The following is a 144,179-nucleotide window of genomic DNA, read 5'->3' as shown; positions in this document are numbered from 1 at the left end:
ATATAATTGCTTTTTTGTCCTCATTCATTTGCACAGCTGGTTACAGACAGCATGTTATATCAAGCCTTAAGCAGCGTGCTCCAGCCAGCCATGGTGTCATGCCTGAGGTTTAAGGGTGTGCAGATCCTTTTCTAGTCCCACTCCGCTGCTGATATAAAAAGTAACATTTAACCAGAATGGTTGTACTGCATTAAATTACCTGGCACCTATGGGACTAGGAGTATACCCCAATTGATCAAATATTCTGGATAATCAAGAGGTCGATGCAATCAATGTAAAAACAAACACTAAGTGATAGAAATGTAATGCAAAGGGTATACACATCACCGTTAAAGTTTATTTACAGCATAAGTCACTTAATTAACTGTTAATATTTCATGTGAATATACTTGAACATGTATATTCACCCTGAAGTAAATAAATTAAAAATTATAATAATTGGACAGAATATAATAATATATTTTGTGGCATTTGAGAGTTATATAATTTTTGCCGGTTTATCAAGAGTGCCAGTTATAACAAAGTTTACTTTACACTGGCTTCAGACTTTAACTGGTTCAGTATTGATAATAATTCTGCCAGGTTTCTTTTATCTGCAAGTAGTTTATTACGAAACCTATAAAAATTCAAACATGCAAAGATTATTGACAAAGTAAAGCTTAGATGGTACAAAGATTGAGAAGACTTAGCCAGCAATGTCGTCATTCCAAGCCACTAATGAATAAAGACAAAAAGGTCTAACACTCCACAGTCAACAAATCTTTAACACCTCACAAAAGATTCTTCATTTTTGATGACCGCCACCAAAGGCCATTCCATCACAGGCTGCCTTAGTGACTGCTCACAGTTTGGTGGTCCACGTTTTCCTGAAACCACACCTCCCCCGGAACCTTAGAAACTGCATTCCAACACTTTGTCTCTGGCACGACTCCAGCTTTTCACAAACCCAGTCAGCTTCATCAGTCCAGCGCTGGTCCAGGATTTGACTCCTGAGTTCTTAGTTGCATGGGGCAAAGACTGCATATAGGCTTTCAACTCCTAGCCTCTGAACTATTAACCGTGCAGTGGCTTCTTCAGAACACTTCACAGCTCCTCAATCCTTCAGCCCTCACTACACAAAGGCTATTCAACTGTTCTTGGATCTCCGAGTCCTAGTCACACTGAACCCATGTCTTTCAGTTGCATTTAGCAGCACAGGTAATAGCAGCCCCCCGTCACATGGAACCTGCTTCTCTCTCATCTTCTCCAAGTCACAGCGGCAAAATTTATTGACCACTGAACTGCCCTGAGGAACTTATTGAAATGCTCACCTCTATTGGTAGGCAGAACTGAATTGAATGGAACGGTTAAATGTAGGAAAACCCTTGGAACTGTTCCACATTGACGGATTGCTAGCTTACGGCACAAAGTGAACACAAACAAAAAGGAATGCACCACAATGGAGAGTTTGCTGATCTCAGCCAGCGTGCTCCATTGATCGCAGCTTTGCATGCAGAAGAGAAACAAATTGAGCAGTGACCTTACAGAGAATGATAAAATCTTAAGGGGCATAGATAAAGTGAATAGTTAGAGTCTTTTCCTAGGGGGGGGGGGCGGAGGAATTCAAAACCAGGAGACATATTTTTAAAGTGAGGGGAGAAAAATTTGAAAAGAACATGAGGGAATGTTTTTTTAATAACACGGTGGTTTGTGAAGTACCACACGGAGGAAGTGGTGAATTCAAACAGTTACAGTAGCTCTTCTATACCCGATGGTTGTGTTCTAGTGTAACCTCGCATTATAGAAAAATCATGCTTTAGATACAGCGTTTAAAGTGTTGGTGATGTAATCACATTACAGCCAACACATGTTTTAAAAAGTTCACGCTTTTGAAACAGTAACCCCAATTCGTCAATCTCATTACAGCAAATTCATGTTAACAAAATGTACATTATAGCAGAATGCCCTGTACAACATTTAAAAGATATTTGAACATGTATATAAGAAATGTTCAGAGGGATATGGGCCAAACGTAGACAGGTGGGACTAGTTTAGTTTAGTTGAGGAACATAATTGGTATGGACTGATCGGACCGAAGGATCTGTTTACATGCTGTATGACTGTGACTGTAAGTGATCCCAGGGTCCCCACTTCAGTCTGCCAACTATTGTTAGATGTGTAAAGGAGGGGGAAAAATATCTTGCATGCATGGACCGGGTTGGCAAAATGGCCCCCTTTTCTGTAAGCTGTCAGAACGATTTACATTTCCCTTCCCAAAGGTTCTTTACATTGTGAAGTGTAGCCACAACAACTTGCATTTATATAGCATTTTAACATAAAGCAAGCAAATGTGCTTTACATGTCCTAACAAAACATTTGCAAACATCTACTGCTGTTACATCAGAGGTCGTAGCCATTTTGTACACTGTAAATTCCTATAAACAACAAGACAACAACAGCCCAATAATCAGATTTAATGATGATGCCTGCTGGAATTCCCCACAGTATCTGCCAGAGAACACAAAGCAGTTTTGGGTTGGCATGTCGTCTGAAAGACTGCACCTCCAACATTACAGCACAGTACTGAGGGAGTGTTGCACTGTCAACCTGAAGCTCAAATCATGCAAGTGGGACTACCTGCTGACTCAGTGGTGAGTGTGTTACTGATTGAGCTGTGTATTACTGGGGAATGCCAGAGGAGAAATCGTAGGGGACCTGGCTGATATTTTTGCATCATCGTTAACCATGGATGAGGTCCCAAAGACTGGAGGATAGCAAATGTTGTGCCATTATTCAAGAAGGGCTGCAAAGAAAACCCTGGGAGCTATAGACCAGTAAAAGCCTAACATCTGTAGTGGGTAAGTTACTTGAGAGGATTCTAAGATCTACATGCCTTTGGAAAGACAGGGTTTAATTAGGAGTAGTCAGCATGGCTTTGACAGTGGGAGATCATGCCTCCAATTTGTTAGAATTAGTTGAAGAAGTGACCAGGATGGTTGACGAGGGCAGGGCAGTAGACGTAGTCTATATGGGATTTGGTAAGGCCTTTGATAAGGTTCCACATGGTAGGCTGCTCTGGAAGGTTAGATTGCATGGAATCCAGGCCAAGCTGGCAAATTAGATACAAACTTGGCTTGATGATAGGGAGCAGAGGGTAACAGTGGAAGGATGCTTGTCGAACTGGAGACTAGTGGGGTGTCTCAGGGGTCGGTACTGGGCCCATTACTGCTCGTTATTGATGTCAATGATTTGGATGAGAATGTACAAGGCATAAATTAGTACGTTCGCTGATGACACTAAAACAGGCGGTATCGTGGACAGTGAGAAGGTTATCAGAAATTGCAGCAGGACCTCGATCAGTTGGGGAAGTGGGATGCGAAATGGCAAATGGAGTTTAATATAGCCAAGTGTGAGGTCTTGCATTTTGCAAAGTGAAATCAAGGTGGGAGTTTCATGGTGAATGGTAGGGCCTTAAGGAGTGTAGTGGAACAGAGTTCAGGTGCACGGTTCTCTGAAAGAGGAGTCACAGGTTGACAGGGCAGTGAAGGCGGCTTTTGGCACATTGGCCTTCATCAGTCAGGCCACTGAGTGTAGAAGTTGGGAAGTTATGTTGACATTGGTGAGGCTGCACTTGAAGTATGGTGGTCAGTTTTGGACACCTTGTTATAGGAAGGATGTTATTAAACTGGAAAAAGAGTGCAGAAGAAATTTACAAGGATGTTGCCTGGAGTCAATGGTCTGAGAGAGAGAGAGAGAGGTTGGAGTGTAGGAGACTGAGGGGGGACCTTATAGGAGGTGTATAAGATCATGAGAGACATGGATAGAATGAATGCACTGAGTTCATTTCCCAGGTTGGGGAAATCAAGGACTAGAGGGCATCAGTTCAACAGAAGAGAGGAAAGAGTAAAAGGGAAACTGAGGGGCAACTTTTTTTTAAAAAACACAGAGGATTATACGCATATGGAATTTGCTGCCAGCAGAAGTGGTTGAGGTGGATACATTAACAAAATTTAAAAGGCATATGGACAAATACATGGATAAGATTAGATTAGATTAGATTCCCTACAGTGTGGAAACAGGCCCTTTGGCCCAACAAGTCCACATTGACCCTCCGAAGAGTAACCCACTGAGTCTCATTTCCCTCTGACTAATGTACCTAACACTATGGGCAATTTAGCATGGCCAATTCACCTAACCACATCTTTGGACTGTGGGAGGAAACCGGAGCACCCGGAGATAACCCACGCAGACCCGGGGAAAACGTGCAAACTCCACACAGACCTTCGCCCAAGGCTGGAATCGAACCTGGGACCCTGGTGCTGTGAGGCAGCAGTGCTAACCACTGAGCTGGGTAGAGTGCAGAGAAAGGGAATTAGTGTGAATGGACATTTTGGGGTCAGCACAGACCAGTTTGAGCCCAAGGGCCTGTCTCCGTGCTGTAGGAATCTATTAGGTAAACTCAGAGGTATTAGGTAAATGCCCATAAACGAATGGCCTTCCAGGCAAGGTACCAAAGACCAGCAAAAGCTCAAGTATGGCTCCATTAGTAAACAGCAAAGGTCTGCAAGTGGACATTAGAACTAATATACATCATATGCAGGTACAGGTAGATGCAGGTACTAAACTCAATTTGTCAACCATCAGGTGGTGACTAACATTTACAGCTTCTAAAAGCCTGAATTTCTTCCTTCACCAATGGCTGCACAATCCTAGTTACACCCCAGTCTGGTTTCAAGTTTGAATTTTACTTACGATGGTGATCCATATAATTGCCACGCTTTTGCGATTCCTTCAGCAATGCCTTTTACAGCAGAGTTACTCAAGATTTTAGCTGCTTCGTCAGATTTTCCCCAGAAGTTCAGAACATGCCTGATGGCAGCAGGAAGAAAAAAAACCCAACATAAATGCCCACTTTTTCATCAAGTTGTTTAAAAACAGGATCGCATGATCGGCACAACTTTGAAGGATACACAACATCAGCAAATTCATGTGCACAAACCCTTAAAAGGGCAAAGAGAGAGCCCAATGGGGATTAGAGAGGTCACCAGCACAAAAAGGGAGGGGATTACCATACCCTACCATCAATTGGGCTACTGAGCTGAAAGAGGACCGTACTCATTGTAGGACACTATGGACTTCATAGAATCCCTATAGTATGGAAACAGGTCCACACCAACCCTCAAGACCATTCCCCTATTTACTCCTGTATAATGTACCTAACCTACACATTCCTGAACACACTATGGACAACTTAGCATGGCCAATCCATCGGACCGGGGCGTGTACACAGACACGGCTGGAATCAGACCCAGGTCCCTGGCTCTGAGCAGCAGTGCTTACCACTCAGCCACTGTGCCAACTTGAAGAGGACATGTACAGGAGCGTGAGTGAAGAAGGGGCACTTTAAATGTAAACTCAGTTTTTCCTTTCTGCAGATGCTACCAGACCTGCTGGGTTTCTCCAGCAATTTCTATTTCTTTATGCTTTAGAAAATTACCATTTTTCTTTAATTGCATATTTTAAAATTTACTTCATTTTGTTTTAAAAGCTATTCAATTCAATAAAGTTGAAACTCAACAGTACAAAGTATTTCAATTTCCAAGAGAAAATTATTTATATTCTTCTGGTCCAACTGAACCAAACCATGGCCTTTACATTGAGCAAGTCTATTTTCCTATTCAAATCAAAGTTGCTTCGTTTGGAATTTTAATAGCCTGCCATCTTTAAATGGCAGTTACATTTTATACACAAAAGTTAATTGAGAAAACCGAATTTGCATGGAAAAATCCAGATTCAGGCCATTCTGCCCAATGTAAGCATTTTTGCCCACAAACCTCCATCTGTCACAGCTGACAGACAGCTAGTTCTGTTTATTGTTCATTCATGGGATGTGGGTTTCACGGGTTGAACGCAGGGATAGAGTCCCACCCAGCAACTGTGATGCGACAGCAATATACTACCAAGTCAGGATACGGAGTGATTTGGAGAGGAACTTTTAAGTGGCTGTGTTGCCTCATATCTGCTGCTTTCTGGATGGTAGTGGTCCTATGTGTGAAAGTTGCTGTCTAAGGAGCTCTGGTGAATTTCTGCAGTAAGTCTTGCAGATGGTACACACTGCTGCTACTGAGCATCAGTAAAAGGAGTGTATGTTTATCGAAATAGTGCCAATCAAGTGGGCTGCTTCATCCTGGGTGATATCTAGCTTCATCCTGGGTGATAGCTAGCTTCATGGGTGTTGGAGTTGCACCCATCCAGGCTGGTGGGCAGTATTGCATCACACTCCAAAAATGTGCCTTGTAGATAGTGGTCTGGCTTTGGGGAGTCAGGTGGTGAGTTACTCGCTGTAGGATTCCTAGCCTCTAACCTACTCTTGTAGCCATGATCAGTTCAGCTTCTGTGACAGATGGAGGTTTGTGGGCAAAAATGCTTACATTGGGCAGAATGGCCTGAATCTGGATTTTTCCATGCAAATTCGGTTTTCTCAATTAACTTTTGTGTATAAAATGTAACTGCCATTTAAAGATGGCAGGCTATTAAAATTCCAAACGAAGCAACTTTGATTTGAATAGGAAAATAGACTTGCTGATAGTGGAGGATTCGGTGATGGTAATGCCATTGAATGTTGAGGGTGGTGGTTAAATTGTGTCTCATTGGAGATGGTCATTGCCTGGCATTTGTGTGGCATAAATGTTACTTACCGCTTACGAGCCCAAACCTGGACGTTGTCCAGGCCTTGCTGCATTTGCAACTGGACTGCTTCAGTAGCTGAGGAGTAATGAACGGTGCTGAACATTGTTCACTGATAATTGCACATTCCAACTTCTGACCTTTCCATGGAGGAAACATCACTGATAATGCAGCTGAAGATGGTTGGGTCTAGGACATTACCCTGAGGTGCTCCTGCAGAGATGTCCAGAGGCTGAGATGGCTGACCCCCAACAACCATCCCATCTTTGCACCAGGTATGAGACTAACCATTGGAGAGTCTCCTCCCTCACCGATTTCCATGGATTCTGGTTTTGATAGGGGTCCTCGATGCCAACCCCAATCAAATGGGCAACCACTCTCACCCTCACACAAAGATATCAATTTCAATTAACTGTCAAAATCTCTCGTTCAGCTCTTACCTATGTATATCCGGGACTCGCTCTGCCAGTCCTGCGTAACTAGCAGCAATGGTATTAATTTCTATTTGTTTTAAGGAAACGCTGTGATCAGGTCCTCTGTCAAACATGTAGTCAGATCTGTTTATACCTAAAGCAATTGGCTGAACAAGGAAAGGAAAAAGAAAAACACATCTCAGTCGATATAAAGGGGAGGCAATTCCAAAACAAAATGCTTCCTCTTTTAAAACATAACTTACATGGCAGAAATTTTAAAACATGTACAACCCCTTTAGAATTTAACGTAGCTCCACATTGTTACCCCAGGTATCCCTAATCTTCACCTCTCACTATCCTGAGAGGTCACTCAAACCAGTTATCTTACTGTCCTCTTATCCAGAGGCACAAATAAAACACACCCTTGCTGAGCTTAAAATTACCCAAGTTCATGCTGATAGTTTGGCTTTGATTACAATCTCAACAACAACCACCTTCATTTATATAGCATCTTTAGCATAGCAAAACATCAAAAGTTCAATTTGTGAATTAACTATCTGAACTACAAGGCAGAGATTTATTTGGAACACATTCCCTGCAAAATGAAAAATGCATATTACAGAAGGACAAGATAAGATGCCCCTAATGTTCAAATAGCTGAGAGACACGCTTTTTGTTTTTAAGGAAGACTCCTCTTCAAAATAGGAAACAGGGTAAAATATTACACATATATCAAGGTTGCAATCCCTCAGCAATAGCTCCACATTAAGACAGATGAGGGGGGAAAATGGAACAGCATTTATTTATCCATTTGATTCCCTACAGTCTGTTCCATCACTTACTTGGATTGTGTCTGAACTCTGTTTATCTGAGGAAGGGTCATTGGACCCGAAATCATTAACTCTTTCTCTCTACACAGATGCTGTCAGACCTGCTGAGGTTCTCCAGCAATTTCTGTTTTTGTTAGTTGCAATCTAACCTTCTTCACTGTCCACTATACCACCAAGCTCAGTGTTGAACATAGAATAGAACAGAATCACTATGGTGTGGAAGCAGGCCATCCGACCCATCGAGTCTTCACCGACCCTCCAAACAGCATCCCACCCAGACCCATGACCCTACCCTATCCCTGTAACCCTGCATTTTCCATAGCTAACATCCCTGAACACTATGGGCAATTTAGCACAGCCAAACGACCCCAACCTGCACATCTTTAGATTGTGGGAGGAGCCAAGTGCATTTGGAGGAAACCGATGCAGACACTGGGGAGAATGTGCAAACTCCACATAGACATACCCGAGGGTGGAATCAAACCCAATTCCCTGCGCTGAGCCACCATGCTGTCACCCGCAAACTTACTAACCACGCTTTCTATATTCTTATCTAAATCATTGATATAAATTACAAAAGTGGATCCAGCACCAATTCCCGTGGACCACCACTGGTCAGAGGCCTCCAGTAGAAAAACTGGCAGTGCATTTTTTCAAACATTCAGTCCCTTAATCGCAGGTGCTCAGTAGCAACAGCATGTATCATCTGTGAGACACACTGCAAAAATTCACCAAGGCTCCTTAGACAGCATCTTCCAAACCCACGCCCACTATCACCAAGGACATGGGCAGCAGATATAGGGAAACAATCACAATCCTTCAGTGTCGCTGGGTCAAGATCCTGAAATCCCTTCCCTTATCATCCACCTGCAGAACATGGCCTTTTTTTTCATTCATTCATGGGATGTGGTGTTGCTGGCTAGCCAGCATTTATTGCCCGTCCGCAGTTGCCTTTGAAGTGAGTGGCCTGCTAGGCCATTTCCGAGGGCAGCTGAGAGTCAACCGCATTGCTGCACCAGTTCAAGTTGACAGCTCACCACCACCACCTTCTTAACGGAGCAATAAACACTGGTGCAGCCTTCACATGAACAGAACAAAACATTACCTCACCAACACAAGGACAATTAATGAGGCATTAAAAAATGTTTCTCAAGCTGCCCAGCCACTGGGTAATCCCTGGGTAGGTCAATCATCACGCTGCGCACTGACCTCAGAGATCCGCCCAGCCGGAAGAAAAATTAGAGGAGCATTGCACAACAGCACTCGCATCTCAATACAGAATTTTTTTAAAAATTCCACTCAGCAACACTGCACACTGTTCCAGTGTACAAAGACCAAAACTGTACCGACACCCAAGATAACCCCATAATCCAGACAATGAGGTCAAGAAACAGCAATGTAGATTTTAAAAAAAGATATTTAAGTTCATGACAATGTAAACTAAATTGGACCAAGGATGAAAGGTACTTGCAGGTTCCACATTCTAGATACCTTTTTGAAGTGAAGTTGAACATCAGTGTGATAATTAAGGAAGAGTTCAAGTTCAACAATTAAACATGAGATGGAACAGGAAGGGTGAGATAAAGGTTCCCTCACGACCAAGTGCATAATGATGCGCCACTTAGCCGAGCATTATAAACTAGGGTGTGTCCAAGTGTTCAGTTCCTACCCTGCTCTGCTCTAGGGTAGTAGCAATTATATAATTGGTCTAAATTGCCCTTCCCCAACCCAGTATGCTAAAATAGAAAGAATGTGGTGCACTCAGAGATACTGCATGGAAACCAGCTCTTCAGTCCAACTCGTCTGTGCCGACCAGACAGCCCAATCTGACCTAGTCCCATTTGCCAGCACTTGGCCCATATCCCTCTAAACCCTTCCTATTCATATACCCATCCAGATACCATTTAAATACTGTAATTTGTTATTGACCAGGTCAGATGCCCCCTCAAAGCATTTCAAGAAGGTAGCCCAGACCCTAACTTTGCTCGTTTTAAGCAGGTGGAAAGTGGATATTCCAGGAGGGATGCAGCTGGTCAATCCACTTAGTTTTAACCAAAACAGAATTTATTTACAAGATTACTGAATGAAACACAAAGACAACTTGTCTGAAAACCAAACAGATTATCCCAACTTAATGATGCTGTCCCAATGACTTGCAACAATCCCCACAAATACTCCTTGGCCAAAAAACAAGAGGAAAAAACTAACAGGTTCTGACAGGAGGGATGTCAGAGAGAGAGGGAGGGTCAGCATGGACCTGCTTCTTTGGGTCCAGCAGCTTTACAACTGCCTGACTGCTTTCAGTGAATAACCGGACCGAAGCAGACCAGAGAAAAGCGGAGCTGGGAGAACTGGCCACTCCCCTTTCACTGTACAAGGCTTTTTAAAAAAAACTTGAAAGCCTTTTTTCCGAGGCAGTATCTGTTAGCTATAATCAAATTGGCCTTAAAACCCTTTAAATCCAGACTTTTTGGAATCTCTGCTTTTACAACCTTTGAAAAACAAACCAAGGATAGCATAACTATGTTAAAGGAGCAGCATCGTCAGATTGTACCAGCGCCCACCACTTCCTCTGCTAGCTCACTCCTTACATGCACCACCCTCTGCATGAAAAAGTTGCCCCTTAGGTCTCTTTTAAATCTTTTCCCCCCTTCCCTTAAACCTCTACCCTCTAGTTTTGGACTCTCCTACCTTGGGAAGAAGACTTGGCTATTCACCCAATCCATGCCCCTCGTGATTGTATAAATTTCTGTAACATCACCCCTCAACCTCCAATGCTCCAGTGAAGAAAGCCCCAGTCTATTCAGCCTCTGCCAATAGTTCAAACCTTCCAGTCCCAGCAACATCCTTGAAAATCTTTTCTGCACCCTCTCAAGTTTAACAATTTTCCTCCCTTACCACCTTCAATATTTCAGGGGAAAAGCACATGTACAATCGGGAAGGTGACAGAATCAGGGCAGAATGTGTTACCCCACTATAGTTGAACAGCTGCTGGCATGTTAAATGGCCCACAAGGGCGAGACCTTCAGTGAATGCAGGGCACCTGTACTCCCACAGAATCCTACAGTGTGGAGACAGGCCCTTCAGCCCAACAAGTCCACACCGACCCTCCGAAGAGTAAGCCACCCAGACCCATTCCCCTACAATTCTACATTTACCCCAGACTAATGAACCTAACCTACACATCTTTGGATTGTGGGAGGAAACCAGAGCACGTGGAGGAACCCCACACAGACACAGGGAGAATATGCAAACTCCACACAGACAGTGGCCAGAGGCTGGAATCAAACCTGGGTCCCTGGGGCTGTGAGGCAGCAGTGCTAACCACTGAGCCACTGTGCTGCCCCATAGACCAAACAAGACCTGATCGAAAGCTAGGTACTGTGGAGGAGCAGAGAGAATCGGTGTATAAAATCACTTAAAAAGCTAGCGGACAGCTACAAAAAAAATAGCTGGAGTTCTGCCTTTGTCCAATTAGGGATCTAAAGGAGACAAACTTATGATAGTTAAATAAATCACTGACTTTTCATATAGGTACCTTTTATAGTGCGTACAGTTCTGGACAGTCAACCCCGTATGGACTTAACATCGGAAGGAGCAAATTGCAGTTTCACCAAGAACACAGACTAAAAAGGGTTAATTTATGTGGCAAGATTATATAGAACAGGGTTGTATCTTGAAGAATATAGATGGTGGAGGGGTGATGTAACCATGCATTTGGGATGCTGGGGTACATAAAGGAAGAAATCATTTCTGTTACTTGTTAAGTCTAGAAAAAGGGGGTCAATAATCTTAATATGAGAGCTGGGTTGGTTGGGGGGGGCGGGGGGGGAAAGAGGGGATATCTTTGCAATTCACAGTGGCAGCAATCTGGACCTCATTCCCTCCCAAAATGGCTGAGATGATTGGGGTTTGCAACTATAAAGAATGCATCTTTAAGTTTTATGTTTGAGACAGTCAGGTTAAGAGTAAAGAAACGTGGCAAAGTAGATGGAGTTAACAAAGATCAATAGAATCAAAATGGCAGAACAGGCTTGAGGGGCTGAATGGTCTCTACCTGCTCCTTCTCATTATGTACATAAAGGCATACAACATCATTTCACACTGTTCAGGTTAGGATTCACTAACCGTAAGATTAGAAGCAGAATTAGGCCATTCTGCCCATCGCACCTGCTCTGCTATTCAATCATGACTGATGTCCTTCTCAACCTCATTCTCCTGCCTTCTCCCTGTAACCCCTGATCCCTATACTATTCAAGAACGTATCTATCTCACTCTTAAATCCACTGAAATGATTTGGCCTCCTCAACTTTCTGTGGCAATGAGGTCCACAGATTCACCACACTCTGGCTGAAGAAATTACTCCCTTCATTCTGAGGCTGCGCCCTTGGGTCCTAAGCACTCTTACCAACAGGGACATCTCTTCCAGGTCCCTCAGTATTCTGTAAGATTCAATCAGATCCGCAACACCTACCCCACTCAACTCACCCTTCTAAACTCAGAGTACAGACCCAGGGTTCTCAACCACTCCTCATTACAACCCCAAAGGTCTCCAGGACCTTTGTTGTGAACCTCCTCTGCAGCTCCTCCAATGCTTGAATATCCTTCCATCGATACAAGGCCCAAAACTGCGCACAACAACAATATGAAGAAATGGTGATCGAGGTTTGAAATGGTCAAAATGCTCACCCAGGATGGTGGCAGGGAAGAATAGAACATAAATCCAGTAACAAAAAAGTGTCAAGACATTCCCAAAACATCAAAATTAGAGGGAACATGCTCATGTCGCACAAGCACAAATTTCATCTGACGCATCAATAAAATGGTGCCATTTTAGTGGGACAACACAGCTGACCATCCTGCCCACAATGACCCAAGGATAAAGGCCAGATTCTATAAACGATATTACTGAAAGTGTCCCACCGTTCAAGAGGACTTTACATTCACACAATAGTCGATATGCTGCTGTTCAAATCAAATAAAAATAAAATAATCTCTTACATTAAAAAAAGGATTAATTTTCCCCATGCAGCCCATTACAATAAAACAAGATCACTACCTGGGCAATACCTTCTTTGAGCACTTCTTTATAGATGCTGAAGAGACCAGCTGTAAAATCATCCACTTCGACAGTGCTGAAAGAGAAATGGCAGAGAACGGTTACTTGGCATTTCTCTAGCAGGACATGGACATCGCTGGCTGGGCCAGCATTTATTGCCCGTCCCTAGTTACCCTCGGGAAGCTGATGGTGAACTGCCCTCTCGACCTGCTGCAGTCCATACACTGTAGGTTGACCCACAATGCTCAGAGGGAGGGAATTCCAGAGTTTCGATCCAGTGACAGTGTAGGAACAGTGACACATTTCCAAGTCAGGATGGGGACTGGCTTGACTGTAGCAAAGCCTCAAGGCTGCTCACTACACAATCAAAACACAGCCACGTTAACGCTCTGGAATTTTTCAAGCACCGTTACCAGTGGCGATTGCATATTGATTTGACAGAGCGAGCGGAGTTGAGTGACCTGAACAAAGGACCTGGTTTCTGAGGTTTTCCACATTACAGCTCATCAGGATCAGAACCCCAATACAAAACAAAGAGCGATATCACAGGAAAACCATAATTCCATCAATTGCGATTAACTGCTACTTTGATGACTATAGCTTACTTTGAGATTGAAGGTAAATAGGAGAACTATTTGCAGGTTGCAACTAAAAAAAGCAAGTACCGTTAAAAAAAAAATTAGTAACTCAGTAAATAAAGTACATGTCTGTCAAGGCGATGTTTTGTAACTGCTTGATACAGGAGCTGGTGGACCACATGGTGGCTCATAGTGACCCCATCTTTATTAAGTGTTGGTTGCTTGAGGAACTCCTGCTCAGAGTTGATGAGCTGGAGTCAGCACTTCGAGCACTGCACCACGTTAGTAAAGTACAGACATGAGACAGCTCAGGGAATCCCTTATGGACTCAAACCTGTAGGTCTCTCTCTTAGTTCATCCCGGAGATCGTACTCTTTGGAAGTCTGGAATTAAAAAACCTCTTACAGACAGATTAGTATAATTTTAGTCATCCACTTTATTTACCAATAGAATCACTGTTACAACGTAACACCGATACCTAGAAGCTAAACTAACTAGGTCCTAATAACCTAGGAGAGTAGGGTACCAGATCTTCAAGTGCCCCAGCAGCCTACTCTGATGCACTGATACAAAGTGGCTTCCTTTATACAAAAGTTTACAAAACCATTGCATGTTCTTAATTAGACAGATAACAGTGAAAGATAATAATTCGGAAGGAAGAAAGTTAATTGTTTGGTCTTTGTACGCCTGACTAATCACTCCTACAGGCCCTAAGCCATTCAGCAGGTTGGAAAAACATACCCAGCCAAGATAGGAGTTTATATCGCTAGCAGGCGCCTATCATAAAGAGGTACCAGTCTGAGCCAATTGGAGAGTTCATAATGTAACCTTGCACAGCTTGCATGTCAGAAACAATTATTTTACAAAATGGCTTCTTAGCATGGAGGGCAAACTTTTGACCATAAAATGACCATTGTGCCAGAATCTCTTCAATGTTAGGTTTAGAATAATTTCTAAGCTAGGAGCAGATTCCTGCTTTTTAAGCACCGAATCATTCTGTACCGGAGGCTGAGATGTTACCATAAGGTTACATTTAAACTGACTAATTTGTCTCAAATTAAATGTGCTTTCCTTTCAGGGTTGTGATTCAAACTCAAAAAAAACACAAGATCTAATTAGTTAGAATTGACAGTGGGGCAGTCTGTAAGGTCTATAGAGTGATCTGCAAGAACAGCAAGTAAGTTAAAGCTTCAACAATATTACCTTTTACAGAGTTAAAAAATCACAACACCTGGTTATAGTGACTATAATATAAACATAATATAAATCATGACTATAACCTGGTGTTGTGTGATTTTTAACTTTGTACACCCCAGTCCAACACCGGCATCTCCAAATCATGACCTTTTACAGGGTTTGTATTTAATAACCGGTAATCGCTGCTCAATATCATAAAGTCCCAAAATACAATTAAATTCAATCCATAGCAGGTAAGCACTAAGAGTTAATTTTCTACTGGCTTCAGTAGCCTCAGCACTAAAATGGTCTCTCTCTCTCCCTGTCTCTCTCTAGTGTCCTGCTGAACTCTCAAGTCAGGGTCTTGTAACAGCAAAGATGTTTTACTTTCTTTGTTTGCCCCGCTTGCAAGGGGTAATAAGAATCCATTATAATTGACAGGATCTGATGTCAATTACAAGGCTTTTGGTAGTACAGAGTTTAGTTTCAGGGTCAGAGTCAAACACGGTCACAATAACGATCGGGAATGTTATCATCTGGTGTCCTGTTCATATAGATTCACCGATGCTAAGGCAACTGTTCTTAATTGCCTTAGAGCATACCGTTATCACTTGGTGAGCCCAGATGGCCCTATCTTCTGCATACCTTGAGATCCCCCCCGCCCTTCTTTTTCTGAGCCTTCCTGTCTGTCTATTTTCTAGTGCAGTAAATGTGTTCTATAATTCAGCATTATATTTTAGTCTAAAATGTTTGAAGACAAGTTTTAAGGCTATAGACGTTCTCAACATCACAAAAGGGGAAGAGTTATCTGGGTGCTGTCTTTCAGGAGGCAGTCACACCCCTTTCATCATCTCTCTGAAATGTGGTCAGTGGTCAGGGAGAGGAGGGTGTGACTACGAGCGAGGCAGGTAGACGGATCCTGAAGATAGTGTTGGAGGAGCCTTACTCATTGAGCTTGTCTAACAGGTTTGAAATTCTTGCTCCATGTGGATGAGAGCAAGAGGATGAGCAAATTGACGACAGCACCACGGTACAGGCAACCATTCAAGAGCACAGGGCATAGGAAAAAGAAATGTTGTTATAAATCAGGGATAGTATAGTTAGGGGAACAGACATCGTTCACTGTGGCCAGGATGGAGAGCCAAAGACACTAGTGCCCGGGTTCAGGATTACCATTTGGGCTGCAGAGAAACATGGAGCGGAAGGGGGAAGACCCAGTTGTTGTGGTCCACATAGGTACCAACAATATAGGCAGAAAAAGAGGAAAGAGATTCTGCTGAGGGAATATGAGCAGCTAGGGGTTAAACTGAAAAGCAGAACCAAAAGAAAAAACAATAATTTCCAGATTACTACCCGAGCCACAAGCTAACTGGTAAAAGGTCAACAAGAATAAAGAGATAAACATATCGCTCAAAGATTGGGGAGGAGGAAACAGGTTCAAATTCATGGGACATTGGCACCAGTCGCGGGGATGAAGGGAGCTGTTCCAATGGGATAGGCTCCACCCTTATCAGACTAGGACCAGAGTCTTGGTGAATCACATAACTAGGGCTTTAAACTAGATAGTTTGGGAGGACAATTATGGTAAAGGTAAGGTGATGAGGGCTCAGAAGTTAAAGTTTCAAGAAAAAAAAAGTGTCAGGACTCTAACTTCAGGCACAACAGATACAGGGATAACTATGAGAAGGGGCCAGTCAACACAGGAATGAGGCTGTTGTACTTAAATGCATGCAGGATAAGAAACTAGATAAATAAGATTGTAGTGCAGACGGAAATTGGCAGGTATGATGTTGTGGGCATCACAGAGACATGGCTGGATGGGAATCCGGGCTGGGAACTACATATCCAAAGATAGGTATCCTATTGAAAATGACAGAGATGGGCTGTCGAGTAAGAAATTAAATTCAACTGATAGCAAGAAGTGATTTGGAAGGCATAGAATCTGTGTGGGTAGAAAGAAAGGAAAGAAAACAAAAAAGACCCCGATGGGACTTACGTACAGGCTTCCTGACAGCAGTCAGGATGAGGGAAAGACAATAAAGTAGAAGATAGAAAAGGCATACAAGAAAGAAACATTGCTGCAATAATCATGGAGGACTTCAAAATGCAGATGGACTGGGAAAATCAGATTGGTAGCAGATCCCAGAGATAGGAATTCATGGAATACCTACAAGATTTTTTTTGGAGCAGATTGAAGAACCCATGAGGCAACAGGCAATTCAGAATTTGGGGATATGTAATGAGGCAGACATGATTAGGGAGCTGGAGGTGAAAGAGCCCAACGGGACAGTGACCATGATACAATAGAATTCACCCTACAGTTTGAGGGGGGAGAAGATTGAGTCAGATGTAATGGTGTTACATTTGAGTAACGGTAATTACATGATGGACGAGCTGGCCAGAGTTGACTGGAAGGGAAGCCTAGCAGGGAAGATGGTGGAACAGCAAGATTGGTCATTGGATCACTGGAGAATGACAGTGAAGAAGTAGTAATGGGGAATAAGGAAATGGCAGAGGGACTGAACAGGTACGTTGTATCAGTCACACCAGAACTTCAAGAGAGTCAGGGGTTAGAGGGGAGAATAGTGGCCACCACTAAGAGAAGTGCTGGGGAAGCTGAAAGGTCTGAAGGTGGATGAATCACCCAGACCAGATGGAGTGCACACCAGGGTTCTGAAGGAGATAGCGGAGGAGATTGTAGAGGCATTGGTGGTGATTTTTCAGGAATCACTGGAGTCAGAGTTCCAGAAGACTAGAAAATAGTTAAAGCCATTACAACTCTCTGGAGTACAGAATTCCAGATATCGACTACCCGCTGAGCAAAGAAAATTCCTTTGCATCTCAGTTTTAAATGAGTGCCCTTTTATTTTATAAATATGTCAGAGTCGAAGAGTCCCCCACTATTAGAATTCGCTTCCCAATAGAAGCTAAGGATTAGCAGAGTGGAACTTTTCAATTAATTGGATTGCTGAAAACACAGTATATAATTTTAAGATGAGTTACTATGGACTCATGGCTGTATCCTTCTGGAATTCCCATAGTTGGCTAACTTAGGGTCACACTGACAATTTGCTATTCTTAATTCAAAGCGCTGAAGGAATTTATAGGTGTTCAAATTCATTTTTTAAATATGTACATGTTTAACAACAGCAAATTTCCTGTCGTGTTCACATATCTTTTCAATGATACACTATTCTGCTAAAATATAGAGTTTAAGCTGGCCTGGCCCTTCAGGGGCCAAAACACTTATCTGTATAGTATTTCTAGCCAGAGTTTTTCAGAGTTGAATTAGGAACATGATTCAGCCATTCAATCCGTTCAACCTGCTCTGCCATTCTGTGAAGTCATGCTCTGGCTTTGCCCTTTCGTGGGATGTGGCCGGTCACATTTACTGCCCATCTCCAATTATCCCTTCAACTGAGAATCAATCACATTGCTCTGGATCTGGAGTCACATGTAGGCCAGATGAGTTAAGACAGATTTCCTTCCTTAAAAAAAAAAGGGATTGAGTGAACCAGATGAATTTTTAATGACAATGGATAATAGGTTTTGTGGTCACAGTTATGGAAACTAGCTTTCAATTCCAGATTTATTAACAGAGTTAATTTCCACCAGCTGCTTTAGTGAGATCCATGTCCCTAGAGTATTTGGCCTGCCCTCAGGACAACCAGTCCAGTTACACTACCACTATGTAATTATCTCCAGGCTGTCCCAAATCCTTCTGGAAGGCACAGTGGCTCAGTGGTTAGCACTGCTACCTCACAGTGCCAGGGACCCAGGTTCGATTCCCCTCTCGGGCTACTATCTGTGTGGAGTTTACATGCTCCTCTGTCTTCTGGGTACTCCGGTTTCCTCCCACGATCCAAAGATGTGCAGGTTAGGTAGATTGGTCATGCTAAATTACCCGTGGTGTTCAGGAATGTGCAGGTTAGGTGTGTTCGCCTTGGGAAATGCAGGGATAGAGTAGGAGGATGGATCTGTGACGGCCTTCAGAGGGTCAGTGTGGACTCGTTGGACGGAGTTGCCTTCCTCCACACTGTGGTGATTCCAAATCTAAGTCTAAAAATTTGAAGTTTTTAAGAATGGTCTGCTTCCACATTGTAGAGACTCAATGATTCCAAATCCACCTGCCTGCCTTAACTCCATCTTCTTTTGTCCCTTGGCCAGTAGAAATCTGCCTGACCATCACTGAAATAGGAAGTTATTGAGTTAACATCTATTACTTTTTAAAAAATTTTTGGGCAATGAGGCAGTTTGCCAGTTTAACCAAAGTTCATCATCAAACCCACAATACAAGTAGAGGCCATTCAACCTGTAACATTCTCAGTAACAACCACCATCTAAACAGCACCCCACCCAGATCCAGAACCATACACCCACCCTATCCCCACAACCCCGCATTTCCCACCTAGCCTACACAATCCTGAACACTATGGACGATTTAGCATGGCCAAACCTGTACATCTTTGGACCGTGGGAGGAAACTGGAGGAAGCCCATGCAGATACAGGGAGAATGTGCAAACTCCACACAGACAGTTGCCTGAGGATGGAATCAACCCAGGTCTCTGTCACTGTGAGGCAGCAGTGCGAACCACTGCCCATCCCTAATTACCCAAAGGGCAACTGAGAATGAACTGTACTGTTGTGGGTCCAAGTCACATGTAAGGCCAGAACAGGTCGCAGATTTCCTTCCCGAATGGATAATAGTGAAGCAAATTGTTCTTCATGTCAGTCAGTCAGTAATGGTTATACGGTCACTGTTAGGTGAGCTTTTCATTCCAAAATTTTATTGAAATCAATTCCAGGTCCCAAGAACACTAGGCTACACCTCTGGATTGCTCGGCAAGTGCTAATACCATCATGGCACTACCTTTCACATTACTATTATCCTTTAAATGAAATGCTATTTCTGAACTCCTCTTCAGGTGGCCTGTTTTCAAGATTGTCGTAGGATTTCCCATCAATGAGGAAAGCTTCAATGCATACAATTCAAACTCTCAACCTAAATCCCTGCTGAACTTAATATGTTCCATCAGACTACAGGATTATTTATACAATGGCTCTCCAAATCCTGTATTAAGAAGTTCTGTAACATAACAATCACTCTTATGATTTGTTAAGTAAACTAGTGACACTCCATTCAAGGACAATCTGCCCTTGCTATAATGGGGTGCTGTTTGACCAGGACGTTTTGTAGTTTGTAACATGCTCAGCCTTGTCAGCTGGCACATCACAATCATTCAGTACTCACAATATTGTTACGTAACTTTTCTTGGAGACACACAACTTTCTAAAAATTGCCTTCCTAAACAGTGGGTGATGTGAAACAGAACAAAATGGAGAATAGAGAACTTCCCAGTACAGTAACTCCTCACTTAACATTGCAGCTGTGTTCCGGCTAAGTGCAACTTGAACCGAAACAAAGTCACACGTGTCAAGTGTTACGATCCCAGCCGATGACATTACTGGACAAAATCAGAGCCCAGAATGAAACCTGGTGTGGTTGGTTATGCATATTACTTTATTGAGGTAGCACAGCGGCTCAGAGGTCAGCACTGCTGCTTCAGAGTGCCACGGACCCGGGTTAGATTCCACCCTCGAGCGACCGTACGTGTGGAGTTTGTACATTCTATCAGTGTCTGCCAGAGTTTCCTCTGTGCTCTAGTTTTTTCCCCGCAGTCCAAAGATGTGTAGGTTAGGTGGATTGGCCATGCTAAATTACCCATAGCGTCCAGAGATGTGCAGGTGAGGCAGGAAATGATGGGTTACAGGGATAGGATAAGAGGGTGGGTCTGGGTGGGATGGTCTTCGGAGTGTCAGTGTGGACTCGGTGGACCAACTGGCCTGCCTCCACACTGTAGGGATTCTAGGATTTTAACATTTTGGTCATTCACTGAAATACAAGTACATAAGGCTGCAAAATTTTCTTCAACAATAGAACGGAAAAGTAAAAAAAACAAACAAACCAAAAACAAAAAAAATCAAACATAACTAAATAGCGAACACAAATGTTAAAAATTTTAAAACTCACAGAAAGACACGCTCCAATGTCATCAGTATGGCCCCACCATCCAGAAATAGAAACCCTTTTGTGACGTACCTTTATATTCTATTCAACTGATTCTTCCCAGTTCTTTCCCACGAAGAGCAAAATTTTCTTACATGAATAACCTTAAACCCGAGGGCTTAGATTCTCTTAGCTTTCAATAATATGCAGATGTCTAACCAAACACTTCCAGCCTGGAAACTGCACAAACTAACTTCCTACTAAAGGTAACTTATGCCGTGAACTATTCTACCTTTTTTAGAACAGAAAATATATTGCGCTACTGACCCCAGTCAGGTATCCTACAGAAGTGCTCAAAGGCTTACAAACTCAAGTTTTCCCAAACCTAAAATCAATTCTGGATTACCTTAAACCAAAAACAAGCTAATGACCATCAATCTTGATCCTTCCAGTCATAATCACAGCACATTACTAAGAACCTTCCATTAACACTCCAGGGTGCCTGCCTCGTATCGCATATTCCAATAGATCAGGATTATTCACTCCTTCACAAAAGTAACCAACCAACATGCATGTGGCACTAGTTTGAATTCCAATCTCGAAAACTGTGAATATAATCAAACACTTGTCATCATGTAAGTGAATCAAATTCTTTCACTGAATCAAATACAAAAGCTTAAGTTCTGCTTGACTTTTCTAATCAGAAAATAAACAATAAAAAAATTGAAGGCGAAATAACTCAAAACAAAAGAGAGAGAGAGAAGTGGCAAATGGGAGAATGGTTTCTAAATGGCAATAGTGGAAAAAGGTAGCAGAAACAGAAATCCTGGTGCCAAGTACACACAACGGCCCAATTACACACAGGTTTTTCCAAGTGAAACAACGTAGTATGGGGCAAAACCCAAAATGATGACTTGCCATACAATAGCTTTGATCAAAAAACAGAAAATACACTGTCTAGGTTACCAAGTCCAACTTGATAGAAGACAGTACAATTGCCTTACCTTGCTAGGACTTTGGTTAGAAATTCAGAGTCCTGGCTTATTCTGTCAACCAGCATATTAAAGTCTTGTTGAACCTCACACGCCTGTGTGAACAGTTTCTTCGGTACGGGTGATGGGAAGAGACTAAATGGTGCATAGCTAGTTGCCTTTTGAAAAAGAAAGAAAAATGGTGTCGATCAATTAATTTTGGTGTCTGACACATATTAGAATTCAACAAATAAAGGATACAAGAAAGAATAAAAACAACAACTGCTGGAAGTTTTACAACATTAATGGAACCACAAAGATGGTCCATTCAAGTCTGTGATAGGACACGACAGGTTAATATCGTGGGTGCTGACTTTGTCCTAACGGAAGGTCTGTTTACTTGCATTTATACTAAGTCTTAAAATGTATCAAAGTCTCCCAAAGCACATAACACAGAACAAATATCGTCAAGTCAGAGGAAGAGATATGTGGATCAAGTGATCACGTTCTTGCCAAACAGTGATCAGCTTTAAGGAGCAAACATCTGCCCAAGGAGGGACAAGGCAGCAGAGAGATTTCAGGAGGCAATTCCTGAGCAACATAGCAGAAAAGATAGCGACCAATCATGGGACAAAGGAAATGTTTGGGGCAGGGTGCAAAGAAACATCAGAACTGAGAAATTATGGAGTTCTAGGAGGCCTAGAGCTGGAAGAGAAGAAAAATAGGGAGAGCTCATACAAGAATCTAAACGTCAACATGACAACTCAGAAATCAAAGAGTTTGAGATGAGAGTGTATATGGATCAACCTTTAGCAGTACATCAGGGTCAAGGATAATCCATGGATTACAGGGTAAAAGTGAAACAGCCTCTTGTTGACTTTCATAAACTGAATTCACATCCCCAAATTGTAAGAATGGGAATGGAGTGCATGTCTGGCTCCTCACCTAGACCCTCCTTGCTCCTGCATTACTGATCCAGCAACATAATCACCAGTAAAGGTAGTCAGTATATAAAGCAATGAGAATGGTTTCACTTAACCTGTTACAGACATTACTTTGGTGTTGGGTTTATGAAAGGCACTACATAGATACAAGTTCTTTCTCATGAATTAGGTTGTACGTTTGCTCACTGAGCTGGTAGATTTGGTTTCAGATGTTTCGTCACCATGCTAGGTAACATTATCAGTGAGCCTCTGACGAAGCATTGGTGTTCCATCCCACTTGCTATTTATCTGTCTCAGTTTGTTGTGGTGGGTGATATCACTTCCATTTCTATTTCGGAGAGGTTGGTAAATGGGGCCCATATCGACATGCTTGGTAATGGAGTTCTGGTTTGAATGCCAGGCCTCTAGGAATTCCCGAGCAGGTGTTTGTCTGGCCTGTCCCAGGATGGATGTATTGTCCCAGTTGAATTTGTGTCCCTCTTCATTTGTGTCCATAGATACCAGTGACAGTTGGTCATGTCTTTAGGTGGCTAATTGGTGTGCTCATGTGTCCTGGTGGCGAGCTTACTGCCCATCTGTCCAACATAATGTTGGTTCCAGTCCTTGCAGGGTATTTTGTATGTGATGCTCATTCTGCTGGCTGTGGGTATAGGGTCCTGTAAATTCATCAGGAGCTGTTCCAGTATGTTGGTAGGTTTGTAAGCCAACATGATGTCTAGGGGCCAGAGTACTCTAGTCGACATCGTTGAGATGTCTTTAATGTATGGCAGGATGGCTAGAGTTTCTGGGTGTGTTGTGTAGGAATTGGTGGACTGCGCTTTTCAGGTACCCAATGTCCCTGAATATGGATGTAGGTTTGCTCACTGAGCTGGAAGGTTCATTTTCAGATGTTTCATCACCATACTATGTAACATCTTCAGTGAGCCTCCAGACAAAGCACTTATATTTCTTGCTTTGTATTTATATCTTTTGGCTTTCTTGGATTGGAGATGTCATTTCCTGTGGTGATGTCATTTCCTGTTCTTTTTCTCAGGGGGTGGTAAATAGGATCCAAGTCAACATGTTTGTTGATAGACTTCCAGTTGGAATACCATGCCTCTAGGAATTCTCGTGCGTGTCTCTATTTGGCTTGTCCTAGGATGGATGTGTTGTCCCAGTCGAAGTGGTGTCCTTCCTTATCTGTATGTAAAGATACTAGTGAGAGTGTGTCATGTCTTTTTGTGGCTAGTTGATGTTCATGTATCTTGGTGGCTAGTTTTCTGCCTGTTTGTCCAATGTGGTGTTTGTTATAGTTCTTGCACAGTATTTTGTAAGTGACATTAGTTTATTGGGAAACGACATCACCAACCCAAGGAAACCAAAACACAAACAGAAAGCAGGAAACAGCAGCAGTGCTTTGTCCTGAGGCACTTTGACCTAGCAGGGTGACAAAACATCTGAAAACGAACCTTCCAGCTCAGCGAGCAAACCTACATCCAGAACCTCAACTGAGCTACAAATCTTTTCAAAACTTACTGAATATGTTGTATAGGTTTTTTTCCTCAGCTTCTCATAGTTCTGGGTGCTGCAGTGCGTTGCGGCTCGTTTAAATAATGTCCTGATGCAGCTCCATTTGTGGGTGTTGGGATGATTGCTCCTGTAGTTGAGTATCTGGTCAGTGTGTGGCTTTCCTGTAAACACTGGTCGGCAGCTCTCCATTGGCTTTGCGTTCCACCAGGACATCTAGGCTGGGAAATCTCTTCCTCTTTGGTGAACTTTATACCGGTAAAGATGTTGTTTAAATGTTTGTGGGTTTCTTCTGATTTGATGCGGCTCGGGATGACAAAGTTGTCATCCACATAGCGGACCCAAAGCTTGGGCTGGATTGTGGGAAGGGCAGTTCGTTCTAACCTCTGCATAACTGCTTTTGCTAACAGTCCTGATATTGGTGATCGCACAGGCATCCTATTGATTTATTTGTACATCTGATCATTGAAGGTGAAGTGACTTGTTAGGCACAAGTTTATTAGAATGTGAGACAGGAGGTGAAGTGCAGGCGGAGAACAAGCCGACAAGATAAATACAAGCTGCTGTTTGAGGCTAATAGTCTTGCTTCTGGCTAGTGTAAAACAAAGACTCTCAAAAGGACCAACCTCAGAGCTAGACGGCTCCTCTTTCGTCCTCATGAGAACGCCATGAAGAAGGGCTGCATCCTTTGCTGCTACGATCAGCTGTTGGATAAGGCTATTGTTGTGGAGCACTTCATCATCAGCAACTGGAGGCAAAAGCACCTGCCAGAAAACAATATAGCCAGAATCAGAAACATTAGAATGTCAACAAGTTCGCATATTCTTTCTTCCAACCTTCTCACCATCTTCACCTCATCCCTCCTCTCAACTCACGTCATTCGGATCCTCGAGTGCTGCTGGACAGAATATAAGAGACATTAGAGAATTGTAGAAAATATTAATCAGGAGGGAAAAAAAAAATAGAGTATGACAGAACGCTAGCTGGAAATTTAAACTTGGATACCAAGAGTTTCTTCAAGAGTTTAAAAAAAAAAGGGAATATGTGACAGTAGTTCTGAGAGGGCGCATATGGAGTTATTAATTGATTGCTGGTCTAACACCACCAAGTGGACTGGATTTGTTGAGGAAGGCAATTCACTACCTACATCGAAAAGGCAACTAGAGATAGGCAATAAATTCTGGCACACTCCATGAATTAATTTTTTTTAAAATGATATTTATGCGAGGTCCCCACCTTATCTTGCATGATGGCAACAAACCCACCTCATCAAGTGCCCTGGATAAATCTCACATATCGTTGGCGCTCATTTTCATAGACTGTCCTCAAAGTCACAGAAAAAACCCATCACTCCCACGTCAGCCAAAAGAACCCAACTATTCTAATCCCATTTTTAAGCATGTGGCCCATAGCCTTATATGCTTCGACATCTCAAGTGCATATCTAAATACTTCTTAAATGTTATGGAGGGTTTCTGCCTGTTACCATAATCAGCAATAGGTTCAAGACTGCCAACATCCTCTGGGTGAAAATATTTTTCCACAAATCCTGACGATACCTTCTGACCTTTTCCTTAAATCTATGCCCCTGGTCACCGATCTCTCTGAAGAGGAAGGTTTCAGTCCATCCTATTTGTGCTCCTCAATCTTGTATATCTCAACCATGCTCCTCCCTCAGCCTCCCCAGCTCAAAGGAAAACAACCAGTTTATCCAACCTAACTTCATAATTAATATCTAGAGCTGAAGCAACATCCTGTAAAATCTCCTCTGTACCCTCATCAGTGCAATCACATCCATCCTATGACGTAGACAAAACTCTAGCAGATGTTTGCAGGTAAAGGGACGGCTGGAAAATGGGAGGCCTTCAGAAATGAGATAACAAGAATCCAGAGAAAGTATATTCCTGTCAGGGTGAAAGGGAAGGCTGGTAGGTATAGGGAATGCTGGATGACTAAAGAAATTGAGGATTTGGTTAAGAAAAAGAAGGAAGCACATGTCAGGTATAGACAGGATAGATCGAGTGAATCCTTAGAAGAGTATAAAGAAAGTAGCAGTATACTTGAGGGAAATCAGGAGGGCAAAACGGGGACATGAGATAGCTTTGGCAAATAGAATTATGGAGAATCCAAAGTGTTTTTACAAATATATTAAGGACAAAAGGGTAACGAGAGAGAGAATAGGGCCCCTCAAAGATCAGAAAGGCGGCCTTTGTGTGGAGCCACAAAAAATGGGGGAGATACTAAATGAATATTTTGCATCAGTATTTACTCTGGAAAAGGATATGGAAGATATAGACTATAGGGAAATCGATGGTGACATCTTGCAAAATGTCCAGATTTCAGAGGAGGAAGTGCTGGATGTCTTGAAACAGTTATAGGTGGATAAATCCCCAAGACCTGATCAGGTGTACCTGAGAACTCTGTGGAGAAACTAGAGAAGTGATTGCTGGGCCACTTGCTGAGATATTTGTATCATCGATAGTCACAGGTGAGGTGCCGGAAGACTGGAGGTTGGCAAACGTGGTACCACTGTTTAAGAAGGGCAGTAAAGACAAGCCAGGGAACTATAGACTGGCGAGCCTGACCTCAGTGGTGGGCAAGTTGTTGGAGGGAACCCTGAGGGACAGAATGTACATGTATTTGGAAAGGCAAGGACTGATTAGGGATAGTCAACATGGCTTTGTGCGTGGGAAATCATGCCTCTCAAACTTGGTTGAGTTTTTTTGAAGTAACAAAGAAGATGAGGGCAGAGCAGTAGATGTGATCTATATGGACTTCAGTAAGGCGTTCGACAAGGTTTCCTATGGGAGACTGATTAGCAAGGTTAGATCTCATGGAATAAAGGGAGAACTAGTCATTTGGATACAGAACTGGCTCAAAGGTAGAAGACAGAGGGTGGTGGTGGAGGGTTGTTTTTCAGATTGGAGGCCTGTGACCAGTGGAGTGCCACAAGGATCGGTGCTGAGTCCTCTACTTTTTGTCATTTACATAAATGATTTGGATGCGAGCATCAGAGGTACAGTTAGTAAGTTTGCAGATGACACCAATATTGGAGGTGTAGTGGACAGCGAAGAGGGCTACTTCAGATTACAACAGGATCTTGACCAGATGGGCCAATGGGCTGAGAAGTGGCAGATAGAGTTTAATTCAGATAAATGCGAGATGCTGCATTTTGGGAAAGTAAATCTTAGCAGAACTTATACACTTAATGGTAAGCTCCTAGGGAGTGTTGTTGAACAAAGAGACCTTGGAGTGCAGGTTCATAGCTTCTTGAAAGTGGAGTCACAGGTAGATAGGATAGTAAAGAAGGCGTTTGGTATGCTTTCCTTTATTGGTCAGAGTATTGAGTACATGAGTTGGGAGGTCATATTGCGGCTGTACAGGACATTGGTTAGGCCACTGTTGGAATACTGCGTGCAATTCTGGTCTCCTTCTTATCGGAAAGATGTTGTGAAACTTGAAAGGGTTCAGAAAAGATTTACAAGGATGTTACCAGGTTTGGAGGATCTGAGCTACAGGGAGAGGCTGAACAGGCTGGAGCTGTTTTCCCTGGAGCGGAGGCTGAGGGGTGACCTTATAGAGGTTTACAAAATCATAAGGGTAATGGATAGGATAAATAGACAAAGTCTTTTCCCTGGGGTCGGGGAGTCCAGAACTAGAAGGGATAGGTTTAGGGTGAGAGGGGAAAGATCTAAAAGAGACCTAAGGGGCAACTTTTTCACACAGTGGGTAGTACGTGTGTGGAATGAGCTGCCAGAGGATGTGTTGGAGGCTGGTACAATTGCAACATTTAAGAGGCATTTGGATGGGTATACGAATAGGAAGGGTTTGGAGGGATATGGGCCAGGTGCTGGCAGGTGGGACTAGATTGGGTTGGGATATCTGGTTGGCATGGACGGGTTGGACCGAAGGGTCTGTTTCCATGCTGTACATCTCTATGACTCTATAAGTGTATCACCTCATATTTATTTGGAATGGGTTCTACCTGCCACTGATCAGCCCACTGATCTATACGTTCCAGTGATCTCTTGTAACCTCCTCGATATTTAACACCCCACTATTTTCAATAGTCAATAGGTGCAGGAAGAGGCCATTCGGCCCTTTGAGCCAGCATCACATTCATTATGATCATGGCTGATCATCGACAATCAGTATCCTGCTCCTGCCTTATCACCGTAACCCTTGATTCCACTATCTTGAAGAGCTCTATCCATCTCCAGAGACTTGGCCTCCACTGCCTTCTGAGGCAGAGAATTCTATATATCGACCACTCTGGGTGAAGAAGTTTCTCCTCAACTTTGTTCTAAATCGCCTACCCCTTATTTTTAAAGTGTGTCCTCTGGTTCTGGACTCACCCATCAATGGAAACACATTTCCTGCCTCCAGTGTCCAATCCTTTAATAATCTTATACGTCTCAATCAGATCCCCTCTCATCCTTCTAAACTCAAGGGTATACAAGCCCAGTCGCTTCAATCTTTCTACATATGATAGTCCCGCCATTCCAGGAATTGACCTCGTGAACCTACACTGCACTCCCTTAATAGCCAGAATGTCCTTCTTCAAATTTGGAGACCAAAACTGCACACAAAACTCCAGGTGCGGTCTCACCAGGGCCCTATACTGCTGCAGAAGGACCTCTTCACTCCTGTACTCAATTCCTCTTGTTATGAAGGCCAGCTTGCCATTAGCTTTCTTCACTGCCTGCTGTACCTGCATGCTTGCTTTCATCGACTGATGTACAAGAACACCTAACAACTTCGTAACAACTTGTCATTTAGTTCAGAAATTGCATAAGAACACAAGGCTACTGGTATGGCAAACAGAAGTAGCATGCAACAGACAGAGCTATGCAATTTGACAACTAATGCATCAGATCAAAACTTTGTAGTGAAATTATGAATGGTGGGGAACAATGAAACAACAGGGTTTGGAGACTCTACAAATACTCCCCGTCCTCAATGGGAAGGTGCCAGGACATCAATGCCAAAGACAAGGCTGAAACATTTTCAGTCAGATGTGGAGGATCCATCACTGCCTCCTCCTGAGATCCCAGCAACACAGATGCTCCTTTCCCTCATCTTATCTCAGTCTTCAGATAAGTCAATTCTCTCTGCCTAATATCAAGAATCGACTGAAGGCCCTGAACGTGCAAGAACATTCTAGCAACAGTACTGAAGACTTCTGCTCCAGAAACATCAAATAGTGCTATCGAGCATCATCTACTCAATGGTCAAAATCCTCGAGCACCCTTCCTAGGGGAGATGCTGGTGTAGTGGTAATGCCAGTAGATGAGTAACACAGAACCCAGGCAAATGTTCAAGTACATACGTTCAAATCCCATCATAGTAGATCGTCGTATCTGAATTCAATAGAAATACAGAGGAACCTCTATTATCTGAATATCAATTATCCGAATATTGGATTATCCAAAGGTGATCTCAAGGTCCCAATAGAAACATTATGTCAAAGAGCTGTTTCAACCGATGGTGTCTTTTGTTTACACGTACAGCGATTAAAAACAAACTCGGCTCACCGAAATGCTGCCGAGACAGTCCTGGACAGTCCAGACACCGTCTGTAAACGACTGACTGACTGCCCGTGCTCTCTCCCCCCCAACACTTCCCTGGAGTTCTACACAGGGGTGTGTGCACCCCCCTCCCCTCCCCCAGATAATCTCTCCCACATTGTCCTGTACAGGGCAAAGGTACAACCTGTCAAAACACTGTGCGCGTACGCTATTTGGAGTCTTATCCCACAAAGGCAGCAGCAGCCTGACTGTTGGTGTACAGTCCGGCTGCCCCGGGGGCAGGCAGGGCGGGGGTTTTGAATGGGGTGTTGGATGGGCTGGGGACAGGGTGGTGTTGGACAGGGTTGGGGGCAGCTGGGGTTGGAGGACGGGGTTGGGGGTGGGCAGGCAGTGGGGGCAGGGTCTTGCACACAGTGTGCTTTTGCCTCGTCTCCTGAACGGGGAGCAGACTTCACAGAAAACTCCGAGCCCCAGAGGAAATCAATTAACCGAATAATCAATTATCCGAAAGAAAGAGTGCCCGCCCACCTCTTTCAGATAATCGAGGTTCCTATGTACTCTGGAATAAAAAGCTTTAATGATAACGACCTCATATTGTAAATTAAAAAGGGCAATGTCCTTTAGGGAAGGAAATCTGCCATCCTCACCTGGTCTGGCCTACATGTGATCCAGAACCACACTGGAGGAGAAATGGGGCAATAAATGCTGGACGAGCCAGTACTGCCCATATCGAGTGAATGACTTTATAAGAAAAATTACATTAATCTATGTCAACTACTGTAAAGCACTGGGGAGGTGCAGGCTCTGCTTATGTTGCAGAAGGAAAGAGAATGGGAAAAGGAATTGAAAGGATTTATCCCCAATGGACGCAGGAATGACTTTGTCCAAAGACAACAAAAAGCATTTTATAGTAAATGCCTCAATACCTTCTGGTGGGTAGGTAACAGCAGAATATATCTCAATTCCTAATAGCTCCAGGACACTGTCAGAGTGCTGTCAGTCCCGCCCTGACTGTGACAAATAAACTTGACCATTCTCTGAAAAATGTGAAAGCTCTTTGAAAGCATTGGGCAGTCAGTTCAGCAGCACCACCCTTTCCTTACAGCCTTGGAATTGTTTCCTTTTCAATTTTCAAACCAACCCCTTTGGGAAAAATAAACAAATCACAAAGGCACCTATCTACACCACCCTTTCAAAGAATGCACTCCAAAACACTGGAAAGAAATGTTCCAACTCTCCCCAGTTCTTTTTTGTTAGTTCTCTTTAATCCTTTAATCCTCTGGTTACTGACCCACCTTTAAAGTTTCTCTCTACCACGCGAGCGAAAACTTAAATTGTGAATTTGATGGTACACTTGCCCAAACAGTGCTTTTTTGAAATCCAGAGATTAGAGAACTATATCGAGATTGATGTCAGGCCAGGGCTGAGGGAGGGCTGCACTACTTAAGGAGTCAGGTTTCATGAAGTCAAATTCCAGCCATCCCCAACCCTCAGAGGCACAAAAGAAAACAACTGAACATGTGCAAAGAGGAAAATCGAAGGTATCCTGGGTGAGGTGACCAATATTTATTCCTCAAACTCAACACAAGATGATTTAGCGATTATCACATCAGTGTTTGGCAGAGCTGGCTGTGTGCACATTCGCTGTCCCATTGAACACTTCAAATATATCGTATTTGCTGTAAACTACTGAGGAAAGTCCTAAAGTCACGCAAGATGTAATAAGGTTAAAAACTACACAACACCAGATTATAGTCCAAAGGGTTTACTTGTAAACACTAGCTATCTGATAAAGGAGCAGCTCTCCGAAAGCTAGTGCTGCCAAATAACTATAACCTTGTATTGTGCAATTTTTAAACTTTGTCCACCAAGTCCAACACCGGCTCCTGTACATCAAGATATAATCAAAAAGCAAGTCTACTTTTAGTTAATGCTCTATTTTACCTTTTCTGTGAAGCAGAGGTAGCAAGGGAGGTAATCATTGATTCTTTGGAGAACATCATTACTCCTACCTGTTGTACTTTATTCTTTCGTGGGCATTGTTGGTAAGGTCAGCATTTGTTGCCCCCTGTTTATAATTTTCCTTGACGCGAGTGGTTTAATCAGCCATTTCACGGGTCAGTTTAAAAATGAACCGCACTGTGTGTGGACTCACATGTTGGCCAAACCAGTTAAGATTTCTTTCTCAAAAGAGCATTCATGAACAAATCGCTTTTACACCAAAACAACAATACAGTCATGGTCAATGCCATGGGGACAAAGCTGACTATCTGCTGGGGGGGGTGGGGGGGTTTGACCCAGTGGCTGGGCAGCATTCATCAGCTTTTGCAGCGGGGTGGGGGGGGTTGGTGGCCTCTGGGTTTTTTTTTGCGGGGTGGGGGAACCTCTGGATTTTTCAGTGCAGTGACATAACCACAGAACCATCGTCACCCTAGTTATCTGAAACTGAATTGTACCAGTAAAACCTGGAGGGATACAGGGTACAAACTGAAAAATTTAGGAATGTACGAGGTAAATTCCTTTCAACTTAAAATTTCTGGTGAAAAAAATGACAGGCAAAAACCATCCTTTAAGAATGGAGGACATATTATGGGAAGGGAGACGGGAGGTTACTTACGAAAGTTTGTCCATCAAATTTACACAAGTTCCCCATGAAACAATCCAGTCCGTCCCACCTGCCTGCTCATTCCCCACTGCCCCACAGACTCATTGTTGTCAAGTGCCTAACCAATTTCTTTCCAAAATGATTCATTTCCACCTCTGCACAGAAACTGGGAGTAGGTCCTTCAGTTCTGTCAACTGATCATTGTTGATCCTCCACCTCAATGCCGTATCCTCACTTTCTCTCCATACCATGACACCATTAATATAGAGAAAAAAAAATCTTTCTTGAATACATTCAGTGACCTAGCCTTCTGTCGTACTGAATTCCACAGATTCACTCTGAGTGAAGAAATGTTTCCTCATCTCAGCCCTAAATGGCTACCTCATATCCCAAGACTGTGACCCCTGGTTTCAACACACCCTAATTAGGGAAACATCCACCCTCCACCTAGTTTATACAGCCTGTTAGAATTTTATATGTTTCACACCCTCTCGTCCTTTGAAACTCTAGTGAATCCAATCCAAAGCAACCATTGCTTTACAAAAAGTATTGCAATTCAGTTTTTGTTTGATATGCATTCTGAAATGGTGCTTAAAATATTTACATAAAGTTAACAGCTATTTTGGATATTTGGGCCAGGTGGTTTTTTTTGTATTTTTGATTGTATTTATTCTGAAGCAGGTTACAAATTCTAATGACCTTCCAATTAGAGTTTTCTAATATTACAAAGTGATCTTCCAATGGGCTGAGGAGTGGAAGATGGATTAATTAAGATAAATGAGAGGTGTGGCATTTTGGTAAAACAAACCTGGGAAGGACTTGCACAATTAATGGTAGGGCCTGGGGAGTCAGAGTCAGAGTCAGAGATGTACAGCACAGAAGCAGACATGTCAGTCCAACTTGTCCATGCTGACCAGATATCCTAACTTAATCTAGTCCCATTTGCCAGCACTTGGCATATATCCCTCGAAAGCCTTCCTATTCATATTCCCATTCAGATGCCTTTTAAATGCTGTATTGTCCCAGCCTCCACCACTTCCTCTGGCAGTTCATTCAGTATACGTACCACCCTCTGCGTGAAATAGTTGCCCCTTAGGTCTCCTTTATACCTTTCCCTTCTCACTCTAAACCTATGCCTTCTAGTTCTGGATTCCCCAACCCCAGGGAAAAGACTTGGTCTATTTATCCTATTCATGGCCCTCATGATTTTGTAAACCTCTATAAGGTCACCCCTCAGCCTCTGATGCTCCAGGGAAAACAGCCCCAGCCTGTTCAGCCTCTCCCTGTAGCTCAAATCCTCCAACCCTGACAACATTCTTGAAAATCTTTTCTGAATCCTTTCAAGTTTCACAACATCCTCTGGATATAAAGGAGACCAGAATCGCATGCAATATTCCAAAGGTTGCCAAAACAATGTCCTGTACAGCCTCAACATGACCTCCCACCTAGCCTCAATGCTCTGACCAATAAAGGAAAGCATACCAAACACTTTCTTCACTATCCTGTTGACCTGTGACTCCACTTTCAAGGAACTATGAACCTGCACTCCAAGGTCTCTTCGTTCAGCAATACTCCCTAGGACCTTACCATTAAGTGTACAAGTCCTGCTCTGATCAGCCCAATGGCCCATCTGGTCAACATCCCGTTGTACGCTGAGGTAATCTTCTTCACGTCCACGACACCTCCAATTTTGGTGTAATCTGCAAACTTACTAACAATATCTCTTATATAAATGATTTGGATGTGAACATAAATGACAAAAAGTAGAGGACCCAGCACCGATCCTTGTGGCACTCCATTGGTCACAGGCTTCCACTCCGAAAAACAACCCTCCACCACCACCCTCTGTCTTCTACCTTTGAGCCAGTTCTGTATCCAAATGGCTAGTTCCCCTTGTATTCCATGAGATCTAACTTTGCTAACCAGTCTCCCATGGGGAACCTTGTCAAACACCTTACTGAAGTTCATATAGATCATACCGCTCTGCCCTCATCAATCCTTTTTGTTACTTCTTCAAAAAACGAGAGATGATTTTCCACGCACAAAGCCATGTTGACTATCCCTAATAGTCCTTGCCTTTCCTAATACACGTACATCCTGTTCCTCAGGATTCCCTCCAACAACTTGCCACCACCGACGTCAGGCTCACCAGTCTATAGTTCCCTGGCTTGTCCTTACCACCTTTCTTACACTGTGGCACCAAGTTAGCCAATCTCCAGTCTTTTGGCACCTCACCTGTGACTATCGATGATCCAAATATCTCAACAAGGAGCCCAGCAATCACTTCCCTAGCTTCCCACAGAGTTCTAGGGTACACCTGATCAGGTCCTGGGGATTTATCCACGTTTATGCATTTCAGGACATCCAATACTTCCTCCTCTGTGATATGGACATTTTTCAAGATGTCACCATCTATTTCTCCATATTCTATATCTTCCATGTCCTCCTCCACAGTAAATACTGATGAAAAATAATCGTTTAGTATCTCCCCCATCTCCTGCGGCTCCACACATGGGCTGCCTTGCAGATCTTTGAGGGGGCCCTATTTTCTCCCTAGTTACCATAATGTCCTTAATGTATTTGTAAAGTCCCTTTGGATTCTACCAAACCCTGTTTGCCAAAGCTATTTCATGTCACCTTTTTGCCCTCCTGATTTCCCTCAAGTATGCTCCTACTGCCACTCGATCTCTCCCGTCTGTGCCTGACATATGCTTCCTTCTTTTTCTTAACAAAACCCTCTATTTCTCTAGTCATCCAGCATTCCCTGCACCTACCAGCCTTTCCTTTCACCCTAATAGGAGTATATTGTCTCGACTCTCGTTATCTCATTTCTGAAGGCTTCGCATTTTCCAGCTGTCCCAATCAGCTTTTGAAAGTTCTTGCCTAATACTGTCAAAATTAGCCTTCCTCCAATTTAGAGATCTGTCTCTTCTTTTCCATTGCTATTTTAAAACTAATAGAATTATGGTCGCTGGCCCCAAAGTGCTCCCCCATGATACCTCAGTCACCTGCCCTGTCTTATTTCCCAAAAAATAGGTTTTGCACCTTCTCTCGTACATACATCCACATATTGGAGTGTAGTGAGGTTGAGGGGTAACCTTAGAGAGGTTTATAAAATCAGGAGGGACATAGATAAGGTGAATAGCAAAGGTCTTTTTCCCAATTTGGGGGTGTTCAAAATTAGAGGGGATTTTTTTTAAAAGGTGAGAGGAGAAAGTTTTTAAACAATGAGACGAGGGGCAGCTTTTTTAATTCAGAGAGTGGTTTGTGTGTGGAATGAACTGACTGAGGACGTGCGATACCGTTACAATGTTTAAAAGACATTTGGATAAGTACATGAATAAGAAATGTTTGGAGGGATATGGACCGAGCGCAGGCAGACGGGACTAGTTTAGTTTGGGAACGTAGTCGGCTTGGACTAGTTGGACAGACAGATGTGTTTCCATGCTGTATGACTGACTCTCTCTCCTCACAACAGTCCAGCCATCCCTGACATCAGCCTGGTGAACCTCCACTACACTTCATTTACTCATTTAGCAAGTTTATCCTTTTTTTACATAGGGACACCAAAACTGCACCCAATATTCCAGGTTTGATCCCACCAAGGCCCTGTAAATTGCAGCAAAGTATCCCTACATCTGAACTCAAAACCTCTTGCAATAAAGGCTGTTATTACATTTGTCCATCTAATTGTTTGCTGCACTGGCCTGTCTCCTCTCATCGACTGGTACACAATGACACCTAGATGCATTTGTACATCCACATTTCTCAATATCATTTAAATGATAATCCAGCTTTCCAGTTTTATTGTTTACACTGAACTGAATGAATCGACATTTAGCATACCGTACTGTCTCTACAACTTGCTCAACTTGTCTGAATCACCTTGAAGCCTCCCTGCATCCTCCTCACCCAACCTCGTGGGCACTGAGCTCCAGATTAATAAGCAAACACACAAAAATGTTCTTCAAATTCCTGTTTATATCTGTTGGCCAGGTATTGAAATCTGTGCTTCAGTCCTTGCACAATCAGCCAAAGGGAAGTTTGGTTTTCATTTCCTCGCTTATACAAGCCTGTCATAACTTTGCTGCATATACAATCACAGGATTGTGTACAAGTTTGAAGTTCTTGCAGCTTGTATGGACTAGGGCAAAGACTGCAGCTTGGTTAAACAAATTGACCCTGGCAGCGCAGGTCAAGCAGTGAGAAGAATTAAAAAGAACGCAGTGGTAGGTCAGGACAGTACATTCAGGGAGGTAGACACTGTTCTCTGGAGCAAAGAGCAACAACCCAGAAGGGTGTATTCCCTACGCTGTGCCAGGGTTCAGCTTTGCTCCTCAGGTCTGGAGTGAAACTTTGAATGAGAGGTATAGATTAATGTCCCCTCTGAGCCCCACAGTCACTCAGATGATTCATCAACATGTGCGTCCACTGACTTCTCACTCCTCAAAGGTTGGCACAGTTACAGGAACACCTAGAGGAAGTGGGGGAGGGGTTCCATTTAGACACCAGTGACATGGGCAAGACTAGTGAAGAGGTTCTCTTCAAGGAATATGTGCAAGTAAAAACTAAACCACAAAGCAGAATCTCAAAAGGTAATAATCACTGGATTATGTGGGCGGCACGGTGGCACAGTGGTTGGCACTGCTGCCTCACAGCACGAGTGACCCGGGTTCAATTCCCACCTCAGGCAACTGACTGTGTGGAGTTTGCACTTTCTCGCTGTGTCTGCATGGGTTTCCTTCGGGTGCTCCGGTTTCCTCCCACAATCCAAAATGTGCAGGTTAGGTGAATTGGCCATGCTAAATTGCCCGTAGTGTTAGGTGAAGGGGTAAATGTAGAGAAATGGGTCTGGGTGGGTTGCACTTCGGCAGGTCGGTGTGGACTTGTTGGGCCGAAGGGCCTGTTTCCACACTAAGTAATCTAATCTAATCACTTGAGTCAGGTCCAAATTAGTGAGATATAAATAATATGCAGGTGTTGATATTGGTCTGGGGTAGACAAAGTCAAAAGTCACAAGACACCCAGTTATAGGTGAACTTCACCTGATGAAGGAGCAGCACTCCAAACGATTGTAATTTCAAATAAACCTTTTGCTCCAAACCTGCTATTGTGTGGACTTCTGACAAATGTAAATGAGATTTAAGAGATGTAAAAGGTAACGGTAAAGGTACAATAGTCTTACGAGACCATCTGGCTGCTCTCTCATGAGGAGTGGTAGATAACTAGTGGCCTTTAACCTGAGGGTCACCCATGCCTCAGTCAAGGAGAGAGATTGAGAAGGACAGTCCTTCAGGGCAACATCATCTGGCATGGGAAGTGAATGCTTGCAGTTGGCATCACAAACCAGCCTTCCTGCCAACTTAGCTAACCAAACAGCAGGTGGGACTAGATTGAGTTGGGATACCTAGTCGGCGAGTTGGACCGAAGGGTCTGTTTCCGTGTTGTACATCTCTATGACTCAAACCCCTCAGCCAACAGACTAGCGTGGGAGAGGTGGGTTCTGGTTCGTGGAGCACTGGTACAAATACTAGGGAAAGTGAGGCCTGTGCTGATGGGGTATTCTTCACCAGAAAGAGATGACCGCAGTGATCGCGGCTTTTACCTGCCCCACCTCCCTCCATTTCTTACCCCGCGCCCCCCTCAACTTCTCGAAGTACAATACATTCCCAGGCTCCCTGTGTCCTGCTGACAACGTGAGATTCCCCCTCACCTTCGTGTCTTCAGCACATTTAGCAACCCGCACTCATTGCCATTGTCAATGTCATTGATTATTAATTACCAACAGTTGAGACCCAACCCCATGTCCCAAATGTAAGCGAACCACAGTAGAGAGAGTTACTGGAGAATTACCTAATGACGATCAGCGGAACCGAAAATAAAGAGGCACTTTATTTTTGTTAAATGAATGACACAAGCTCTCAGTTGACCCTGTGGGGAGGCAGGGCGATGCGGATGGAGGAGAGGAGACGGCCTTGCTGACTGCGCGGTGGCTCAGCAGGCCCCGGTACAAAGGTCGGGCTGGCCTCAGGAGCCCTGCGGTCAGTGTTCTGAACGGAAAACCCTGGGAAAAGGGACCAAGGGGCTCGAGTTTTACCTCAAGCGGCTCCCTCGGCACCGAATTCAACTCAATTCCGGGGGGGGGGGGGGAGAAGCAGTTATCCATCAATCCCTCCCTCTCCCTGTCGGACCGCCTTTAAATTGCCGGAGAAACTCAGCGAGTCTGGCGACGTCTACGCGAGAGAAAGCAGCTCTGAGACACCCCCTGCACCACTGCAAACGAAACACTGAAGTCCCTATTCTTGTTTCTTTTATTTCAAGACATTCATCTCAATCGCTTCAAAAGTTTTTGATTGTTTAAAGCAAATAAAAAGAACCATATCCGCATGCGGTGCAAGAGGTGGGGAATATTAAAGGTGTTAGGTCAGTAATTACCTCACTGTCTGCCTTCCTGGGCACAATCAGACTGGGCAGCCTCCCTTGCATCCTGCTCCCGCCAACAACTCGCCACAAAACGTTGTAACAAAATTTGGATACACTTGCCAGGCCCCGCCCCCTCGCCTTGCCCTGACTGACAGCGGCTGCGGCCAATCACAGGTGGCTCTCCAATGCCGCTCCTCCCCTATCACCAATCACAGTCGCGGGCCGCCCACCCCCGGCACTGACTGGTGGCGATTCCAGCCAATCAAATGCGCCTCCATGTCCGAACCCCCCCCCCCATCACTTTCACCAATCGCTGTCCCGGCCGACAACCGGCCTGCCCACTCGCCTTCTGACTGACGGTAGTTGCATCCAGTCACAGGTGGCTCCGGGAACGCATCCCAGCACACCTCTCCGCCAATCACGGGGTTGGACAAGGCCTGCCGCCAACTGACATTCAGTCAATCATCGATGAAACATGGGACGAACCTCGATAATCCTGGAACCAATCGCGGCCTCGATACCGCTATGGACCCGCCCCTAGCTCCTGACGCCAAGCGTCTCCAGCCAATCATAGGTTAACGATTGCCCCCTACCCCGTCACCCAGGCACCAATCCATACCAGGGCGTGTGCCCAGCTCATGATTGATGGCACGTCTAGCCAATTACAGATGGATTGTGCGAAGACCCACACGCGACGTCCAACCACGAACCCGACTACGGATTAGACCCGGCCCCTGCTTCATGATTGACGCGGACTATATCCAATTACAAGCGGCGCAAGGCACATCATTCCCGCCCCGTGAGGCTGACTGGCGGCATTCGTAACCGTCACAGACGATTCGATCGTCAATCCCGACGGCAATCAGACTCATGCGGACCCGCCCAGACGCGCGCCAGACGTCACGCTGCCATGGAGACGATGGCGCCGTCCACGCTCCTGGAGCCTCCGCCAGGTTCCAGGAGCAGCACGTGATTGGAAAGGGCCCACAGCGCCGCCTCAGGCTGGGCTGACCTCTAGGAGGCAGGGAGCTGGCAGGGTGAGGGGCAATCAACCTGTTCAGAGAACTCTCATAAAAGAAATAGAAACAGCACAACTGGAGAATGGGAGTAGATCTGATTGACACATAGAGGATTCATAGGATACATACAGTGCAGAAAGAGGCCATTCAGCCCATTGAAACTGCACCAAACAGCATCCAACCTCATCCCCATTAATCCACATGGAGCAATTTTGTGTGGCCAATCCAACCAACCTGCACATCTTTGGAGGAAACCCGCCCAAGAACGGGGAAAATAGGCAAACCTTACACAGGTAAAAATCACACAATACCAGGTTATAGTCCAACAGGTTTAATTGGAAGCACTAGCTTTCGGAGTGACGCTCCTTCATCAGGTGGTTGTGGAGAAGGAGCAGTGCTCTGAAAGCTAGTGCTTGGTGTTGTGTGATTTTTAGCTTCGTACACCCCAGTCCAACACCGGCATCTCCAAATCAAAACTTTACACAGGTAGTCTCCTGAGGGTGGCATTGAACCCAGGTACCCAGTGCAGTGAGACAGTAGTGCTAACCACTGAACAATCCTTAGGGGTCCCAACAGCGTAACTTTTGAGAGGACGTTTCCCCTCATGGGAAAATCTAGGACCAGATTGTTTGGTCTTAGAATAAAGGGTCACCAATTTAAGACTGAGATGAGAAGGAATTTCTTTTGTCAGAGGGTTGTGAATCTTTGGAACTCCTTGCCACAGAGAGTCATAGAGATGTACAGCATGGAAACAGACCCTTCGGTCCAACTCATCCATGCCAACCAGATATCCTAAATTATTCTAGTCCTTTTTGCAAGCACTTGGCTCATATCCCTCTAAACCTTTCCTATTCATATACCCATCCAGATAGGGAGAGGCTGAATAAACTGGGACTATTTTCCCTGAAGCATTGGAGGCTGAGGGGTGATCTTATAGAGGTTTGTAATATCATGAGGGGCATAGATAGGGTGAATAGCCAAGGTCTTTTCCCTGGGGTGGGAGAGTCCAAAACTGGAGTGCATAGGTTTAAGGTGAGAGGGGAAAAATTTAAAAGGGACCAAAAGGGCAACGTTTTCACACAGAGGATAGTGCGTGTATGAGCTGCCAGAGGAAGTGGTGGAGGCTGGAACAGCCTTGCATCTATTTAAGGCTGAGATAGATTCTTGACCAGTAGGGGAATAAAGGGCTATGGGGACAGAACAGGAAAATGAACATGATGGATATTGGATCAGCAATGATTCCAATGAATGGTGGACCAGATCCAAGGGGCTGAATGGCCTACTCTTGTTCCTACTTCTTATGGTCTTATATGTCTTAAATGGATGTATGCTCAGCTATATCAATAGACAATAGGTGCAGGAGTAGGCCATTCTGCCCTTCGAGCCTGCACCACCATTCAATATGATCATGGCTGATCATCCTTAATCAGTATCCTGTTCCTGCCTTATCTCCATAACCCTTGATTCCACAATCCTTGAGAGCTCTATCCAACTCTTTCTTAAATGAATCCAGAGACTGGGCCTCCACTGCCTTCTGGGGCAGAGCATTCCACACAGCCACCACTGTCTGGGTGAAGAAGTTTCTCCTCATCTCTGTCCTAAATGGTCTACCCTGTATTTTTAAGTTGTGTCCTCTGATTCGGCACTCACCCATCAGCGGAAACATGTTTCCTGCCTCCAGAGTGTCCAATCCTTTAATAATCTTATATGTCTCAATCAGATCCCCTTTCAGTCTTCTAAACTCAAGGGTATACAAGCCCAGTCGCTCCAGTCTTTCAGTGTAAGGTAATCCCGCCATTCCAGGAATTGACCTTGTGAACCTACGCTGCACTCCCTCAATAGCCAGAATGTCTTTCCTCAAATTTGGAGACTAGAACTGCACACAGTACTCCAGGTGTGGTCTCACCAGGGCCCTGTACAGCTGCAGAAGAACCTCTTTGCTTCTATACTCAATCCCTCTTGTTACGAAGGCCAGCATGCCATTAGCCTTCTTCACTACCTGCTGTACCTGCATGCTTCATTCAATGTCAAGGAATACTGTGCACAGTTCTGGTCACCACATTACCAAAAGGATGTAGATGCTTTGGAGATTCACCGGAATGTTACCTGGTATGGAGGGCGCTAGCTATGAAGAGAGATTGAATAGATTAGGATTATTTTCATTAGAAAGGCAGAGGTTGAGGGGGGACCTGACTGAAGTCAATAAAATCATGAGAGCTATAGACAGTATCTTGTAACAAGAAGCTTTTTCCCAGAGTGGGGGACTTAATTACTAGAGGTCACAAGTTCAAAGTGAGAGGGGAAAAGTTTAGGGGAGATATATGTGGAAAGTTCTTTACGCAGAGGATGTTGGGTGCTTGGAATGCATTGCCAGAGGAGGTCGTAGAAATGGACATGATAGCATCATTTAAGATGTATCTAGACAGATACATAAATGGGCAGGGAGCAGAGGGATACAGATCCTTAGAAAATAGGCGGCAGGTTTAGATAGAGGATCTGGATCAGCGGAGGCTTGGAGGGCCAAAGAGTCTGTTCCTGTGCTGTAATGTTCTTTGTTCTTTCATCTTAGTTCAATGAGATCATGGCTGATCTGTAAACCTCAAATCTATTTTGCTGCCTTTTCCCCATAACCCTTGATCCCTTAATAATTAAAAATCTGCCTATGGCTATAATACATTTACTTTCTTCATGCATATCATTAATAATTCTTGTGAATAATTGTGACCTCAGCACAAATACCTTTGGCATTCAGTCAGTTACACGTTGCCATCCTGAAAATACACTTCCTATATCAACTCCCTGCCTTCTATTAGTTAGCCACTTGTCTGTCCATGCTAATAAACTGCCTCCAACACCATGGACTTTTTTTTATTAAGTTGCCTAATTTGAAAAACCTTATCAAATGCTTTCTGAAATTCCAGATATGTTACATCCACCTTTTTTTTTATTTCAAAAATATACTTTATTCATATATATTTAATCTATACAATTGGACATGTCATCATTCTGTAAACATTCCATTTCTTTACGTATCGAAACAGGGTGATCATTCGTATTCACAGGTTGGTGCGATTACATTGAGCTGAGACGCCAGCGGAGCCCAAATGACTGCACGGGCCCCCTGTTCTTCTTAGGCAGGCAGATGTTAGATGGTGGTCTTTCCCCACCGCGCCTTGGCGGCAGCTGCCCCAAGCTTCAGCGCGTCCCTCAACACGTACCCTGGACCTTGGAATGTGCCAGTCTGCAACACTCAGTCGGGGTCAACTCCTTCAGCTGGAAGATCAACAGGTTTCGGACCGCCCAGAGAGCGTCCTTCACCGAGTTGATGATCCTCCAGGCACAGTTGATGTTCGTCTCGGTGTGCGTCCCGGGGAACAGGCCGTAGAGCACGGAGTCCCGCGTCACGGCGCTGCTCGGGACGAACCTCGACAGACACCACTGCATTCCTCTCCAGACTTCCTCTGCATAGGCACATTCCAGAAGGAGGTGTGTGACAGTCTCGTCCCCCCCGTAGCCGCTTCGACGGCAGCGTGCGGTGCGGCAGAGAGTCCGGGCGTGCATAAATGATCTCACAGGCAGAGCCCTTCTCACTACCAGCCAAGCCATGTCTTGGTGCTTGTTGGAAAGTTCTGGCGATGAGGCATTCTGCCAAATGGCTTTGACAGTCTGCTCAAGGAACCGCTCAACAGGATCTGCCCTCTCCTTTTCCCGAAGGGTCTCAAGGACACTACGTGCTGACCACTTCCTAATGGACTTGTGGTCAAAGGTGTTTTTCTTGATAAATTTCTCCACGAAGGACAGGTGGTACGGAACGGTCCAACTACTCGGAGCGTTCCGCGGCAGCGAGGCCAGGCCCATCCTTCGCAACACCAGGGACAGGTAGAACCTCAGTACGTAGTGACACTTGGTGTTTGCGTACCGGGGATCCACGCACAGCTTGATGCAGCCACACACAAAGGTGGCCATCAGGGTGAGGTTGCATTGGGTGTGTTTTTTCCCCCATTGCACCGGTCTTTGTATATTACATCTCTTTGGACCCGGTCCATCTTTGATCTCCACACGAAGTGGAAGATGGCCCGGGTGACTGCAGTAGCACAGGTTCTGGGAATAGGCCAGACCTGTGCCACGTATAACAATACTGACAGTACCTCACACCTGATGACCAGGTTTTTACCCGCGATGGAGAGCGACCGTTGCTCCCATCTGCCCAGTTTCTGTCTCACCTTCCTGATCCGCTCCTCCCAGGTCTTGGCGCACGCCACAGCCCCCCAAACCAAATACCCAGCACCTTCAGGTGGTCAGTCCTGACGGTGAAGGGGATAGAGGATTGGTCGGCCCAGTTCCCGAAGAGCATGGCTTCGCTCTTGCCTCGGTTTACCTTGGCCCCCGAGGCCCGTTCGAACTGGTCACAGATGCACATGAGTCTGTGCACGGACAGCGGATCCGAGCAGAAAACGGCGACGTCGTCCATGTACAGGGAGGCCTTAACCTGCAGATCCCCGCTGCCAGGAATAGTCACCCCTCTCAGGCTCGCATCCTTCCTGATGGACTCGGCAAATGGCTCCATGCAGCACACAAACAAGGCAGGAGAGAGAGGGCAGCCCTGCCTGACTCCAGATCTGACTGGGAAGCTATCTGATTCCCACCCATTGATTGAGACTGCACTGACAATGTTGGTGTAGAGCAGTCTGATCCAATTAGCGATTCCCTCCCCGAAGCCCATTTTGGAGAGGACATCCCTCATATATGTATGCGGTATCCTGTCAAAGGCTTTCTCCTGGTCCAGGCTGATGAGGCAGGTGTCCACCCCCCTGTCCTGTACGTAGGCAATCGTATCTCTGAGGAGTGCGAGACTCTCAGCGATCTTCCTGCCCAGTACAGCACAGGTTTGGTCAGGGTGAATCACCGATCCCAGAGCAGACCTGACCCGGTTGGCGATGACCTTTGACAAGATTTTGTAGTCTGTGTTTAACAGTGAGATCGGTCTCCAATTTCTAATTTCTTCCCTCTCCCCCTTCTGCTTGTAGATGAGGGTGATGATGCCTTTCCTCATGGATTCACTCATGGTACCTGCCCGAAGCATACTGACATACACCTCCAGCAGGTCCCGACCAATCAAGTCCCAAAGAGCGGAATAGAGCTCGACCGGTAAGCCGTCGCTTCCGGGAGTTTTATTCTTTTCGAAGGACTCGAGGGCCTTGGTCAGCTCATCCAGAGATAGCGGCTGGTCCAGCCTCTCTCGTGTTCCGTCGTCTAGGACCTCCGTGATAGAGGACAGGAACGACTTGGAGGCCGCGCTGTCGGTTGGCTTCGAGTCATACAGACTGGCATAGAAGGATTTGCTGATCCTCATGATGTCAGCACATCCACCTTTTCTTGTTTGTTATGTCCTCAACAAATTCTAGCAAATACTGAATGATTTTCTCAAATGTCTGCCACTGATCCTCAACTACTTCTGCTGCTAAACTCCTTTAGGCAAAAGTGAGGACTGCAGATGCTGGAGATCAGAGTCTAGATTAGAGTGGTGCTGGAAAAGCACAGCAGGTCAGGCAGCATCCAAGGAGCAGGAAAATCGATGTTTCGGGAATAAGCCCTTCATCAGGAATGTAACCCTGTCTCAGTAATGGAAATCAGATCATGTCGATTAACCTGTATTTGTGCTGGTAATTTATTTATTTTGTTACAAGTTATTAATTTTCCTTTTTTAGTGTTTTCTCTTCCCCTTTTGACCCTATTTACTGCAGTTTATTCTATGTTTGTACACTCTATCCCTTGCAGTTCCAATCTGGCCATCATTATTTAAGTAGCTGCCCTGACTGCTGAAGTGTTGGAAGGGAACATCCCTGTCTGGCGATTGTTGAGCAGTGTCCATTCATCCATTGTTGTAGCATCTGTTTGGTCTCGCCAATGTACCATGTCTCGGGGCATCCTTATCTGCAGCGTATGAGATAGAAAATGTTGGCCGAGTCACATGAGTACCTGCCGCGTACATGGTGGGTGGTGTCCCCATGTGTAATGCTGGTGTACATGTTGACACTCTGACACGTCACCTTCATGCCCAGTGCAGCCTAACATCCTCTCATCATTCAATATGGATGTATCACATACTGGGAAGTCTTGGAATGGCTGAAAAAGTTCATTTTCAATCAGCAACAGCAAAAGAGAAGTGAAGGAAAAAACAAACAAAATCTATATTTGCTTCTGGGGCAAACAGAAATTGCTTGCCTTTGAAGTACCAACAGATGTACAGTCAAGAATTGATCACTGCACCAGCTCACAGTGAGTTGAGTTGGCACAGTGGTTCAGTGGTTAACACTACTGCCTCAAAGTGCCAGAGACCCAGGTTCGATCCCAGCTTTGGGTGACTATCTATGTGGAGCTTGAATGTTCTCCCCACGTCTGTGTGGGTTTCCGCCTCCAGTTTTCTCCCACAGTCCAAAGATGTCCACGTTAGGTGAATCGGCCACAATAATTTACCCATAGTGTTCAAGGATGTGCAGACTGGGTGGGTTAGCCATGGGAGATACAGAATTACAGGAGTAGGGGGAATGCGTCTGGGTGGGATGCGCTTTGGAAGGTCAGTGTGAAATCAATGGGCCAAATGGCCTGCTTCCATGCTATAGGGATTCTATGATTGGATCCAGGTGTCAATGTACTCTTGTGCCTGACACTGCAGCACTCTGTCATGCAGAAGGTGATGTTCCTCCTGCTTAATGTTCTCATCTTCTTCCTCAGAAGACTACATGCTTCCAGCTCTTCAGAGTCCATCATTGCCCTCTCCATTTGTGCAGAGCACTGTAAGCAAGGATTATGTAGCAAACGCTGTTGAAGTGTACTGCAAGACACACCCATTCTGATGCAAGTATTGGAACCTCATCTTCAGGAGACCTATTGTTTGCTCCACCATGGCCTGGTTAAAGAAGTGGTTGCATTGTATTGACATTTGGCCTCAGTCAGCTCATTAAAGAGTCATAGAGATGTATACAGCACAGAAACAAGCCCTTTGCCCCAAATCATCCATGCTAACCAGGTTTCCTAATCTTAACTAGTCCCGTTTGGCCCCTGGTATAGTGGACAGTGAAGGAAGTTATCTAAGAGTAGAACAGGATCTTGACTAACTGAGCCAATGGGCCAAGAAATGGCAGATGGAGGTTAATTCAGTTAGAAATGAGGTGTTGTGTCTTGACAAGACACACCAAAGCAGGACTTTCACAGTTAATAGTAGGGCCCGAGGGAGTGTTATTGAACAGAGAGAGGTGGAGATGCAGGTACTTAGTTCCTTGAAAGTGGCATGACAGGTTGACAGGGTGATGAAGAAAGTGTTTGGCCTTCTTCCCTTTATTGGTCAGAGCACTGAGTGTAGGAGTTGGGATTCCTGATGAAGGGCTTTTGCCCGAAACGTCAATTTTCCTGCTCCTCGGCTGCTGCCTGACCTGCTGTGCTTTTCTAACATCACTGTAATCTTGACTCTCATCTCCAGCATCTGCAGTACCCAGTTCCGCCATAGGAGTTGGGATGTCATGTTACAGCTGTAAAAGACATTGGTAAGGCTGTATTTGGAGGACTGCATACAATTCTGATTGCCCTTTTATAGGAAAGATGTTATTAAACTGGAAAGGTTTACAAGGATCTTACCAAGATTGATTTGGAGGTGCCAGTGTTAGACTGGGGTGGACAAAGTTAAAAATCACACAACACTAGGTTTTGGTCTAACAGGTGTATTTGGAAGCACCTTCTTTCGGAGCACTGCTCCTTTATCAGGTGGTTGTGGAGTATAAGACTGTAAGATACAGAATTTATGGCAAAAGTTTACAGTGTGATGTAACTGAAATTACACTATATTGAACAAGACCTGGATTGGTTGTTAAGTCTCTCATCTTTTAAAATGACTGTGTTGGTTTCAGTTCTTTCATGTGTAAATCCCAGAATTTGTTTAAAGTTACGTTCTTAAGTGAACTTTAACAATAGGTGCCATGTCAGCCCAGATAATGCATTGAAGGTGTGAGGTACCTTGTGTGAGGCTGTCTGTGCCCCAATGTTCAGACTGATTCCATTTTTTAAAAAGGGATTTACAGAATCTTACTTGGATTCATGCAGCTTTTGAGCAAAATAAAATGTAATTCTTCAAGTACAAATTCACCCCACAAGCTTAGATATGTGTGTATGCACAAGGGGGTGTGTGTGTGCGGGGTGGGGGGGAAGCGTATGGGTGTCTGTGACAGAGTGTGTGTATGTGTATGTGTGTGAGTCTGAGTGTAAAAAGGTATAAGCCTGTGAGAGGAAGCATGTGTGAATGAGAGTGTGGGAATGTATGTGTGAGCGAGTTTGTGTATGAGAGAGGGTCTGCGTGATTGTATGGGTCTATAGGGGTGTGTGTGTGTGTGCGTGTGCGTGTGCGTGTGTGTGTCCCGAAGTCCGCTTGGAGGATGGTCATCCAAAGGTCTGAGGTCAAATGTCGTGGACAGCTGAAGTGTTCTCCAACTGGAAGGGAACACTCCTGTCTGTTGATTGTTGTGTGGTGTCCATTCATCTGTTGCTGTAGCCTCTGCTCGATTTTGCCAAAGTACCATGCCTCAGGGCATCCTTGCCTGCAGCGTATGAGATAGACAACGTTGGCTGAGTCACATGAGTACCTGCCATGTACATGGTGGGAGGTGTCCCCACGTGTAATGGAGGTGTCCATGTCCACACTCTGACACGTCTTGCAGCGCCTACTGTGACAGGGTTGTATGGAGTTGTCCTGAAAGCCGGGCAGTTTGCTGCGAACAATGATCTGTTTGAGGTTCTGTGGTTTAAAGGCGAGACGTGGAGGCGTGGGGAAGGTCTTGGCGAGGTTCTCATCCTCATTGATAATGTGTTGCAGTCTGTGTAGAAATTGGTATAGTTTCTTGGCTCCTGGGAAGTACTGGACAATGAAGGGTACCCTATTGGTTGCAGCTCGAGTCTGTCTCCTGAGGAGGTCATTACGGTTTCTCGCTGTGAAACGTCGGAACTGGTGGTCAATGAGTTGAACATTGTACTCCATTCTTATCAGAGAATCCTTGAGCACTTCCAAGTGCCTGTCATGTTCCTTCTCATCTGAACAGTTCCTGTGTAAGCGTAGGGCTTCTCCATAGAGAATGGCTGTTTCAGGTGGAAGCTGAAGATGTGTAGCATTGTGAGGTGATCTGTGGGTTTGCAGTAGGGTGAGGTACTGAGGTGCCTTTTCTTGATGGAGATGCATGTGTCCAAGAATGAGACAGATACTAGAGTAATCCATGGTGAGTTTGATGGTGGGATGAAACTTTATTGCTGGAACAGCACAGCAGGTCAGGCAGCATCCAGGGAACAGGAGATTCGACGTTTCGGGCACAGGCCCTTCTTCAGGAATGAAGAAGGGCCTGTGCCCGAAACGTTGAATCTCCTGTTCCCTGGATGCTGCCTGACCTGCTGTGCTGTTCCAGCAATAAAGTTTCAACTTTGATCTCCAGCATCTGCAGACCTCACTTTCTCCTTGATGGTGGGATGAAACTTGTTGATATCACTATATCATTGTTTCAGTAACTCCTTGCCATGGGTCGAGAGGAAGAAAATGTAATCAATATATCTGTTGTGTAGTGTTGGTCGGAGGGCCTGCATAGACAACAATTCCTGTTTGAATTTGTGCATGAAAATGTTGGCATACTCCGGTGCAAATTTGGTCCCCTTGGCTGTGAAAGAGTCATAAAGTCATAGAGATGTACAGCATAGAAACAGTCCCTTTGGTCCAACACGTCCATGTCAACCAGATATCCCAACCCAATCTAGTCCCACCTGCCAGCACCCGGCCTCCATCCCTCCAAACACTTCCTATTCATATACCCATCCAAATGCCGCTTAAATGTTGCAATTGTACCAGCCTCCACAACTTCCTCTGGAGCTCATTCCATACACGTACCACCCTCTGTGTGAAAAAGTTGCCCCTTAGGTCTCTTTTATATATTTCCCCTCTCACCATAAACCCATGTCCTCTAGTTTTGGATTCCCCAACCCCAGGGAAAAGACTTTGCCTATTTACCTTATCCATGCCCCTCACGATTTTGTAAACCTCTATAAGGTCACCCTTCAGCCTCTGACGCTCCATGGAAAACAGCTCCAGCCTGTTCAGCCTCTCCCTATAGCTCAAATCCTTCAACCCTGGCAACATCCTTGTAATTTTTTTCTGAACCCTTTCAGGTATCACAACATCTTTCCAATAGGAAGGAGACCAGAATTGCATACAATATACAGTCGCAACATGACCTCCCAATTCCGGTACTCAATACTCTGACCAATAAAGGAAAGCATAGTAAATGCTTTCTTCACTATCCGACTCCACTTTCAAGGAGCTATGAACCTGCACTCCAAGGTCTCTTTGTTCAGCAACAGTCCCTAGGACCTTGCCATTAAGTGTATAAGTCCTGCTAAGATTTGCTTTCCCAAAATGCAGCACCTCGCATTTAACTGAATTAAACTCCATCTGCCACTTCTCAGCCCATTGGCCCATCTGGTCAACATCCTGTTGTAATCTGAGGTAACCTGATTCGCTGTCCACTACACTTCCAATTTTGGTGTCATCTGCAAGCTTACTAACTGTACCTCTTATGCTCACTTCTAAATCATTTATGTAAATGACAAAAAGTAGAGGGTCCAGCACCGATCCTTGTGCCACTCCACTGGTCACAGGCCTCCAGTCTGAAAAACAACCCTCCATCACCACCCTCTGTCTTCTACCTTTGAGCCAGTTCTGTATCCAAATGACTAGTTCTCCCTGTATTCTGTGAGATCTAACCTTGCTTATCAGTCTCCCATGGGGAACCTTGTCAAACGCCTTACTGAAGTCCATATAGATCACATCTACCACTCTGCTCTCATCAATCCTCTTTGTTATTTCCTCATAAAACTCAATCACGTTAGTGAGACATGATTTCCCACGCACAAAGCCATGTTGACTATCGCTAATCAGTCCTTGTCTTTCCAAATACATGTACATCCTGTCCCTCAGGATTCCCTCCAACAACTTGCCCACTACTGACGTCAGGCTCACTGGTCTATAGTTCCCTGGCTTTTTCTTATGACCCTTCTTAAACAATAGCACCACGTTAGCCGACCTCCAGGCTTCCAGCACCTCACCTGTGACTATCGATGATACAAATATTTCAGTAAGAGGCCCAGTAATCACTTCTATAGCTTCCCACAGAGTTCTATGGTGTACCTGATCTGGTCCTAGGGATTTATCCACCTTCTGTGTGTCTGGATGAAGACCTGCTTGTCAAAGGTGAAATTATTGTAGTCAAGGATAAAGCGGATGAGTTGAAGGACGGTGCTCAGAGATTAGCAGTTGTTGGTGTTGAGTACTGAGGCTGTTGCTGCAATGCCATCACTGTGGGGATGCTGGTGTAGAGTGCTGAAACATCCATTGTGATGAGTAATGTTCCTGGTTCGACTGGTCCGTGGGTGCTGAGTTACAGTAAGAAATCTGTAGTTTTGCAACAGAAGCTGGGGGTCCCCTGTTCAATGGGTTTCCAGGTGCCTTTGACATAGCCAGAGAAGTTCTCACATAGGGTCCCATTGCCTGATACAATGGGACGTCCTGATGTGTTGGCTTTGTGTATCTTCGGAAGACAGTGGAAGTCGCCTATGTGAAAAGTACGTGGGATGTGGGTGCAAGGAAACTCTGCAGGACTGGATCCAAAGTTCTGATTAATGTGTTTAGTTCATGGGTGTGCTCTTTGGTTGGATTGGCCAGTAATTGCCTGTCGCTTTCCTGGTTGTTCAGTTGTTGGTACGCTTCCTTGCAGTAAGCTGTTCTGTTCTGAATGACGATGGCTCCTCCTTTATCTGCTGGTTTGATGACAATTTTGTGATTAGTTTTGAGAGCATGGATGGCATTGCATTGTGATCAGGTGATGTTTTGCTCTACCTTGTGGGTACGGCTGATGAACCTGGCATTTATATATTCCCTGACGGTTTGAGCATACATGTCATGCCCAGGGCAGTGGCCCTCCTAAGGGGTCCAAGTTGATTCCTTCGTTGGTCACCCTCTATGGATCTCTGTGATGATTGTTCTGGTTCCTTGGTGGGCTCATTGGGATCACTGCTGGCACCTTGAAAGAATTCCCAGAGTCTCATTCGTCTGATGAATTCCTCCATCTGTGCCGCAAGACTCATGAGGTCTATTTTGGTGGTGGGGCAGAAATTGAGACCCCTGCTAAGAACTTCAATCTCCTCCAGTTGAAGGGTGTTGTCTGAAAATCACACAACACCAGGCTATAGTCCAACAGGTTCATTTGGAAGCACTAGCTTTCAAAGTGCTGCTCCTTCATCAGGTGTTTGTGGAGTATAAGATCGTAAGGCACAGAATTTATAGCAAAAGTTTACAGTGTGGAGGGTTTGAGTTATGGGGGGGGGGGCTAGATAGGCTGAGACTTCTACCCTGGAGCACAGGAGGCTGAGGTGTGACCTCAAAGAGGTTTATAAGATCAAGAGGGACATAGATAAGATGAATAGCCACGGTCTTTTCTCCAGGGTAAGGCGAAAACTGGAAGGCATAGTTTTAATGTGAGAGGGAAACGATTTAAAAGGGATTGGAGGGTAACATTTTCTGCGTGGTATTTATATGGATTGAGTTGCCCGAGGAAGTGAAATAGGTGGGTGCAATGGCAACAGCTAAAAGACATTTGGACAGGTACATGGATAGGAAAGGTTTAGAGGCAAGTGGGTTGTGTAATGGAGTCATCAGCCACGGTCACAGAGGGTAGCCCTTGTCTCCTAGCAACCACCCTGATAAGGCATCCAGCCTGGAAATGAAGCAGGAACATGGGAGTTCTCAAGGGATAGACACCATGGAGTCCATGCTCTCAGACGTCTAAAATGTGGTGCTGATGATCACAGATAATTGTACACTTTCTTTGAAATACACTTCCTTTGATAAAGTCAACTGGCGCTCTCAATGTATATCCTACTGTCTGACTTCAGACTCTTAATCTGGTTCACAGTAGGCGATTGGGAAAGGGCAGGGAAACCCAGGTTAATGGTGACCCACTGCTTGTAAGGAGGTCTCAGAGGAGCATCCATTAATCCCACTGGGGTCCTAGCTGCATACTTGCAGAAGACTGAAGTTGCTTGATACAGGTGTCCCATTCTGTTGCTCAGCTTACCTCGGTGCAGCGTTATAGGACGACTTTTATACGACTTACTATAACATCAAGAAGTACCTGTGAAGAAAGATCAGTCACTATTGTGATGTACAAAAACAGCAGCTAATTTCTGCACAGCAGGATTCCACAACAGTAATGTGATGAAAAACCAAGTAATTTATTTCAGTGATGTTGATGGAAGAATAAATATTGGTCAAGATACTAAAGAGATCTGCTGGTCTATAAATCTGTGCTGTGAGATCTTTCACTTCCAGCCAAGAGGATTCAGTTTAACAAATCTCCCAAAAGACAGCACCTCTGACAGTGTAGCTTTCCCTCACGTCTGCACTGATATATCAAATAGTCTCTGGTGCATTCTGGAGTGGAACCTGAACCCATAGCCTTCTGACTCAGTGATAAGACTCTAGCCCCTGAGCCATAAATGTTTGAAATCTGAAAAAAAATGTGAGAAGAACACAGCAGGCCAGACTGCATCTGTAAAGAGCAGCAGTTATTGCTTCTCAAACAAAAATAGAAATTGCTGGTGACACTCAGCAGGTCTGACAGCATCTGTGGAGAGACATCAGCATTAACATTTAGGGTCGAGTGATCCTTCCTCAGAACTGTTCCTTAGATTTCTCTCCACAGATGCTGCCAGACATCTCAGCATTTCCAGTAATTTGTGTTTTTGTTGTAGATTTACAGCAGCCGCAGTACTTTTGGTTTCCTTTCAGTTATTGGTTCTCATTTGTGACCCCTCTGACAGAATGCCTAAGTAGGTAGGCAGCAGGAAGGTAGGGGAATCAGATGGGATACACATGCCTGATTTTAATCGAAAACACCAAATGCTGGAGATCACAGTGGGTCAGGCAGCATCCATGACAGCATACAGAGCTGAAGGCTCTGATGAAGCATCATCTAGACTCGAAGCATTCACGTGCTCTCTCTCTCTCTCTCTCTCTCTCTGCGCATGGTGTCTGACCTGCTGTGATCTCCAGTATTTGTTGTTTTCAGGACAGATTCCAGCAGCTGCAGCAATTTGTTCCAACCATGATTTTAGATTCCCCACATTCTCCTACCCCCTCCCAGTTTTCACCAGCCAGTAAGTGAAAGTAATGGTCATAGATGTTATTGAGGGTCTCTGTGTTTTCTGGACTATATGAGATGGATTTCAATCTTGTATAGAAACATTCATTTTGAACCCTTCGCTTTCTTACCAGTGTGACAGTGCTGCTCCTTTAACATGATTTGGAGATGCTGGTGTTGGACTGGGGTGTACAAAGTTAAGAATCACACAACACCAGGTTGTAGTCCAATGGGTTTAATTGGAAACACTAGCTTTCGGAGCGCCGCTCCTTCATCAGGTGGTTGTGGAGGACTCAAATGTTTACAGTGTGATTTAACTGAAATTATACATTGAAAAATGTTTGTTAAGTCTCTCATCTGTTAGATTGACCATGTTAGTTTCGCTTCTTTCATATGTAAATCACAAAACATTTTTTGGAAGTTATATTCTCAAGTGAACTTTAACAAGGTTATGTTGTCCTTGGTATTTTCTCCAGGGAGGTCGTAAATGACACAGACTCCGAAAAGTCTAAGTTGAAGGGTTTTAAGGCTAATTTGTTTATAGCAAACAGATACTGCCTCAGACAAAAGGCTTTTAAGCTTTTAAAAAACACACTTGTACAATGAAAGGGGAGTGGCCAGTTCTCCCAGCTCAGCTTTTCTCTGGTTTGGTTTAGTTTTAGCACAATAGTGTTTGGAAGCTAGTGGACCCAAAGAGGCGGGTCCATGTTGGTACCCTCTCTCTGACTTCTACCCTGTGTTTGAATTTACCTTTTGTGCCAGGGTGTTTACAGAGATTGTTGCAAGTATTTGGAACAGCATCATTAAATTGGGATAATCTTTTGGGTTTTCAGGTCGGTGAAGTTACTTGCTATTCTATTCTCTTTTGTTGAAATGCATACTGGTGGAGAAATCCCCAGGCCCTAATCAGGTGTACCCTAGAACTCTGTGGGGAGCTGGAGAAGTGGCTGCTGGGCCTCTTACTGAGATATTTGTATCATCGATAGTCACACGTTACGTGACAGAAGATTGGAGGTTGGCTCACGTGGTGCCACTATTTAAGAAAGATGGTAAGGAAAAGCCAGGGAACTATAGACCAGTGAGCCTGATATCAGTGGTAGGCAAGTTGTTGGAGGGAATCCTGAGGGACAGGATGTACATGTATTTGGAAAGGCGAGGACTGATTAGGGACGGTCAAAGTGGCTTTGTGCGTGGGAAATCACGTCTCACAAACTTGATTGAGTTTTTTGAAAACGTAACAAAGAGGGTTGATGAGGGCAGAGCGCTGCACGTGATCTATATAAATTTCAGTAAGGCGTTCAACATGGTTCCCCATGGGAGACTGATTAACAAGGTTAGATCTCATGGAATACAGGGAGAACTAGCCATTTGGATACAGAACTAGCTCAAAGGTAGTAGACAGAGGGTGGTGGTGGAGGGTTGTTTTTCAGACTGGAGGCCTGTGACTAGTGGAGTGCGATCAGAATCGGTGCTGGGTTCACTACTTTTCATCATTTATATAAATGATTTAGGTCTGAATATAAGAGACATAGTTAGTAAATTTGCAGATGACACCAAAATTGGAGATGTAATGTACAGTGAAGAATACACCGGCACCACTCCCCACCTTTTCCTCCGCTACATTGGCGCCACCTCGTGCTCCCGCGAGGAGGTAGAGCAATTCATCAACTTCACCAACACATTCCACCCTGACCTTAAATTTACCTGGACCATCTCTGACACCTCCCTCCCCTACCTGGACCTCTCCATCTCCATTAATGACGTCCGACTTGACACTGACATTTTTGCAAATCCACCGACTCCCACAGCTACCTGGATTACACCTCTTCCCACCCTACCTCTTGCAAAAATGCCATCCCGTATTCCCAATTCCTCCACCTCCGCCGTATCTGCTCCCAGGAGGACCAGTTCCACCACAGAACACACCAGATGGCCTCCTTCTTTAGAGACTGCAATTTCCCTTCCCACGTGGTTAAAGATGCCCTCCAACGCATCTCGTCCACATCCCGCACCTCCGTCCCCAGACCCAACCCCTCCAACTGTAACAAGGACAGAACGCCCTGGTGCTCACCTTCCACCCTACCAACCTTCGCATAAACCAAATCATCCGCCGACATTTCCGCCACCTCCAAACAGACCCTACCACCAGGAATATATATCCCTCCCCACCCCTTTCCGCCTTCCGCAAAGACCGTTCCCTCCGTGACTACCTGGTCAGGTCTACGCCCCCCTACAACCCACCCTCCCATCTTGGCACTTTCCTCTGCCACCGCAGGAACTGTAAAATCTGCGCCCACACCTCCTCCCTCACCTCTATCCAAGGCCTTAAAGGAGCCTTCTACATCCATCAAAGTTTTACTTGCACATCCACTAATATCATTTATTGTATACGTTGCTCCCGATGCGGTCTCCTCTACATTGGGGAGACTGGGCGCCTCCTAGCAGAGCGCTTTAGGGAACATCTCCGGGACACCTGCACCAATCAACCACACCGCCCCGTGGCCCAACTCTGCCGAGGACATGGAGGCCCTGGGCCTCCTTCACCGCCGCTCCCTTACCGCCAGACGCCTGGAGGAAGAACGCCTCATCTTCCACCTCGGAAATTTCAACCCCAGGGCATCAGTATGGACTTCAACAGTTTCCTCATTTTCCCTTCCCCTACCTCACCCTAGTTCCAAACTTCCAGCTCAGCACTGTCCCCATGACTTGTCCGGACTTGTCCTACCTGCCTATCTCCTTTTCCACCTATCCACCCTCTCTACCCTGACCTATCACCTTCAACGAAGAGAAAATGAGGTCTGCAGATGCTGGAGATCAGAGATGGAAATGTGTTGCTGGAGAAGCGCAGCAGGTCAGGCAGCATCTAGGGAACAGGAGAATCGACGTTTCGGGCATTAGCCCTTCTTCAGGAATGACGAAAGTTTGTCCAGCAGGCTAAGATAAAAGATAGGGAGGAGGGACTTGGGGGAGGGGCGTCGGAAATGTGATAGGTGGAAAAAGGTCAAGGTGAGGGTGATAGGACAGATTGGGGTGGGGGCGGAGAGGTCGGGAAGAAGATTGCAGATTAGGGAGGCGGTGCTGAATTTGATGGATTTGACTGAGACAGGCTGGGGGGAGGGGAAATGAGGAAACTGGTGAAATCCGAGTTCATCCCTTGTGGTTGGAGGGTTCCTAGCCGGAAGATGAGGCGTTCTTCCTCCAACCGTCGTTTCGCTGTGGTCTGACGATGGAGGAGTGGGGGAGGGGATGAAGGTGATAGAGATGGAAATGTGTTGCTGGAGAAGCGCAGCAGGTCAGGCAGCTCTAGGGAACAGGAGAATCGACGTTTCGGGCATTCCCAGGAGGACCAGTTCCAAAAACGCACATCCCAGATGGCCTCCTTCTTCAAGGACCGCAATTTCCCACCCGATGTGATCGACGATGCCCTCCACCACATCTCTTCCACTTCCCGATCCTCCGCCCTTGAACCCCGCCCCTCCAACCGCCACCAGGACAGAACCCCACTGGTCCTCACCTACCACCCCACTAACCTCCATGTACAGCGCATCATCCGCCGTCATTTCCGCCACCTCCAAAGGGACCCCACCACCAAGGATATATTTCCCTCCCCTCCCCTATCAGCATTCCGTAAAGACCACTCCCTCCGTGACTCCCTCGTCAGATCCACACCCCCCACCAACCCAACCTCCACTCCCGGCACCTTCCCCTGCAACTGCAGGAGGTGCAAGACTTGCGCCCACACCTCCCCTCTCACCTCCCTCCAAGGCCTCAAAGGAAACTTCCATATCCGCCACAGATTCACCTGTACCTCCACACATATCATCTATTGCATCCTCTGTACCCGATGTGGCCTCCTCTATATTGGGGAGACAGGCCGCCTACTTGCGGAGCGTTTCAGAGAACACCTCTGGGACACCCGGACCAACCAACCCAACCACCCTGTAGCTCAACATTTCAATTCCCCCTCCCACTCCACCAAGGATATGCTGGTCTTTGGACTCCTCCATCGTCAGACCACAGCGAAACGACGGTTGGAAGAAGAACGCCTCATCTTCCGGCTAGGAACCCTCCAACCACAAGGGATGAACTCGGATTTCACCAGTTTCCTCATTTCCCCTCCCCCCAGCCTGTCTCAGTCAAATCCATCAAATTCAGCACCGCCTCCCTAACCTGCAATCTTCTTCCCGACCTCTCCGCCCCCACCCCAATCTGTCCTATCACCCTCACCTTGACCTTTTTCCACCTATCACATTTCCGACGCCCCTCCCCCAAGTCCCTCCTCCCTATCTTTTATCTTAGCCTGCTGGACAAACATTCCTCATTCCTGAAGAAGGGCTAATGCCCGAAACGTCGATTCTCCTGTTCCCTAGATGCTGCCTGACCTGCTGCGCTTCTCCAGCAACACATTTCCATCTCTATCACCTTCATCCCCTCCCCCACTCACCCATTGTACTCTATGCTACTTTCTCCCCACCCCCACCCTCCTCTAGCTTATCTCTCCACGCTTCAGGCTCACTGCCTTTATTCCTGATGAAGAGCTTTTGCCCGACATGTCGATTTTGCTGCTCCTTGGATGCTGCCTGAACTGCTGTGCTATTCCAGCACCACTAATCCAGAATCTGGTTCCCAGCATCTGGAGACATTGTTTTTACCTTGTACAGTGAAGAAGATTACCTCAGATTACAACGGGATCTTGATCAGATGGGTCAATGGGCTGAGAAGAGGCAGATGGAGTTTAATTTAGATAAAAGTGAGGTGCTGCATTTTGGGAAAGTAAATCTTAGCAGAACTTATACACTTAATGGTAAGGTCCTAGGGTGTGTTGCTGAGTGCAGGTTCACAGCTCCTTGAAAGTAGAGTCACAGGTAGATAGTATATTGAAGAAGGCGTTTGGTATGCTTTCCTTTATCGGTCAGAGGATTGAGTACAGGAGTTGGGAGGTCATGTTGCGGCTGTATAGGACATTGGTTAGGCCACTGTTGGAATATTGCATGCAATTCTGGTCTCCTTCCTATTGGAAAGATGCTGTGAATCTTGAAAGTGTTCAGAAAAGATTTACAAGGATGTTGCCAGGGTTGGAAGATTAGAGCTATAGGGAGAGGCTGAATAGGATGGAGCTGTTTACCCTGGAGGGTCGGAGGCTGAGTGGTGACCTTATAGAGGTTTACAAAATCATGAGGGGTATGGATAAGGTAAATAGACAAGGTCTTTTCCCTGGGGTGGGGGAGTCCAAAACTAGAGGGCATAGTTTTAGGGTGAGAGGGGAAAGATATAAAAGAGACCTAAGGGGCAACTTTTTCATGCAGAGTGTGGAATGAGCTGCCAGAAGAAGTGATGGAGGCTGGTACAATTGCAACATTTAAAAGGCGTCTGGATGGGTGTATGCGTAGGAAGGGTTTAGAGGGATATGAGCCAAGTGCTGGCAAATGAGACTAAATTAGGTTGGGATGTCTGTTTGACTTGGACTAGTTCGACCAAGGGGTCTGTTTCATGATGCTATGTTTGTGTTTCATTCAGTAATCTTGCAAATAAATTCTGTTTGTTTAAAACTAAATGCCTTGACCAGCTGAATATCCATGTTGTACCTGCTTGAAGCAACTAGCAAAGTTAGGGTCTGGGCTACTTTCTTGAAATGTTTTGAAGGGGTCTGGACTGTTCCATAACACCAGGACTGATTCAATGTCATTTGAGACCAACTAATACAAGTAGGGGGAATGTCTGACTCCCTCACCCACTTTATCAGTCTGTCCTCATAAATAACTGAGATTACAGCACAAGCAAAGAGTTGAACACTTCAAATGCTTTGCATTTACAAATGCTTTTGCACTGACGCTGTTTCAGTTTACACTTCAGGGTCCTTGAGTTGATTGCTGGGTGATATGCTGCTGAATTTGGCAATGGTATGCTGTCTACCACTTTACTTCCCCGCTCCTAATTCCCATTCACTTATCTCAAACAGACCCAGAGACACAACTTCTCACAGACCTTTGATCTATTACCATGACAAAAGAGCTGAATTTAACAGTGTTAACAACTTGGAGTCGTCTAACAGATGTTGATCTTCCCGACTCTATACAACAGTGGTTGCAGTGTGATTGTGGTAATAGTGTATAATACTCTGATTTCAGACCCACATAAACCTCAGCCCACGCTGACATAGCTAAAATAGAAAACACTTGGCAGGCAAAGTTAAAAATCACACAACACCAGGTTATAGTCCAACAGGTTTAATTGGAAGCACACTAGCTTTCAGAGCGACGCTCCTTCATCAGGTGATTGTGATGAAGGAGCGTCACTCCGACAGCTAGTGTGCTTCCAATTAAACCTGTTGGACTATAACCTGGTGTTGTGTGATTTTTAACTTTGTACACCCCAGTCCAACACCGGCATCTCCAAATCATGACTACTTGGCAGGCAGGTCATCATGTTTAACATTAAAATCATAGAGTCATTGAGGCATAGAGTCATAGGGACATAGAGTCATAGATAAAAATCACACACCAGGTTATATTCCAACAGGTTTAATTGGAAGCACACTAGCCTTCGGAGCTTTCGGAGTCATAGAGTCATAGAGGCATAGAGTCATAGAGGCATAGAGTCATAGAGTCATAGAGACATAGAGTTATAGAGGCCTAGAGTCATAGAGTCATAGAGACATAGAGGTATAGAGGCCTAGAGTCATAGAGTCATAGAGACATAGAGTTATAGAGGCCTAGAGTCATAGAGACATAGAGACATAGAGATGTACAGCATGGAAAATGACCCTTCGGTCAAACTCGCCCACGACGACCAGATATTCTAAATCAATCTAATCCCATTTGCCAGCACTTAGCCTATTTCCCTCTAAACCCTTCCAATTCAGGTAACCATCGGGATGCATTTTAAATGTCATTGTACGAGCTTCCACCACTTCCTCTGGCAGCTCACACCATCCTCTCCATGAAAACGTTGCCACTTAGGTCCCTTTTAATCTTTCCTCTCTCACCCTAATCCAATGCCCTCTAGTTCTGGATTACCACACCCCAGGGAAAAAGACTGAGTGCATTCACCTTCTCCCTGCCTCTCATAATCTTATGCACCTCTATAAGGTCGCCCCTCAGTCTCTATGCTCTAAAGAAAAAAAGTCCTAGCTTGTCCAACCTCTCCCCATAACTCAGACCATTGAGTCCGGGCAACATTCTTGTACATTTCTTCTACACTCTTTCCAGTTTAATAATAACCTTCCTGTAGCAAGGTGACCAAAACTGAACACAAAATTCCAAGTGCAACCTCACCATTGTCCTGTATAACTGCAACATAACTTCCTAACTTCTACACTCAATGCCTTGACTGATGAAGGCCAGTGTGCTAAAAGCCTTCTTCACTGCCCTATCTACCTGGGACTCCATTTTCAGAGAACCGTGCGCCTGAACTCCAAGGTCTCTTTGTTCCACTACACTCCTTATGGCCCTACCATTCACCATGAAACTCCAACCTTGATCTGACTTCCCAAAATGCAAGACCTTACCCTTATGTATGTTAAATTCCATTTGCGATTTCTCAGCCCCCTTCCCCAGCTGATCAAGGTTCTGCTGCAATTTCTGTTAACCTTCCTCACTGTCCATGATACCACCTATTTTAGTGTCATCTGCAAGCTTACTAATTATACCTTGTACATTCTCATCCACATGATTGATATACATAAGAAACATCCACTAGTCACAGGCCTCCAGTCCAACAAGTATCCTTCCACTATTATCCTCTGCTTCCTACCATCAAGCCAATTTTGTATCCAATTTGACAGCTCCACCCTGGATTCCATGTGATTTAACCTTCCAGAGCAGCCTACCATGTGACCTTATTTGTATGACATATTCAAGGGGAAAACATACTGAAGAAAGGACTAGAGGAAAAAGTTCAGTCAGGCAGGAGATACAGAAGCTTGAACACACACACACACACACCAACAGGTTCCAGAACAGCTTCTTCCTTGCTGTTACTAAATTGCTGAATGGACCTCTCTAACTTCAAATAATGTAGATCTTGGTTTGTGTGCCTCCTATGCAGTGTAACCTGTATACCTCACTCTGTCTCAGCACCCTGTGATCTGTATGTCCTTGTTTGCTATGATCTGCCTGTACTGCTCGCAAAACAAAGCATTTCTCTGTACTTAGGTATATGTGACTACAATAAATCAAATCAAGTCAAATCAAAACAAAGGATTAGATGAAGAAAAAGTGTGAAGCATAAAAACTGACATAGACCAGATGGACTGAATGGACTACTTCCATGCTGCACATCTCTATCCAGCCTCTCAAGAAACAGGATCATTTCGGTTTTGAAGACACAGAATCTCACATCCATTTTGTTCTGTGGCATGGTTCAGTGTGGATCTTCAAATGTGTCAAAATATTGCATAAACAACAGGGTGAGGGAAGCTTTCAACTAATGCACGTGCCAGAAATTGACGTCTGAAGGTGAACAAATACATGGATTTGTTATTTGAGAATGCCACAGATGGGTCATTTCCAGAACACGGGGTGTCAATTTCGATTTATGCTACTGGCCTTATCAACCAGCTTGACTCATCGGATAGGCTACATTCAACAAAAGATATTTGACTAAGCTTGGGGAGAAGTCGTATGGGTTATGCTGGCTTATAAAATATATGCTAATTTCAGGCAGCAAGCCTCTCCACAAATTCTACATTGGCCAGGTCTATATCTGTCCTGGCTGCTTTTATTAATGCATTAATGACAGCTCTAAGAAACAGTGATGAACCAATGAAAATTTGCACTGATCCTGCACCGAGGAGAAAGTGAGGTCTGCAGATGTTGGAGATCAGAGTTGAGAGTTTGTTGCTGGAAAAGCACAGCAGGTCAGGCAGCATCCGAGGAACAGGAGAATCAACATTTCGGGACAGAGCCCAACATCGATTCTCCTGCTCCTCGGATGCTGCCTGACCTGCTGTGCTTTTCCAGCAACACACTACTGATCCTGCACCTGTCAGGAACTACCTAAAGCAAACTCCAATTACTTTGTCCAATTTCATCAAGGTCCAAATAGCTGCCTTTAAGAATCTACCCGCACACAGAAATTAAAAGGTGCAGTTCCCCTGGGATGTGAGGAGGAAGATCCAGAGTATTTCTGTCACAGTACAGGACACACAGTACAGCCAGATGAAACCGTTCTTCAGGCACCAATATTGTCAAGTATTTAAAAAGAACACAGACCAATTTTCTTAGGAAACCGTTATTCGTTAACGTAAGGCTGTGCTGCACTAGTTTTGCAACATCCAGGATCTTTGTGTTGAGGGACATACACACCAAGCGCCACTATGTAGTGAGATTCCACTTTCTCTGGGTGTTCTGAACGATGGGTCTGGCCATGTTGCTACGGACTGCTCCATTCTGTCAGACCATTCCATTCTGACTTGTCTCAGGTTGATTGATTAGTGTAGAGAAGCACCAGGTCAGGGATTAAGTCCATCCTCAAAACTCTGAAGGAGATGGAAGTGGTGAATTCTGTTGACTGGTTCCCTGATCAGACCAGTAAAACTCATTGGTAATCTCATCCCCAACAAATGCCAGGTTGTAGCTTGGCAATCTTGGTAAAAAAGGGACAAAATTAGAAATTGCTGGAAAAGCTCAGAAGGTGTGGCAGCAGCTGTGGAGAGAAATCCCAGTTAATACTTCGGTCTGATTTCTGAGGTTGAGTCACTGGATCCAAAAGGTTTACTCTGATTTCCCTCCACAGATGCTGTCAGACTTGCTGAACGTCTCCAGCAATTTCTATCTTTGTCTCTGATTTATAGCATCTGCAGTTCTTTTGGTTTTTCTTTGGTAAAAAAGAGTCTTCCCCATCAGATTCTTTCTTTGCACTCAGAGTCTAACATTGGCTTTGAAATGGCTGTGGTGGGGAACCTGGGCAACGTCAGTCTGGAATGAGTCGCTGCGCATTCTGGTGACGTTCACCCTGAGTAGCTCTGTGACGCACAACTCTGGTCTCTGTAGACCCTTCCCTGGGATACACACCAAGGTTTCTGGGAGACCATCAACTCAGTCAAAAGTCCTTCTAGGTTTGCCCAAAAGAGCTCATAATGGCCTTATGTTGTAGACAACAGGCACATGCCAATGTGTAAGTGTGTGGAAAGATGTAAATTATTCAGAGGGTGACCCGCTCATATAGGTCCAATTTAGAAATAATGCATCACACGAGCCTTGAGTATTGACTAGTTTATTTGTCAGTTCACAGGGAGAGACAAGGTGACTAGCTCGATTGGATGGCTTCAAGTCACTCCGACGAAATACAGAGAGTTGTGTGAATATATAGGTTACAATCGGCTAATAATTAGCAAACTGCTAATTGCAGGTCAATGAGCAAGTTAAGGCAACATGCCCAGCATCAGCTCAAGTCACATAATGTCTGGACAGTGTTGGTTAGTAGTTGCTAAGCAGGTGTTAGTATACATTAGGTCCTTGCAAAGAGAATAATGGTTCCACGCAAAGAGAGGAATTCGTTTATCAGGTATTGGCACAGCTGCAAGGTTAACCATTTCATGCAGTCATGATTTGGAGATGCCGGTGTTGGACTAGGGTGTACAAAGTTAAAAATCACACAACATCAGGTGATGAAGGAGCGTCGCTCCGAAAGCTAGTGTGCTTCCAATTAAACCTGTTGGACTATAACCTGGTGTTGTGTGATTTTTAACTCATTTCATGCAGGCATGGGAAAACAAGCTTTTAGCAGGGCAGGCAATCAATGTAAAATAAAATGGTCTCTAGATTGTAATATGTGACAAAAATGGCTGCCACCATTCTGACAATTCTCTCACAGTAGGACTACATGCTGAAGGGTACCTTAGGGTAGCCACTGCAAAGGCTCAAAGGGAAAGGGCATTGACTGTGAGTGGCCTGTCTTACACAGCGAAGATTGGAACCCATATATAATACAGCTCAGGCCGCTTGCAGAAAAATGTAATCTCATGAAATGTAAATGGGCACATTGTGAGTATTGAGAGAGAGTGAACACTGCAGATGCTGGAGATCAGAGTGAGAGTGTGGTACGGGAAAATCACAACAGGTCAGGCAGCATCCAAAGAGCAGGAGAAGTGACATTTCAAGCATAGGCCCTTCATTGTGAGTCCTTACCTATAATGGGAGGTTTTTATTAAATGTTGCGTAATGTCAAGTTTGAATTTTTGTGTAATATACTTCAGTCATAAAATTTACAAAAGTACACCTTTTAAAATAAGAAAAAGTGTTCTGCATCAGATTAAAGCTGATAACCAAATGGGCTACGTGTGGATAATTTTCCCTCTATATCGCAGTGAATATTCTATGAAGGCACGGATTCATATTTTTGAAAGCATATTGAAAATTCTAAAGTTCTCCTTCTATTTTTTCAAAAGTTTTCCTCGGTTTTGCCTTGCCCTACATTAATAACTTCTTCCAGCACTTCAGCTCTTGGTGATATTTCTGGATTGTTCTAGTTTGTGGCCACTAGCATGTCCCAAATTTGAATAAATCCACCATTGCCTTCAGCTCCACAGTTTTCAGATACCTGTGCCCAAGCTGTGGAATTCTCTCCTTACAACTCTCCACCTCTACCTTCTTTGAGAATGTTCTTTAAAAATCCCCCTTTGGCCACGGTTTACACCTCTACCATCGGGGAGAAGGTACAGAAGCCTGAACACATGCACTAGCCGTTTTCGCAACAGTTTCTACCCTACTGTTGTTAGAATACTGAATGGACTCACAAACTGTTAGCATTCGCCTGTACTTGTGTTTTGGTTTTTGCCGCTATTTACCTATTATTTACTATCTATGCTACTTAACTCTGTGATCTGCCTGTATATTGCCTGAGCACAGGGGCTCAGTGGTTAGCACGACAGCCTCACAGCGCCAGGTTTGATTCCAGCCTCGGGTGACTGTGTGGAGTTTGCACATTCTCCCCATGTCTGCATGGTTTTTCTCCAGGTGCTCCGGTTTCCTCCCACAATCCAAAGATGTGCAGGTCAGGTGGATTGGCCATGCTAAAATGTCCATAGTGTTCGGTACGTTAATTGGCGATGGGGGTTTTGGGGGGGTGGGGAGGGGGTTGCTCTTCGGAGGTTGGTGTGGATTTGTTGGGCCGAATGGCCTGTTTCCATACTGTAGAGAATCTAATGTATTGCTCGCTAGGCAAGGCTTTTCACTGTGCCTCGGTACACGAGACAATAAATTCAATTCAATTCAATTCATGTTTCCTATTCTCCTTGTATGAGTTGGTGACAAATTGTGTTTAATAAGATTCCTGCGTGGTGCCCGGGGATGCTTTAGTCTGCAAAAGCTGCTATTCAGTGTTATTATTAAAGTAACCTGAGGTTTTAACAGGTTCCAGAGAATTGCAGGTTCTTTCTTTTAACATTGTGTATGGGCAGCTGCAATGGGGTTGATTTGACAGAGGTGAGGAGATTTATTTTCTCTTCCCCACAAATTAATGGAGGCAGGGTCTTTAAAATAATTCAATTGAACTGACTTTCTGTAGACAACAGAGTCATTGGTTATGGAGTGAGGTGCAGATAGGAAAATGGAATTGAGACCCTAACAGACCAGACATGATCATGTTGAATGGTGGAGCGGGCTTGAGGGGCTGGATGGTGGAATCCTGCTTCTGTGTTCCATATTGCAATATGGTCTAGCAGCAGGAGAGAGGTAATGTGGACATGCCAGTGTTGGACTGGGGTGGACAAAGTTGAAAATCACACAACATCAGGTTTTTGTCCAACAGGTTCATTTGGAAGTATAAACGTTTGGAGTGCTGCTCCTCCATCAGGAGAGAGAAACAGTTAATCTTTCAGATCATGGATCCTCTGTCCGAATTGAATATAAATGCTGTTGCTTTAATACTGAAATTGCTAGTGCCCCCTCCCCCGCCTTGTGAAAATGGAGCTTAACGTAATGTTAACAATGAGTGTCCCAGGGCTTGGTAAATCTAATGGTAAACCAAGCCAATAAATGTTTTTTAAGGCACTGCTTGTGGATCAAGGGCAGCAGAAATGTTTTGCCCTAGCCCTTCAAGTAAACCTTTCCCTTAGGGCAATTATGTGCACTGTCATAAAACCTTCCTCCTACAACTCAGCTCAACTTTGGGAGTCTGATTACCATCCTCATTCAACAAGCTAGACCCCACCATTCCATTCCAACTCTGATCTTTTTCCCTCTCCCACAACTTTTCTGGGTTTTGGTAAGGCCTACTATTCCCCACACCCCACTGAGTCTTGATCTTTCTAGCCGTTGTGACCTCCTGCTGTTAACCATCTTGCTGAGCACTAGACCTGTCCATCCTCTTTCCTGCCTATCTGCTCCACCCTCCATTCCGACCTATCACCATCATCCTCACCTATCGTATCCACTGCTACCTTCCCCCAGACCCATCTCCCCTCCCATTTATCTCTCAGCCCCCGATCGGCTGTGCTTTTCTGGCACAAGACCAAGTCTGTCACTCTGATTGGCTCCTGGGCAGGAAACAAACAAGAAAGTGACAATGGGGTCCTGATGTTTAGGTTCATCAGGACCTCCGTGACCCTGTGCTTCCCTGGAATGTCATTTTGTGGCTGCAAGAAGGGTCAACTGGAGAACCAGTGAAAATCCTGCATTGCTCTTTATTAATGTAAGAGCTGCTGAATCCTGTTTTGGTCTGGCACTTTGGTGGGCCTCTCCATGGTTTGAAGGACCCTAGAAGGTGGGGCTGTTCCACTTGCAAAGAAATGCTGACTCTATTAACAGGAGCACGACTAGAAAGGCTGCTGGTACCTATGTCAAGGAGGGATATAGGCAGAGGTGATCACTGTTGGAGGGAGGGTAGGGGTTGCACAGATTTGGCATAGGTAGCAAGGGCAGGAGAACTGCTGTTCATGGATCCCCAACCCCTGCTATTTCTCAATTTCAGGTCCCTCAATAAGGCAGTGAGTTCCTTTGAATGAGGGATACCCCCCCATCCCACTGTAAGTCTGTAATTACTGCATTGCCTCACACATACCTTCCCCTTCACCACTGGGTAATACAGCAGCAACAAGTCAAAGCCCTTACAGTGGCATCAGTGGTTCACTTAATGGACTCAGTGGTGGAGAAGGAAGGCCGACTGAGTGTAGACATAGGAAGGTCTCGCATTCTCCCACTTGATTAACTGATCCCCACCCCCATCAAACATGCTATGGTATGGTAACACAAAATTCTTCCCCAGCTCTTTGTCCCCTACCCCCCCCCCATTACTGCATACTGTAACCACATCCTCACCGCGAGTACCATGACCCGTGTGGCAGTGCTCCTCAGCAGCTACTGTAAAGCCGTATACTCAACATAAACCCTGACTGATCCTTTTTTCTTGCTCATCACAGAATCCCTGGGGTGTGGAAGCAGGCCTTCAGCCCATCGAGTCCACACCGAACCTCCGAAGAGCAAACCACCCAGATCACCCTGTCCCTGTAACACTGCATATCTCACCTAGCCTGCACATCCATGGACACTATGGGGCAATTTAGCATGGCCAATCACCCAACCTGCACATTTTTGGATGGTGGGAAGAAAACAGAGCACCCAGAGGAAACCCACGTGGATACGGGGAGAATGTGCAAAATCCACATAGTCGCCTGAGGTTGGAATTGAACCCAGGCCCCTGGTCTTGTGAGGCAGCAGTGCTAACCACTGAGCCACTGTGCAAAACTAACAGGCTTCAGGTTTAGCAGGCAAGAAAAAGGTCTGCTCTCAGAACATATTTTCTGTTCGAGAATTACCTGTTTAAAGACAAAGAAACTGCAGATACTGGAATCCAAAGTAGATAGGCAGGAGGCTGGAAGAACACAGGAAGCCAGGTAGCATCAGAGGTGCAGAAGTCAATGTTTTGAGTTTAATCCGAAATGACGACTTCTGCACCTCCTCTTGCTGCCTAGCTAGTGTTCTTCCAGCCTCCTGCCTGTCTATTGAGGATTACCTGCTGACAGACTTGGGAGGAGGCTGATCAAAAGAGGTGAAAATGAATTAAAAACAATGGCGAGTGTAAATTAAACATTTCTTTGTCAGTGATAGGATGACTAAGGATAGCAGTTAGAAGATAATTAGTACATGGGATGGAAATATGTTTGGCCTTATCCCAATTTGTGTGAGACCCATTGTTATTGGGAGATTGAAAAACTGGGGATTAAAAGTGTGACCTTGATGACTCTCAATGCTGAATGCTTCACTAATCTGGAGCTTTATTATGTCAGTATTCAGTCTGTTAAAGAAGTGAATTATCTTGACATGTGTCCCTCAAGTTAGTCATCTGAATGCAAAAATCTGTTTTTTTTTGCTCTGAAAATTATACGAAAGGATATGCACAAAACTGTTTCGCGAAACCCTCTTGTACTGCTGACATTTCCACCCTTTTCTCCTGCTTCCATCTGTTCCTGTGGTTTGTTTTACTGAACCACAGAAGTGGTTCATATTTCCTGCACCAGCATGTTAAATGAGAATCTGGTCCAAACCTCTCCTGGTTTGTTTCAATAGCCATTGCACTTTTTAAAAAAAATCCAAATAATCATCCAATGCTTCAATTTAACCTGCGTCCAACACATTTCCAGGCAGTGGATCCCATACCCTTGTGAACGTCTGTGAAACATTGCGTTGCCAACTCTGGCTGGCCACATTCCTTCTGCTTTTTCCTCACACAATCACCTCAAGAGCTCCTTCAAACACAATGTCTGTCCCATGGTCATTCCCACAAATTCTTGCTCCTCTACAGGTACCCCTGCTCCTGTAGCCCTCCCACCACTGATTCCCTGCACTGCAGATCGAGGCCATTCAGAACATCAAGTCTGCATTGACCCTCCAAAGAGGATCCCACCCAGACCCACTCCCCACCTTATCCCCATAACCCGATATTTATCGTAGCAAAACTCCCTACCTTGCATATCCCTGGACACTATGAGGCAATTTAGCATGGCCAATCCAACCAACATTTGGACTGTGGGAGGAAACAGAGCACCTGGTGGAAATGTACACAGTCATGGGGAGAATGTGACAGTCACACAGACAGTCCCCCAAGGCAGGAATTGAACCTGGGACCCTGCTGCTGTGAGGCAGCAGTGCTAATCACTGAGCCATTGTGATGCCCATTCTCCAGCCAAAAATCACCTGACATATCCATCCTCACAAAGGGCTGACTTCCCGCAGCCAATCAGATAGCCACCCATCTCAACTCCAGTAACTGATAAACAAAAGTATTTATAGAAAAAATATATTTAGGAATGTAAGACAGGAACAAAAACAGAAATTGCTGAAAAAGATAGATAGATCTGGCAGCATCTGTGAGCGAAAGCAAAGTTAATGTTCTGGGTCTGATGACCCTTCTTCAGAACTGGATGAACATAGAACATAGAACATTGAAGAATACAGCGCAGTACAGGCCCTTCGGCCCTCGATGTTGCGCCAATCCAAGCCCACCTAACCTACACTAGCCCACTATCCTCCATATGCCTATCCAATGCCCGCTTAAATGCCCATAATGAGGGAGAGTCCACCACTGATGGGAGTTGCTTTTATATGGAACTGAATCAGATTGGGTAAAGACAGCAGATCTCCTATCGTATAGGATCCTGATGAACCAGAGCTTTTTTTAAACATAACAACATGGCACTCTCTTTGTGCTGCCTATAGTTGGTGCTTATACAACTTGCAGCTGTACATATTTATTAGTTGTAATACTCACAAACTCTTAGCATTCGCCTATACATGTGTTTAGATTTTTGCTGCTGTTTACCTGTTATTTACTTATCTATGCTATTTAACTATGTGCTTCGCCTGTATTGCTCACAAGACAAAGCTTTTCACTGTGCCTTGATACACATGACAAATAAATTCAATTCAATTCAATTAATATGCATACAAAGTCATACAGCATAGAAGAGGCCCTTCAGTCCATCAAGTCTGTACTATCTACACTAATCCCACTTTTCAGTATTTTGCCCATGGCATGCATGTTATGACATTTCAACATTTCAAATGCCAACCACATACTTTAAAGGATAGGAGGTTTTCCTATTATGCACAACTCCCCCCCCCGCCCCCCCCAAGCAGTTCATTCCAGATTCCAAATTCCTTCCAAAGTCTCCTGTCCTTTACCTTCAATCTTTGCCCCCTCAGAATTGGTCCTTCATCTAAGGGGAACAGCTGCTTTCTATCGACCCTTTCCATCCTCTCAATCTTGTATGCCTCTATCAGGTTACCCTGTCAAACTTCTCCACTCTAAAGAAAACAACCCAAGCCTATCCAGCTTCTATTCATTGCTAAAAGGGTCCATCCTAAGTAATATCCTGGAATAGAACCTGTTCATAGAGTTCCTGGCTCTAAGGCAGGGACACTACCCACTTTGATACTAAATGATCTCATTTTATTTGAATGGTTGATATCATTTTCCTCCCAATTATAGGAGTTTCATTATAGGTGTGACTGACTCCGGTATATGACACTTCCTGTTATGGAATCACTGTTCTGTTACTGGAAAAAGAACCTGGAGAATGCAAGCTCAAGTTTTATTGGGTTATTTACACAAATTATCTGCACATGAGCACTAACATCAGCTGTTCGGTCACTGTTGAAACCTGCACATTAAAGAATGAGTAAAAGGAAAATACGGCAGATGCTGGAAATCTGAAACAAACACAGAGAATGCTAACGAAACTCAATAGGTCTGGCTGCATAAGGAGAGAAGGAGTTAATGTTTCACTACTGATTTTGATGATGGCTCTCTTTATGAGCTGAAGTTTGAACTTGGATATATTATTGTCATTGTTTATCTGAAGACAGGATCATTAATGAATGCAATTCCTGCCATGTTAGTCAAGCCTTGGGCGATAGCACTTTTGCATATTCAATCAGAAGATTATGACTCAGTTGGAACTCTAGAGAACTGTGTAAAAATCTATGCTCACCTTGCAGTGCAGTGTTGAAGGAGAGCTGCACTTCTAGGAGATGCTATTGTTCAAATAAGACATTAAACCCAGGCCCCCATGCTATTGCTGTCTCTCCTCATTTAAGACACTGTCAAATCTAACTCCTTGTCAAAAGGTTTGGTCATCTGTCCTGACATCTCTTTACCTGGCATGGGGTTGTTTAAAAACACCAGCAACGTGCCTCCTGCCTGACTACCAAATTAAATCAAGCTGCACCTTTCATTGGAACCGACTATGGATTGTGACATTTGTTTGTGTTTTACTGTTACTATGCCAATGCAATGGATCCTTGTAGGTTATTTTATGAAGGTCTATTGCCTATGGTAATTTAGAACTGGAATATCCCTGTATAAAGAAACAAGCTGTCCAAACAGTTCATTCATCAGGGCAAGTTCACGCTTGTCTCTGCATACCGATGACTGCGTTTTGAAAAATTTTGAAAGACTGTTGGTTGTCACAAAGTTCTATATTCTAATGTTGCTAGATTATGTTCAATGCAGATAAATGTGAGGTGATTCACTTTGGGAAGAATAACGGGAAGGCAGAATATTGGATCAATGGAAAGCTTCTTGGTAGTGTGGATGTACAGAGGGATCTTGGAGTCCATGTACATAGATCCCTGAAAGTTGCCACCCAGATTGATAGTGCTGTGAAGAAGGCATACGGTATGTTAGGTTTCATTGGTAGAGGGATTGAGTTCTGGAGGCGTACTATCATGCTGCTACTGTATAAAACGCTAGTGTGGCTGCACTTGGAATATTGAGTACTGTTCTGGTCGCCCCATTACAGGAAGGACGTGGAAGCATTGGAAAAGGTGCAGAGGAGATTTACCAGAATGTTGCCTGGTCTGGAGGGAAGGTCTTATGAGGAAAGGCTGAGAGACTTGGGTCAATTCTCATTGGAGAGAAGAAGGCTAAGAGGGGATTTGACAGAGATGTTCAAGATGATCAATGGATTAGATAGGGTAGACAGTGAAAGTTTTTTTCCTCAGACGATAACGTCAGCTTGTATGAGGGGTAATAGCTACAAATTGAGGGGTGATAGACTTAAGACAGATGTCAGAGGCAGGTTCTTTACTTGGGGTAAGGACGTGGACTGCCCTGCCTGCCAATGTAGTTAACTCAGCCACATTAGGGAGACTTAAACAATCCTTGGATAAGCATATGGATGATGATGGGATAGTGTAGGGGGACAAGCTGAGAATAGTTCACAGGTCAGCGCAACATCGAGGGCTGAAGGGCTGTTCTGCGCTGTATTGTTCTATGTTTTATGTTCTACGTTTCTGAAGATTTTAACATTAACTCTTTCAGTTCTTTCCGACAACGTTCATGTCGCACCTTTCAAGTAGAAGAATTCCAAGGTGTTTTCTACAGCAGCGAAATTAGACAAACATCAAACTGAACCAAAGACAGTAATATTAAATAAAAGCCAAATGCTGCAGTTGCTGGAAATCTGAAACAAACTCAGATGCTGGAGGAACTCAGTAGGTCTGGAATTATCAAGGAGAGTGAGATAAAGTTAATGTTTAAGATCAACAGACACAGGAACAGAATCAGGCCATGCAGCTCATTGAATCTGCTGCACCATTCGATCATGGTTGATAAGTGTCTTAACTGAAATTGTGTTGCTGGAAAAGCACAGCAGGTCAGGCAGCATCCAAGGAGCAGGAGAATCGATGTTTTGGGCATGAGCCCTTCTTCAAGCTCATGCCCGAAACGTCGATTCTCCTGTTCCCTGGATGCTGCCTAACCTGCTGCGCTTTTCCAGCAACACATTTTCAGCTCTGATCTCCAGCATCTGCAGTCCTCACTTTCTCCTGATAAGTGTCTTAACCCCATTTTCCAGCCTTCTCTCTGTAACCCTTGAACCTCTTACAAATCAAGAACCCATCTGTCTCTGTTTTAAAGACACTCAATGCCTTGACCTCCACAGCTCTCTGTGGCAATGAATTCCATAGATTAACCCACACCCAGCTGAAGAAATTCCTCATCACCTGAGTTCAAAAAGGCCATCATTTCACTCTAAGGCTGTGCCCTGAGGTCCTAGTCTCACCTACAAGAACGTTGCACCATCAAGTTTAAGATGAGACATTAAACTGAATAAAAAAACCAAAAGAACTGTGGATCCTGGAAATCTGAAGCAAAAACAGAAATTGCTGGAAAATCACTGGACTTGAAACATTAACCCTGATCCCTCTCCGTAGGTGCTGCCAGACCTGCTGAGTTTTTCCAGCAATTTCTGATTTTGTTTCACATTAAATGGAGCCCAGTTTGCCTTCTAAGGTGGAAAGAGATCCCTTGGCACTATTTATAAGAACAGCAGGAGAATTACTCCAAATCCCCTGTCTTGCTGTTTACCCTGCCCTGTTGGTAATATCTGGTCAATAATACATTGCTGTTTGTGGGAGTTTAATGTATGCTAGTCATCTGACGTACTTCCTAAAGTATAAAGGTGACTAGACTTTAGGGGAGACAATGGCCTAGTGGTATTATCACTAGACTGTTAATCCAGAGACCTAGGGAATGCTCTGGCCTCAAATTTTTTTACCCTGTTTTTACCTACTCATGCTGCCAGGGCAGATGATGAAATTTGAATTCAGTTTAAATAAAAACCTGGAATTAAGAGTTTAATGATGACCATAAATCCACTGAGCACTTTTTGGGAAAAAAAACATCTGGTTCACTAATCCCCTTAAGGGGAGGAAATGTATCATCCTTACCTGGTCTGGCTGACATGTTACTTCAGACTCACAGCAGCGCTTCAGAGAACATCTCTGGGACACCCACACCAATCAGCCCCACCGCCCCGTGGCCGAACATTTCAACTCCCCCTCCAACTCTGCCGAGGACATGCAGGTCCTGGGCCTCCTCCACCTTCGCTCCCTCACTGCCCGACGCTTGGAGGAAGAACGCCTCATCTTCTACCTCGGAACACTTCAACCCCAGGGCATCAATGTGGACTTAACCAGTTTCCTCATTTCCCTTCCCCCCATCTTACCCCAGCTCCAACTTGCTAGCTCAGCGCCATCCTCATGACCTGTCCTACCTGCCTATCTTCGTTCCCACCTATCTGCTCCACCCTCCTCTCTGACCTATCACCTTCATCCCCACCTCCATTCACCTATTGCACTCTTAGCTCCCTTCTTCCCAGCCCCACCCCCTCTCATTTATCTCTCCACCTTGGAGGCTCCCATCCTCATTCCTGATGAAGGGCTCCTGCCTGAAATGTCAATTTTCCTGCTCCTCGGATGCTACCTGATCTGCTGTGCTTTTCCAGGACCACTCTAATTTTGATTACAGCATCTGCAGTCCTCGCTTTTGCCAATGTGGTTGACTATCAATTGCCCTCTGGGCAATTAGGGATGGGCAATAAATGCTGCCTAGCCAGGGATGACCTTATCCCATGAACAAAAGAAGACTTCAACTGTAATTAACTGGCTGTAAGGAATTCTAGACATCTGAAAGACATGAAAGATGGGTTAGCAATGCAAGTAATTTGTTTCCTAATCTCTGGGAAGTTCTAGTTGAAAGAGATTCAACAACACTGTTCCAAAGAACAATTCAGGAAAACCCTTGAAAACTTACGATGATATTGGAGAAAGAGGGGGCAAGGCGAGGTGTTCATAATCATAATGGGGAGTATTGCAGGTGGCACCAAATATTCCAGCCGATTTAGAAATGCAAATAGGAGACAGGTCTGCAGATGCTGGAGATCAGAGTTGTGAGTGTGTTGCTGAAAAAGCACAGCAGGTCAGTCAGCATCTGGATGAAGGGCTCTGGCCTTAAACGTCGATTCTCCTGCTCCTCGGATGCTGCCTGACCTGCTGTGATTTTACAGCACCACACTCTCAACTTTACAAATGCAAGTGCCTAGTCGCGATAGGATTTTCTCGGTTTCTAACAGTTCCCCACATTCCCTTCAAATTAACCTATGACGGGCTGAATGGCCTGATGTGTTTGTACAGGGAGCATTGCCACTTTAACTGGGGGTGGGAAGAGGGTTTGATTGTCAGTGGAAATGGATACAGTGAAGCAATGAGCGGTCAGGGGCGAGCCTCTTCCGGGTTTGGCAGCGATTCAGCAAAGAGGGACAGTCTCAGTGAGGCTGGCAAGCCGCTCTCTCACACACACACAGAGAGAGCGCGCTCAGTACTGTATACAGCAACCCAGCAGCATCGCGGAGACCGGGGGCAATGAACCAAAGCGAGAACCGAAAGAGGCCGAGAGACGCTGGGGCAGACACCAACCCGGTGACTCCAGCCAAGAGAGTCTCCCTGCTCAAGTTCAAACCCAATTACCGAGACTGGGACGTGGAGGATGTCTGCTGTTTTCTGCGGACACATGGATTTGAAAAGTTCGAGTCGTTGTTCAGAGGTGAGAGTGCAATCTTTGGACAGTGCAAGGAGCTCATTCGACCCCGCGTGGCTGTGCACGCTGTATGGACCTCTCCAAAGTCCCTCTTCCCCTCTCCCTTTGCCCTCCCTGCAGATTTACCCATCCCTCCTGTAAAGCAAAGTGAAGGCAGGAATTCCTCTTAGAATTACCTCATCCCCTTGCTATTTTGTTTCGCTGAACTAAATACATCCAAGATGGGGACTGCCTTCTGTTCATAGTTTGTAGATCTTGTTTCGGAAGTATCCCTGCCAACTCAGATTTACTAGGATGCTGCCAGAGTTTGAGCTATAGGGAAAGGCTGAGTGGACTGGGTCTATTTCCCCTTAAGTGTCGGAGGCTGAGGGGTGACCTTAGAGGTTTATAAAATCATGAGGGGCTTGGATAGGATAAATAGTCAGGGTCGAGGTAAAAACAATGACTGCAGATGCTGGAAACCAGATTCTGGATCAGTGGTGCTGGAAGAGCACAGCAATTCAGGCAGCATCCGAGGACAGGCAAAATCGACGTTTCGGGCAAAAGCCTTTTATTCCTGATGAAGGGCTTTTGCCCGAAACGTCGATTTTGCCTGTCCTCAGATGCTGCCTGAATTGCTGTGCTCTTCCAGCACCACTGATCCAGAAAATAGTCAGGGTCATCTACCCGTAAATAGTCAAGCCACTACTCCCCAGGATAGTGGACTCCAAAACTACATGGCATAGGTTTAAAGTCAGAGGGGAAAGATTTAAAAGAGACCTAAGGGGCAACGTTTTCACACAAGGTGCTGCATGTTTGGAATGAGCTGGAGGCTGGTACAATGACATAAAAAGCATCTGGGTGAGTATATGACTGACAAGTGTTTAGATGGATATGAACTAAATGCTGGCAAATGGGACTGGATTAATGTAGAATATTGGGTTGGCATGGACAAGTCAGACCAAAGGGTCTGTTTCTGTACCGTGCGACTAACACTCTAGCGTGCGAGATCCTCCTGTGTCATTGTTGGGATCATTTTACCTCCTTTACCAGTGGTCCACATCAGCATTCCGATTAGATGTGAAATATCAGAAACATATTCACTGTGCTGTGTATGTTGTGGTTCCTTATTTGGGTGTTGCCATTCTATAATACATGGGATATGCATCTCTTTGTGGGATCTCATACTGAACCCTTGTTTCTCCAGTGGGAGTTGGGTGGCAACTGTATTGAGTGTTCTAGAGATCTGACAAAATCACTCCAGCACAGCGGGGAATAAATGTGAGGACTTTTGACCCTTGAGTTGTACCTGCAGTTATGTGTTACTGTGGATGGTGAGACCATAAAATTGAAATCTTATGCACAGAGGTAGGCTGTTTGGCCTAATGAGTCTGTACAATCATTCAATGGAATTGTGGCTGATCTGATAAACCGTACCTCTGCTTTTTTTTGACTTTTTCCTCTCACCCTTGATTCCTTTCCTGATTAAAAATCTTTTTATCTCACTCTTTGTGCACTTAACAACAGCATTCCCTCTAATTCTTTTCCTCACCAAACGGATTTCTGATGTCTGAGCAGGCAGAAGTTTCTGGAAGCATCAGTGTGTTGTGGAGCTTCTCACTAGCTGTGTAACTGCATGGCTTGGAGGGAGCATTGCTGAACAGCCCTTCACGGTAAGGAGTTCCACACATTCACTCCGTCTGAGAGAAGAAATTCCTCCTGTGTTCTTGCAGGGGTGACCCCTTTTAATATGAGATTACGCCCTCTGCTCCTATACTCTACCACAAGGGGAAACACCTTCTCTGAGTTGACCCTGTCAAGTGCTTGAAGAAGCTTGCTTGTTTCAATGAGGTCACCTCTCATTGTTCAAAACCCCAAAGAGGAAGTAGGCTTTTGCAGTCTTGGCAAAAGCGAGGACTGGAGATCAGATTCGAGATGAGAGTGGTGCTGGAAAAGCTCAGAAGATCAGGTAGCGTCCGAGGAGCAGGAAATTCAATGTTTTGATCGGGAGCCCTTCATCATTCCTCTTGCAGTCTTGACCATACTACATCTTCGGTTTTAGACTAAAAGAGAGAAGGGAAGGAGGGACATGATTTTTTGTAACTCTTGGAGGTAGAAATTGAAATTAATTGCTCATATTGCAATGGGCTGAGCTGTTAATTGATAAACATAAAAGCAACATAAAATATTTGTCATGCTCTATGCTTACTGTAGCTGTAAAACTGTTTTCCAAGCTACTTTCCAATATGACTCCATTTTGAGATTTAAAAACTAACAAATGGCAATAAACCAGCATAGTAATGCTGTATAAATAATTACTGAAGTTAGGGTGTTATTGATCAGATATGTAAAATGATATATGAATATAAAAGTTTGAGAATTCCATAGTCTGTAACCCCTGTGGGAGTCGTGAACCACTGTTAGCAAACTTCTGCTATTAAAAACACTATTATATACTTAAGACAACAAACATTTTTAAGAAATAGTCCAACGCTGATAGAGGCTTACATAAATTCTATTAATATATAAATAAATGATCAAACAATGGGAGGTATTCCCAGATTATTGGGTTCAATAAAATTGCACACTATACTGCTATAGGCTCCACTTATGTCGATAAGCAACTAAAGTAAGAAAATTCACAGCTAGTCTCAAGCTAATAGAAAATACTGACAAAAATGCAAGTCAAAGCAGACAGCAAGAGCTGTTAAAACAGAAAGAGAAAGTAACTAATGAAGTGGGTGGGGAAGGGAAGAAAATCTAATTTGCCAGGTTTTTATTCATTACTAAGGGAAAAGGAATGCAGACCAATTTAAAAACAGATGAGATTGAGATTGTAATGCACAATAGGAGAGACGCAGACCTGACAATGGACTGAGGAGTAGCAGATGGAGTTTAATTTATATAAATGTGAGCTGCTACATTTTGGAAAAGCTAATCAGGGCAGGTCTTATACACTTACTGGTAAAGTCCTGAGGAGTGTTGCTGAATAAAGAGACCTTGGAGTGCAGGTTCATAGCTCCTTGAAAGTAGAGTCGCAGGTGAATAGGATAGTGAAGAAGGCATTTGGTATGCTTTCCTTTATTGGTCAGAGCATTGAGGACAGAAGCGGGGAGAACATGTTGCGGCTGTACAGGACATTGGTTAGGCCACTGTTGGAATATTGCGTGCAAATTTGGTCTCCTTCCTTTCAGAAGGATGTTGTGAAACTTGAAAGGGTTCAGAAAAGATTTACAAGGATGTTGCCAGGGTTGGAGGATTTGAGCTACAGGGAGAGGTTGAATAGTCTGGGGCTGTTTTCCCTGGAGCATTGGAGGCTGAGGGGTGACCTTATAGAGGTTTATAAAATCATGAGAGGCATGGATAGGATAAATAGACAGTCTTTTCCTTGGGGTGGGGGAGTCCAGAACTAGAGAGTATTGGTTTAGGGTGAGAGGGGAAAGATATAAAAGGAACCTAAGGGGCAACTTTTTCACACAGAGGGTGGTGTGTGTGTGGAATGAGCTGCCAGAGGAAGTGGCGGAGGCGAGGACAATTTCAACATTTAAAAGGCACCTGGATTGGTATATGAATAGGAAGGGTTTAGAGGGATATGGACCAAGTGCTGGCAAGTGGGATGAGATTAGGTTACGATATTTGGTTGGCATGGATACGTTGGACTGAAGGGTCTGTTTTCGTGCAGGGCATCTCTGTGACTCTGTGGTAAGTTGGTTTTTAAAAACTGATTTACAGTGGAGGAATGGGCCAAAATAACATTGGTGCAAAGGAGCCTAAGAGTAAGCCAAGGGGAAGGGTTTTGTGGATTCATTGTAAGCTTGGCAATGGAATAAACTTTGGCTGCTAGAATAATTAACAGAAAATTACTGTTATATTAATCATGACTTGTTTCCTTAATTAATTCATGGGATATGGGTGTGGCACTGACAAAATGACACATTTGTCTATTCCTTCAACCTTTGGTTTACTAGGTCATTTTAAGAGTCAGGAAGATTGCTATGGAGCCTGGAGTCAGGTCAGGTTCACATCATATTTGCTTCCTAATGACTCTGGGTTACCACTATCTAACTGCTTTCTCTACGATAACTTCCTGAATTTAAAACAGGTTATGAAATTGCGCAATCGAAGTTCTGGCAGCATCTGTGTAGAGAGAGAGAGAGAAAGTTAACTTTTCAAGTCTGATTTAATTGTTCTTTTGGAATGAGCAGATACCTTCGCTAAAGGAAATTAGTGAAATGGATGGCTTTTTACACAATTGATGATAGTTTCACTGTGACCATTGCCAAACCTAGTTTTAAATTCTAGGTTTTCAAAAATGAATTGAATTTAGATTTCACGAGTAGTCCAGGTGTGATTTTTGAACCCAAGAGCACCAGTTAGTGTCTGAAATACTAGCCCATTGACATTACCACTGTCTCACCATGTCTCCTATCCTTCTTGTTGTGCTATGTGACTGATTCGGGTAGGAAACAACAACTTTCTCAGGAATTGGGTGAAGTGCAGTGGGACCAGAAATCAAGTGACTTATTGCATATATCACAATTCTGTTTGTTTATTCTGAATTTGCGAGATGTAGATCTGCCTGGCTAGACCTGCATTTCTTGCCTATCCCTAATTACCTTTGAGGAGATGGTGATGAGACATTGCCTTCTACTGCTGCTGTCTGTGGTAGTTCACAGTACTTTTAGTGAGAGAGATCCAGGATTTTGACTGAACGACATTGCAAGAATGGCATTATAGTTCCAGGTCAGGCTGGTGTGTGATGTGGAGGGTAACATGTAGGTGCTGGAATAGAACCTGTCTATGGCACTTGGTAAGGGCTAAAAGTTGAAGAAACTTATAGCTTCATGATTCATTTTCTTATCCTCATTCTCTAGATGAAAAACTAACTGGATGCAAACTACCTCACCTAACAGAATCTGATTTGGAGCAGATTGGAGTGAGGTAAGTGTTGCAATGTTATAATTAAAGGCAATACTGTTTTGTAAATTCAGGGCGTTGTGGCTACCTCTGTAACTATTTTTAATTCTGAAGAAAGGAATCAGGAACTTTCCCCAGAATCAAAGACAGTGGACAGAGAGCTATCATTCTCACAGTCTTGCTTTTGTTCCTCTGAGCAATCAGTATTTCAGTACCAAAGAGTTTAATTTGTTCTATAAATACAGAGTCATTGAATTGTTACAGTGTAGAAGGAGACCATTTAGCCCAATATGTCTGTACTGGCTTTCCAAATGACCAGCTCATTTAGTGTATTCCCCAGCTCTGTTCCCTGAAAAGACAGCGCATCCTTTCTCTTCAGACAAATGTCTAAATGATTTCTTGGATTGATTGAACTTGCCTTCATCGTATTCTCAGGCAGTGCATTCCAAGACGATAAATATTTTTCTTTTCTGCTATTTCTCAGACCAGAACTTTGAGGGTTGGGGGCAGTGGTGAGTGTAGTGGTCATCACTAAAGAGAAGGTGCTGGGGAAGTTGAAGGTGGATAAATCACCTGGACCAGGTGGACTACACCCCCAGGGCTCTGAAGGAGATAACTGACGAGGCTAAAGAGGCATTGGTGGTGATTTTTCAGGAAGGGCTAGTATCAGGGAGGATCACAGAAGATAGTATCCAGTAATATCCAGCACTTTTTGTAGGTATAGTCTTTGGTTTGCGATGCATTGAACCTGGATTTCACTTAGAGTCATAGAGATGTACAGCATGGAAACAGACCCTTCGGTCCAACCCATCCATGCCGACCAGATATCCCAACCCATCTAGTCCCACCTGCCAACACCCGGCCCATATCCCTCCAAACCCTGCCTATTCATATACCCATCCAAATGCCTCTTAAATGTTGCAATTGTACCAGCCTCCATCACTTCTTCTGGCAGCTCATTCCATACATGTACCACCCGCTGCCTGAAAAAGTTGCCCCATAGGTCTCCTTTATATCTTTCTCCTCTCACCCTAAACCTATGCCCTCTAGTTTTGGATTCCCCGACCTCAGGGAAAAAGCTTTACCTATTTACCCTATCCATGCCCCTCATAATTTTGTAAACCTCTATAAGGTCACCCCTCAGCCTCCAATGCTCCAGGGAAAACAGCCCCAGCCTGTTCAGCCTCTCCCTATAGCTCTAATACTCCAACCCTGGCAACATCCTTGGTAAATCTTTTCTGAACCCTTTCAAGTTTCACAATATCTTTCCAATAGGAAGGAGACCAGAATTGCACGCAATATTCCAACAGTGGCCTAACCAATGTCCTGTACAGCCTCAACATGACCTCCCAACTCCTGTACTCAATACTCTGACCAATAAAGGAAAGCATAGCAAATGCCTTCTTCACTATCCTATCTACCTGCAACTCCACTTTCAAGGAGCTATGAACCTTCTTGATTCTCTGTCTGTCAGTGGAGCAAAGGAATTTTGAGGGCCAGGGTGAAGGAAGAGTAGTAACTAGTTTAATTGGTGATTTATGTAAATATTTCCAATTGGGTGATAAGTAGATTTCTCCAGCTTCCTCATTTCCCCTCCCCCCACCTTATCTCAGTCCCAACCCCCAGATTCAGCACTGCACTCTTGACCTGCAATCTTCTTCCCAACCTCTCCGCCCCCCACCCCCTCTCCGGCCTATCACCCTCACCCTCACCTCCTTCCACCTATCGTATTCCCAGCGTCCCTCCCCCAAATCCCCTCCCCCTACCTCAGCTCGCTTGGCACACCAGCCTCATTCTTGAAGGAAAGCTTATGCCCGAAACATCGATTCTCCTGCTCCTCGGATGCTGCCTGGCCTGCTGTGTTTTTCAACTCTGGTACTCTGCAGTCCTCACTTTCTCCTCCCTGATAAGTGGGCATTGTCTGTCACAGATTGGCAGCTTCTTTGTAAGCTAAGATTCATAATCTTTGTGGTGATGCTGTTTTGTTTGTGTTTTTGCAGATGTCTTGGTGAACGCTTGGATTTGATCAAGTGTATTGATTTGCTGTGGCAGAAACCTATTGATATGAAGGTAGGTATACAGCTGAAGGAGAAATTGGACAGCCTTAAGTCTAGTTTCCCCTTGTCTGGCTACTGGCCACAATGAGTGTTTGGAGGAGGATGCTGTAGCGACTGTAATGCAGTCAGCCAACTAAATGGACCTCAGAGTATGAGTTCCCTAACTGGGGCTGTTAATCTGGTCCAGTTAAGGAGTTCTAGCTGACAGATAGAAAAGGTGAATGTCTTCACTGTGTCCAACACCTGCACACATGCGACATGGGTGCTGGGGAAAAATAAGCATTACCGTTGTCGGGCGGTAATGTGGGAGGGAAAGAAATAAAAAGAAAATCAGACAATTTTATACTCTTCGAGATGGCTCTGAGGGAGCTGGATCAGTGAGAGTGAAAGACTCTCCACTTTTCTGTATTATGGAGGAGAGGAGACTGAGGAAAAAAAAAATGAATGTCAGAGATACTGACAATCCAGTACCTGGCTCTGTATGAGGCAGTACTGTAGTCAAGGACTGTTCATGTGTAACTAAAGGATGACTAGGTGATGGGATACAGCCCTCTGTAGAGTTATTTTAGATGCCGCAAGAAAAGTGATGGAGGGGGAGGGTTATGTATGAGGAAGTAGAATGTGGTGCTGCTTTGTTATGGGGGGGTTTTGTGACGCATTGGCCACTTTTGCTGGAAGGAATCTTATGGGTCGGAGAGATTTGTGGCAACATCGGGTGAGAAGTCTGGTGAGACCCATCGCAACCTGGAGCAACTCATTTAATCTCTTATGCTTTCCACATGCCATGGTGGGCTTCTCCCTAACTAGTGCTGCGTTGCCAGTTAAGGGGGATTATTGCTTGTTAACCACCTTCTTCACAAATTAGAGTCACAGAGACGTACAGCACGGAAACAAACCCTTTGGTTGAACTCGTCCATGCTGACCAGATATCCCAACCTAATCTAGTCCCACCTGCCAGCACTTGGCCCATATCCCTCCAAACCCTTCCTATTGATATACCCATCCAGATGCCTTTTAAATGTTGCAATTGTACCAGACTCCACTGCTTCCTCTGGCAGCTCATTCCATACACATACCACCGTCTGTGTGAAAAAGTTGCCCCTTAGGTCCCTTTTATATCATTCCCCCTTCACCCAAGCCCTATGCCCTCTACTTCTAGACTCTTCCACCCCAAGGAAAAAAAATTGTCTATTTATTCTATCCATGCCCCGCATGATTTTATAAATCATTATAAGGTCACCCCTCAGCCTCCGATGCTCCTGGGAAAACAGTCCCAGTCTATTCAGCCTCTCCCTATAGCTCAATAATATCCAAAATGAGCTTGATGTTGAAAACGTCTGACCTGGAAACCAGAGTGGTTATCCAGTGAATTTACCTCCCATTTGCTCTGAACAATCTCCATGTTGGGCACCAGGCGTCAATGTTTTGGGTCATGCTCCATGCTCCATAGACATTGGTATTTGATGAGTGTCAGCTTCTACAAACCCTCCTGGCATATCTTCAGTCTGCTAACAGTTTGCTTCTGTACCACAGGGTTATGCCAGCAACTATCATTGTCATGCTGCATTACTCACTGTGTACTCAGCAACATCCACTCAGCTCATGGACTGCGCACTCACTCTGAGCCTAGCGATGCTCACAGCATCCTTGCTTTGTCTTCTCTTGCCTTGCTTTCTTGTGTTTTGCTCTCAGCCAGAGATCTTTGAGGAGAAAGTGAGGTCATTCCTGAAGAAGGGCTTATGCCCGAAACGTCGATTCTCCTGTTCCCTGGATGCTGCCTGACCTGCTGCGCTTTTCCAGCAACACATTTCCAGCTCTCAGCCAGAGATACCAGGCTGATATAACTTTTGTCTTGTCTTGCCTTGCCATTTGGTGAAGGTACCAAACCAGGAAGCTCATCGTGGTTGTCAGCAGGGCCTCTGACAAGTCATGGTGCATAGTTTTCTGTCAGGGGCTCGTGGTCCAATGAGTCAAAGGCTACGTCTGGGACCAATCCAGGAGCTTGGACATGGTCAGTCTGCAACTTAGTGTTCAGAATTGGGATGCTGTCCACGTCAGGTGTGAGGAGCTAAATGTTGGGCAGTCTTGGGAGTTAGAGGTGAATTTGGTAACATGCAGCGAGAAAATTGCTAGGCCGCATGATGGAAATTCCTTCAAACAAAGCATGTCACAATTCAGACTTGACCAAAACAAAGTAAGATTTGGCTCCTGTCCAAGTGCCAGAAGCTCTTGAGTTCAAATCCAACCCCAAGACTTGATGGCCATGGTAGGTGTATTCATAAAGTGGCCAAATAAGCTGGCAAAGAGCTGGTGGTAAGAGTGGGAAAGACTCCTGGTCAGCTACGTGATGATCAGAGTTGGAACCTCTTCTATCGTTGTCCATCGATGCAGACTGCAACATGTGTAAAAGTGGAAACTGCCACAGCGACTCGAGCTCTGTGAGTGAGCCACAGCACCAGCATTCAGCACAAAGACCTCGTCACTATACTATTGCATTTTTGTAAACTCTCTCAACAATCAGAGGCTGGACAGGCAAGGTTTATTTTACCTTTTAGAAAAGAAAAGAATGAAATGTGACCCAGTGAAGGTCATTGATGAAGGGATTCTGTAGGGTACGCCTAGAAGAGGGTTTCCCACTTGTGGGGAATTCGAAAACCAGGGCCCCAAATCATGAATCAAACCAATGGCAAAATCCAAAGTATCCCCTTTACCCAGAGAATGATTGGAATGTGGGGACTGTCCTGCAGCGAGGGACAGATCTATTTAACCAGATGCTAGATAAGTATGTGAGGGACAAAGAAATAGAAGGGTATGTTGTTGGGGTGCGATAGAGACGATTGGAGGAGACTCCCAGACATCCTTAACGCTAGCATAGAACATTTGGTCTGAATGGCTTGTGCTGTGTTGAGAAAATACCTATTTTAATAACAGATCTGTGTAATTTCAAATGACTAATTAATTTGATTAACCTGTGTGTGGGATTTGTACATACAGTCACGCTTGTAACTCTGGCATGTAATGTGAGGTACTTGGTTTTTCCTGCAGGTATTCAATGACCCGATCCACGGACACATTGAGATGCATCCAGTCCTCGTCCGGATCATTGACACTCCACAATTTCAGCGGCTCCGCTTCATCAAGCAGCTGGGTGGGACGTATTTTGTATATCCAGGTGCTTCACACAACAGATTCGAGCATTCCATCGGGTGAGGAGCCCTGGAAGGAATTTATCCTAAAAGTAGAAAGTACTTGATGAGAACAAGCCCATTGCTAACATTTCTTGACCTGCTAATAGTGCTCCAGTGAAGCTCAATGCAGCAACATCTCATTTTCCACTCATGCACATAAGACTACTTAAAACTGAGACTCGGCTCAGTGCCAATCTCCAAAACATGTCGATTAATTGTTGGAGCATTTCTTGGGGAAGATTCCCTAGGCTCCTGGATTTCAAATAGTTCAATAAGATTTACTTCTGGACTTCTGTGTTTCTTTAGTTATTCTCCAATAAGATCACTGAATAAATAAAATGATGTCTGGGAGCTTATCCACCTCCCTATCACTGCTGAGCATTCAAAAGTGATGCCTTTTTAAGTTATAACTTTCTGCTTGAAATTGTGATCAAAATATACATATTTCCATAACATGATGGGGACGTAGGAATATATTATATCCATTTGGTGATCAAACCATCAATCAGACCCCACTATTTTAACACACTCATTGTTGGCCTTGGATCTTCCATCCTCCAAAAGCTTCCAATTCTACAAGACTCTGCTGCTTGTATCATATAAGACCCTCTTTAACCCCTGATTCTGTGATCACTGACCTTTTGAACTGTCATTCCAGTGATTTTTAAAATTTCCATCCCTCCATTGCCACCCCTTCTCTTCCTCTTGTCTGCTCTCCTCCACTTCGATATAACTGTCCAACATCATTGCACTTCGCAAGTTCTGCCCTCCTGTACATTCCTGACTAACATTACTCCAACCGTCTGCTGTTTAGGAAGGCAACCAGGTGCTGGTGTAGCTAACAACACTTAAATCCCATTAATGCATTTAAAAAGAAATGATCTGAAGTTCTGGAATTGACCCCTGAAATTTCTCCACTTTTTTTCTTTTTCCTGCTTTAGGATCTCTCTTATGCCTTCGTCCAAGCTGCTGTCATTTTGTCCTGATATCTCCTTTTGTAACTTTGGTGTCACATTTTGTCTGGTTTATGCTGCCGTGAAGTGTCTTTGGTCTGTTTACCATACCATAGATGGTATATGCGTGCAAGCAATTGGATGCTTCTTTTTCAGTGGGATATGTGATCGAACTGGTCAGAATTCTAAAATCAAAGGAAGGGATTCTACTAAGTATTAGCACAGTGTTTAGTCTGGAAAACTACATGGATAAATATTTCTGCTCCTTAAAGGTTGTATAAATTTAACTAAACATGATATGGAAACTGAGATCACAGCAATGAGAGTTTTGCATGTTGATGTTTTGAACCTTTCATATTAGCTTGGCCTATTGATAGCACTAGGCCCCTGAGCCTGAAGGTTGAGAGTTCATGTCCATTCTAGAAGCTTGAGCTAGTTTGGGGCGGCTCGGTGGTTAGCACTGCTGCCTCAGCACCAGGGCCCCAGGTTTGACTCCAGCCTCTGGCGACTGTGCGGAGTTTGCACATTCTCCCCGTGTCTGTGTGGATTTCCTCTTGGTGCCCCGGTTTTCTCCCACAATCCAGAGATGTGCAGGTTAGGTGAATTGGCCAAGCTAAATTGCCCATAGTGTTCAGGGATGTGTAGGTTAGGTGCATTAGCCAGGGGTAAATATAGGAATAGGTCTGGGAGGGTTAATCTTTGGAGGGTCGGTGTGTGGACTTGTCTGTTTCCACATTGTAGGGATTCCATGTCACATGGATACCTGCTATAAAAGATGGTGGAAGCTGATTCCGTATATAATTCCACAAAGGAACTGGATGTTCTTTGATGAGGAACTTGCCATGTTACAAACAGAAAGTGGATCGAAACACAATTGAATGCAGTTCAAAAAACCAGCTAAGACACAGAATGACCACTGGGGATGTAGGTTTCAGTGACACTGCAGTCTGTTCCTGACAGAGTGATTTAAAGTATGTGAGGTATAGTTCTTTGACAAGTACCTGCCCAAGAGGCACCAGCTTTCTGCCAAATTGCTGTTCATTCAGCCATCCTTCATAAACTAATTGTTTGTTTCATTGCTGTATGGGTAGGTACAAATGGACTGTCACAGAGGAGGCAACAGTCTAGTGTGTTATCACTGGAAAATTAATCCACAGACCCAGGCATTGTTCTGGGGACCTGGTTACGAATCCCACTACGGCAGATAGTGGAATTTGAATTCAATAAATAGCTGGAAATTAGAGTTTAATGATGACCATGAATCCATTGTTGCAAAAACCCACCTGGTCCAATAATGTCCTTTAGGGAAGGAAACTGCCATCCTTACCTGGTCTGGCCTGCATGTGATCCCAGATGCACAGCAATGTGGTTGACTCTTAACTCCCCTCTGGGCAATTAAGGATGGGCAATAAATGCTGATCAAGCTGGAGATGCCCTCATCTTGTGAATGAATTTTTTAAAAATTACAGCAGTGACAATTGTTCAAAGGCAATTCCTCACCTATGACTTGATGCAGACTACCTCCATATGAGTGTAACTTCATCCTGAGTAAAATCTTGGATTTGGATGGAGGTTTGATATTTTGATTCCTGGATTAAAACTCCCTGAGGCCATGATGAGTATGTGCATAGTTAGGCTAATTGGCCCATTGAATCCACCCTTCCGTGGCTGAACTGATCAACTTTGACTCCATGGCTGATCTTTTTAAGATAGTTGTCTATCACACCACTCTGCAGTACAGAATTCAGTAAATTCACTACTCTCTGAGGAAAGAAATTCCTCCTCATCTCTGTCTTAAATGAGCAACCCCTTAGTCTAAGATTATGCCCTCTGTTCCTAGTCTCTCCCACCAGGATTAACAACCTCTCTGCATCAATCTTTAATCTGAGATTATACCCTCTGGTCCTAGCCTCTCCCTCTAGGATTAACAACCTCTCTGCTTCTATCCTGTCAAATCCCTTTTTATGTTCACTCATATGTTGCAATATGGTCTCTACTCACTCTTCGAAACTCTTGAGTATAAACCCAATCTACTCAATTTCTCCATATAACTCTGCAGTTTTGTAAAAATGCAGCCAATCCTATATTTTATGGACCTTACAAAATCATACAGGATCCAATAATGATTGATGCACAATCTGCAGCTCCTGCGATAAAAGCAGAAATTGCTGGAGAAACTCAGCTGGTCTGACAGTAAAGAGGAAAATGTGGTACATGTGCTGAAGACCAGGGATGGGGGGGGAAGAGTGAGAGTTGGAGCTGGAGCCCAGAGAGAGAGAGGGGGAAGGAGACACTTGAGCAGAAAAAGGGATGGGAGATAGCATGAAACCAAAAGAGAAAATGCTGGAAAATCTCAGCAGGTCTGGCAGCATCTGTAAGAAGAGAAAAGAGCTGACATTTCGAGTCTAACTAACCCTTTGTCAAAGCTGGGGGGGGGGACCCTGTCAATATTGTGGGAGGGTAGAGAAGGGGTGAGGGCAGAGTGTGGGAGATGAGTCAGACCTGGCTGAGAGCCAGAGTGCAAAAATCCTTGGCTGAGGAAAAAGGTGAGTATTTCTGAGGCCCTCACCTTTACTGGACGCTGGCATTGTCAGAACAGATGTAACAGTGATGGAGAAAAAGGTAACTGTGGAAGTTGGGGGGTGGGGGTCGGGGGAGGTTTGTAGAGGATATCACTGACCAGCCTATCCCCAGAACAGGAAACTGATGTTGAAGTCGGGATGGGAGAACTCGGGATATAATCTGTCTTTCAATCTGACTCCAAAAGGCAGTGTACAAGCATCCATATCTCATCTGTATTTACATTCCAGAGACAATCGATTGTTTACCTTATTGTAAAAACTCAGCTATCGAAAAGCTGGTTGCATTTAATTAAGTGATTTTCACAAAGAAAATTCAGGGGTGTTTAGTCTATTAGAAACCTCATGATAGTTAATGTACAAAGCATTGTGTATGTCCTTGTTAAGTTTATTCTGGTCTGTTGCCCTATAGTGTGGGATACCTGGCAGGCCAGTTGGTTAAAGCTCTTGCTGAACGGCAACCAGAACTGCGGATTAACCATCGCGACATACTGTGTGTACAGATTGCAGGACTTTGCCATGATCTGGGTGAGTGAGCTGCTCTGTAGGAGCTGTTGCAAGAGGATGCTACCTCTGTGTGAGTGCTTTTTTTTTGCTTTTGAGCAAGATTGTCATGTTTTATTTGCTTCGGGGTTAGAAGTTTCACATGCAAAGTGTGCAGTGGGTGAAAACATCACTGTGCTTAAGTTCTACAGGATTGTTTAATTTCCAGACTTGTTTAGGAAATGTCACAACTGGAGGCTTCAGTATTCCAAAGCAACATTCACCAGGATATGTGACTGGTATCCAAACTATTAGCAGGACATTGACTGATATCCTGGTAGGGCTGACTGTAATGTTTTAAATGTGAAGAGTGAAGGCTATGAGTGTTAAGTTATTGTTGATGGTTCTGGTTCCTTCAGTATCCCAGTGACCCTTTAGGAAATGGAATGCAATCTGCATTCCTACTAACTGTGAGACTCCGTTTATGTCCTTTTGATGTAGCCGCTGTTCACAACTGCATGGTTTTGTGGAGTATTGTGCAATACTGATTAGCGGGATTGCCTTGGTCTGTTGCGAGACACAAGTTGTGGTCCAAACTGGACAGACTTCAAGGTTAGCAAAATATACCACTGTTAATCTTTAACAATATCTCCCTCCACCATTGCAATCTGGACTGACCACCCTGCTTACACCTAACCTCTAACCTTTGTCTCTGTCTCGGGTCGTGACTGTGAAAATTAGGCATTTCATAGTAAGAATTCAAGCAATTCTCCCTACTTTTGTAGTGTCATTTTAAATGTTAGCGATGAAGGTGCAGTTTCTAATTGAGCTATAATGTGAGAAATGCTAATAATTTAGCTCCTCTCTAATTCTCAATAAGGCAAAAGCGATTATCATAAAATCATAGAAATTCTACAGTGTGGAGACAGATCATTTGGCCCAAGGAGTCCAAACTGACCCTCTGAGAGTCACCCACCCAGACTCATTCCCCTACCCTAGACTGTGCATTTCCCCTGAATAATGCACCAAACCTACACATTCCTGAACACTATGGGCAATTTAGCATGGCCAATTCATCTAACCTGCACACCTTTGGACTGTGGGAGGAAACTGGAGCACCTGAAGACAACCCACACAGACATGGGGAGATTGTGCAAATATCACACAGACAGTCGCCCAAGGCTGGAATCGAACCTGGGTCCCTGGTGCAGAGAGGCAGCAGTGCTAACCACTGAGCCACCATGAGTCCTTGAAGATACCGTTATTTTGACTTGGTTTCCACATTTACATCTCTCAGTTTACAGGATTTAAGACATTGCAGTCTTTTCCCAAGAGGAGCTCATGATAGAGGACATGGGTTTAAGGTGAGTGGGAAAGGATTTAAAAGGGACTATAGGGACAACTTTTCTTATGTAGAGTGTGGTGCGTATATGGAATGAGCTGCCAGAGGAAGTGGTGGATGCTGGTACAATTACAACATTTAAAAGGCATCTGGATGGGTGCATGAATAGGAAGGGTTTGGAGGAATATGGGCCAAGTGCTGGCAAATGGGACTAGATCAGTTAGCTCCAAAACAAATGATCTCACATTCTCTTACGTTGAAATCCACTTAACACAGTTTTGCATTTAAAATTACAAATAAGATATTTGTGGATTTAGTTGATAACCATCTAAAACTACATAGCTTTGTGCCATTGGCAAACTGGATATATGCTTTCTATCCTATTCTATTAAGGTGTTGCTGAATACAATGAATAGGTGATGCTTTAACATTGATCCTGTTAACAAAACATACCTTCCCAAATGAAATTCTTGTCTGTTATCCGTATTCTTTGTGTTTCCACTTCCTTTCCTCTGTTCCTGCTCCTTTTTCACTTGTGCCCTTTGTTTTATTTCCATGTTCTACCTATTAAAATCTCTCCATTGAACCTCACTTGTCATCTTTCTGCTCAGTCTACCAACTTAGTTATGTCCTTTTGAGTTCTGCACGGTTCTCCTCAAGGTTTACAATTTTTCATGTCCCTGCCCACCAAGCTCCAGAAGATAAATATATTTCAGGAAAATGAAGCATCCCAGTACTGATCCCTGGAAAACTCCACAACAAACTACCTTACAGCCTGAAAGACATCCATTGACCATTGCTTTCTGCAATAAAACAAAGAACTGCCAATAATGAAGATCTGAAACACAAACAAATTGCTGGAGAAACTCAGCAGGCCTGGCAGCATCATTACTTTTTGTTTCCTATTACTCAGCTGGTTTTGTGTCATTGCTGCTGTCATCTTTATTCCATGACCTATACCTTTACTCAAGTCTGTGTTGTCCTCCTTCTGGAAGTCTATATACACCAAGTTCACTTTCATTAAATAATGAAGTGACATACGATTTCTTTTAATCTAAAACTAAGTCCACCCGAGTCGTGACAACGTTTTGGGTGTCCCTATACCAGAATCTTCGGTGTTCTCATCCTGGTTTCTATCGCAGGGTTTTAAAGTATCTGACCCGAGGAGTTTGAAATGCTTTAGTGCTATAACTGTTACTTTGTTGGGTCCCTAACACACTTTCATGATTAGTTTCCTTGTGCTTTCTGGCATGCTGGTTTTTTCATCCACTGTAAATACTGACCCAAAGTAATACATTGAGTCAACACATCTAATATTTCTGACCATACCAGAGGTAAACAAACACTTTGATTTTAAATTCTCAGCCTGATTTCCAAGTCCTTTGATGGCCTTGTCCCTCACTCATTCTGTAACCATAGCTCCGTAACCCTGCACGATAGATGTGTTCCTCCAATTATCATTACCCTATCACTAACCATTGTGCTTGTAACTTTCAAAAGTCTAAGGTCTCCAAGTGCCTCCTTATTCCTCTCTAGGTTCCTCCTGCTCCTTGAGGAGAAAGTGAGGTCTGCAGATGCTGGAGATCAGAGATGGAAATGTGTTGCTGGAAAAGCGCAGCAGGTCAGGCAGCATCTAGGGAACAGGAGAATCGACGTTTCGGGCATTAGCCCTTCTTCCTGAAGAAGGGCTAATGCCCGAAACGTCGATTCTCCTGTTCCCTAGATGCTGCCTGACCTGCTGCGCTTTTCCAGCAACACATTTCCATCTCCTCCTGCTCCTTTCCAACTTAAACTTGTCAGAGAGTAAGGTTTTTGTTTTGGTGATCTGCCCTAATATGTAGGTCATCGATGTCAAAATGGAATGATTAGATTAGATTAGATTAGGTTATTTACAGTGTGGAAACAAGCCCTTCGGCCTAACAAGTCCACACCGACCCTCCGAAGAGCAACCCACCCAGACCCATTCCCCTACATTTACCCCTTCACCTAACACTACGGGCAATTTAGCATGGCCAATTCACCTAACCTGCACATTTTTGGACTGTGGGAGGAAACCTGAGCACCCAGATGAAACCCCCACAGACACTGAGAGAATGTGCAAACTCCACACAGACAGTTGCCTGAGACGGGAATTGAAGCCGGGTCTCTGGCGCTGTTGTTTATTGCATGGGGAATGGAATATAACGTTATAAATGTTTTGCTACTGTTGTGCAGAATGTTATTGAGATCACTTTTTTTTTTAGATTACTTACAGTGTGGAAATAGGCCCTTCAGCTCAACAAGTCCACACCAACCCGCCGAATCGCAACCCACCCATACCCCTACATTTACCCCTTTAACCTAACACTACGGGCAATTTAGCACGGCCAATTCACCTGACCTGCACATCTTTGGACTGTGGGAGGAAACCGGAGCACCCGGAGGAAACCCACGCAGACACGGGGAGAATGTGCAAACTCCACACAGTTAGTCGCCTGAGTCGGGAATTGAACCCGGGTCTCTGGCGCTGTGAGGCAGCAGTGCTAACCACTGTGCCACCGTGCCACTTCTGGACTACTCTATACAGTGTTGATCTCCTTAGTTAAGAAGTTATAGAAATACATTAGAAGCTGTTCAGAGGAGTTTCCTCAGGTTGTAAGTTTGCTCGCTGAGCTGGTAGGTTTGTTCTCAGACGTCTCATTACCATGCTCGGTAACATCATCAGTGAGCCTCCGGTGAAGTGCCGGTGTTTTGTCCTGCTTTCTTGTTTGTGTGTCTTGGTCTATTAAGGTGAGTGACATCATTTCCGGTTCTTGTTCTCAGAGGTTGGTAAACGGGGTCCAAATTGATGTGTTTATTGATGGAGTTCCAGTTTGAATGCCAGGTCTCTAGGAATTCCTGTGTGTGTCTCTCTTTTGCCTATCCTAGGATGGATGTGATGTCCCAATCAAAGTGGTGTCCTTCTTCATCTGTGTGAAAGGATACTAGTGAGAGTGGGTCATGTCTTTTGATGGCTAGTTTTTGGACGCCATTTACCAACCTCTGAGGAAAAAGAACCAAACTGATACCACGCACATTAAAAGACCAAGACACACAAATAGAAAGCGGGACAGAACACCAGTGCTTCATCAGAGGCTTGCTGATGATGTTACCTGGCATGGCGACCAAACATCTGAAAACAAACCTGTCAGCTCAGCAAGCATTCTTACCACCTGAACCTCAACCTGAGCTACAAATCCTCTCGAAATTCACAAGGTTTTCTCGACTGATTCCCAGGAATGGCAATGTTTCCCTACCATTTTCCCTGCTGCTTTGCAAAACTCTGAGGCCAGTCTGTGGCAGAAACCTCCAGAACTGAAAGTCGTAGGACTCTCATGGGATTGGTGGGCGCGCAGACCCTCCAAGTGACTGCAGCTCCGAGGCAATGTCGATGGAGGGATTATCTTGTGGGGCTAGTTGGACAGGCTACAGCCTTAACAAGTTTGGAAAAATAAGAGGTGATCTTACTAAGACATAGAACATAGAACATAGAAAAATGCAGCGCAGTAAAGGCCCTTTGGCCCTCGATGTTGCGCCGATCCAAGCCCACCTAACCTACACTAGCCCACTATCCTCCATATGCCTATCCAATGCCCATTTAAATGCCCATAAAGAGGGAGAGTCCACCACTGCTACTGGCAGGGCATTCCATGAACTCACGACTCGCTGAGTAAAGAATCTACCCCTAACATCTGTCCTATACCTACCATCCCTTAATTTAAAGCTATGCCCCCTCATAATAGCTGACTCCATACGTGGAAAAAGGTTCTCACGGTCAACCCTATCTAAACTCCTAATCATCTTGTACACCTCTATCAAGTCACCCCTAAACCTTCTTTTCTCCAATGAAAACAGCCCCAAGTGCCTCAGCCTTTCCTCATACGATCTTCCTACCATACCAGGCAACATCCTGGTAAACCTCCTCTGCACCCGTTCCAGTGCCTCCACACCCTTCCTATAATATGGCGACCAAAACTGCACACAATACTCCAGATGCGGCCGCACCAGAGTCTTATACAACTGCAACATGACCTCAGGGCTCCGGAACTCAATTCCTCTACCAATAAAAGCCAGTACGCCATATGCCTTCTTCACCACACTATTTACCTGGGTGGCAACTTTCAGAGATCTGTGTACATGGACACCAAGATCCCTCTGCTCATCCACACTTACCTTATGCGGAAAGTCAGGAGGCATGGGATAGAGGGAAATTTGGCCAGTTGGATAGAAAACTGGCTAACCGGTCGAAGTCAGAGAGTGGTGGTAGATGGTAAATATTCAGCCTGGAGCCCAGTTACAAGTGGAGTTCCGCAGGGATCAGTTCTGGGTCCTCTGCTGTTTGTAATTTTTATTAATGACTTGGAAGAGGGAGTTGAAGGATGGGTCAGTAAATTTGCAGATGATACGAAGATTGGTGGAGTTGTGGATAGTGAGGAGGTCTGTTGTCGGCTGCAAAGGGACTTCGATATGATGCAGAGCTGGGCTGAGGAGTGTCAGATGGAGTTCAACCCTGCCAAGTGTGAGGTTGTCCATTTTGGAAGGACAAATAAGAATGCGGAATACAGGGTTAACGGTAGGGTTCTTAGTAAGGCGGAGGAGCAGGGGGATCTTGGGGCCTATGTTCATAGATCTTTGAAAGTTGCCACTCAGGTGGATAGAGCTTGTAAGAAGGCCTATGGTGTATTAGCGTTCATTAGCAGAGGGATTGAATTCAAGAGTCGTGAAGTGATGTTGCAACTGTACAGGACTTTGGTTAGGCCACATTTGGAGTACTGTGTGCAGTTCTGGTCGCCTCACTTTAGGAAAGATGTGGAAGCTTTGGAGAGGATGCAGAGAAGATTTACCAGGATGTTGCCTGGAATAGGGAATAGGTCGTACGAGGATAGGTTGAGCGTGCTAGGCCTTTTCTCATTGGAACGGAGAAGGATGAGGGGTGACTTGATAGAGGTGTATAAGATGATCAGGGGAATAGATAGAGTAGACAATCAGAAACTTTTTCCCCGGGTACAACAGAGTGTTACAAGGGGACATAAATTTAAGGTGAAGGGTGGAAGGTATAGGGAAGATGTCAGGGGTAGGTTCTTGACCCAGAGAGTGGTGGGGGCATGGAATGCGCTGCCTGTGGGAGTGGCAGAGTCAGAATCATTGGCTAACTTTAAGTGGCAATTGGATAGGTACATGGATGGGTGCTTAAGCTAGGACAAATGTTCGGCACAACATTGTGGGCCGAAGGGCCTGTTCTGTGCTGTATTGTTCTATGTTCTATGTTCTATACCAAGTATCCGACCATTAGCCCAGTACCCCATCTTTTTGTTACTCTTACCAAAGTGAATCACCTCACACTTACCTACATTGAACTCCATTTGCCACCTTTCTGCCCAGTTCTGCAGCTTATCTATATCCCGCTGTAACCTGACACATCCTTCCTCACTGTCAACAACTCCACCGACTTTCGTATCATCCGCAAACTTGCTCACCCAACCTTCTAGCCCCTCCTCCAGGTCATTTATAAAAATGACAAACAGCAATGGTCCCAAGACAGATCCTTGCGGAACACCGCTAGTAACTGCACTCCAAGATGAACCTTTACCATCAACTACTACCCTCTGTCTTCTTCCAGGCAGCCAATTCCTATTCCAAACCCCCAACTCACCCTCAATGCTATACCTCCATATTTTTTGCAGTAGCCTACCATGGGGAACCTTATCAAACACCTTACTAAAATCCATATACACCACATCTACCGCTTTACCCTCGTCTACCTCCTTAGTCACCTTCTCAAAGAATTCAATAAGGTTCGTGAGGCACGACCTGTCCTTCACAAAACCATGCTGACTATCCTTGATCACATTATTCCTATCCAGATGTTCATAAATCCTATCCTTTACAATTCTCTCTAAGATTTTGCCCACAACAGAAGTGAGACTCACCGGCCTATAGTTACTAGGGTTATCCCTACTCCCCTTCTTGAACAAGGGAACCACATTTGCTATCCTCCAGTCTTCTGGCACTATTCCTGTAGACAACGGGGACATAAAAATCAAGGCCAATGGCTCTGCATCTCCTCCCTTGCTTCCCAGAGAATCCTAGGATAAATGCCATCAGGCTCAGGGGACTTATCTATTTTCACCCTTTCCAGAATTTCCAACACCTCTTCCCTACATACTTCAAAGCCGTCCATCCTAATTAATTGTGACTCAATATTCACATCGGCAACAATGTCCTGTTCCTGAGTGAATACTGACGAAAAGTATTCATTCAGTGTCTCCCCAATCTCTTCAGCCTCCACACTCAACTTCCCACTACTATCCTTGACTGGACCTATTCCTACCCTAGTTATTCTTTTATTCCTGACATACCTATAGAAAGCCTTAGGATTTTCCCTAATTCTACTAACTAAGGACTTTTCATGTCCCCTCCATGCTGCTCTTAGCTCTCTCTTCAGATCCTTCTTGGCTACCTTATAACTCTCAATCGCCCCAATTGAACCTTCACGCCTCATCTTTACATAGGCCGCCCTCTTCCCTTTAACAAGGGATTCCAATTCCTTATTAAACCACGGCTCCCTCACACGACCCTTTCCTCCCTGCCTGACAGGTACATACTTATCAAGGACACTCAATAGTTGCTCCTTGAACAAGCTCCACATATCAATTGCGCCCTTCCCTTGCAGCCTACTTTTCCAAGCCACGCATCCTAAGTCGTGCCTCACCACATCATAATTTCCCTGCCCCAGCTATAACTCTTGCCCTGCAGTGCACACTTATCCCTCTCCATCACTAGAGTAAAAGTCACCGAATTGTGGTCACTGTCCCCAAAGTGCACACCTACCTACAATTCTAACACCTGGCCTGGTTCGTTACCCAGAACCAAATCCAGTATGGCCTCACCTCTTGTTGGCCTGTCTACATATTGTGTCAGGAAACCCTCCTGCACACATTGGACAAACACCGACCCATCTAACGAACTCGAGCTATAGCTTTCCCAGTCAATATCTGGATAGTTAAAGTCGCCCATAACAACCACCCTATTACTTTCACTCTTCTCCTGAATCATCCTCGCAATCCTTTCTTCTATGTCTCTAGGACTATTAGGAGGCCTGTAGAAAACTCCTAACAGGGTGACCTCACCTTTCCTATTCCTAACCTCAGCCCAAACTACCTCAGATGGCGAGTCTTCATCCATCGTCCTTTCCACCGCTGTAATACTATCTTCGACAAGCAATGCCACACCTCCCCCTCTTTTACCCCCACCTCTGACCCTACTAAAACATTTAAACCCTGGAACCTGCAACAGCCAATCCTGTCCCTGTTCTACCCATGTCTCTGTAATAGCCACAACAGGGAAATCCCAGGTACCAACCCATGCTGCAAGTTCACCTACCTTATTTCGTATACTTCTTGCATTGAAGTATACACACTTCAAGCCACTTTCCTGTTTACAGGCACCTTCCTTTGAGATTGATGCCATGTTCCTAACCTCCCTACACTCCAGGTCCTGCACCCTAAACTACAGTCTAGGTTCCCATGCCCCTGCAGAGTTAGTTTAACCCCCCCCCAAGAGCACTAGCAAACTTCCCCCCAAGGATACTGGTGCCCCTCAGGTTCAGGTGTAGACCATCCTGTTTATAGAGGTCCCACCTTCCCCAGAAAGAACCCCAGTTATCCAGATACTGGAATCCCTCCCTCCTGCACCATCCCTGTAGCCACGCATTTAACTGTTCTCTCTCCCTATTCCTCGACTCTCTATCACGTGGCACGGGTAACAAACCAGTGACAACAACTCTGTTTGTTCTGACTCTGAGCTTCCAACCTAGCTCCCTGAAAGCCTGCCTAACATCCTCAGCCCTCCTCCTACCAATGTCGTTGGTGCCAATGTAGACCACGACTTCGGGCTGCTCCCCCTCCCCCTTAAGGACCTGGAAAACACGATCAGAGACGTCACGTACCCTTGCACCTGGGAGGCAACATACCAAACGTGAGTCTCTCTCGCCCCCACAGAACCGCCTATCTGTGCCCCGAACTATCGAGTCCCCAATAACTATTGCTCTGCTCTTCTCCATGGACAGGCTCCGTGCCAGAGGCCTGAACCCCATTGCTTACCCCTGGTAAGTCATCCCCCCCCCCAAGTATCCAAAACGGTATACTTGTTCTTGAGGGGAACGGCCGCAGGGGGTCCCTGCACTGGCTGCTTCCTCCCAGTCCCCCTCACTGTCACCCATCTGTCTGCAATCTTTGGAGTTACTACTTCCCTAAAGCTCCGATCTGTGATCCCCTTTGCCTCCCGAATGATCCGAAGTTCATCCAACTCCAGCTCCAGTTCCCTAACACGGTCTTGGAGATGGGTGCACTTCCTGCAAGTGTAATCAGCAGGGTCGACCATGGCATCCCTCACCTCAAACATGTTGCAAGAGGAACATTGCACTGCCTTCACTGCCATCCCTCATAGTAAAATCCTGAGATTTTACTTTTACATGTAAGATCCTGAGAGGAGTCATGATGTGGAGGTGCCAATGCTGGACTGGGGTGGACAAATCAGAAGTCACATGACATCAAATTATAGTCGAACAGGTTTATCTGAAGTCCCAAGCTTGTGATTTCAAATAAACCTGTTGGAGTATAACCTGGTGTCTTTTCCCTGGAGCGTCAGGGGCAGATGGGTGACCTTGACAGGGGTTTATAAAATCTTAAGGGGCATGGATACGATAAACAGACAAGGTCTTTTCCCTGGGGTGGGGGAGTCCAGAACTAGAGGGCATAGGTTTAGGGTGAGGGGAAAGATTTCAAAGGAACCTAAGGGGCATAGGTTTCACTGGGAGGGTGGTGCATGTGTGGAATGAGCTGCCAGAGGAAGTGTTAGAGGCTGATATAATTACAACATTTAAAAGTCATCCAGATGGGTACATGAATAATAAGGGTTTAGAGGGATATGGGCAAAGTGCTGTCTAGATTAGGTTAGGATATCTGGTCGAGTTCGACTGAAGGTCTGTTTTCGTGCTGTGCACCTCTATGACTTGATGACTTTGGACCCTGAGATGTGTTGACAAGGTGAATACTGAAAGAATTTTAACCTTTTTCTATGTTGTATGACTTTTGTGGGAGAGATGAGAACATTTTTCAAACAAAAAGGGTCAAAAGAGAAATGATTTCTCAGAGAGGTTAAAAGTCTTTGGAACTCTCTTCTGCAGGGATGTTTGGAGGCAGTCACTAAATATTTTGAATGTGTAGCTTGATAACCTTAATTAGTGATGAACAAGCAAGTCAATCAGAGGTAAGGGGGAATGTAGAGTTGAGGCCATGTCAAGACCAGGCAGAATCTTAGTGAATGGGGGAGCAGGATTGAGACGTTGAATCACTGCTTATTGTTCCTAATTCATGTGTTTGTACGTAATCCAACTTCCAATCGCTCCTGTGAAGCAGCTTGTTTGCTTTTCATTGTAAATGTGTTCTATAAGAAACAAGTCACTAATTCAATGGGTGTAGGATTATCAAAAAGCATTTAACAAGACCCTTTGGACATGTGTGGAATTGATGGCATTGGGTGAGAGGAATATTCTTTGACTGGAACTTTTCTTGAAAAGAAATCTCTGTGCAAAAATGGTCTGGATGGCACATTGAAAAACCTGTTGAACTTTGGCCTGAAAATGGGGCATGTGGCAATTTGTGATAATGACTGTGTAAAACTGCAGGAAGAGATAAATCAGTAGAGAAGTGGTAAATGTGCTGTTCAGTGTCAAAGGTCATGACTCTTAGAACTAAGAAATAGGAAAAGGAAATCCACTTTTAGTGCAATGAAGGAGCAAAGAGAAGTCACATGACAGGTTGTTAAAAAGACAGCAAAAGGAGATCAGACTGTAAAACAGCATAAAACATGAAACAGTGTGTGCTGAAACTGTTCAGGGAGGTCACTCACTTAAGATGACAAAGTCGAAGTTGGTAAAAAAAAAAATTGTTGCATCGAAGTGTTACCAGCTGTTGAAGCAAAATTCGTGGATTGTTTCTAAAGGAAATTATTTCTTTACTTGGCAAAGAAGAGGAATAAAGGAAGTGGGAGAGCAGCAGGAATTATTGTGGTTGCCTTACAGCATCCAGCACTCCAACACAATTGGAACTTGGAGTGAGTTATACAAACTTACAGACTGCAGAGTTGTGGCCGACAGATTTGTGGGAATGAAATAAGGGTTTGAACAGAAGGACGAGAAACAAAACAATTGGTTTGAGAAAACATGGTCAATCACCTGTTGTGGAGTTGCAGAGCTCAATTATTGTTAATGTCATAAATCGCTGGGGTAGCAAATCAAGCTTCACTAGATTCATTGAGTCCCTACATTATGGAAGCAGATCATTCAGCCCATCGAGTCCATATGACTCTCCAAACAGCATCCCACCCAGACCCACACTCTACCCTACCTTTGTAACCCTGCATTTCCCATGGATAATACACTAAGCTTGCACATTCCTGAACACTATGGGTAATTCAGCATGGCCAATCCACCCTACCTTGCACATACTTTGACTGTGGGAAGAAACTGGAACACCTGGAGGAAACCCACTCAGACACTGGGACAATGGACAATGTGCAAACTCAACACAGACAGTGACCCGAGGGTGGAATCAAACCTAGGCCCTTGGTGCTGTGAGGCAGCAGTGCTCACCACTGAGCCACCATGCTGTGTTAAACCTGGAGTCATCACAGAAGTTAATATTTCTCCAAGCCTCATGATTTTAAGACTCAGATTGATAGAAAGCATGGACCAGGTTTCAGTACTTCACAAGCATTAGTATTTATTACAGATAATTAGATTCTAGCTCCAGGTGTACAGTTATAAAAGGATTATGTATAACACTACTAAAGAAAACTCAACTCCTTTATAAATGCCCTTATACACACACAAATACTGGGATCTTTGTTATCTGTTTTCATTTGGTTCTAGTTGATCTTAAGGTTTCTCCTTGTCTTTCCTTCTGAATACTTCCACTGGTTTGCGAGAGACACAGGGTAGCTGGTTCACATATGAAAGATCATAGTTTACAGCATCTGCTGAAGGAAAGAGGAAGCAGGTCTTCAGGTTTAAAGTGGCTTATTACAGAGAACTGAGGGAGAGAGTTTTCTGGCTGCTGCAGACCTGCTGGTTTCTCTTCTGGACTTGAACTAGCTTCGCACTGTCTTGAGGTCTTCGCTGTTCAGCTAACTAACAGTTGTTGGCAGACTGAGAGCCTTTGTCATTGGTTTGCGAATTGGGACTGATCATCAATCAGCTTCACTTGTAAACAGCCGCTTGACGCCAGTTCGTCTGCATATTGCTGGAACTCACAGCTACACAAACTGGGTTCACAATAGGTATCAAATTCCTTGCTTTCAAAACATGCAACCATCTGACAAATCACTGGCTTTCAAAATAGTCCTTTCTTATTTCAGTCCACTGTGTTTAAAAAGCCCAGCAATAGAAGATATTGGGTTTGCAATAGTGTACTGATTAGTGTACTGATTAGTGTTTTAAGAGATTTAGAGTTTAAACAGTTAATTAAAGGTAAAGGCACCATAGTTTTACCATAGTGCTCCTCTGTCATTAGGAGAGATGACTGGTCATTTAACCTGAGGCCAGTGCTCCTCAGGTGAGGGGAGAGCTTGAGAAGGAGAAGCCTTCATGGGAACCTCAGTCAGTGTGGGAAGTATTAGTGTCACTGTGTATCACAAACCAGCCATCCACCCAACTGAGCGAAGCCTAGCACGGTTAAATAGCCATAGGACATGCATACAGCTGTTAACTAACACCGCTGGCCCCATGCGGAAACTCCAGAGCACCCTGGTACTCTGGAAGTGCACACTTTCAGGAAGTACCACCAGCCTTTCTACTCTTGAGGTGACACTGACATCACAGCAGAACATACAGAAAGGCGCATGTTTCATGGATATCGTTTTTATTTTCAGAATTATCCTGTAGCAACAATGACTTCTACAATGGAAGTTCTGGTCACAACTTTACAGGAAGGATATGATTGCTCTGGAGAGGGTAGAGACAACATTGACAATGTTGCCAGGACTGGACAACCGTAACTGCGAGGCGACATTGGAAAGGTTGGGGTTGCTTTCCTAGAACTGAGAAGGCTAAGGGGAGACATGATTGAGGTATATAAAATTGAGAGAGTAGAGACAAAGTGGACGAGAAGCCTTTTCCCTTGGCAGACAGTTTAAAAATCAGGGCTTATGGATTCGAGCCAAGTGGCAGAAGGATTAGAAGGGATGTGAGAAAAAGCTTTTTAGCACAGAGGGTAGTGCCTGTGTTGTTGGTGAAGGCGGGGGTCCTAACCTATTTAAAAGTACCTGGATCTACACCTTAAGAGCGATAAGCTGCAGGGTTATGCAGGACGTTTGGATTAGAAAGGGCATCGGGGTTGTCATGGACAGGATGGCCAAATGGCCCCCTTGTTTACTGTATTATTTCTGTAGTTTTGTGGTTTTAAGTATGGCTAACTAGTTCGACTAGAAGTGACCCACAGGCAGTGAAGGATATTTAATTGCCAGAGGGTAGACTGTTGTTCCTGCAGTCACAGGTATCCGTTCTGAATGGTGCCTTGCCATTTCGGTGCCCTGTAGAAAAGACCCAAGTGGGTGCAAGACATTCCACAAGGTTAGGAGGGCCAACAGCTAGAAAAATCATGGTCCATGTTGGAAGGGGGTTTTATTGACGAGCAAAGCTTGAGGTTTAATAAAACTGCATAACAACCAGTGATAATATTCCACTTCCACAGAGGGATGAGGTATCAGACTGCAAAGGCTGGCTTTGTTTTGGTTTCAGTTCAGGAACAGAAAAGGTTTTTCTTTTCTCTCATCACTCACCTTTTTTCAGCAGGCTTAAAGTAGTGAGAAGGAAATGCAAGGGAAAGATGACTGGTAATCTCAGAGAAATGTAAACATAATAGGGCAGTAAAGTCAATCTGAACGTTGATAGGAAACTTGGAAGTATTAGAAACTGTGAGGAAGATCCCCACTTTGAGAGCCTTGATCTAAATGGTGCCTTTTGGACGGGGTTGTCAAGTACTCTGGGGAGGGGCAGGATGTGGGTTGTGGGATCACATCTCTCTGGTGACAAACCAAATTGATAAAGCAGTTAAGACATAAACATTTTTTCAGTCCTGCACTGAATTAGATTAGATTAGGTTCGCTACAGTGTGGAAACAGGTCCTTCTGCCCAACAAGTCCACACCAACCCTCTAAAGAGCAACCCACCCAGACCCATTCCCCTACATTTACCCCTGACTAATGCACCTAACACTACAGGCAAATTAGCATGGCCAGTTCATCTAACCTGCCCATCTTTGGATAGTGGAGGAAACCAGAGGAAACCCATGCAGACTCGGGGAGAATGTGCAAACTCCACACAGACAGTTGCCCGATGGTGGGAATTGAACCTGGGTCCCTGGTGCTGTGTGGCAACAGTGCTAACCACTGAGCCACTGTGCCGCCCCAGTTGATTGATTTGGATTTCCAAAAGGCCTTTGACAAGGTGCCACACAGGAGGCTGCTAAATAAAATAAAAGCCCATAGTGCTTTGTGTTCATGTCTTGGAGTGGGCTCAGAGCCCACAACCTTGTAACTCCTTTGTGTCACTGAGCTACAGCTGACGAGTATGAATACTTGGCTTTGTAAGTAATGGGCTTTGAATACTAAGCCATCAAGTTAGGTTGAAAGTTTACAAATCCCTGCTTAGGCCTGGGTTGGTGTACCATGTGTGATTTTGGGCACTGGTAATTTTTAAATGGGATATGACCTTTGGAGAGGTCTGTAAGAATCATGAAGATGAGGGACTTAGTTATTTGGAGAGTGTTAAATAACATTGATACAATAGACTTAACATTTTACCTTTCATTTTTCCAGGTCATGGGCCATTTTCTCACCTGTTTGATGGAAAATTTATCCCTCTTACTCGAAAAGATTTAATATGGACGGTAATGGCTATTTGTAGAATTTTAGGAATATTGAACATTGCAAGAAATTCTGCAGTGAGCTCAACCTCATAGTTACATTAACTTCAATGATAAATGGAAATAGATTTTGTTGCCCGGTTGGTTGAATGTTATATTGGTATCCTTGTCACTTCTCGTTCTGATGTTTGCTTCGTAACTCTCTGGCATTCAGGCAATGAAAGCTTTCCATGTTCTTACTCAACCAAAGTAAGCTGAGCAGTTTTGACTCCGTTTCGAGAGAGTTGGGCCTATGCTGTACAACTGAGTTGTAAGGAGAGGTTACATAGGACAGGACCTTTTTCCCTGGAGTGTAGGAGACTGAGGGGTGACCTTTTATAGGGGTCTGTAAAATTATGAGAGGCATAGAGGTGGATAGCCAATAGCTTTTCCCCATGGTAAGGGAGTCAAAAACTTGAGGGCAAAGGTTTAAGGTGAGAGGGGAGAGAAACAAAAGGGTCCAGAGAGGAAATGTTTTCTCACAGAGGGTGGTGAGAATCTGGAATGGGCTGCCAGAGGTGGTAATGGAAGCAAGGACAATTTTGTCATTTAAGAAACAATTGGACAGGTACATGGATGGGATAGGTGTGGAGGGATATGGACCAACTGCAGGCAAATGGGGCTAGTTTAGATTGTGAAAACTGGGTGGCATGGGCATGTTGGACAATCGGGCCTGTTTCCATGATGTAGACCTCTATGACTATGACTCTAAGTGCCTCTATTTTGTGTAAATGCAACACGATTCCCCACTCTACATTGAATAGAGAGGTTGACAGTCCAAAAGTGATAAGCTGTCAGAGTGTGTTCTCTGGGATGGTCTTCACTGTTTCCACTATCCATTTTTATCCTGTGCAGCTACTCTCTCTGATCTCCATTAGCCACAGTATTTTTGTTTTTACTCTATCTCCATATCAATGTGAGAATAAATTAAACTGACTAGTATTTCAAGCATGGAAATGTGTTGCTGGAAAAGCGCAGCAGGTCAGGCAGCATCTAGGGAACAGGAGAATCGACGTTTCGGGCATTAGCCCTTCTTCAGGAATGAGGAAAGTTGGTCCAGCAGGCTAAGATAAAAGATAGGGAGGAGGGACTTGGGGGAGGGGCGTCGGAAATGTGATAGGTGGAAAGAGGTCAAGGTGAGGGTGATAGGTCAGACTGGGGTGGGGCGGAGAGGTCGGGAAGAAGATTGCAGGTTAGGAAGGCGGTGCTGAATTTGATGGATTTGACTGAGACAGGCTGGGGGGAGGGGAAATGAGGAAACTGGTGAAATCCGAGTTCATCCCTTGTGGTTGGAGGGTTCCTAGCCGGAAGATGAGGCGTTCTTCCTCCAACCGTCGTTTCGCTGTGGTCTGACGATGGAGGAGTCCAAAGACCTGCATATCCTTGGTGGAGTGGGAGGGGGAATTGAAATGTTGAGCTACAGGGTGGTTGGGTTGGTTGGTCCGGGTGTCCCAGAGGTGTTCCCTGAAACGCTCTGCAAGTAGGCGGCCCGTCTCCCCAATATAGAGGAGGCCACATCGGGTGCAAAGGATGCAATAGATGATATGTGTGGAGGTACAGGTGAATCTGTGGCGGATATGGAAGTTTCCTTTGGGGCCTTGGAGGGAGGTGAGGGGGGAGGTGTGGGCGCAAGTCTTGCACCTCCTGCGGTTGCAGGGGAAGGTGCCGGGAGTGGAGGTTGGGTTGGTGGGGGGTGTGGATCTGACGAGGGAGTCACGGAGGGAGTGGTCTTTACGGAATGCTGATAGGGGAGGGGAGGGAAATATATCCTTGGTGATGGGGTCCGTTTGGAGGTGGCGGAAATGGCGGTGGATGATGCGCTGTACATGGAGGTTAGTGGGGTGGTAGGTGAGGACCAGTGGGGTTCTGTCCTGGTGGCGGTTGGAGGGGCGGGGTTCAAGGGCGGAGGATCGGGAAGTGGAAGAGATGCGGTGGAGGGCATCGTCGACCACATCTCCCAATTCTCCCAATTCCTTTGACTCCGCCGCATCTGCTCCCAGGAGGACCAGTTCCAAAAACGCACATCCCAGATGGCCTCCTTCTTCAAGGACCGCAATTTCCCCCCCGACGTGTTCTAACAACTTGCAAATTTCTATGCAAACTTTCTTGGCACGGAAGCTTCACAGACTACAAACCACATCTGCTGAAGTTCCCCTGAACTGATTTGGTTTAAAAAAAACTTTGTTCTCCTACTAGCAGAAACTATTCTACGGTTTCCACTGAACTTCAGATTCTTCTCAACTTACTTTGACCACACTGTTCTGAAATTAAAGCTAAACTAATTTCTTTAAAGTGTTTGATCTGCCTGTTGTAACCCGATGGAATAAACCTTTTTTCCATTATTACCACAGGGATCTGTTATGTAGCAGCTGAAGCCATGTGCCTTCTTGTAATGAATATATTTAGGTCATTGTTCCAACTGGACTTTGATTGTTTTTAAAAATAATCACAGAATTGACCCAAATGCATCTGCCTCAGTTTTTAATCCTACTTTCGAAAATGATAAAAATACTCACCTTTCATCACTTTGTGTATAGAAATAGTCAATTGAACTGTCCAGCTGTTGGTAAAATTGGCAAATCTTCAGCAGTATAAAGACTTTGATTAACTTTAGATGCAATTAGATAAACAGTGTTTTTTCTGTCCAATTGCTTCGTGTTAGTGTTATCCTCTGTACAGCCACCTTCAGTCCTTTTTGTCTAGCTCTGTCAGTTATTCTTGTATTCTGAACTTGTTGTTGTGAATTCTACATTCTGACAGCTTATCAGGGAATTAATAGTCTTCTGAATTCCCAAATGGATTTATTGGTGAATACCATGTACTTATGCCCATCTAGTTGGGAATTCACAAGGCATTGCCTCTGGGATTGGGAGGCTTGAGTGTAAATATCTGTGCTCTGATTTTGGGGTGTGTTTGATTTTCATCTGTTATTCACCTGCATTGCATGCTGAACCAAATTTTCTCCTTGAAACTAGCATGAGGATGCTTCGTTGTCCATGTTTGAGCACCTGATCAAATCGAATGGCTTGGAAACTCTTCTGATAAATCATGGGCTGATATTATCCAATGACCTGGTATTTATAAAAGAACAGATCAGAGGCCCAATAATGGAAACGAGGAGCAATGGAGAGGGTTGCAGTACAAAGTCCTCAGTGGTAAGTGACCCCATTGAACCAAAGTAAAGGGAGGAGGGATGATCTGTCTGAAGTAACAGGTTTTAAAGTTATAAATTGGAATATGGTGTTTGTTCTTTTATGCCCAGTAATAGCGCAAGCAACTTTATTTAAAAAATGATTTGGAGGTGCCAGTGTTGGACTGGGATGGACAAGGTCAGAAGTCACTTGACACCAAGTTATTGTCCAACAGGTTTATTTGAAATCACAAGCTTTTGGAGCGCAGCTCCTTCATAAGGTCACCTGATGAAGGAGCAGTGCTTTGAAAGTTTGTGATTTCAGATAAACCTGTTGGACTCTGACCTGGTGTTGTGTGACTTCTGACCTAATTTAAAATCGAGATAAAAAAGCCTGGAAGACAGTTCATAGAATTGAACTATGTAAAATTGGGATGCTATTGGCTAAATTCCAGTTTCATGCTGAAAATGTAAGGTTATGCATATTGGCAGAAAGAATAGAACAGTTGAATATTATTTAAATGGAGGAAAGATTGCAGAAGGCTTCAGTGCAGAGGGATTTGGGGATCTTAGTGCCAGACTCCAAAAAAAGCATCCAAGATGATAGGGAAGGCAAATGGAATGTTGGCCTTTATTTCAAAGAGAATGGCGTATTTTTAAAAAAAAGGAAGTCTTGCAAAAATTATTTAAGGAAAAATACAGGCTTCGGAGACAACACAGAGAAGGTTCACAATGTTGATTCCAGGTATGGAGGGATTTTATTCTGAGGAGAAATTGAGTAGGTTGGGCTTGGTCTCAACTGGTGAGGAGACCTTATTGAAACATAAGATTTTCAGGAGGTTTAACAAGATGGGCAACTAGATGTGGAAAGGTTGCTTCCTCCTATAGGATTTTTAAGATTAGATTTCCTACAGTATGGAAACAGGCCCTTTGGCCCTACCAGTCCATGCTGACCCTCTAAAGAGCAACCCACCCATTTCCCTCTGACTAATGCACCTAACACTACAGGGAATCTAGCACAGCCAATTCACCTGACTTGTACATCTTTGGACTGTGGGAGGAAACCGGAGCACCCGGAGGAAACCCACGCAGACACTAGGACAATGTGCAAACTCCATGTAGACAGTCGCCGGAGGCTGGATTTGAACCTGGGACCCTGGTGCTGTGAGGCAGCAGTGCTAACCACTGAGCCACTGTGCCGCACAGGACCAGAGAGCATGATCTCAGAGTAAAGGATTACCCATTTAAGACTGAGATGTGGAAGAATCTTTTTCTGAGGGTGGTGAATCTCTTAAAATCTTTACCATAGAGTGCAGTAGAAGTGGAGTAATTAAGTATATTCAAGGTTGAGTTAGACAGAGCTTTTAATCAGTGAGGGAAATCAAGGATTATGGGGTTAGAACAAGTAAATAGAGTTGAGGATTATCAGATCAGCCATGATCTTATTGAATGGTAGCGTAAAAAACAATAAACTGATTGATTGGACTACTTCTGTTCCTGTCAAGACATCTTCTGGTCTTGTGGAGTGTGTTAGCTGATTGGTGATTAGGATGAGAAGGTTTGGTTGTGTAATTCTTGTTATTGTGTCAATAGTCCAGAGAATGAGAGGACAAATCCCACCATGTCATGCTGAAAGTGAATTCCGTTCAATTTAGAAAAAAAAACTAAAAAAAAAATTAGAAAAAAACTGAAAATAGAAATTTGACAATTGTTTCTGTACTGTCCTCTTTAGGATGAAATCCAATGTCCTTCCCAGTCTGGGCTACAGGTGACTCCAGTCTCTCAATGATTGTTGTTGGTTCTCATATCCCTTCTGAAATAGTTGATTCTCAATCTTCTGTCTCCTCTGAGGTGCATTTTTTGTGAATCTAATTGTGGTGTTTCTTGTCTTTTCAGTGGCCATACAAAGGCCGGCCCAGGGAGAAGGGCTTTCTGTATGAAATTGTTGCCAACAAGAGAAATGGGATTGATGTTGATAAGTGGGATTACTTTGCCAGGTAAACCTAATCTCTCAATCTCTCTGATCAGTTGATGATGAATTTTCCTCAGAAAACGAACAGGAAATGACATCACCACAAACCCCAGGAACGCCATTCAGGAGAAAGATATAAATAGAAAGCAGGAGACAACAGCTTCGCTTCACTTGGAGGTCACCACTGATGATGTTACCTAGCCAAGTAATGAAACGTCTGGATATCAAACCTACAGCTCAGTGAGCAAACCTACACCCTCTGTCTTTATTGTACTTTGTTCATCTTTAGTTGCAGCGTTTTGGTGATCTGTTTACATGGACCCCTAGATCTCTCTGCTTGTCACTGTCCACCAAGTGTCTACACGTACCATCGCTTTCCCCTTTAATTTCATGGACTTGCATCAGTGTAATAAACCTCCTGTGTGTCAAAGCTTCCTGAAGGCCCATATCTGTAACACCTTGCAGATCACCCTCTGTTACCTCATCAAAGGGATCAATCAAGTGAGTCAGACATGGTCCTACTTTAATAAATCCATCCATCTTTCCTGATTTTAAAGTTTATTTTGAGCCTGTAGTTTTCCCACTGCTGATGTTAGGGCCAGCTAGCGTTTATCACTTCTCTTTCACAAATAATCGTCTTTGTTTAGAAGATCACCAGTCACCTGGCGTTAATGCAGTTTGAATTGTGATGACCAATCCTCACTGTTTTGTTCTCTCACATTTTTGCACTTATACAGTCATACAGCACAGAAACAAATCCTTTGGTTCAACTCATCCATGCTGACCAGACATCCCAATCTGACCTAGTCCCATTTGCCAGCATTTGGCGCATATCCCTCTTAAACCCTTTCTATTCATTCACCCATCCAGATGCCTTTTTACAGGTTGTAATTGTAACCACCTCCACCACTTCCCTGGCAGCTCATTCTCTGGAAAAGTTACTCCTCAGGTCCTTTTCCTTCTCACCTTAAACCTATACCTTCTCGTTTTGCACTCCCCTACCCTAGGAAAGAGACCATTTCCCTCATGATTTTATAAACCTCTGCAATATCATGCCTCAGCCTTCGCTACTCCAGGGGAAAATAGTCCCAGTTTTTCAGCCTCTCCCTGTAGCTGAGACCCTCCAACGCTGGCAACATCCCTGTAAATCTTCTCTGCACCCTCTCAAGTTTGGCAACATCTTTCCTAAAGCAGGGAGACCAGAATTATTCTTTCAGTAATTTCAGATGCATTCCACCTGGAGCAGATGAAGAGTGCTATTGGATTCAGAACATGAATTTGGATTCTCTTTTCACAGATGTTGCCAGACCAACTGAGTTTCTCTAGCTGTGCTTTTTAAAATTTTTTAAATCTCCAGCAATATTTTGTTTTTATTCAGTCATGGTGATCTTCTGAGTGCGGGTCTCTGCATATTACTGTCCAGTTCAAAATGCTCCTGTCTTCTCTTTGTGTACTGTCCACTTGCTTTATGAAGCCAGTTCCAAAGTAGGCACGTTCAAACTTTGATCATCTCCTCCAGATTAACATCCTTCTTTGCGCTCCTAAAATCCTCAAAATTTTCCCTGGCTAATGACTTGCTCTCATCTTTATATAATTACAAAATTAGAAGATTAAAGTTCTCCACAACCTAAATGGCAATTCCTGAATTGAAGAATCAAGCGATGGAATATTAATAGATTTAAACCATTTCTAAATGAAAATGAGGATGCACATCCCTGTAATGGCAGTTTATTTACAATTTTATGGAGTATATGGAGAGGTGGTTCTTCCTTTTGCATACAGTAGACTTTTTGAAACAATTTAATAACTCCTTACTAAAATAAATTAATCTGCAATTCACTTCAAGTGGTCAGGTAATTTATTATGCTTAAAGCTATTTTAAAAAATGCTGAACAAAGTTTCACTTCTAATGTACAATTCAGAAATTTGATTATCTCAGAATATTTTTTAAAAATTTTGAAACATTAAGATCTAAAGCATTAAATTGTACCTTAAATTTCTTGAGTAGGGATGTAGGATATCTTCTGTCAAAAATACCACCGCAAGTAGTAGTGTTTGAAGATGATGAAGACATGTAAATGTCCAGCCATTAGATTGTTAAATTCTTATCTAATTGCCTGTTCTGTTTGTCACCTAATGCTTTCATACTTTGCAAATGTGGCCACTAACTCTGTGCCGTTTTTTCCCCCTTTGTGTTGTCCAAAAAGCATTGGATCATTCAATATTATTAATTATTTAAATATTGAGAATGTGTTATCATGAAGTTGTGAGCTTTTAGCTGGTCAAACTGTTTGTACAGTTGTACCTTTATAGCAGTCAAACTGATTTTCGTTTATGAATTCCCAACAGTGACTTATATTAAGTAATTACCCATTGTGCCAAAATGGCTGCCACGCTTGCAGATGAAGCTCATCCAGTCACTAAGCTGCTGGAGGGGTCGGTATCTACATGTGACCTGATGTCATGAGGCAGGGTGATGAGGGCACAGTAGGCTGAGGGTATGTAGGAGACAGCTAATGAAGCTGAGCTTCATCTCCCCAGCATCTGGCAAAATGTCAGCAAAACCTCACCCTCCCACTCCCAGATTGTGTTTATTTTTATTCAGTATGTGGTGTGGGTGCCACTCTCTGGGCCAGTATTTATTGCCTGTCTCTTGTTAATCTCGAAAATGTGGTGGACAACTTCCTTGAGAGTTGGCAATCCATTTTGGTTTGAAAATGGAGGATGTTCGGTTTCAGATTCAGGTCAGAAGCTGCACTTATAAACTCCACCCTTGCCTCTCTCTTCTTGATGTGGCCTGGGTGATTGAAGAGAGCTGGGCTGGAGGACTAATGGTGAGCGCTGGTCCTCTAACCAATTAGAGTGAACAAAGGGCAGAGCTAAGCTGATCCTTCTCCTTGTCCAAATGCCAAAATGGCTGACTGTGCATTTGCAGACAGGACTGTTGACATCTGCTGGTCATGACACTGTTTCTACAAGTGCATGCTCATTTTTTACCTGGTAGTGGTCCTCAAAAGAACTAATTCAGCGGATTGTAGGTGCAAGTCTGTTCCACATACAACTTAGTTACTGTCCAATGTGTGATATCCTTGTATTTTTTAAAACCTGTTTTAGCCTAAAGGTGAACTCTTTTCATGCACATATCAATGTCACAGAAGTGTTGGGAATGATTTTTATTTAACAGGGAATTTTGTAAACCTAGGTTTTTCAAAGAGATTGGTTCAAATTTTATATGTATAAAATGAATAGTTTCTTCTTAAACCTAAAGTTTAAGTACAAAGAATAAAGAACAGTACAATACAGCAACAGGTCCTTCGGCCCACCAAACTTGCATTGACCCATGACACCTTTCTGAATTAAAATCTTTTTGTCTTTACACAGCCCGTATCCCTCTCTTTTCTGCCTATTCTGACAATATGTCTCTTAAACATTGCTATGGTATTTGCTCCTACCACCTCCTCTGGCAGCTCATTCTAGGTACTTAGCATCCTCTATGTAAAAAAAAATCAAAATAACTTGCCTCTCACACCTCCTTTTAAACTTTCCCCCTTTTACCTTAAACCTGTACCCCTTATGACTGATGTTTCTACTCTTGGGGTAACGATACTTTGACCATCCGTTCTATCCATGACTCTCATAGTTTTGCAAACTTCTATCAGGTCGTCCCTCAGCTTCTGATGTTCAAGTAAAAATAAACCAAGTTTGTCCAATCTCTCTTCATAGCTAAAACCCTCTGAGCTAGGCAGCATCCTGGTAAACCTTTTCTGTGCTCTCTCCCAAGTCCTCCACGTCCTTTTGGTAGTGTGGAGACCAGAAGTGTACATTATATTCCCAGTGTGGCGGAACTAAGGTTCAATACAACTGTACAGCTGTAAGTCCTTATTTCCAAAGTGAAATGTAAGTATATTTGAATTCTACCTATTTAGTAATATTCTTGTATGTATTTGTTTCTGAAGGGACTGTCATCATCTAGGAATTCGGAACAACTTCGACTTTGCACGTTTCCTCAAGTTCGCTAGAGTTTGTCAAATTCGCAAAATGAAGCATATTTGCACTCGAGATAAGGTAAAGCATATTTTATGATGAAATAGAGATTTTGTTTTGAAATCACCAGCTGACTCTATTTTGGCTAAACCAGATAAACATTAGTTAACTCAGGGATTGGCTAGTTGGCTGGAAGGCTGGTTTGCAATGCAGAGTGACATCAACAGTGGGTTCAATCCCCACACTGCCTAAGGTTACCATGAAGGACTCTCCTTACCTCTCCCCTCACCTGAGGTAAGGTGACCCTCAGGTTAAACCAACAACAGTCTTGCTCTCTAGTGAAAGAGCAGCCTTTCTCTGTCCTGATAGCTTGGAGGATGTCAAAAATAATACCATTGTTCAAAAAAATAGAGAGGGAGAAAACTAGTTAGCCTAACATTAATAGGAAAAATGCTGGATAACTAACAGGATGACAAATAAAAATTAACAGAAAGTAAGCATGGATTTACACATGGGAAATCATGTTTGACAAAACTTCAGAAGGTTTCTGAGGATGTAACTAATAGAATAGATTATGGAGAACCAGTGTATGTAATGTTGTGATGTATTTGGTTTTTCAGAAAACCTTTAACAGTATGAGGTTAAAATAAGAGACATGTGGAATTAGGGACAATATACTAGCATGGATTAAGAATTGGTCAGCAGACAGGAAACAGAGCAGGAATAAATGGGTAATTTTCAGAGTAAATGCACTGACAAGTGGAATACGGCAGGGATCAGTACTTGGGCCCCAGCTATTCATGTATTTGGATGAGGGAGTTAAATGTAATGTTTTTAAATCTGCTGATGACACACAACTAGGTCAGAGTGGAAGTGATGAGGATGTGAAGAGATTTTGGGGTGGTTTAGACAATATTCTTGCCAATAAAACATAACATGCTCACTTTAGTGCAAAAACAGAATGACAGGATATAATTTATTTAAATGATGAGAGATAAATTGAAAATGTCAATGTATAAAGGGACCTGGGTATCTTTGTGCATTGTTCATTGAAAACTGGCGGTGCAGGTACAAGAAGAAGTTAGGAAGGAAAATGGTAAGTTCGCCTTCATTGAAATAGGGTTTGAGTACAGGAACAAGGAGATTTTATGCAGCTGTACAGGGTCTTGGTGACTTGGAGTACTGAGGACATTCTTGGTCTCTTTATCTAAGAGAACGTATACTTGCCATAGAGGGAGTGCAACAAAGGTTCATCGAAATGATGCCTGGGATAGCAGGTTTGTTGAAGGAGAGATTGAATGGACTGGTCATGTGTTTCCTGACATTGAGAAGGATGAGACTTTGAAACATGTAAAATTGTGACAAGGATGAATAGACTGGATGCAGCAATGACGTTTCCCCTAAACAGGGCCTCTGAAATAATCTGGTTATGTTATACGCCATTTCAGACTGAGACAAGGAGAAATTTCTTCACTGAGGGTGGTGAACCTGTGAAATTCTTACCCATTAAAGACTATGAAGGTAGAGTCACCAATACTTTTAAGAAAGAAATACATAGATCTCTAGAAATTAAAGGTTTTGGGATGAAGATCTAGGCCCAATGGGAGGGGCCTCTCGGTTCTGCGATCAGTCAAATAAGCACTAGTAGCTCTGTCTGATTCAGCAAGATTTAATGATTTATTATGACATAGGTTATCCAGCAACACAGGAGTTAAGCACCTCTATGTACTCTGGAAAAGCTGTGCGCCTTAGCTTAAAACACAGGCAACTTTTATAGGTCTCTTAATAAATAGAGCAGCCTTAATTGCAAAATTAATCCAATAAAATGACAAATAGACATAAAATTAAGCCAATGATATTTCCTTGGAACTGACTTGTCTTGCACGTCTTTATCTCTGGGGACACCTGGTTTCCAAGGTCAATTTAGGCTACTTTAATAATGTCATATCTTACTTTGTTAATTCATACTATGAACAGGGCATTGTTTGCTAATCTCTTTCAATTAGTTCAGGAATGCAGTTTTCAGCAGAGTTTGATGCCATTATAAACAAAATGGTTAATTTGCTCAGAGAAGCCATTTTGTTATGTTATTTTATGTTACTTGCATTAAGAAGCCATTTTGTAGTTAAAGGCATGCATTAAATGATTGCTCCTGACAATCCAGATTTTAGATCCTCAGGGAGGAATGGGGAAAGAGGAAGAGTATGGCATTGCAATAGAGGATCAGCCATGATCATGATCAATAGTAGAGTAGACTGAATGGCTTACTTCTTTAATTTTCTATGTAAATATGACAACGACACTCACTCGCTTGTTTTCCCTTTTCATTAAACCTGTTCTTAGAACCTTTTGAAAGACAAGGCCCATCATAGAAACTCGTAGCACGAGGAGTTGTGGGCCAGAATTAGTGGTGTACAACCTAAAAAGCATATGTTTTATTCATGTTCTCTCTGTTGATGTGAGTACAGCTTCCAGGATGGGCTGTAGATGTCTTTCAAAAAGATGGTGATGTCCTCCCTTGAACCACTGCAGTCATGTGTTGAAGGTACTCCCTCAATGCTGTTGGCTAGATTGTATATGTCTAAGTCATAATGATTTGGAGGCGATGGTGCTCCCATATGTCTACTTCCTTGGCCTTCTAGGTTGGGTTGAATCCATCAGGATTCTGTGATCACACTTTGAGGGTGTGAATGTATTTGTGCAAACAGAGATAAAGGATTGATACCGTGAGCGGAAGGTGGTGAAAATAGGGTAATGCAGGGATTGACGCTTGACCCGTATCTATTCACATATTTTGATGCGGGAATCACATCTCATCCTTCTCAATACCAGGTTTGTTGACGACAAAGCTAGCTGGGAGTGAGAGTAGTAAGAAGGATGTAAAGAGGCTTTAGGACGATTTAGACAAGTTGAGTGAGTTGCCAAATATATGGCAGGTGCAATCTAATGTAGATCAGTGTGAAATTGTCCACTTGGTAGAGAAAACAGAATGGCAGAGTGTTATTTAGAGAACAGATTAGGAAAAGATTGATGTACAAACAATTATAGAGAACTGATGCCACAGACTAGAATATGAACCATGTGAATCCCAATATGAGATTTTAGATTAATCTGCCCCATTTTATTTATAGTGGGTGTGGGTGCCTCGAGGGAATGGTTTTAGAACCTTTTGGAATGGCTGGCAGCTCAACTTTGTAATGTATGACATGATGTACATTAATGACAACAAGAGAATCTTATGATTGCAAGTCTGAAAATGCTTCATTTTTAATTTTGTGTTATCAAATCTTGAAACTTGATAAGTATTTTTTGCCAATTTTTAAACAGCTTTCTTTAGTTCCTGGGAATTCTGACTGTTAACATCCTGCTTGCTTCACCCACTATTATCAAACTCGTTAACCTACCCTGGCTTCTGATCCAGCAACAAATTAACTTTAAAGTTCTCATTCTTGTTTTCAGATCTCTCCATTGGGTGGCCCATCCCTATTCCTTTAGCCTTCTCCAGCCTCCAGATCCACACATTCAATTGGATTGAAAAACTATGGGTTAAGTGGCTTTGACTTCTGTAATTAACTTAATCAGTAGCTAAGGTTCAATTCTGGCCTCTATTGCAATGCCCTGTTTTCATTGTTCCAACATTGGTGGCCATGTTTTCAGCCACCGAGTTCCGAAATTTTTAAACTTCTTCCCTGAATCTCTCCACCTCTTTTCTCTTTTTAAGATGCTTCTCAAAAGCTGCTATCTTTTAAAACCAAACTTATAGTCACTTGTCCTAATATTTTCAGATCGTTGCATGATGTCACTTTTTGTCTGAGGGAACTTTGTCTCAGTATAATTTCCTTAAAAGAGTTAAATTTCTTGTCTGTTTTCACTGTGCACTTTGCACCAGGTGGAGTTGCTGTTTATGTAAACCCAGTTCTGGCATGTAATAGTGTGGGGGAAAAAAATTGAGATATTTTTATGAAGTGTATTTCACTTTAAATGGTATGGAAAAGGTAAGTCCCAAAACCTTTGATTGAATGGAGTAAGATAAGGAGAGTGAGTAAAGGACCAATGGGGGTGAGGTTCTTATCAATCAACATATACAAAGGGCGATGAGATAGCTTACTGAACATGAAAACCCTCCATTCATCACAGAAACAATTAGAATTTGTGATAGTTGCGTTTTTTTTTTATTCGAAGAGAATGTGGGTGTCGTTGGCTGGGCCAGCACTTGTTTACCATCTCTTTGCTCCTTGATCTTTGTGTCATGCCAGGAGGGCATTTAGAGTTCAACCAGATTATGAAGTCCCATGTTGGCCAGACCAGGGTACGACCCAAAGGGACATGAGTGAACTCCATAAGCTTTTATAAAGTTTCAAGCATTTAGCTTTAAATTCCAGATTTTTAAAATTGAGTTCAAATTTCACAATCTGCTATGTGGGATTTGAAAACATGTGCCCAGAGCATTGACCTGGGGTCACTGGGTTAGTAATCCAGAACATTGCCACTATGCCACTGCCAGCCCTCCTTACAATCAGTAGATGAATGGCTCCCTTTTCTGTATTTGTCTTCATCTGTAAATAAAGTTCAATCAGGTACAATTAAGTACCCACTGACATTTTTGGCTGAATTACCCAATGTCAAATTCTGCTCCGGGATATCTGTCCAAGGACTTTATTGTACTCTAATGAACTAGAGTTTATTCCAGTTTTATGTTTTCCTTTGCAGGAAGTTGGAGACATGTATAACATGTTTCACACACGTAACACCCTGCATCGCAGAGCCTATCAGCACAGAGTGTGCAATATTATTGAGAGCATGTGAGTATAGCTACACTGAAGCTGTCTCTCTCTGGGACATCGCTTCAGTTTTATCCCTTTCATTCTGGCTTAAGGTTTTTCTTTCCTCCTGAAGGGACTCCTGCTAAGGTATGAGTCCATGCTTTCAGTAGTCCTCTGGCACTTCAAACCCTGAGTGTGAATGCATGTTGGTGAGAGTTGGCAGTTGATCAGCACATCCCAGGCAACCTCTAAGTCAAGCCTGTGTACCCTTCGCTAAGGGCAATGTTTTCACATTTCCTAGAGCCATACAGCTTGGAAACAGACTCTTCAGTTCAACCAGTCCACACCAACCTTGTTCCCAAACTAACTAGTCCCACCTGCCTGCGTTTGGCCCATATCCCTCCAAACTCTTCCTATCCATGTTTTTTAAATGTTAGTTGTGCCTGTGTCTACCACTTCCTTTGGCAGTTCATTCTACACATGAACCACCCTCTCTGTAAAAAAAAAAATTGTCCCTCGTGTCCTTTTTAAATCTTTTCCCTCTCACCTTAAAAATATGTCTGTTGTTTTGAAGTCCTTCATCCTAGGGAAAAGATCTTTAATATTCACCTATCTATGCCCCTCATGATTTTATGCACCTCTATAAGGTCACCCCTCAACTTCCTACACTCCAGTCAGAAAAGTCCCAGCCTATCTAGCCTCTCCTCCTAACTCAAATCCTCCATTCCCAGCAACATGCTGATAAATATTTTCTGAACCCTCTCCAGTTTAAATAATATCCTCCCGATAATGACCAGAATGGCACACAGTACTCCAATAGATACCTCACCAATGTCCTGTACAACCTCAACATGAAGACCCAATTCCTATACTCAATAGTCTGAGCAATGAAGGCAAGTGTGCTAATTGCTTTCTTAACTAGCCTGTCTACCTGTTATGCAAATTTCAAAGAATTATGCACCTGAATCCCTAGGTCTTTCTGTTTCACAACCCTACCCAGGGCCCTACCATTAACTGTTCCAATCCTGCCCATGTTTGTTTTACCAAAATGCAGTACCTTGCATTTATCCAAATTAAACTCCATCTGCCATTCCTCAGCCCATTTGACCCAATTGATCAAGATGTGTTTGTAATCTTAGATAACCTTCTTCGTTGTCCACTATACCAACAATTTTGGTGTCACCCCCAAACATACTAACCATGCCTCCTAAATTCTCATCCAAATCACTTGCAACCATTTTCTGTCATTTATGTAATTTCTGTCACATTCTCTTGGTCACGATTAGGAACCCTAACTGGTTTATATTTTCCTTTAATGCTCCTGTTTCACCCCATCATATGGATACTGAGACCAATAAGATACAGTTGTGGTTGTGTCTGATCAGCTATCCAAACTCCGTACAGACCAGTGATTAACCCTGAGCTACAGTCTGCTCCCTTCCGACACAGCGAATGGACCCTTTGAGCTATTGGATTCCTCTTGCTGACAGACGTTTGAAACTATTTCACCCTTCAGGATCACTGAGGCACTGGTGCTTGCAGATCCATACATCGAGATAAGTGGCACGGATGGGAAGCTTTATAAAATGTCTGAAGCAATCGATGACATGGTGGCTTACACCAAACTCACAGGTGAGCACTATGGATTGGAATGTTGTGAGGGCTACTGATCACGGTTGTATATCACGGATGAAATCAACACCACTCCTCCCCAACACCCCTGTACTGCCACCACCACCCACCACCAATGGTTCAGGATTATTATGGGAGCCCAAACCGAGGTCCCCTTCATCAGCAGTCCAGGGTGTTGTTCTGGAATACACATGCCCAGCAACCAAGCCGGATGTTTTAATGGGCTGTGTTGAAAGGTGAGTATGTAAAGTCATTGTGAGGTTTGGGTAGCAGTAGTTTAAGGGATTAGAATGCGAGTAGTGGTGGGAAAGTAGAGTGTCAGTATGATACCAGTGGAGCCTGTGTGCGAAGTGGCTGCCAATGGGGCTTAGGATAGGGGAAGGAGGTATTGAGTGTTTGAAGTTCAGGAAGCACCTGGAATGGGAGGGAGGTTAGTGGGTTAGAATATGGCTGGGGCAGGCTAACTTTTCCTGGGTAACTAACTGGAAGCGTAAGAATACAAGAAATTGGAGCAGGGATTAGCAGCATTCCAGGTAGAGAAATCACTGGCTCCAATGGGATTCATCCTAGACTGCTGAGAGAGGTAAGGAAGAAAATAGTGGGGTTATTAACAGAAATTTCCCAGGCCTCTCTGAACACAGGAGTCATACCAGGGGACCAGTAACTCTCCAAGGCCCCTCCAACAGCAGACCTGTAACCATTACCAGCTAGAAGGACAAGAACAGCAGGTCCATGGGAAATCCAAGTTCCACCATCCTAAGGTTGGGCGGTAAATGCTGGCTATCAGCGATGCCCATGTCCCAAGAGTAAGTCAACAAACTAAAGGTCTGTAAAGTTGCAAAAGATGGGGCAAAGGTTAACCCAGGAAAGTACAGACCTGTCAGCTTGATATTGATAGAGGGAAATCTGACAGAGGCCATAAAACAGGATAATGTAACTTATTTTTCTCCAAGTGTACAGTTAGCGCTAGATAGTTAACATGGCCTTTGTCAAGGGCAGGTCATGTCTGACAAACTAAACCACATTCTTTGAGGTGACACAGACAGTGGATGAGGTAGTGCTATGGATGTTGCATTTTTGGACTTTCAGAAATTATTCGATACAGTGCCAGATGGAACGGTGGTTAGCAAGTTAGAAACGTTCAGGATTGATGGATGCTTGGCTTCGAAGTTGGCTGCAGGGTAGATAGAAGTGGACATTTCTCAGATTGGAGGAGATTTGAAACTGTTGTTCCCTGGGGATCGATGTTGGGGCTCTTGCTGTTTTCTAATCTGTATAAATGATTTTGAGATGGGTGTTGAGGGCAAAATCTCTAAATTTGTAGCTGATACTCAGCTGGGGCAATTAGTGAATTGTGAGCATGATGGTCCCTCTGACAAGTTGAAAATGTGTTGCTGGAAAAGCGCAGCAGGTCAGGCAGCATCCAAGGAGCAGGAGAATCGAGGTTTCGGGCATGAGCCCTTCTTCAGGAATGGCTCATGCCAGAAACGTTGATTCTCCTGCTCCTTGGATGCTGCCTGACCTGCTGCGCTTTTCCAGCAACACATTTTCAGCTCTGATCTCCAGCATCTGCAGTCCTCACTTTCTCCTCTGACAAGTTGGTCAAATAAACAGAAACTTGGCTGATAAATTGCAATGCAGAGAAATGAGGTAATGAATTTTGGTAGAAGAAACATGGAGAGACACTACAGACTCGATGGTGGTTGAGGAAGGGGGAGCTTTGAAGGGAGAACAGGAGCACAGGGACCTTGTGGTTCAGGTGCGTAATTCTCTGACGGTGGCCAAGCAAGTTGAAATAGTAGTTAAGAAGGCTCACAGGATCCTTGGGTTTATAAAATAAGACATGGAGTATAGAAGCAAGGAAATAATGCTATACCTCTACAAATCATTGGTCAGACCACATTTGGAGTACTTAGGTGAGGTCACTTGAGCCGAAATGTTAACTCTGATTTCTCTCCACAGATGCTGCCAGACTTGCTGAGTTTTTCCAGTAATTTCTGTTTTTGTTGGAGTATCGTGTTCAGTTCTGGGCACCTTATTTAAGAAAAGATGTTAAAATCCTGGAGAGAGTGCGAAGGACGTTTACTAGAATGATGCCAGGAATGAGGGACTTTAGATACAAGGAAAGATTTGAGAATACCCTCTCCAAATGCTTAATGTTTCTCTGACCTGTGCTGGAATGTGATATTAATTATGTCTTGGAGCATTTTGTTTCGATAATCACTGTTTTATCAGTGCAGAAGAGACAAGAGTGTCCTGAGTTGACTGACATTTTGATTGTTACTTTTTGCAGATGAAATCTTCCAACAGATCCTGAATTCATCTCGACCCGAACTGAAACCTGCGCGGGAAATCCTGAACAACATCCTTTGTCGGAAGTTGTACAAATGGATTGGTCAAACTCAACCTGAAGCTGAAACGACCATCCAACCAGTAGGTATTTTGCACAGTGTAGCATGGTCAACATAAAAACTGATCAAATTGCTCAACTAGTCTAAACCAGTTCTTGTAATTCTCGTGAACCTCCTCCCAGTCAACCCTGACCCTGCCTCCAATCCTGTTTCCTTTCCTCTCTCTACCGTATTAATGCACCCTGTATTAATGCTTTCAGCTTCAATCATTCCATCAGACAACACATTGCACATTCTCATTGCTTTCTGTAGAAGGAAAGTCTTCTAGTTTAACTTAATTTGCTAGTTGCTGACTTCTACTAATTCTTCCTTGTGTTGGTCACAGAGCCTAAAGCAGGGAAATAGACTTTGTTTCAACTCATCAATGCCGACCAGGTTTCCCAAAATAAACTAGTCCCAATTGCCTGCGTTTGGCCCATATCCCTCTTATCCCTATCCCTTTCCTTTTCATGTAGCTATCCAAATGTATTTTAAACGTTGTATCTATACCTGCAACTATCACTTCCTTTGGCAGTTCATTCCACATACAGACCACCCTTGTGTGAAAAAGTTGCCCCTCAGGTTCCTTTTAAATCTTTCTCCTCTCATCTTTAAACCTAGGCCTCCTAGTTTTGGACTCCCCCATCCTTGGGAAAAGACTCTTACTATTCACCTTATTTGTTGCCTCTCATGATTTTATAAACCTCTGTAAAGGACCCTTCAATCACGCTATACTCCATTGAAAGATGGCCCAGCGTATCCCGCCTCTCCTTATAAACTCAAAACCTGCAGTCCTGGCAACATCCTGGTAAATCTTTTCTCAGCCCTCTCCAATTCAACAATATCCTCCCAATAGCACGGTGACCAGAACTGCACACAGTACTCCAGAAGTGGCCTCATCAGAATTATGTACAATTTCAACATGGTGTCCTAACTCCTGTACTCAGTGGTCTGAGCAATGAAGGCAAGCGTGCTAAATGCCATCTTAACCACCCAGTGATGCAAATTTTAAAGAACCATATCCCTGAACCCCTAGTCCTTTGGCTGATAACACTACCCAGGGCCTTATCATTAACTGCATAAGTCCTGCCTTTGCTCGTCTTACCAAAATGCAATACCTCGCAATTATCCAAATTAAACTCCATCAGCCACTCCTTAGCCCATTGGCCCAATTGATCAATATCCCTTTGTAATCTTAGCTGCAATTACGGTCTACTAGACCATCAATTTTGATGTCACCCACAAACTTACTAACTTTGGCATCTTCCAGTGAAGTCATAGAGATGTGTGGCATGGAAACAGACCCTTCAGTCCAACTCGCCCATGCCGACTAGATATCCTAAACAGTACTTAGCCGATTTCCCTCTAAACCCTTACGAATCATTTACCTGTTCAGATGTATTTTTAAATGTTGTAATTGTACAAGCTCCTGCATTTCCCTGGCAGTTCATTCAAATCATCCTCTGCATGAAAAAGTTGCCCTTTGGATCCCTTTTAAATCTTTCCCCTCACACCTTAAACCTATGCTGTCTGGTTTTGGATTCCTTACCCTGGGAAAAGACCTTGTCTATTCAATCTATCCATGCCCCTCCAAATTTTATAAACTTCTGGAAGGTACCCCCCCTCCTCAGTGTTTGACATTCCAGGAGAAAAGCCCCAGCCTATTCAGCCTCTCCTTGCAGCTCAATTCCTCCAACTCTGACAGCATCCTTGTAAATCTGTTCTGAGCCCTTTCAAGTTTCGCCAACATCCTTCCTATTAGCAAGAAGGCCAGAACTGAATGCAGTACTCCAACAGTGGCCTAACCAATGTCCTGTAGAGGAACAGTGTGACATCCCAACTCCTGACCAATAAAGGCAAGCAAACCAAACGCCACCTTTGCTTACCCCGTCGAACCGAAACTACTTTCACAGGGTTAGGAACATGCATTCCAAGGTCTCTTTGCTCAGCAACATTCTCCAGTCATTTTGGGAGATTATTTTTACTATTTTAACTCTCCCAGCTGCGTGCCATATGTGATGTAATGTACAGAGACAGGTATGTTTGTTCATCTCTGCTACCTAGTTACCCCTGTGGTAGACCTTGATGAATTACCCACGGGTGGAAACTGGCCTCATTTCTGCTTTCGTTTGAACTTCTCCAGCTTTAATGCCCGACCATCACTCTGATATCTGGATCCTTGTCAGATGTCATGACTTTATTGGGAAAGGGAATATATACAGGGTAAACAAAATTCTGACTTTGATTCTTGCCGTAATTAGATTACTTACAGTGTGGAAACAGGCCCTTCGGCCCAACAAGTCCACACCGACCCGCTGAAGTTCACCCACCCAGACCCTTATGTTTACCCCTGCACCTAACACTATGGGCAATTTAACATGGCCAATTCATCTGACCTGGACATTTTTGGACCGTGTGAGGAAACCGGAGCACCCGGAGGAAACCCACGCAGACACGGGGAGAACGTGCAAACTCCACACAGAGTGTCGCCTGAGGCGGGAATTGAACCCGGGTCTCTGGCGTTGCGAGGCAGCAGTGCTAACTACTGTGCCACCGTGCTCTTGCAAAGATTCTGTTATCTGTATGCTGATGGTCATCCTTCAGTTGAGTGAGTGATCAGATGAACGAGAATGTTGTATGAATTCTTTATTTTAGGTTTGTGTCCGTTTGCCCACATGGAGAAGGAGAGGGATGCTGTATGTCTGTAGCATCTGGGTATTTTTCACGCTCTTGGCACTGGCCCCTTGTTATTAGCACTCAACTGATCAGGGCTTGTTGCCGGGTAGAATTTCCTTGACACAAAAGATCCTAGGTGCTTTTCAGTTTTTCTCTTTCTTCCAGCTCAAAAAAATGTGTAAAACTTGATTTTCAAGTTGCAAACAACTTTCCTAGTATTGCAGTTATAGCAGTCCAACTCCTACTTTAGGTTATAGCCTTTTGAATAAAAAATCAGCAAACCAGGGCTCCCACAGGAAAGTAGTTGAGAATGAGTTTGAATAGAACATAGAACATAGAAAAGTACAGCACAGAACAGGCCCTTTGGCCTATGATGTTGTGCTGAGATTTAATCCTAATGTAAAATATAGTAACTTAACCTACGCACCCCTCAACTCACTGCTATCCATGTGCATGTCCAGCAGTCGCTTAAATTGTCCCCAATGACTCTGCTTCCACCACCACAGCTGGCAACACATTCCATGCATTCACAACTCTCTGCGTAAAAAACCTACCTCTGACGTCTCCTTTATACGTTCCTCCTAATATCTTCAAACTATGACTTCTCGTACTAGTCAATCCTGCCCTGGGGAAAAGTCTCTGGCTATTGACTCCATCTATTCCTCTCATTATTTTGTACACCTCGATCAGGTCACCTCTCTTCCTCCTTTTCTCTATAGAGAAAAGTCCAAGCTTATTCAACCTTTCTTCATAAGGCAAGCCCTCCAGTCCAGGCAGCATCCTGGTAAACCTTCTTTGCACCCTCTCCAAAGCCTCTGTATCTTTCCTATAGTAGGGCAACCAGAACTGGACACAATATTCCAAGTGTGGTCTCACCAGGGACTTGTACAGCTGCAGCAAAACCTCATGGCTGTTAAACTCGATCTCCGATTAATGAAAGCCAAAACAACATATGCTTTCTTAACAACTCTATCCACTTGGGTGGCAACTTTGAGGGATCTATGTACTTGCACACCCAAATCCCTCTGTTCCTCCATACTGCCAAGAATCCTGTCTTTAATCCTATATTCAGCATTCGAGTTCGACCTTCCAAAATGCATCACTTCGCATTTATCCAGGTTGAACTCTATCTGCCATTTCTCAGCCCAGCTCTGCATCCTGTCTATGTCGCGCTGCAGCCTGCAGTAGCCCTCTATATTATCGATGACATCTGCAAATTTACTAACCCATAACTACCTCATCCAAGTCATTTATAAAAACTGGAATAAGGAGGAAATACTGAGAACAGCTGGTTGTTCCCAGAAACTGCACGTTCTGACCATGTATTTTGATTCTTTGGCAGCTAAAGTTCTGGCTTCATTCCCAGTGTTGCTAAAAGTTTCATTCACACCTCTTAAACTTTACTCCTCATTATCTCCCGAGCACATCTGCAGTGCTGTGCTCTAAGTCTGTCCTATGCTCAGTCTGCAACTCTGTCCTTTTGCTTGCTGTTCACCATTCTTCTCTTGGAAACATAAGGACTTTCACTAGCTCATATGCACCATAGAAAGCATTCTATCCAGACACTTCATAGCTTGGTATGGCAACTGCTCTGCCCAGGCCCATAGTAAACTGCATAGAGTTGTGAACATAGCCCAGTCCATCATACAAGCCAACCTTCCGTCCACTGATTCTATCTACACTTCCTGTTGCCTCGGGAAGACAGCCAACATCACCAAAGACCCCTCCCTTCTTGTTTATAATCTCTTCCAACCTCTCTGTCAGGCAGAAGGTACAAAAGCTTTAGCACACGTACCAACAGGTTGAAGAACAGCTTCTTCCCCACTGTTATTAGACTTTTGAATAGACCTCTCAAATTTCAAATCTAAAGCTGATTTTATTTTTTATTCACCTTCTTTGCAGTCAGATCTTTGTTCTATCACCCTGTGATCCTTGTGTATTGTGATCTGCCTGTACTGCATGTAAAACAAAACTTTTCACTCTACTTAGGTCCATGTGACAATAATAAATCAAACCAAATCAAATCACACAGGAAATTCTATTCCTTCCTTTTTCCAGATGTGTGTGGTCTAACCTGCACCACGCCCCATTCTCCCATCTCTCCTGCTTTTGCCCCATTGGCTCCTGGTTCAGCAACTCCTTGTTTGAATTTCTGTCTGAGCCAAAACCTTCTACCAACTCCGGTCTGTTCTGCATCCCTGAATTTCTTTGGATCCTCCTTTTGCCACCATATTTTCAGTTGTCTAAGACCTAAAGAGTGAGATTTCCTTGTAAATCTCTAATTTGCTGTCTTGCTTGCTTTAAGAAATATCTTTGAACATATTACTTTACCAATTTTCTTTGTTGGTCATCCATCTTAATCCTAATAGTTGCTTTTGAGGTTTCGTGTCACTTAATTTGATAACTTTTTGAAATACCCTTGGATGTTTACTGCGTTCAAGGTGCTATATGAATAGAAAGAGTTGTTGCTCAGTTATTTGGGTGAACATTGGTTGAACATTTTTAACATGAATTTGACCGTTTTGCTTTTGCTTTTGAGGTTTGATGGAAATTTTATTGTAAAGTAACTTCATTTTTGCATAAAAAGAACTTCAGGACAAACTGTCGCAATCTTCTAATTCTTTTAGGAAGAAATCAATGAGCTGAACAATCAGATTGCTGCAGCTATCCCTTCGACACCTCTCGATGTAAAACTGGCTCCAGAAGATTTCATTGTAAATGTAAGTGTTTGGATTGTTGAGGTTGAGTTGCTTCTACTCCCCATCCTTGAATGAAAGGTCAAAGGTTCAAATTGTGAGCGTTACTGAATGAGCTTATTGTATTACAGACATCAACTGAAACTTTGATTAAAGTTCCTCTACATGTGAGCTCGGGAGAATTAAACTCTTATTCTTCTGGCTCAAGATCTCTGCTGAATAATGTTTGTCTACATAAGCTTTGGCTGAGGGATCGTCACCTGAGTAATGTTTGTCTACATGAGCTTTGGTGAGGGACTGTTTAGTTTGTTTGAGATGCAGCTGCCAGTATTTACCCTGCCAACTCAACTGAAACTAAATGTTCTCTTGTCTAACTTGACCCATTAATCTGACTGCGTTCCACTTCATCTTGAAAATACCAGTGAAATGTCAATATTAATTCGTCGTTTCCAGTGTGCAAGAATGTACACGCGCGCACACACGTGCATATGACACACGCTGATTCACACGTGCACATAAAAGTCGCAGTACAACAAGGGCGGAGTTGTTGATGAATCAAGTAGTAAATTACTGACCAGTTTGTGCTGCAATTAATCCAGAAATGTAGTGCTTGCCTGGGTTAATGTGCCCAAATCTGTGGAGTGGGACTTGAATATGCTAGATTCATGCTCGGGGCCAAACCTTATGCACTGAGTGTTCCTGCTGACGGAGTTGATAATCTACTGAGGTCAACCTAGAAACACTCATTTGATATTCCCTCTTGGCCAGAGTGTAAGTTTGCAAACTGTTGTGCCTGCATTTCAATGTGAGGAGATGAGTCTAGTTAATAGTGGAACTAATGGTAACCGTGCATTCTTGGAGCTTTCTCATGGCACCACAGAGGAGATCTAAGATCTTCTTCTGAGACTGGCTGTATTTTATCTTCACTGAGCTGCTTTGTGCAGGAGGTGACATCAGTAATGGTGGAGCCCTGTGATGGTGCTATGTGTTCGAAATTGTCGAGTCAACTTTGGATTTCCTCTTTGCCAGCCTAAGTTGATTTGTCTTTAATTTACTGTTCCTCCTTTTTTTTAGATTATATTACATTACAGTGTGGAAACAGGCCCTTCGGCCCAACAAGTCCACACCGACCCGCCGAAGCGCAACCCACCCATACCCCTACATTTACTCCTTACCTAACACTACGGGCAATTTAGCATGGCCAATTCACCTGACCTGCACATCTTTGGACTGTGGGAGGAAACCGGAGCACCCGGAGGAAATCCACGCAGACACGGGGAGAACGTGCAAACTCCACACAGTCAGTCGCCTGAGGCGGGAATTGAACCCGGGTCTCAGGCGCTGTGAGGCAGCAAGTGCTAACCACTGTGCCACCGTGCCGCCCACAATCTTCTTGATTGTGGGGTGCTTGTTCTTTGCTGAAATCTCGTGCAACCAGAACTTTGCTTTGTCCAGTATATTGGCCAAGGAGCTAATGCACGGATTCTGGAACAATTTACTTTTCTTGCGGACTGGCACTTAAAAAAAACAAATGTGATTGTTCAAATGGGTTAGAGGTGGTCTTTCAATCTCCCCTTCGTATGTTTTGATTTTCAATTGGCCAGTGACATGTCACACTGATTCGGGCCCCAATAAGGAAACACATCATGGTCCTCTGTAGAATTCCCAGTTGTGTTTTGTTATTCAAGATAAGATCATTCTTTCCTCATTGTTTTTAAGTGACATGACCTTAACATTAGAACCAGGTCATTTGAAGATGATATCAGGGAGCACTTGTTCGCACAAAGGGTAGCAAAGACTCTCTGGAGGTTGAGGTCAAAGTGAAAACTTCCAAACTGTGTTTTTGTTTGGTTCTGTAACATTTAATATCCTTGTTGAACAAAAGTGAGTCTGTATTAGTTAAGATGCAGATTGGCCATGATTCATTGGCAGAACAAGGTTTTGGGTCTGAATGGCCTCCTGCTGTTCCTATATACATACGTTCTCATGAAGTCCTGTTCTTCAGTGTGAATTAAACCCTAGCAGGGCAGTTTGCTTCTCCATAAATTGAAACATCGATAATGTTGTTTTAAAATGCTATCTTTTGTGATTTAGCCTAGTATAAATTTAGAGCTTGTTATGTCTTATTTATGTATTGATTGATCCTCCCTGTCTAATCTAGTTCCTTTCCTAATCTGTTTTCAGCTGGAAATGACGTGGCATGGGTTTCCCCTTAGTTTGCTCATTTGTTCATCTGATAGACAGGGTACCTCTTCTCAATAAATCCAAGTGTCAGTCTTTTGTTGGGGAGGTGAAGTAACTGTCCTTTTGGCTCTGCTAACCTTTGCAGGTTCAAATCCCACTCCAGAAGCTTGGAGCATGAAATATATGCTCACAATCCCAGTGGAGAGATGTTGTGCTGCACTTCCAGATATTCTGCCTTCAGGATAAAGTTTCAAATGGATTTTTAGATGTTTTTGTATTACACATTTGTCTGTGGTTTCCAGTGTTTCCCGCCACTGAGATTAAGCTAAATTATCTGATCTTGACCGATTGCCTTCTTTATACGTAACAATCACATTAACCTGTTGCTACTCTTTTCCCATCTTCTGTTGTCCTTTATCAGTATTTAATTATTTTCAATTACAGGTAGTTCTTCTATAATGCGAAGGTCGCATTCTGTTACAATCCTGCATTATAGAAAAATCGTGCTTTAAGTGCTGTTTCTAAGGTATTGGCGATGAGATACATTATAGCTAACATGCATTTTAGAAGTTCGTGCTTTTGAAGCAGTGTCCCAAATTTGTCAATCACATTACAGCGAACTTACATTAACAAGATGTGCATTATAGCAGAATATGTTATGATGCAGTGCTGGGTTAGGTGGGACTTGAACCCAGATGTTTTACGCCACAAGACTGCTAGAGTCAATGTTTGTCCCTCAGCAAACATTATTAAAACAGGGTTATCAAGTCATGATCACAACACACTGGTCTCCCTGCTATAGGAAAGATGTTGTGAAACTTGAAACAGTTCAGAAACTGATGTTGCCAGGGTTGGAGGGTTTGAGTTATGGGGAGAGGGCGAATAGGCTGGGGCTGTTTTCCCTGGAGTGTCGGAGGAAGACTTGTAGAGGTTTATACAATCATGAGGGGCATGGATAGGGTGAATTAGGTGTTTATCCCAGGGTAAGGGAGTCCAAAACTAGAGGGCATAGGTTTAGGGTGAGAGGAGAAAGATTTAAAAGAGATCTGAAGGGCAATGTTTTCACACACAATGGTGGTATGGAATGAGCTGCCAAGGAAGAGGCTGGTACAATTATAACATCTAAAAGGCATCTGGATGGTAACATGAATAGGAAGGGTTTAGAGGGACATGGGCCAAGTGCTGACTAATGGGACTAGGTTAATTTAGGATATCTGATTGGCAAGGACAAGTTGGACCGAAGAGACTGTTTCTGTGCTGTACAACTCTGTTTTGTGAGAGCTTGCTGCGCATAAGTAAACTAATACGGTTCCTACATTATGACGATGAATGTTTTTTAAAACATATATCAAGCATAAAGCACTTTAGGATGATATAAGCTCATGGAAGGCACTCTCTCTAGATGTTAGTCAGTTTACCAACAAAGCGACATGCAATAGGGGCAGAAATGTTTCTGATGAAAAAGTTTTAGAACTTCATCATCTCTTTCTTCTTATTTAGGTTGTTCAGATGGATTATGGGATGGCAAAACAAAACCCCATTAACAAGATCCGTTTCTATTGCAAGCACAACCCCAACCAGGCAATCAAAATTCGGAAAGACCAGGTAACCTCAATCCTTGGAGAGGAAATCGATTCTGGTTTTAAAATGTGAGCACTCTCCAGTTATGCACTGACTGAAGGCATGGTGTGAGTGAGGCAGTTGTGCGGACAGCCTGGGAAAGCTGTCTAGAGCTTGCTCCTGTTTTTCCCAACAGCAGCCGCTGCCTTTTGAGGTGTTGGGTAGTTCTTTAGAGGGTCGAAATCAGTTTGTTTTTTCACTTCTTGAGGGCTACATTTCTGCTTTTCCAGTCGCAGTAACTCCTACATTGGGTGACGCATTCACATAGTGCCTTCTGTATTTGTGTTGACACATGAGGTATTCGCACTCTCTCTCAAGCAGAATTAGAAGAATTTATGAATATACTGAATAATTATCAATCGTCCACTAAACGTGAAGAAGGGCTTGTGCCCGAAACATCGATTCTCCTGCTCCTTGGATGCTGCCTGACCTGCTGCGCTTTTCCAGCAACACATTTTTCAGTAAAGCCACAATACACAAGACAAGCACCGAGTATTGAAACTGGCACACAGCAACAAGCATAAATTAGCAACAAAAGATTTTTTCCTTGAATTAACTGGTGCACACTTCTTTGCACTAAATACCATCAATTAAAATACATCTCCTGTAGGTGGGGTAAGTCATGGCTAATCGTAAAAGCACAAACTGGAAGACTTTAATTAGGCAGTTACATTTTACTACCTCTCAGACCTTGATCTCAGATTATGATGTTCGTTACAATAGCACCCACTTTATTTTTTCCCCGTATGCAGCCTTAAGCTAAGGATTCTACCACCTCTCTGTGGAATTTGTTACCACAAGCAGGAACAGGAGGAGGCCATTTGACCCCTCGAGGCTGCTTCACCATTCAATAGGACCATGGCTGATCTCAACATTCCTCAGGTCCGCTTTCCTGCCCTTCCCATAACCATTGATTCCCCGACTGATCAAGAATCTATTTCAGCCTTAAATGTACACAAGGACTCTGCCCCCACAGCTCTCTGTGGCAAGGAGTTCCAAAGATTCTCAACCCTCCGAGAGAAGAAATTCTTCCTCATCTCAGTCTGAAATCAGTATCCCTCTTTATCCTGAGACTATGCCCTCTGGTCCTAGACCCTTCCATGAAGGGAAACGTCCTCTCAGCATTTATCCTGTCAAGACCTTTACAAATTCTGTATGTTTCAATGAGATCATCTCTCATTTTTCTAAACATTAGCAATTTCTAGACATTCAGACTTCCAGTTACCTTACCTTACCTTTGTTGATGGTTTAAAACTGTCCTTGCTGCCTACGTCTGCTCACTCTCCCCATCTCATTGCAGCTTTCCCTCCCCTCCCATTGGGGACCTGTTCCCCATTCCCTCTTGGACCCTCTTTCTCTTCCTCCACTCTTAACAGCATTCCTTTACTCACTACCCCCTTCTTGTAGTCTCCTCTATCCAACACCCCACCTTGCTTTATCCATCCCAGCAATGTTGCTTGGACATTCCCTCTCTCCAATCCAGATATTTTGTAGCCTTCTTCACCCATACCCATCAGGACCACTCTCACACATGCACAGACTCGCGGGCACGCGCACATACCTCCCTCACCCACTCTCGCGCAGTCTCACTCTCGCACGCTCTCACTCGTGCTGTCACTCACGCACTCTTTCACTCACACAATCTCACAGGGTCTGTGATTGAATGTTCCTGTGTGTTTAGATGGTGGGATGCGATAACTTGCCCATTGCCACAGTTCGAAAACTTGAGAGAGCCTCAGCTGACTCTGATGTGATGTTGAAACTCACTGCATTATCCCAGGAACTTCAGCGTCACTACATTTGTTCTTACTCGGTGTGAAAAATTAACTTTCTTCCTCCTGTACCCATCCAGGTGTCTCAGCTGCTGCCAGAGAGGTTTACTGAGCAGCTGATCCAAGTGTACTGCAAGAAGTCTGATCAGCCAAGTGTGGAAGCAGCCAAGAAGCACTTTGTACAGTGGTGCATCAACAAGAATTTCAGTAAACCCAGGGTAGGGAGCTCGAGACTGTACTGTCACTTCTGTATTCTTTATGTTGCCATCCTGAAATATTACAATATTATCTCACTATAGAAGTCAAACAAGATCACCTTGTGATTGATTCATAGTCCATTTACTCACCCAATGCCAGGTGTTTTGGTGTTATCCAAAGTCTGGAGTGATAATGTCACTAGGCTAATAATCAGAGGCCCAGATTAATATTCTGGGACAGGAGTTGGAATCCCACCAGGGCAGCTGGTGAAATTTGAGTTAATAAAAAGTTCAAGTAAAAATGGTGTAACCACTTAATTGTCATAAAAACCCATCTGTTTCACTAATGTCCCTGAGGGAAGGAAATCTGTCACCCTCACCTGGACTGGCCTGCATGTGACTCCAGACCCACAGCAGTGTTACTTGGCAATTGCCCTCTGGGGATGAGCAATAAATATTGGCCCAGGTAATGGCGTCTATAGTCCATGAATAAAGTCAAAAATATTGGGAGGCAGGCAGTGAATTTTTAAATCTTGGTCAGTATTTCCCAAACTAATACAAGTATTCAAAAAACCCCACGGTATTTATACTCTTGTTGTTGAGAATTTACAGGCATAATTCATTGTACATGGGTCATGTGCTATGAAACAATTTACAAAATGTAATAGAATGTAAGTGCAAAACACAAGGCAATACAATGATGCCTTTGTTATGGATCAGGCCAGAACCACTCAAAACATTTCAAGAAAGTAACCCAGACCCTAACTTTGCTCGTTGTTTTAAGAAGATATACAGTGCATATTCCAGGAGAGATGCAGCTGGTAAAACCACTTGGTTTTAAACAAAACAATTTATTTACAAGATTACCAAATGAAAAACAAACAAAAGAGAACAGAATACCGAATAACTTAACCGATCCGCAAACCCAGCAGATTATACCAACTTAATGATGCTGTTCCAAATATTTGCAACAATCCCCATAAACACTCCTTGGCACAAAAGGTAAAGTCAAGCACAGGGTCTTGCAGGAGAGAGAGAGAGAGAGCCAGCATGAACCTGCTTCTTTAGGTCCAGCTGCTTCAACACTGCCTGTCTGCTTTCTGTGCACAGCCAGACTCTTCCAAAAACCAAACCAAACCAAAGAAAAACTGAGCTGGGAGAACTGGCCACTCCCGTTTCATTGTGCAAGGGTTTATTCTTTAAAGCCTTGACAGCCTTTTGGCTGGGGCAGTATCTGTTATCTATAATCAAACCGACCTTACAACCCATCCAACTTGAACTTTTCAGAGTCTGTGTCTTTTTATGACCTCTCTGGAAGAAAAAAGTCAAGGACACCATAACCTTGTTAAAGGAGCAGCATTGTCATACCTTTTATGAGGATGATACCACAGATCGGAGGCTGTGTCATGGTGACGAACAGGGAGTTCCTCTCGCATGCCTTGATCAATATTCATTCCTGAATAAATATCAATAATAGCAGATAGCCTGGATACCATCACGTTGCTGTGTGTGTGGGTACATGCTGTGCAGAGATTTGCTGCTACACTTGCATTGCCACGGTGACTACACTTCAAAACTACTACACTCACTGTAAGGAACTTTGAGACATTCTAAGTTTGTGGAAAGTGCTATATAAATGCAAATCTTTCTTGCATTCTGGTTCAGCCCAGTGATGCATGGAACAGTTGGAGTCCTCATGTGTCTGCTGTCATGCTTTCCCTATTAATTTCAATATGTCCACCTTCACGTTAATGTAAAGGAAGTTTGACAGGTGGGGAGTTTTCTGTGTAGCCTCAGTGAATCAGAGCAACATGGGATTTGGCAGGAACGCAGTGATTTGAAAGTCCCATGCTGGGCTACAGTTGGTGCTGCGATGGATGATCTCATCCTGAGCCCCAGGAGGAGGGCAGAAGAATTCACCGGTGCTCCCAGATTGTTATTGGTGACCCCAACTGGCAAGTACAAACGTGTGGATACTGAGAGAGGACAGGTTTATCCCCACTGGTCCGAAAATCTGTCGCATGTTTTGCTCAACCTCCATGTGCATCAGCTTTTGAAGGGCTTGCTGTGAGACTGGGTGAATCAGGTACTCCTGGTCAGAGGGGGGAGGTCATGAGAAAATTGACTGGGGTGAGGGAAGTTGATTGGATGATGGTCACTTGTACTTGTCATTTACTTAGAATTCACTCAAGGACCACCATTCATTGTCCGTCCCTAGCTGCTCGTGAGAAGGTGGTGGTGAGCTGCCTTCTTGAACCGCTGCAGGTAGATCCACAATGCCGTTAGGGCGATAGGAATCCTGTGGGGATTAATTCATCACCTGACTCCTGACCACCAGGAGCTTGTCCACCAACTACAAGGCACAACTTAGGACTGTGATGAAATACTCCCCACTTGCCTGGATGAGTGCACACTCAAGAAGCTTAACATGATCCAGGACAAAGCAGCTCGCTTGATTGACACTACGTCCACAAGCATCCACTCCCTCCATCACTGATGCTCAGTAGCATTAGTGTGTACCATATCTACAAGTTGCATTGCAGAAATTCATCAAGCTCTTTAGACAGCACCTTCCAAACACATTATTTCTACCATTTTGAAGGACAATGGCAGCAGATACATGGGAACGCCACCACCTGCTTCTTTCCCTCCAAGCCATTCCCCATCCTGACTTGGAAATACATTGCCGTCCCTTTATTATCACTGGGTCGACATCCTGGAATTCCCTCCCCAGTAGCTTTGTGGATCAACCCACAGCAGGCAGAAAGCAGCGGTTCAAAAAGGCAGCTCACCACCACTTTAACGGCAACTAGGGATGGGCAATAAATCCTGGCCCAGTCAGTGACGACCATGTCCAACTAATAAATAAGACAAAAAGGAACACCAAGCCAGCCAGCCCTGGGGGTATTGAGATCTTTAATTGGCCAACCCCTCTTGTATGACCTCCCCCCCCCACAGAGCTTCTCCAGTACTTACATTTGCCAGTTATTCTCTCTTTCAAAAAAGCCAATGTTCCTGACCCCGTTTTCATATTTATTTACAGGATGGTGATATCGTTGCTCCTGAGCTGACCCCACTCAAACCTGACTGGAACGACAGTGACAGTGGAGCTGATGACTCTGATGACAAAGACGAGCTTCTGTTTAATTCCCATCCCAATAGTAACCGAGCCAAGATACAGCTTTTCAAGTAGAGTCTGTGATACCTTTCTGGGAACCCTTGGGTGACTTCCATTAATGGAGTCGCATGGAAGTGGGATGCCTTCAGGAATATTTTGATGTTTTTAAAACTGTTAATTTCTTCAATATTTTCTCATTTAAAGAAAGAGAGGGGAAAAGATATCTTTGTGCAATTAGACCCCAGTCTAAACAGCTTTGAAAATGTTCTGATTTGGAGGAACGTTTAGTTTTATAAAACCAACAGCTCATTGAACCATCATTTGCCCATGATGACAGGCATTCATCAATAATAAAAATGTATGTTTTTTTCTCTCTATATTGCTTAGTAGGCCATCTACAGGTTCCCATTGGGAATGGTACTGAAGGACCATTAATGGGATTCACTCCTAAAATTTAAGCATTTTACTTGCTCTGTTCTGCTTGCTATATATATATTTTTGAGTTTCTTTTATAAATAGTGATGAGAGAGAGAGCAATGGAGTTTCCATTGCTAGGACATAGCGTTGAGAAGATAGGGCAGTTGATGGTTTCTCATCAGCATTCAGGTTTAAGGGTTATGTTGTCTAATGTTTCCTGGCCATTGAAATTTGATGTTGTTAGGAGCTTGTTCATTAGTTTACTTACCTTACCATCATAGAACAAATCAGCAGAAGACTATATTGCATGCATCCAGTAACTGTTGCTTTGCTTCGAGTTTGTAGTTGGTGTTATCGACATTGTGACTTCTCAGTATGTTACCTCTTCAGTATACAATTTAAAATACTTTAATCTTAAAAAGCTGCTATACCTTAGCCACTGGAGCCTGGAAGAAATTTGATAAATTGTGATACATTTTCCTGCACAGTTAGAGGGAGGGTAATTTGTGGCTGGTGTTCCCAATTGCTTTGTTAGAATCTGATTGGTAAATATTGCTGTAGGGGTCCGATGGTCAGTACATGGAGCAGATGCCGCTCACTGGACTGAAGATAATCCAAGGTTGGGAAGCACTGTATTATTCTGGCAAGAGTTTCCATTGTCAAGATAAAGGTCATGTATGTACATTTGGATATTGTACCACTAGGATAAGCTAGGGCAGAGGACAATCTAGATTCGATCAAGTAACTCTTTTCAGGTGTTGAGGTAATATTTAACTTAGATTGAACTGGCTTCTGGATATTACAGGTTGAATCACCTCATGTTTACAGTAATTCCTGACTGAATACCGTATATGCAGATTTATGAAACAAAAAATTTGTCCTGTAGATGTCAGCAAACTGAATATGTCATTTACAATACTTCTTAACCTTGCATATGGGTTATGTAAGTGATTTTCAAGTCAAGATTTGTGCTGTTGTGGAGAACTGCACAGGAACATGTAGCTCTGGTCTAATATCCATCTCTCAGTTTATCGTTCCCTACAGTGCAGTGTAAAATCCCATCACGTACAAATCGTGATCCCAAAAATGAAGCTTTTTGATGTCGATGATATATCCAACAGAAAATACCTTAATCCCACAGGCATTAAAAGACAATGTGACCAAATCCCAAATATTTTAAGGAAATAATCAATACTTTTATACTAGGACATGTGGAGGATTTACTGATCCTGTGAATCAATGTAAGGTGTACATTTCAGTTTGAGGTTTGTTTTTATGTACAGTGTACATGTATCTGCACACATTACTCGATTTGAGTATGGCACCTCTTTTTTTTCCCTGAGCTCCTCCTTTTGAGCGTCATTCTACCATATTTATGTAATGGTGGAAATTTAGAATTCAGTACCTCTGCAACCAACAGGAAAATAAGTTTGTGAGCAGTTGGCCTAAATTTGAGATTAAGGACAAAGGACATGGGTTTGTTGAGATGCTGCTGTGTTGTCTGTGGATCTGGATAGTCTGTTTTTGAGGGGATTTGTCAAGAACTGGCTCAGACTCCTCCCCACAGCATCTCCCTTTTTGTTCTGCTTTGCTGTTAGCCGGGAGCAGTGTCCTGGCTGAGTAACCAAACAACATGTTGTGCTGCCTAATGATGACAAACCAGACCATGCCCTTCCAACTGCTCAGAATTTGACGTGGTTTATTCCTAACAAATTAAATAGAATTGAGACCAACTTGGTCCAACTGCAATGTGTACTGTCCAGAGCAAAATGCAGTCAGTGACATTCATATTGGCACGTCATCAAACAGTACTTTGGAGCCTTGGCGTAGAGGTCCTCCTATCTCCTTCCATTAATATTTCTCAGGTTACTTCAAAGGCACTACATAAATGCAAGTTATTGTATGCAAGCTGACATCTCACAAGATAAATGAATAATTGTGAAAAATAGTTGAAGTGTGGCTTTGTCCACAGGCAGTCGGATGGGTTTATGAGTGCACTGCATGGCTACCCTTGAGTCCAGGGGTGAATGGGAGTGGCGGGGTGGTGTATGAGAGGGAGCTCTTCCTGGGCCACTTCTGTTTACTGTTGTATCAGAACATACTCAGGAGTGGTACAGTGCATAAGTAATTTACTACATTTCCAGGAAGACAGCATTTGTCATTGACTGACTTCTGGAATGGCTGAGAGCCTGTTTACCCTGTACTAGGGCCTGAATTTTAACTTTTGTTGCTCCATTTTTTGGATACCAAGATAACAAAGCTGTGTTGTGTAATTAATTTTAAATTATTTTTAGTGTGTACTTTAACACTGCTTTGTCACTTTGTTTTTGTGACTCTGGTGAGGTTTATGGTGGTAAAATATCAGTTTGCTGTTCCTATTTTTTACCTGGTGAAATCCCTAAGCTTTCAAGTACTTTGCTGGGACCCATTGTGTTATGATCAGGTAAAGTAGGCAATATACAGTTTTGTACAGTGTGACCTGTTTACTTTTAGAGCAATCAGGGGAAAATATAAACTGTTCTTTGCAGAAGCATTGAACTTGTTATTAGAGTTTATTGATTTTTGCTTGTAAAGAATTTCCAAAAGGCATAGCAAATGTTACCAAGACTTCGATTGTCTTGTCACAATGTTAGAATGCTGGGAGAGGGAAATGTTACAGAATTGAATTGAGCATTGCCAGAAGATAGGAGGAGCTTGTGCAATGCTTCGATAAGTTAATCCTGCAAGCAAGATGAGTTATGTTTTAGCAGAGGGGTGATTAATAGAATAAAATAATTTGGCATTCATCATATGTTGAAATGTTACTTTTTATCCTATCAGATTGTGATTCTGAATTGACAGAGGAGCTATGATCCATAAATATTTGCAAGGCCCATGTTCACATCACATGAGTTAATGTGATTTTTTTTAACCTCATCCCTTGTACTTCGCTCACTTCAGTCCTCTCTGATTGTTCCTGCGGTCTTTAATCATGGAGGAAATATAAGGTGAGCTCTACAGCAGCAAGTTGATCACTTGGTGTTTCGACTGGTAGTTCTCAACAAAAAGATGATAACGCTTCATCTGTCGTCGTTTACTCAGCAACCTGGACAGTTCATTTTGACACTTACTTTTCTTGTACATGTTGCTCCTGCAGTGGTGGTGCAGGACTTCTGGCAAGATCTGGGTACTTTGGGCACAGAATTGCTTCCGCATCTCCTTTTGTGAGAGAGGCTGCCATGGTCTGATTTGTCAGTTTAACATTGTGAAGACTATGGCATTACTTGCTACCTTTGATATGAATAATCTCCTCGCTGCAGACCGATGTGAGACATAGATTCATTCAATGCAGCAGCCTGTGGCATTGTAACAGTGTTAACAACCAGGAACTCATACTTTGGGTTGAAGCAAAGGAATTATGCAGCAGTACTGTGTAAATGGCTGTGAGAATGCAGACTTAATCTGCAGTTAATAAAAAAGGAAACTTTCCATGTATTGGTTTATAGGGAGCAAGACCAAATGATCGTTGATCTGTTGCAAAACTTCAGACTGTGGTGGCTCTTGAATCAAAGGGCTTATTGAAAAGGTGTTGTGAGGAACAAGCCCAAGGCCTTTCATGCACTTTATACGCACTGCAATGGGTGGAGGCCTCCCTACTCTGTTGAATGTATCCTTGCAGAATCCTTTTTGATGTAGAAACCTGGTATCCTTCTCTCAACCTGACGAAAAGATTGTATCCTGTTTGAAAAGAACCTGCTTTGAGGTTTCATCTGTTGGTAGCCCTGACCTTTCGGCAAAAGGTGTGGAAACTACTTGGGGGGTGGGGGGGAGGGGGGAAGGTAACAAAGGTCATTTTACAAACTAAGTATGATGCAGAAAAAGGCCATTCAGCTCATGGTCCTGTTTTGATATTTATGATGAGCAGAAACCCTCTCTCACCCTACTCAGTCTCACTCTACCAGCATAATCTGTTCCTGACCTCCTGTGTGTATCAAGCTCCCACTGTATCTTTCTACTATGTTATTCCCAATGCTTCCAACTGGTATTGAATTCTGCATTCACGCCTCTCTGTACATAAGAAATTTCTCTTGAATTCCCAAATGAGCATTGATTATCATGCAGAAGGAGTCTATTAGCTTAACATTTTAATCGAATAATAATTATTGCAGTAAATCCACTAGAATGCTTTGGAAGTATATACTTTGCACCTTTTGCATATTTAACAAAATATTTGCCTTTGTTTTCTTTAGTCACAGTAATAGGGTTGCTAACAATTTCTAATTGTGTCTCTCTAAAGCCATCTTTACCTTGAGGGAAGGTCATCAACTGAAGGTTATGTGGCCTTTCGAAACTAGATCATTATATTAACAGACACCTCAGTGTTTTGATTTTATGATCATCTGATGGTCCATTGTTCAAGATAATGGCACATTGCAGTCTCCCTCTTTTAATGACAACGTCTAATAAGGTGGTTATCAGGGAGGGTAACAGTCGGGCGTGACTGGTCCGGGAGATGCTGCCCTGACACTGTGTGATGTAGGTGAGGAGAGTCTCGTACATTTCTAATTCTACTCAAGAAATGGACCTTCATCCATCCTCACTTTCGTCTTCCTTATTTTAGTTAGAATTCAACTAAACGTGAATAATGGATATTTCATGATGAGGTGCCTGGAGAGGGGGCACTTTCAAATGTACGCTGATAATTCATTTCTAGCAGGCCTTCTGCAGGCTGTGTGATGTGAATTGAAAGTGGCAATACGATACATTGCGCACACAGGGATTCCCATCTATGCATTTACCTGCACTGTGCCTTTTATGATGTAAATATTTATGCCGTTCAGACATTTTGGTCAGACTTTGTAACATTATAGCTATTGGCATGTTTTTCTTTATAGAAAGTTTGTAATTGGTTAATAAAAAATGTTCTTCGAGATATTGACTCTGATTATATAATTATTTTGCACTTTCCAAAATGGTAATAAAGATTAATTTCTTTTTAAATTTCTGTATATTAAATAAATATGTAACATGCATTTTGAATATAGCTGCACATCTATTGCAGTTGAAATTTGAGAGGTGACTGAATACTTTTTTTCCCTTTGGAATTTGAAACTCCAGGAATAGTTTGGGAGATGGTTGGGTAGTATTTCATCAGTTGGGCTCTATAACCGCACATGTTGGAAGGATTCTTTATCATCCTTCTGGTTATTGGTCTGAAGCATTAGCTTTGTTTATCACACCTGCCTGTCCTGCTAAATATTTTTACAGGATTTTCTGTTATTTAATTCAGATTTCCAGAATCTGGAGTATTTTGCTTTGATGTCCCTGTCTCTTGCCCATATCCTGTCATTACTTTAAAAGTCCATTGTCCAGGAAACTTCACTGGGTAATGATCAGAAAGGATTCCCTTCCTCCCACTCCAGTCCTTTGAAACAGATTACAATTGAGTATTTCCTGTCATTCAACACTTAATCTGGCTCTGGAACTTCTGTCTGTAATGCATTTCTTTATAACCCTCGTTGCAACCAGAGCCTGCAATGTTTCCCCAACTCGTTATGGTTCCAGATGGGATGCTCCAAACTGTAAGGTCCTGGGTGATGAAAGATGAAATTGTTCCCCCTTTTACTCCCTCTTCATAACAAGGTTAATTCGAAAAGAAAAACCAAAAGAGCTATGGATGCTGTAAATCAGAAACAAAAACAGAAGTTACTGGAAAAGCTCAGCAGGTCTGGCAGCATTTGTGAAGAGAAATCAGATTTAACGTTTCGGGTCTGAGGAAGGATCACTGGGCCTGAAACGTTCTCTTCACTGATGCTGCCAGACCTGCTGAGGTTTTCCAGCACATTCTGTTTGAATTCAAAAGGATCCAGACTCAAATGATTTAATGTTATGAAAGAAACCAATT

General features: G+C 43.9%; 2 protein-coding genes across 3 annotated transcripts in view; one reads left to right on the top strand and one right to left on the bottom strand.

The window, feature by feature from the left end:
* gss (glutathione synthetase) overlaps window positions 1-38,825 on the bottom strand; it is a 57,970-nt gene extending 19,145 nt beyond the window's left edge. The window contains exons 1-6 of the mRNA XM_043710808.2: window positions 38,719-38,825; window positions 24,778-24,915; window positions 21,735-21,880; window positions 12,969-13,044; window positions 7,107-7,246; window positions 4,732-4,848 (exon numbers count right to left, since the gene is read on the bottom strand). Of these exons, the coding sequence (XP_043566743.1) occupies window positions 4,732-4,848; window positions 7,107-7,246; window positions 12,969-13,044; window positions 21,735-21,880; window positions 24,778-24,915; window positions 38,719-38,769 (668 nt within the window). The 5' untranslated portion in view covers window positions 38,770-38,825. The remainder of the gene's footprint in view (window positions 1-4,731; window positions 4,849-7,106; window positions 7,247-12,968; window positions 13,045-21,734; window positions 21,881-24,777; window positions 24,916-38,718) is intronic.
* A 37,184-nt stretch (window positions 38,826-76,009) lies between these two features.
* On the top strand, window positions 76,010-143,205 carry samhd1a (SAM domain and HD domain 1a). Of its 2 annotated transcripts, none has more exons than XR_015759522.1 (16): window positions 76,010-76,270; window positions 81,118-81,184; window positions 83,161-83,230; window positions 86,263-86,423; window positions 90,350-90,465; window positions 105,659-105,729; window positions 108,720-108,899; window positions 110,771-110,871; window positions 114,803-114,911; window positions 119,541-119,632; window positions 121,110-121,225; window positions 123,519-123,658; window positions 128,919-129,011; window positions 132,672-132,820; window positions 134,644-134,781; window positions 137,804-137,942. XR_015759522.1 is itself a non-coding variant. In XM_043710809.2 (16 exons), the coding sequence occupies exons 1-16, from the start codon at window positions 76,090-76,092 to the stop codon at window positions 137,951-137,953; spliced, it is 1,890 nt and encodes a 629-aa protein (XP_043566744.2). In that variant the 5' UTR covers window positions 76,010-76,089; the 3' UTR covers window positions 137,954-143,205. The 2 variants fall into 2 exon arrangements, 1 of the variants encoding a protein (XP_043566744.2); XM_043710809.2 differs by having other exon boundaries at window positions 132,672-132,776; window positions 137,804-143,205.
* Window positions 143,206-144,179: the final 974 nt, after the last annotated feature.

This window comes from Chiloscyllium plagiosum, unplaced genomic scaffold (assembly GCF_037043375.1).
Source record: "Chiloscyllium plagiosum isolate Xiang-an unplaced genomic scaffold, Cpla_swu_hap1 HiC_scaffold_15, whole genome shotgun sequence".
Classification (NCBI taxonomy): domain Eukaryota; kingdom Metazoa; phylum Chordata; class Chondrichthyes; order Orectolobiformes; family Hemiscylliidae; genus Chiloscyllium; species Chiloscyllium plagiosum.
Note: the sequence above shows the minus strand (reverse complement) of the source record. Positions and strands in the feature narration are given on the sequence as shown.

Excerpts from the sequence above, each read along its gene's own strand:
- samhd1a (XM_043710809.2), top strand. The coding sequence starts at position 76,090 with ATGAACCAAAGCGAGAACCGAAAGAGGCCGAGAGACGCTGGGGCAGAC. Across the intron at positions 108,900-110,770 it reads GCAGTACAAAGTCCTCAGTG|TGGCCATACAAAGGCCGGCC; the intron begins GTAAGTGACCCC and ends TTGTCTTTTCAG. Across the intron at positions 132,777-134,643 it reads TCAAAATTCGGAAAGACCAG|GTGTCTCAGCTGCTGCCAGA; the intron begins GTAACCTCAATC and ends GTACCCATCCAG.